General features: G+C 46.6%; 1 protein-coding gene and 1 pseudogene across 1 annotated transcript; both read right to left on the bottom strand.

The window, feature by feature from the left end:
• Window positions 1-711: 711 nt before the first annotated feature.
• Window positions 712-78957, bottom strand: LPCAT3 (lysophosphatidylcholine acyltransferase 3). The gene is made up of 13 exons (XM_068255266.1): window positions 78801-78957; window positions 63708-63815; window positions 48764-48870; window positions 40240-40333; window positions 37484-37521; window positions 22039-22217; window positions 21851-21959; window positions 18455-18541; window positions 14342-14508; window positions 12036-12183; window positions 9523-9681; window positions 2442-2570; window positions 712-1383 (listed from the first exon to the last, which is right to left on the bottom strand). The coding sequence occupies exons 1-12, from the start codon at window positions 78892-78894 to the stop codon at window positions 2454-2456; spliced, it is 1407 nt and encodes a 468-aa protein (XP_068111367.1). The 5' UTR covers window positions 78895-78957; the 3' UTR covers window positions 712-1383; window positions 2442-2453.
• On the bottom strand, window positions 16250-16392 carry LOC137537366 (U2 spliceosomal RNA; annotated as a pseudogene).
• Window positions 78958-133867: the final 54910 nt, after the last annotated feature.

The raw sequence follows: 133867 nt of genomic DNA on the forward strand, positions 1-133867 counted from the left end.
AGCAATAGACAGATCTCTCTCTCATCGAAGAGAGAGCAGTTATCTGCCCATACACTACAGATTGATTCCCGATCAATTCCAGCATGAAATCTCTCGGGAATCGGGTTTTGCGACGCCTCCTCTGCCGCTGTCCCCCAAATGTAAATGTGCTTCCCCCGCAAATTCAAATCTCACCTGTTCCAGCTGCCACCACTGTCCTACTGCTCTCGATCCCGGCTGCTGCTTCCCCATAAGCACCGCAGTAACCACATGAAGGGTGCGTATAGCACGTGGCGTGTGACATCACAAACAGGCCTGGCAGCGCTTGGGAGCAGTGCACGCGACTGGGAGCAGCTGGAGAAAGTGACATTTACAAGGCAGGGCACTGGGAGAGCACATTTACATTTGTGGGGATAGCTCCGAGATCTTTCCAACGTGCTCGATCCATACATTTGACCTACTTCAACCAGAAATACGTCAAATCGGGCATGTTTATTGCAGCACCGATTTTCATCCAATTCAATAAAATGATCGAATCAGATGGTCGATCGGGCCGCAGATGTATGGCCACCTTAAAAACCAGTTCATTTTTGCTTTTTACCCAGTCCAGGTTTGCCAATTACCTCTCAAACCTCAGTCAGTGAGCCCCCTTCTCAGCTTACCCCGGATGTCATAGTATGTGGAGCAGACACAGAAGACATGGGTGACAGAAGGAAAGAGCCACACACAGTATGTTGGCAGAGTGCTTTATTGCAACTCTTAAAAAGGCAGGAGTTGGCCTTGGCCCACAGTTGTTATCACATGACAGCACTAGCCAATCCAAGTGCACTTTTCATACAACATTGTTTGGGAAGTTCTGATTGGCCACGTCTGGTCATGCACAAAGCAGGCGTCCAAGGACCCAAGCGGGGGGCTTCATCTCATCGTTAGACCACCCCATTTCCCCTGGAGTCCCGAATGAAGGACTAGCCCGTTCAGTTCTGATGAACATCTGGCTCCGGGGGCGGGGGTTGGTGGGAACCCAGGCAGCCGTAATCCAGTGACTTGGTGCTCCAAGGTTCAGTAGCTGCCCAGTGAAACAAGACACAGAGGCAGATGTGACATCAGTATTCAGTGGTGTCAGAAGGTCGAGCTGGAAACATCTGGGTGAAAAAAAGTCTTCAAAAACCTAACAAGTTCAAGTAGTAGAGAGTCTGGGAACGGCCCAGGCAGTAGAAAAGTCTATAAAATGTGTAGGAGACTGAGTTTCTCATTTTAAAAAAGTGTTATCAGCATTTTGTATCCTTTCTGGCAGTGTTGCTGGATCCTCGTTCCTGGAGGTCTTAGTGCCGATCCCCAGCCAGCATGGAGGTTTCCCAGTGGGTGTGCAGACCACTGCCATGACAGCAAGGAGGGCTGTACAATCTGAAGGGAGAGCAAGAGAAGACAGATACAGTTACACAGAGAGAAGCTGGAATGTGGAATGTTACGTTTCTCCCACGGTTCAATGGCTACAAAAGGCCAAGAGCAGTCAGATGCCCACCCGTCTCACACTTCATCCCCCCACTTCATCAGTCCTCACATGGGGTAAGTGGATGTAAAAATGGAAGTAGAGGCGTGGTTCTGATAAAGCAGCGAGAAGAGAAGATGGGCAGGTCGAGTCTGTGAAAGCCTACAGGAGGAGAAGATGGCAGGTTCTTGAAGAAGATAAAATGGGGGGGGGGGGGGGGTGTTGTTCTGTGGAAGCCTACCGGAGTAGGAGTGGCAGGTTCATGAGGAAGAGAAGACAGAGGAGGGTGGCATGTGTGGAAGCTAAAAGTAAAAGAAGACGGTAGGTTTTTGAGGAAGAGATAAGGGAAAAAGGTAGAGTCTGTGGAATCTTACAGGAGGAGAAGATGGCAGGTTTGTGAGGAAGAGAGAAGGTGAGAGCCTGCTGAAGCCTACAGGAGCAGAAGATGGAACATGTTTGATTAAGAGATGATGGGAGGAGGGTGGAGTATGTGGAAGCCTACAGGAGCAGATGAAAGCAGGTTCTTGAGGAAAAGATGGAGGAGGGTGAGGCTGTGGAAACCAACAGGGCAGAAAATGACAGGTTTTTGAGGAAGAGAGGAGGGGGAAAAGGGTGGAGCCTGTGGAAGCCTACAGGAGCAAAAGATGGCAGGTGTTTCAGAAAGAGATGAGGGGAGGAGGGTGGAGTCTGGAAGCACAGAAGATGGAAGGTGTTTTTAGGAGAAGAGGAGGGTGCAGTCTAGCTGTGGCAGCCTACAGAATCAGCAAGATGGTACCTGCTGACAAAGGTATGAGAGGAGCAGGATGGAGTTTCTGGTAACTTACGGAAGCAATGGGTGGATATTCGCTCAAGGAGGAAAAGGAAGAGCTGTGTACATTTCCATGAAATTAGCATAAACATTTGCACCAAACCGAATTCTTTGCATCTCGTTGACCTTCGGTATTAAGAGGTTGGTAGGAAGGAAAAAGCTTACCATTGATCACTGTCAGTGAGATTTCTGCAGCTTGTCTTTCTTTTGCACCAGGACTTTCCGTAAATAAGGCAGTGCAAAGAGCAGCAATATGAAGAATAAATGGCCTGCAAAATAGACCGATATGTACACCTATGGAGGAAGAACAGAAGAGTCCATTATTCACAATCACACTTTAAAAGTCTAATGCTCACCTAACAGCACAGAAACATTATGAAATGTGGCAAATCAAAGAAAAAGTAAGTCTTAACAAAAACCACTAATATAAAACTCAAAATCTAGTCCAGAAGTGGCCTGTGCCCTAACCAGCCAATGACAGCTGCCTGTACCCCGAACAGCCAATGGCAGCTTTCTGTTTGCTGACCATGCAATGCTAGGAGCTGTATCTGGCAGATGACATGTCGGTTATGTGTACATGTAGACAACAGACCAAAGCAGTTGTTGGGTAGTTTCCCTCAACAATGGCAGTGATTCACTAGCAAGCTTTTATGAATCCAGAATATGAAAGTATGGCAAAAATACTTCCCATCCCCACAACTAGAGGACGGTATTATCTCAGGAAATAATGTAGTGAGGAGTTTGATTGTCAATGAAACATGGAGAGAATCGCATTTAATGTTCATATTTTGGGCTAAACGAGCTTTCAATGTACAGTACCTTATAAGAATCCACCTCAGGGGTATGTAGAAAAATGTCCAAATTGTGCTCTGGCTAAAGCAAACATGCTTCATTGTGTGTGGCACTGTCCAAAACTGAACTGGTATTGGGAGCAAGTCTCTAGATTTCTAAAAATAATCTGTAAAAAGGACTGTGTCAAAGATCCCCTTTTATACCCGTTCAGTTATGAGAATAAGACAGTAGAAGGAAAAGTACAACCAAAAGTCTTGTCTATAGCACATTTAATATTGATGGCATTTAGAAAATCCATCTACAGTAGGTGGATCTGCCCAACAGTACCCACCATTTTTGATGTTAAAGAGGAACTCCTACAGTTTGAAAGTCTAGTTGCCACCACACAAATTGAAAAATAAAACAGTTTTTCTTAAAATGGAAACTGTTCATCTGTCAATCTCAGTGGAGACAAGCTCAGATTTCATGAGTCCCTTTGTATATTCCAGTTTGTACTGCACAGAACAGTTGTGTGGCACTTTAGGCAAATTTAATGTAACGGATAAATGTTGAAATACATGTATACGTAAGCTGTGTTCTAACAGTTGAACTCTGAAGACGTTAAGGTGGAGGAGCAACCTACGGGAGGTGGGAGGGTCGGATAATGGGATGGCGGAAGGAGTTTTGTTACGGAGAACGTTTTTCTTTTTCAATAATGATGTATACCATAAACAAAAAGTCAGACAATTGTTTTTGTAGTTAATATATAATGCATAGCTATAAACTTAAGATGACTGCTAAGCTGTACAGTTCTCTGAAAAATTAAACTGTTGGAAAGACAATGGCACTGATCTTGGTCAATTCATAGAAGTAAAATGGGGGAGGGAAAAATTAAGATACAATGGTTCTATTCTGTAGCATGCATACACAAGTCTGAAGGCCTCAAGCAAATCTGGATATCTAACATGAGGCGTCCCAGTAGGGTTGGGATCATAGAATATTATTGATTTATAAAGCACCAACATATTCCGTGGCGCTGTACAAAGTAAGAAACAAACATGGGGTACATATTAATACAGACAATGATGTACACTAATATACAAGATACATAATTAGTGACAAAATACAAAAAAAGGATACAACATACAGAATACAGAAGTGGTAATGACAGTGATAAAAATAACATGATGAATAAAATGTATAATGATTTCCAAGACACAAAAGGGGAGAGAGCCCTGCCCTTGCGAGCTTACAATCTGAAGGGAATGGGGGGAAACAAGAGGAGGGGTAGTATGCAGCAAATCTATAAAGGCAGTGTGTTTTAGGATACCTAGTAGGAGTGCAATTTGGTCTTAGGACAAAGGGAAGTGGCTTAAGGTAGCGCATATGCTTGTCGGAACAAATGAGTTTTTAGAGAGCGTTTAAAAGTAACAAAGGTTGGCGAGTGACGGATGTGTTGTGGGAGGGGATTCCAGAGAAGGGGTGAAGCACATGCAAAATCTTGTAAGCGTGAATGTGAGGAGGTGATTCTAGAGGAGGACAACAGAAGATCGTGTGCAGATTTGAGATTGCGATTGGGTTTGTATCTGGAGATTAGTGAGGATATGTACCGGGAAGAGAGATTGTAGAGAGCTTTGTAGAGTAGGGTTAGGAGTTTGAACTGGATCCTCTGGTTAATTGGCAGCCAGTGAATATATGATCAAATGCCTTTGTGGATCAGACCACAAGAAATGTGGTAAAAATCAAGGACTAAAGGCCCTGACATACGAAATAGCATTTTGCGGATCATTTCTGTTTTTTTAAACCAACTCTCCATTGACTTGCATTAAAATCACGAACAATCACAATCGCAGAACATTTTCCACGATTTTACTGTAAGTCCCAAGAATCCAAGAAAAATCCCGCTGCACCAAATGATGGGATATAATCAACAAGACCTTTATTTATAATCCAGCATCAAAGTAGCAGATAAAAGCTCACGCGTATCATATTCACTATTACCACATGTTTTAGACCTGGTCTAAACCATTTGGTAATTAAGTGGGTAAAGCAGGGGAAATTATCAAAAGATGCAATTCACAAACAAGTAGCTAGGACTGACATCCTTATCCTTTGAGGAGCTCTCTTCTGCATACAATTAAACTCCTGCATATTTAATTCAAAAGGTTCCATCCTCACATCTAAAATTCCTCACAGAATTACTTTACCTACAAGAAAACAGCTGGTCTAATCTCGGTCAGAGAAAGTGGGCGTGGTTACTCCTTGTTTGCCTTTGTGAATTGTATAATTACTGAATGTTAGACCAGGTCTAAAAACAGGTCTAAAAAATTACACCAAACCATCAGTAGACTAAAAACCATCTGTAGACTAGTCAAAATGTTTAGTGAATTGAGGCCATTGTCTTTATTTGCCTCTGTCAGAAGACAAAGCATGTAACAAAAGGGGAAGACCGCCCAAAACACCATGAAGGAGCACTATTGCGAATTGTTTTTCAGTTACTGTAATAAAGGTTTTCTGTAAGATAAGCAAGGTTTAACCACTTGACCAACGTTTAAAATATTTCCCTAGTACAATGTATGGCGACAATGTTTTATTTAGAAATAAAGGTGCATTTTTTTTCAGTTTTGCGTCCATCACTTATTACAAGCCCATATTTTAAAATATAGCATTAATATACCCTCTTGACATAATTAGAAAAGTTTAGCCCCTAACTATTTATCTATTTTTTTAATTGTCATTTTATTTTTTTAATGCAAAAGTTTTATTTGAGTAACTATGGAAGAGTGTGGGAGACAAGGGGTTAATTTTAAATGTATGTATAGGTTTTTTATTAAAGAAAAAAAAATTGTATGCAGGTGTAATTTTACTATTTGGGCACAAGATGTCCTCATACATTTTCCTGAGCATGCTATTAGTATGCGAACAGGAAGTAATGCATGGGCATGTTACTTCACTAGATACAATGAACGCAGGTATCTCATTGATGCCGGCTATCATTGACATGGGACTTTGATTAACCATTTCAGCCCGCGAGTATTTTTCACCTTATGGATAAGAGGAATGTTCACATTTCAGCGCTCCTCCCTTTCATTCCCCAATAACTTTATCACTACTTATTACAATAAAAGTATCTATACCTTGTTTTTTCCACCACCAATTAGGCTTTCTTTGGGTGGTACATTATGCTAAGAATTATTTTATTCTAAATGCATTATAATGGGAATAATAAGAAAAAAATTGAAAAAAAATGCATTATTTCTCAGTTTTTAGCCATTACAGTTTTAAAAGAATAAATGCTGCAGCAATTAAAGAGACTCAGAGACTAACTACTAAAGTTCTGATATTTATTAGGGGCTTTATCCCACCCCATAAACACGTCTAAATCCCCTCGACTTCTTCCCGTGGTCTGCCGTTCAGCCACGGTGAGCTCCGTTACTAAGCTCAATCGAAGCCAGTCAGGGTCTACTGCGCATGCGCAGACCTTCCACGCATGCGCAGTATACCCAGACTGACATCACTGTGCCTGTTACTGGGGCTCACTGCAGCTGAAGAGCAGACCACGGGAGGACGGCATGGAACTTAGAGGTGTTTATGGGGAGGTAGGAAACCCCAGGTAAGAATCAGAGCTTTAGTATTATTCGTCTCTGAGCCTCTTTAAAATACACACATTTTATTTGGCCATTTGTCCCTGTTATTGCAACGTTAAAATTATATCCCTAGTATAATGTATGGTGACAATATTTTATTTGAAAATAAAGGTGTATTTTCTCAGTTTTACATCCATAACTAATTTTAAGCCCAAAATGTAATAATAATATGCCCTCTTGACATACATATTAAAAACTTTATTTCCTAAAGTCAGTAAGAGTCATTTTACCATTTGGCCACAAGGTGTCCTCACTGAGTACTTCCTATTAGTGTACAATAAGTACGCTATAGGGAGTAATGTGTTGCTACATTGTAATTAGGGAAGTGACGCAGGCATCAACGGATGCCTGCGATCACGGTGGCCTAGAGGTGAGATTAATGAATTGGAACTTTGTTCCCATTCATAAATCTAACGATTGGCGGTGGTAAGCTGCAACTCTACTTCAGAATGAAAACTGTTTTGAACTAAAACGGTGTTCCTTCCCGGCAGACATGTACGGATTGGCTCAGGGGGCTTTTACACCATTACCGGCAACATTGCGATCGCGTGCACAGCGCCCCAAACTGCATAGATGTGACTAGCGTGTCCCTGCGGCTGTAGCAGCTGCCGCTGCGGACGTGAAGAACTACATTTCCATTTATTCATCTCCCCTCTAACGATCATCGGCGAAACCGCACGCAGGAGTGCACTGGGGCAATAGACGTCCCTGGCTATGGTCTCTCCTGTGAGGCTGAGATAGCAATCTCCTACCTCCGTGCTGCTGGCTGTAGCTCTGGGAGTGACGCTGATCTCCAAGGTCCCTGCACACACAAAGATCAAGGAGCAGAGCTCATAGCTACATCAATGCTGCTACAGTTGTCCTCTGCATGAGAATGGACAGCAGCATCAGTAACTTAGCTGGTGATGAGATTCTAACTCTGTAAGTCAGTCATATCCGTGTACAGATTAATTTTGACAAGCTAATTTAACTATATTAAACTTTGCTTATCTTACAGAAATAATTTGTTACAGTAACTGAAAAACACTTAATTCACACAACAGTGCCTCTTTAAAGTGGACCTGTTACTCTTGCACAGGACACAAGGAAGACATACCAGAAATGCACCCTGTATGTATTTAAAGGGAACCTAAACTGAAAGGATATGGATTTTTCCTTTTTTTTTTTTTTTTTTTTTTTTTTTTAAATACCAATTGCCTGCTGATCCTGTGTCTCTAATACTTATAGCCACAGCCCCTTAACAAAAATGCAGATCAGGTGCTCTGACTGAAGTCAGACTGGATTAGCTGCATGCTTGTTTCAGATGTGTGATTTAGCCACTACTGCAGCTAAAGACATCAGCAGGATAGTCAGGCAACTGGCATTGTTTCAAGTGAACCAGAGATGAAGCACCCTCATGTATTTTACCATATAGATCAGTGGGAACATTAGAGAAAACACCTACCCTGCTCTCTGTTTCATTCTTCACTGTTCAGCTTGCTTCTTATCAGCCCTGATAAAATCCCTGACTGAGCATTCAGTCTGGCTTTGCTATAATGACTCAGCTATAATGATTGCTGAGCAGAGCCACAAGGGGGCAGGCTTGGGCTTGAAAAGACATCAGAGAACACAGACTCAGCTATAATGATTCCTGAGCAAAGCCAGACTGAATGCTCAGTCTGAGATTTTATCAGGGCTGATAACAAGCAGGCTGAGCAGTGAAGGATGAAGCAGAGCAGGGTAGGTCTTTTCTCTAATGTTCCCACTGATATATATGGTAAAATACATGAGGACGCTTCTTCTCTGGTTCACTTTAAAAGGAAACAGTCATATCCCTCTCAGTTTAGGTTCCCTTTAAAGAGTTTAGCCTGTGTAATTCCCCCTCATTTGTGTCTAATCACAAGTTGTAATTTGATCCTTCCCCTGTGTCACATGACTGCCTATGGCAGATACTGTAAGCCCATTTGAAAGTACAGGCTGTAAAAAATGTCTGCTTCCATGTATCAAGAAGTAGAAACTGCAAATTTATTTTAGGATTTGTAACAAATAATTTTTGTTTTGTTTAAAGGGACTCCGAGCACCTCTCATGGGCATGCCTTTAAGACAGACGACTTCCAACAAAGTCTGCTATAACCCCTATGGAGGAGCCTCTTGCAATGGCCATGCGTGTCACTTCCTCTTCCTGCTTCATTCAGTGATGCACTTCTCTAACTGAGAAGACAGGGGTGACCCGGAAGTTATAACATAGCCAAGATGGCAGCCGCGATATTTAAATTGAAATCGAACTAACTATTTTGTGTAGAATAGCGATTCAGGCATCATGTAAAAGAGGAGAGCACAAGCTACAGAACGGTATGCATCTTTGCAGTACTGGTAGGAGTCTTAAAGGCATGTCCATGAGAGGTGCTCAGAGTCCCTTTAAAGGTTATTATGCTGTTGTGCATCTTTTAGAGCAGACGGGAGTTCTGAGTTCAGGTCCCCTTTAAGCTCTGTACACATGCTGGGTGAAACTCAGCCGAGCCTCTGCAGTGAATCTAGCGTGTGTACAGCAACCCTAGATACCACTCGGCCAGCGATCCCTGCCAGGCGACAGGTCTTGTACGTGTGCACGAGACTTAACCATGCTAAGTAATCGCATCTGTATTGCAAAATAAAGTGGATTTTTTCTTCTGCAAGGGTAGTCTGGTCAGAATTCTGCAGGAGCCACCAAAAGCTGGAATATCACTCCTGGAAGGAGCAGCTGCCTATAAATAAAATGATATCCACAAACCGGAGACTGTTGTACCCGCAGGCAGAATGTGGGGGGAACACACACAACTCGCATGAGGCGACAGTCGCCGAGGACTTACCTTGAGCCACTTATCCCAGGTGAAAAGGCAGAAGGGCACCAGCGGGTAGCCCATGAAGAGCCAGTGGATGAACTGCTGCACCACATAGATAGGAGGCCGCAGGACTGGTATGGAACCGATCATACTGAGGAGAGGGCTATCCCTCACCAGCTCTATGGCCTGTGGAGACAGAGAGAGGACTGCTAGGAAGATCATTATGTAGAGTTCCCCAACTCTGTCCTCAAGGCCCACCAACAGTACATGTTTGCAGGAAACCACAAACATGCACAGGTGAGGTAATTCGTGTCTCAGCAGAGCTGATTAACTACATCTGTGGAGTTCCACAAAACATGCACTGTTGGTGGGCCACGAGGACAGGGTTGGGGAACACTGTAAATATACAGCAACTCAAGTTGAAGCCACCAGGGATGAGCAATGAGACGCAAATACTTCTGAGTGGATGCTCATTTTATGCAACTAGGGAGTAGACTAATAAAACTACTGGTCCAATTCCAAGCTGTAGATATTTGAATAAAATCTGCATCAACTCATCAGTATCTCCATGACCATCCTTACAGAAAAAATGTAAAGAGCACAATCATGTGATACACCCACCCCTGCCAAGATATGTTTCACCATGAGTTGGGTGCCGGCTGGTGCCACCAGTATAAATATTGGTTAGTATCCACTACTGATATTTCACCACACACGATTACAGATAAATTTGTCTTGTCGAATCTGCCCATACACTACAGGACGATTCCCGTCCGATTTCAGCATTAAATAATCAGAGATTCGGATGAGCCCGCCACATCCACCCGGCCGCTGCCCCCAAACTGTTTAAATGTATGTAGTGCAGCATTTATACATTACCTGTCCTGTAGCAGCTTCCGCACGGTGTCCGTCCATCTCGCCGGGTAAACCGCGTACACGCTAGCGGTGCATAGCGTCAGACGCCATACGCCGCCGGCATGTATGCGGAACCCGGCGAGATGGACTGAAACCGTGTGGAGGCTGACAACGGACAGGTAATGTATAAATGCTACACTACATACATTTATACATTGCAGCGGCGGGATTTCGGCGTCTCATCGTTAGTTTGCAATTCGGCCGTCGTACTGCCGCGCACCCGACCAACCAACTTCGGCCCGACATCTTCCAGCATGCGCGATCGACCATGTGGCCAATTTCTGTCCCGAAATTGGTCGCTTTGTCTGTTGGGCATGCACTTGGCAGCACAAATTTTCATCCAATTCAATTATAATAATCGAATTGGATGGTTGATTGGTTGGTCGGCTAATGTATGGCCACCTTAACACTTCCTTCCCCACTTCATGCCTAACCCTCACCCCCTCCTAGTGTCTCACACTAGCTCCCTCCTCCTAGTACCTAACATTAGCTCCCCCATGCCTAATGCTAAACCCTCCCCCTAATGCCCAACACCCCCTCCTTCTAGTGCCTAACACAAACCCCCTCCCTACTTCATGCTTAACACTAACCCCCTCCCCGTAATGCCTAACACTCACCCGCTCCTCCTAGTGCCTAACGCTATCCCCCTTCCCCTAATGCCTAATACTAACCCCTCCTCCTATTGCCTAACACTAACCACTCCTAGTGCCTAACCCTCACCCCCTCCTCCTAGTGCCTAACATTAGCTCCCCCATGCCTAACGCTAAACCCTCCCCGTAAAGCCCAACACCCCCTCCTTCTACTGCCTAACACGAATCCCCTCCCCCTAATGCCTAACACTCACCCGCTCCTCCTAGTGCCTAACGCTATCCCCCTTTCCCTAATGCCTAATACTAACCCCTCCTCCTAGTGCCTAACGTTAACCCCCATCCCCTAACACTGACCCCTCCTCCTAGTGCCTACCACTCACTCCTCCTAGTGCCTAGCATTCACCACTTCCTCCTAATGCCTACCACTAACCCATAACCGCCCCACTCCTAATTCCCAACATTAAAACAAACACACTTCCCCACTTCATGCCTAACCCTCACCCCCTCCTCCTAGTGCCTAACGCTAGCCCCTCCCCAATACCTAACACTAAACCCTCCTCCTAAAGCCAAACACTCCCCCCTCCTCCTAGTGCCTAACACTAACCCCCTCCCTACTTCATGCCTAACACTCACCCCTCCTCCTAGTGCCTAACGCTAACTCCCTCCACCTAATGCCTAACACTAACCCTTCCCCCTATTGCCTAACTCTAACCCCTCCTCCTAGTGCCCAACACTAAATGCTCCCCCTAATGATTAAAACTCACCCCCTCCTCCTAGTGCCTAACACTAACCCCCTCCCTCTAAAGCCTAACACTCACTCCGACCCTTGTAGAGCAGAGGGTAGTCTCTCTGCACCCTGCCACCACCACAGACACAGCCAGCTGATTGACAGGGCTGACCACTGCACAGACAGAGGAGTGTCTCTACACCAGCCCACTGCTATGGAAATAGACCCAGCTCAGTGACAGAGTGGTGTCTAGCCACTGCTGAGAAAACACAGCTAGCTTTTTCAGTGATGTCACCGCAGATACTCACCTGTTTCTCTACTACAACTATAAGGAACTCCAGTGAAAAACAGACGAGGTATCCAGAATGCAGGCCGTGCCAAACAGCCAGGAAAAAGAGGGCGGCCGCCTGAGAGAGCGCCTTGTTGCCAAGGAATCGAAGACGCTTAAAAACGTATCTAAAGAGAGAAAGACAAGAGTGTTATGATAATATTGCAGACCTCTTACTAAAAAGGGTACATCATCAAGGTTCTGTATATTTTGAAGAAAAAAAAAAAAAAACTATTGAAATAAAAACAAAAATCCTCTATAGTGTGGACTTTGTGTAGAGTAAATCTTATGTGAAGAGGAGTCGGGGTACGGCTGACATAACGTACAGAGGTAGAAGCTGAATACACATCCGTTATATCAGCCACATTAACAGTTAAAGGGAGTCTCTAGATGCACGTATTTGACAGTTGCCCTCTTGACCATATACTTTTTCCCGACTACATTTTAAAGAAGGTGGAGTCACCCTTTAAAGTCAATGGGAATCAAAACAAGAAAAAAAAAAAAAACGGCCACATACTACTTATCTAAGGAGAGAGAAGGCTCTGGGTCCTATAGAGCCTTCCCAATCCTCTCATGGTCCTCGTTCCAGTGCTGGCTCCCCAGGAGCAGTATTCAACCAATTTGGTCAAATACTGCTCTAATCCCCCACCGAGGGGAACTTCAGAAGTCTTTAGGAGCCCGAGTGGTCCTGAAGACGGGCCACTCCATACATCGCACGCGCGAGCGCCCTCTCACACGCACTCACTCTTGCGCATTGTGGAGCCGCCTGTCTTCAGGAGGACATGGCTCCTCAAGACTTCCGAAATCCCCCACAGCGGGGGTTTAAAACCTGGGGAGCTGCCGCTGCAACGAGGAGACCGAGAGAGGAGAGGGAAGGTTCTACTGCATCCAGAGCCTTCTCTCTCCTAAGGTAAGAATCTGGCTGTTATTTTTATTCCCATTGACTTAAAAGAGAAACTCCGACCAAGAATTTAACTTTATCCCAATCAGCAGCTGATACCCCCTTTTACATGAGAAATCTATTCCTTTTCACAAACAGACCATCAGGGGGTGCTGTATGACTGATATTGTGGTGAAACCCCTCCCACAAGAAACTCTGAAGACCGTGGTACTCCTGGCAGTTTCCTGTCTGTGAACATTGTTGCATTGTGAGAAATAGCCGTTTATAGCTGTTTCCAACTGCCAAAATAGCATGCAGCAGCTACATCACCTACATCAGCAGTAAAAATGTCACCATGTAATAAATGTCAGAATGTAAATGAGGGATTTAAGAGATTTTTCAATGAGCAAGCACTGACTAAATCATTTATACATAATTATTGTAAAAATGAAGCACTTTTTTATTACATCATTTTCACTGTATTTTCTCTTTAAAAGAGAACCTGTACTGAGTAAAAATATTTAAAATAAACACAGGAGGTAACTTCAAATGAACATTACATAGTTACCTTGCCATCAGTTCCTCTCAGAAGATCACCATTTTCTTCTGACAATAATCCCTTCCAGTTCTGACAATATTTTGTCAGATCTGAAATATATCAGTTGCTGTCAGTAAAATATCAGTTGCTGTCAGTTATAGCTGAAAGGAAAACTGATGTACCAGGTAATGTCCATGTTTCCCTATGGCTCAAGTGGGCGATGTTACAGTTTAACTGTGTGCTGACCAGAAAGCTGTTATGGGTAATGGCCATTTTCAAAATGGAGGACAAAAAATGTCCTTGATCACAGTGAACAAACAAGACGCGGGACAGGAGAAAGACACTGAGGAGTAGACTACATGGAAGGTAAGTATGACTTGTGTATGCTTATTTTGACTTTTAATTTTCAGTTCAGGTTTTCTTTAAAGGAGTGAATTGAGAATAATATGGAGGCTGCCATATTTATTTCCTATTAAACAATACCAGTTGCCTGGCAGCCCTGCTGAGCTATTTGGATGCAGTAGTGTCTGAACAACACAGAAACAAGCATGCAGCTAATCTTATCAGATCTGACAATAAGGTCAGAAACACCTGATCTGCTGCATGCTTGTTCAGGGTCAATGGCTAAAAGTATTAGAGGTAGAGGATCAGCAGGACAGCCAGGCAACTTGACATTGTTTAAGAGGAAATAAATATGGCAGCCTACATATCCCTCTCTATACAGTTGTCCTTTAAGTACATGTTGCCTGTTGGAGATGTTCGTAGCCTATTTTGTGCTTTGAAAATACAGCAAAGATCCCCCACCAGCAGCTGTACACGGGATGCAGAAGAAGGACTCTCTTGGAAAAGTAAATTCACACACACTCACCTGGCCACCCAGTCGTTGGTGTTTATGTTAAAGCTGGCGATCGTTCCTGTGAAAAGGGGTGTGGTCTCAAACATCCACACCTTCATGTTGGCACAGGCATCCCACTGAGGCTCTCCTTTCTCATTTTTCCCATTGTAGCCCAGACCAGAGAGGATGCAGACCCCTTCCTGCAGGAGAGAGGAATGGGGAGATCACACAATGCACAAGCACAGCAATCCTCTACCTGAGAGCCATTATCCAACAGTCCACAGCATGGGGACTGAAGAGACTGGATCTATGCCATATGATTACTGGACACAGAGACACAGACGCGAAAAATATATATATATGATATAATGAATTGGTTGTGTAGTACGGATAATTACTATAACATTAGAAGCAAAGAAAATATTCTCATTGTTATTTTCAGTTATACAGTGTTTTTTTTTTATAACACTGCATCATTCTCTAATATTTGCAGTTTACACACTACTCAAATGATTTCCAGCCCAGGCCAGTGAACTTTTGACCTGTCCTCTGCAGAAGGAAAACAACAATACAATAACTGACAGTTGAGATAATAAGCTTCTGAAGACAGAGCTCTCTGCGACTTTTTAAGTGGTGGAGCTCAATGGCTCTTTAACATAGATAACAACTGGAGATTCTTTACTCTTCCTGTACTGGAAACAATATTACTCATGTCTCTGCTCCTAATGTTTTATTTCTTAGCTGTACTACACATACATACATTTTTTTCCCGCTTCAGTGTCTCTTTAAAAGGACACCTGTACGTTTCTAAGAGTGAAATGTTAGATACTCACCTCAGAAGAGGGAGGCCTCTGGATGCTTGCGCTGTTTTTACAGCACAAGGATCCAGAGGCCTCCCTCTTCTGCCACTATCAGCAGTTATAGGAATTACGGCTATAGCGGCGCTCAGTGAGCAATTTGAGCGCAGTCAAAAGACAGAGCACAAATTACTACATAAACACAATAGCTGGTAGCTGAATTACGTCTTTCCCCCACTATCCATGGCGACCTGGAGGGGGAATAGTAATTAACGCTGTTGGGACTTGTGCAGGAGCAGGGTAAGCCGTTTATGAGCTTTACCCTGCACCCAGAGCTGTCCAGAAACATCCCTCTATTGTGGCGAGTACCCCTTTAGTGCAGTTTTATCCCTACAGGTGTGCTTTAAGTTGCATCCCTACACTAGATCAGGGCTGTCTGGATGTGGCCAACGGGCCCCATTAACTTCCCTGGACTGATTTTGTGGAAGGCCCACCTTTTGTTTGCGCTTGGCTCCTCCCCCTGAAAGCAGGACACTGATTTTTTTTTTTTAAGCTTTCTTGGCTCCTGTTGCATGCAACAGGAGTCCCGGGTAAGCAAGGCTATTAGCCCCATGCACGGAAAAAGCATGAGTGCCCTAAAGCACCCCCACAAAACGTGCATGAGTAGCCACGGGCCCCACAATGCAGCAGGGCCCTTCCGGTTGTTCCCCGAAGGGAACCTTCCCCCTTTGCCTTCGGCTCAGGGGGTGGCATCCTCCAACACCCGAGGGGTTGGAGGATCCTGGGGTCCCCCGAGGAGGACCCCGACTGCGCCCAGTGGTTACCCAAAGGGCCTGGCCATGTGGCAACCGCGTCCACATGGGCCGGGTGGCTCCCCCGAGAGGGAGCCGGGTGGGAACCGAAGTCCCCGGTGCCAGCAAGCTGGCCCCGACCTTGCGGCCGGAGTGATAAAAATTCCGCACTCTCCCTAGCCAAAAGGCCAGGGAGCTGCGTTAGTTGGCTATGCATATGGGCAGTACAGACCAAAGCACCCTACTTCCGCCTGAGATCTGCCACATCTCAGGTTTTTTCAGGTGCTCCTGGAGCGCCACTTCCAGGGGCAGTACGCCTAAGCAAAGCCCTCAGCCATTCAGCCTCGACCAGGAGTAGATCCATTCCACCAGACCGTGGGAATTATGACTAGGAAGGACACCCTGCCACAGTGCCATCCTTCCAGGTCCCCCAAGGTTACCCAACTGATAAGAACAGATACTACACCTGATCTTAGCCAAAAGGCCGAGAAGCGATAAGCAGGACACTGATGCTTTGCCCCCTCCAGCCGAAAAAGCTGAACACACCCCCTACCCATGAAGTCAGGCAACACTGCACTAGTTTAAACTCATCCGGGGCAGCCAACAGAGACTGCCTTGGGCGAGAATCTATTATGTACGGGAGGCCCCAGGCGTCACTTAAAGATCCAGCATGCCCGACCGAGCCAGCCCCAAGCACATTTTCTCCTGCTCACCCCGGTAGACGGAACCCGTTCCATCGTGTGCCCTGCACAGTCCTTCCTCCTCCCTCCATCGTAACAGGCTCGTCGCTAGCCTGCTGCATTTTAACATGTTAAAATAATATACTGTTGTATGTTTTTACAAAGTCTCTATAGATTTGTGCCAACACATACTATTGTGTTGTCATATATATTATCTATCTATCTATCTATCTATCTATCTATCTATCTATCTATCTATCTATCTATGTAACTCTGTTTAATAGCTCCCCACCGCTTTATAAGTGAACCTAGTGAAAATCTCACGACTGTATCCATCCTCCTACACCTAAAAATGACTTTTAGATATCCTATGGTTTTATTTAATGTTTTAATAATTTTTTTTTCTCTGCACAATAGCAAGGTCTCAAGAGTCCCAGAACTCAAATATGTGATCTATTGACTTTTTGTATCTATCTCCTGCTCTCAGAAGCGGTTCCCTGCAGGAAAAAATTATGGCTGTAATTCCTTATCAGTAAGGATTATGCTATAATTCTACAAGGGAGAAGCTGTCATTTGCATGCTATAGTTAAGGACCCATTTCCACGAGAGGCAAACTTCTGTCGTTTTCCACATGAGATTTCGGGTGCGGAAACGCAGCCTTTTTAAATCAGAAGGCTGCATCCAAATATGGCGTGCAGCAAAAAAAATAAAAAAAAAAATGCCAGCTGCAGTTTCCCGCAGACCGCATCTGAATTCCTATAGCTGAACATCCAGAAACGGACACGGCACCCAGTGGAAATAGGCCCTAACCTTTTCAGGTAGTAAAAGAAAAGAAAAAGGAAACCCAGCCTGATTATTAAAGGAACACTTTCGATTAACATGTTTTTTTTAACCTGGGATGGAGACTTCCTGAAGTACTGGTAAATAATGATGTATACATTTGACTTGCTTATCTCTTGTTTACTGTATCACATTTCATTCACTCTGAACTGAGGTTAAGTCTGCTCAAATCTGGCAGTGTGAACCATGAGGGGAGGGGGGGGGGGATTCCCTCACAGTGCATCTGTTAACCCTGTGTGTGAGAGAAAGCTAAGCTGCATGTGTCCTGTGTCTCTGACTGAAGTGTCTGAAGAGAGCAGAGGAAATGTAACTTGTTAGAAACATTTGTAATTGTCTGACACCACAGCTTTTTTTTTTTTTGCATTCAGAGAAAAATACTCTAGTCTGATAGCCCAAACAACAACACTGGCTGTGCATTAAAGCAGACATCTTTTGAGAATGATTTGTCCCAATAGAGCTAAATCCTACACAATGAATTAAAGCTTTTGCCTCTGTTATTTAATATGAAAAGTAGGAAAATGTTTACACAGCTAAGACATTATTTGTACATTGTCATTTTAGAACACTTGGTTTGTTCCTTTATGTGTTTGCCACTGTACCCAAGGTGATACGAGAGAAGGAACACCAGGTCTCCACAGGTCTGGTAAGATTCAGTTGGGTTATAAAATTGTAACCTTCAGGAAACTTCTCCATTTTGTTTAGGAGATCTAGTCTGGGGGAGCTGCCCCTTACTCAAGGCCAGCCAATGGCTGCAGTTTGTCCCTTGAGTCGGACAATGGCAGTGATCTGTTAACCAGCCGGCCAATTGTTGCCTGTACCTGGCAGATGAACTGCAAAGTACCTGAACATGTAGAGACAATAGACCAAGGACAGCATTTGAGACAGAAGCTTGGTGATCGTGGCAGCTTTGGGGGAACCTTACCTAACGCAACCACCCATGAGAACCGGGTGACAAGGAAAGGAAAATCAACACACACATGGCCTAAGTAAGCAAATGCGTTTTAATTGAATAGTGCACCAAGATCACAAGCCACTTACCGTCACCAGCCAGCATGTCACATATTTATACAGCATCACCTTGCCCCAAACCGTCATGTAGAAACAGCGGTACCAGAAGGGCTGCATCTAAAGAAAATCAAACAGAAAAGTCATGTTTTAAACATCCTGAATAACGCAAATTATTATTACTACACACAATAAGGCTCAAACTCCAACTATAATTTTACGGGCTGAAATCTGCCATTGATGTGGTTTCCATTTCCAGTGGCGTAGCTCCAACCTCAGGGGCCCGGATGCACAATTTGGACCCGGGCTCCCTCACCCTAACATTAAATAGCCAGGTATAGGTGCCTCCAGTATAGGTAGCCAAGAATAGGTGCCCCAGTAGAGGTAGCCAGGAATAGGGGGCCCAGTTTTGGTAGCCAGGTATAGGTGCTCCAAAATAGGTAGCCCAGGAATAGGTGCTACCAGTATAGGTAGCCAGGAATAGGTGCCTCGGTATTTGGATGCCCCTGTCCATATCTATAATCATCATGTGTAACCACGACTCCTTGGCTAAATGTAATCTGCATCACATCAGCATGAGGCTAAGCTAGGGGACCTGAGGGCACAACCTTGCATATGGAACCATGCAGAGAACCCTCGCTGCCTCTCAAACTAAAGTGGAGGTTAAAGTGAACCGGAGGTGAAAATAAACTGATGAGATAAACAATTGTATTTATCCTCCTACTCCTAAAATGCCTTTTTGATATCCCATGGTTTTATTTTATATTTAAAGATTTACAAAGTACATTGAATGTTTTGTTGTCTCTGTTCAGTGGCAGCCTATTAAGTTTCCCTAAATGAAAATACATCAACCTTTTCTTATCCCCCTTTGCTCTTAGAAGTTGGATTCTGCCAGGAAAACCATTATGGCTGTAATTTGTTTATCAGTGATGCTTACTATATTCCCAACAAGACAGAAGCTGTCACTTGCATGCCTAAACATTAACGCTTTCAGGCAGCAAAATGAAACAAGTAAAACAGCCTGTTATTAAACTGTTTTGCATTGTACATGCACGTTTTTCATGTCACAGGTTGCCTCGGGTACACTTTAAGGCAGACCTAAACGCAGAACTTCCTCCCTGCACTGAAAGATTAGCAACAGCATAATAACCTTAAAAGAAAAAAAAATTTGTTAGAACTTATAGACTGCTACAAAAACCCTGCAGTGTTTACTTCCTGGTAGTTCTTGGGATCACAGAAAAGGTGAGGGTAGCCATACATGTGGAGATTTTGGCGGCCGAGTGACCAAGAGACAGATCTCTCTCTGATTGAATCTGATGAGATAGAGATCTGTTAGCCTGTTAGATCATAAGCCGAAGGCTGATTTCCAATAGATTTCAGCATGACGGGGGTTTCCATTGCAATTATCGCACACTTACCTCCACGCAACTGATCAAGCACGTGGCCCGAGATCTTACAGCGTGTCCGATTGACACGTGATTAATTTAGGGCTAAAATTGGTGGCATCGTCAATCAGGCATGCTCTTGGCTGTAGAGATTTTCATCCGATTTGATAATTATCGAATGAGACGGTCGATCGGCCGCCAAGTCGAGAGATGTATGGCCACCTTTAGGCTTCAGTGTTAGCATATTAGCACAGAACAAAGGCAAAGCTGACAGTCAAGATTTAAGGCCCATACACACTGATAAATACTGCCTGAGCCCATAGGCGTGTGTACAATGGCAGCCTACCCCCAACTAGCGAGCAATCCGACCAGCGGATTAACTCACTCCTGCGACGGCCAATCGCATCATCTGCGCCACTTCCCCCGCTGCATGTCACAAACGCACTGCTCCATTGTCCATCCACCCCCCCTCCCCCACATAGCAACAGAACGCATCATCAGCTACATAGCTGACGCACATCTGTACAGGCCGGTCAGCGATGACGCTCCAGAGGATCGAGTCCCGATCCCCGAAAGGCAACATAAAATAAAGAGGAGTGTACGCACCTTTACACTTGCTGATATCAGCCAATATGACCGGCTAATCTCTCTAAACGTGCGCATGCGCGCACACACAAGTTTAGGTCCACTTGTACACCCGTGCAACTCCCCCACCTCCCCCAAGTATCGTACAAACTTGGTTGATAAGTGGGCATGTGTACGCATGACAATCAACTAGACGAGCGACTGATAACAGGCGGTTTGCCCGATCAGGCAGGCAGATCAACTCACACAACTGTTGGGCTGACATCATGCAGTAAGCCCACATATGTACAAGTCGTTTGAACAACTCGTACTTGTTTTGAATGCAGCCATATCGTGCAGTCAGTGGTTCCGCTTGCTTGTGCGGTATGCAAATGAGTTAGTCATTCAGTTGGTTGGTGTGCGAAGTTGTACAATTGCTTGGACCTGCGGTTCTTAAGGTCGTCGGGTTGGTCGTGCGCTTTGGACGTCTGTACGACCCTTAAAAGACACCCGAGGTGAAAATAAACTACTGAAATAAGCAATTTTATCTATCTTCCGTCTCCTAAAAATGACTTAAGATATTCCACGGTTTTATTTTATATTTAAATCTACGTTTTAAGTTTTTACTGTTTTATTGTTTTTGCTCAATGACACATTCATTGAAGTATGCCAGAGCTAAAATCTATGAACTATTGACCCTTTTTATCGCTTTCCTGCTCTCAGAAGCCAATTTCTCCTAGGAAAGTGTTTTATGGTCGTAATTTCTTATCAGTGAGGGTCACACCGTAGTCTGACCCAGTCTGAACATAGCATACTTATTTGTGTTCCTGGCACTGCACATACACATGTCTACTCGGGTATCCTTTAAAGAGACTCTGTAACAAAAATTGCATCCTGTTTTTTATCATCCTACAAGTTCCAAAAGCTATTCTAATGTGTTCTGGCTTACTGCAGCACTTTGTACTATCACAGTCTCTGTAATAAATCAATGTATCTTTCCCTTGTCAGACTTGTCAGCCTGTGTCTGGAAGGCTGCCAAGTTCTTCAGTGTTGTGGTTCTGCTATGCACTCCCCCCTCAGGGGGGAAAGAAACACACAAATGATCTCTTGAGATTCAAAAGGAATGCTGTATACAGCCTGCTTGTGTATGGATGTATTTTCTATGTGTGGACATACTGTACATCAACCTACTTCCTGTTTTGGTGGCCATTTTGTTTGTTTATAAACAAACTTTTTAAAACTGTTTTTAACCACTTTTAATGTGGCGGGGAGCGGCGAAATTGTGACAGAGGGTAATAAGAGATGTCCCCTAACGCACTGGTATGTTTACTTTTGTGCGATTTTAACAATACAGATTCTAAGTGCAGATGGTAGATTTTCCTCAAGGAGAGTTTTCATTCCTGATAGTCTTGGGTGAGAATATAGTGCCAGTGCAGGATACATGATGAGTGCATTCAGTGGTCTGTGGTCAGGGTCTTACCGCATACTCTTCTGTCAGGAAGTAGCTCTCAGGCAGGTGGGGGCCCAGCACGGTGTACACAGTCAGGGTGCAGAGGCCCAGGCACAGACGCTTCATAGCTGGCAGGACACTGCAGAGCAAAGGAGTCAGTACCAGGGGCAGCAATCCACCACATGCTTTATACTATACAGGAGCACAAGTGGTCACACCTGTTCGGCTTCTCTCCTTCCACATCAGTCAGCTGCCCCGTCACCAGCATCTGGTACTTCTCCATAGAGAACTGGGGACCCACCAAGAAGCCACCGTAATAATAGGCAAAGCCGCAGACTTCAATCAGGGTGGGGACACTCTGCACGGCGTAGCGCTGCTGTTCCGGAGTCAGCGATGTCTAAAGGGAGAAAGGAGAAACTCCATGGGTTACATACATATTTGCAACATCAAAAAAGGAGCGGATCAATTCATTGCAATTCCTTCTGACTTAGAGACACTGGAGTCTCCTTTTTTACCTTATTTTCTTATCCAGTCGCATCCCCGCGGCAGAACAAATGATTTATGGCCCAGAAATAGGGAGCGGCAGTCTTCTTTCACTGAGAGGGGCGGGGAGAAGGCGGAGATTGGCAGAGATTGACTGGATAGGAGGCAGAGCTGCAGAGCAAAGCTCCGCCTCCCCGGGCAGCAAAATCTGCGACCTGGAAAGTCGTGGAACTTTGCAGTGCTATATTTTGGGCCATAATAACTCGTTCTGCTGCGGGATGCAAATCAGCTTAGAATTTAATGCTGAAGAGGACTGGATAATAAAATAAGGTCTCTTTAATTAGCAGCCGCAAGCCCATTTTCAAGCCACATAAATTTGCATCAGCTAAGAATAATTAGCAGTTAGAGGGGGAATTAGATTTAGGCCCCATTCACACCTAAAACCGCAAAACTCCGGCGATTGTGGGAGTGATTTTTCCACGATTAACGCGGAAAAAAAAATCATGGGACACTGCAGCGTTTTGGGAGCGATGCATGCTAATCGTGAATTGCCAGCAAAACGCTGCAATGTCACGTGTTTGCAGTTAACGCTAACCGAGAACACTGCCATAGGCATTGGGCAGAGGTGGAAGTTACTGTCAGACACAGGAGAAGGGTACCAGTGTTGATCATGAGTATGAAGGTGGTTAGTGTTAGGAAGAGGACTGGAGAGGTTAGTGTTATGCTACGTACACACATGCGACAACGATCGTTTGTTGAGGACGAACGAGCTTTTAATTGATGAAAGAACGACCTGAGTAAAGTTAGTTTTTAAATGTGTGTAACGATCTGATCGTTAGAACAAACGTTACATCAGGTAAAGCAACTATTGCGCCTGCGCATAAAAATGAGAAGTTTCAGGGAGAAATAGTGAAATGCGCATGTCAAGCCTAGTAGGAACGACCGTTTCCAACGATGTACTACTTTTGCAAACGATCGTCGTTGGTTAAAATACGCCGAGACAGAACTTTCTTTTGTAGCGATTTGGCTCGTTCGTCGTTTGCCTTAATAGTCGGTGGTTCGTTTTTTGTAACGATCGTCGTTAGTAAAGATCGGGGAACGATCGTTACAAACGACTATAGTCGCATGTGTGTACGCACCTTTATGCTAGCTACACATGATGCAATTTCCAGACTTCGATTATTTACAACATGTCCGATCCGACTTCCGATCACTTCTATGGAAAAATCAATTGGAAATCGGGCCATGTATGGAAATAACAGATCTGAGAGTAAATCTGTCAGAAAATTGCATCATGTGTACCTAGGTATAGGCATTGGAAAGAGGTAGGTAAGCATTAGGTGTGTGAGGGGATGATTTGGGGGGGGGAGGTTTCGAGGGGGAGGTGTTATTTATACCTGTCGGGGAGCTGGCACATGCTGAGGACATGGGCAACCCTAATTATCATGAATCATCACTAGTCTGCACCAACTAACTCCTGTAAAAGGGCCAATCAAAAATACTTTTTTCAAAGCTTCCGATTTGAATGTGACTTCAGACTGTAACATGGATTAAGCACAGGCCTACTCTCTTCCTGGGTCAATACATACTTATATAGTGTAAGTCATATATTCTCCCCAACACCCTCTTGCACAAAACTTGTAATATGCTTGATTTTTATGTCAAACATTAAAGATATTTATATTATATATTACTAAGCATCAAAATATTACACACTATACAGTAAATAGGGTCACCGAGAAAATATGACATGCATACAATGACATGTGAAGCAAGTCCTGAAATCTGGACCCCCTCCGTTCCACTGCTGGCACTCAAAAACATGCAAACTACTAATACTTATAACTATGGAGGAGGTTACAGGAGAACTGTACAAAACAAAATAAAAAAAATAAATAAATTGCCTTTTGTGGAAAATCATTGCTAGCAGTAGTTTTACACCCCCTGCTGGAGCTGGAAGGGATTGACTGCTCTTGTTGCACTGTGGTGTTAAATACAATACAATAACATTTGTAATGCGCTTTTCTCCCATAGGACTCAAGCGCATAGCTGTGTCTCAGATTAATACAGGGTTGCAGGCTGGGTTGTGTTACAGAGGAGATAGTCAGATGTTCATGAATGCCAGACTAAAGAGGTGGGTTTTCAGTTTAGACTTAAAGCCAATGGGTACCGGATTAAAAAAGAAAAAGTCAGATACTCACCTAAGGAGAGGGAAGGCTTGGTCCTAATGAGCCTTCCCTCTCCTCTCCCGGTGCCCTCGGTGCTGCGCTGGCTCCCCCGTTCGCGTCCGCTGCCGCAGGGACTTCGGAGGTCTTCGGGAGCACTCGGGCTTCCGAAGACGGGCCGCTCCATACTACGTACGCGCGAGCGCGTCATAGAGGGCGCTCGCACATGCGTAGTATGGAGCAGCCGCGTCATCGGGAGCCCGAGTGCTCCCGAAAGCTCCCGAAGGCATGCGGAAGTGGCAGTATTTGACCGAACTGGTCGAATACTGCCACGGGGGATCCTGCGTGGGACCGGGCACCGGGAGAGGAGGGGGAAGGCTCATTCGGCCCGAGCCTTCCCTCTCCTTAGGTGAGTATCTGACTTTTCCTTTTTTAATCCGGTAAACATTCACTTTAAATGCTTCCAGGGATGGAGCTGTCCTGATTGGGTGTGGCAGGGAGTTCCAAAGTATAGGGGCAGCATGAAAAAAGGCTCTGTCTCCAAAGGTTTTGAGGTGGACTCTGGGGGTGACCATGGTGTTGCATCCTTTTGATCCAAGATTGTGGGGGGGGGGGGGGGTGATGCAGTTGCAACAAGTCCTTCAGGTATCCAGGGCCCAGATTGTGCAAGCATTTGAATGTCAGTAAGCCAATCTTAAACAGAATTCTCCATTTTATCGGTAGCCAGTGGAGTGAGCTCAGGGTTGGTGTAATGCAATAGGTGGAACAAGATCCTGCAATAAGTTTCTGCAGATAAATACATTGGTCACTGATATACTGTAGTCTACCCACAAGAATTATACAGAATGATTATATTTGTTATATTTCCAATTTTAAAGTACCACCAAGTCCCAAAATATTTTCAAGTTCTAAACAGCAGAAGGAAAAAGTTAACCACTTGAGTACCAGAAGTGTTTGACCCCTTAAGGATCAGAGATTGCAAGTAAAAAAAATAATAATAGGGGGCTCACCGACATCACGCCACAATGAGTCTATTGCTTTCACTGTTTGCGCTGCTGAAGCCCAATCGCCCTGCCATCGCTATGACAGCAGAGCTCCTTGAGACAGTCAGGAGCAGATTTCATGGTCTCCTGACCCTGTGAGCAATGTGATTGGCTCACAGTGATCACAGGGTCAGGAGCCAATGAGATCGGCTCCTGACCAGCTCAGGGTGCTCTTCTGTCATAGCAACAGCAGGGCAAGTGTAGTGTAGTGACAGAAGAGTGGCACGATTTGCGGTAGCAGCAGAAGCGTGCGGTGCGGAGACTGAAATCTACACCTTGGCAGGGATAAGAAGTCCTAAAGAGGGTGCAGCTTTCAATCAACCTGGTCCAGAAGCTGACTTTTTGTAGATTTTCAACATATTCAGCTGCATAAACTTATTGCAGGAACAGTGCCACTTTGCAGTCACTGCAGTCCTATTGGTCGCATTGCAAGCCTCACACACGGACTTCCTCCTTCAAGCCGGAAGCAGGAAGTGCGCCGAGTGTGAGGCTTGCAATGCGATCAATAGGACGAATGCAAGCTCTTTGAACACAGAGCGGATGGCGGAATTATGGGTAAATGACCCCTTTCTTGTCCAGCCGCTCAGCTGCAGCAATTAAGGCCAATTTAAATCAGGAATTCGAGTGCTTCGGCACTCGTGAGCCCGTCACTAGCAGTCACTCTAGATTTTAGGAATTCAAACTATGCTCTCCCCTCCCCCCCCACTACCTGTAAGATTACCTCAGAGCAAGGTCCCATGACTCACAGAGAGAAGATTATCTGTGTAAACAGAGAAGGTGTTATTACCTTTGTAGGATTAAACATTGGACCCGTCAGGCCACCAGCAATGAAATGTGACACTGCAGAGGCGACTAAAGCACAAAGTGCAAACTACCTTCTTCAGGTGTTCGACAACCTCAAGTAAACCCCTCACCTATTTAAAGGGGACCTGAAGTGAACGGGATTTGGAGGCTGCCATATTTTCCTAACAATAACAGTTGCCTGGCTGTCCTGATCCTCTGCATCTAAAGCCCAATCTACACGAAACTATTCTGTGTGTGATTCGATTACGATTCTATTTACGATCCAATTAAATCAGACATGTCAAATAATCGTATTGTGTAGATGGAGCTTAATGCTGGGAATACACCATACAATTTTCTGTTAGATTTACCTGCCAGATAAAGTTCAACATGTTGGAAATGTATCTATCTTACCATCTATCTGCCGAGCAATTAGGCATTGTTCTACTCAGCAGGAGATAACCAGAAGACAATGCACCAGAGATAATGACCAGTCTCTACAGAAAATAATCTAATTACAATAAATCTAACAGAAAATCTAATGCTGGGTATACACGGGTCGATGCGCCCTTATCAATCGAGCCGCTGATGGCTCCATTGATAATTTCTGACAGGTCCAATGACCCGGCGGATTGATTCCCCGTTCGATCCCTGTGGGCGGACAATAGCGGGGAATCGAGCGGAAGATAAGGAAGCGCCTGCGGGGACGAGCGGGAATCGATCCGGACAGCGGCGGCGACGCGGCGGGAGTCGATTCGGCAGCTAATCGAGCCGCCGGATCGACTTGTGTATTCCCAGCATGACAGAGAAATCTAACAGCAAATTGTATGGTGTATTCCCAGCATAATAATTTTAGCCGGGGGCGTGGCTTGACGCGCAATGGAGATGGCTGCTTAAACCCGGAGCTCCCGCTAACCCTCCGCTCTAGCTAGCTTTTCCGCTCTTCCCAGCCGACACACGATGAGTGTTCGCTCCACCAGAAAGCAACAAAGCTCTACACTCAATCTGGGGACCAGTCCTGCTCTCCAGGGCAAAACTGTTCCAGAGATCTTTAGATCTCAAAAGAAGAACCAAGCTTCCAAGATGGCGCCGACAGGAGACGGGCCTACATCACAGCCTTCCTCCCCGGAATCCACCGCCAGCGTGAGTAATAAGAAAGCTGATCAATCGCGCAAATCTCCTACACTCGCTGATATGCATGCTATGGCAGATGACATAAAACGTACATTTCAAGATGCTATCGCTGCAGTGCGCACGGATATGGCGACATATAACACGAGACTCAAGGTGGTGGAGGTGGAAGGGAAAAAGAGGGACGCACGCTTGGATAAACTACACCGGGCTTCCGATCAGCATGATGTCCGACTGTCTGACCACGCGAGGCAGCTGGAGGATTTAGACAATCGGGGGAGACGCTGTAACATCCGTATCAAAGGCGTACCCGAGACAGTTGGGACGGACCAGATCCCACAGGCCCTGGAAACCATATTTAACAACTTACTGAAACGTCAGGCAGACTCCCAGATCTCATTTGTGCGGGCACACAGAGCCCTTAAACCGCGTGGCAGTGATTTGGAAATCCCAAGAGACATCATATGTTGCCTAGAATCATTCCAACTAAAGGAAAATATTATGCGTGCCGCTCGGGCCCAGGATGAAATCCTATTCAATGATAAACCGGTGCAACTATTCCAAGATCTGTCGATTATTACCCTCAACAAACGCAGGATTCTAAAACCTCTGCTGAAAGTTCTTAAAGAGAAAGGAATATCCTACAGATGGCGCTTTCCATTCGCATTGACCGTGCTACATAATGGCAAATTATTTGCCCTTCGCTCCCCAGCAGATGTGCCTGACTTCTGTGAGGACTTAGGCCTGGGGAAAATCGACATTCCCAACTGGGAAACCACACCACCATATCCTAGACTGGAGGCCACTGCTTCTAAAGGTGCTTATCACTCGTCCAGGAGCCCTAACCGTACCAGACGTAGATCCACAAGCAGTAACGAGGAAGAGTTCAACAAGAGATCCACTCGTACCCAGCAAAACCATGAATCTTCAGAGGAAGACTGAGGGTGATGTATGCAGAACTCTGACTCTAAACCAGCTCGGTCTCAATACCATTAACATTCACTGTAGTAGTGTATTTACTCAACGGTAGCATAGATGTGTGATATTCTAGCATATTTCATAAGTTAGCTGTAAATGCCCAATGCTACCACATGTGAGACCAAACGAGATTCACACAACCTGAGACTTGTCTCTGGGGAACTCTCAGACAGACTGTGAATCCTCGATACAGAAATACTTATTTTCAGTAAAATTCCACAGAATAACATGTGTTTTTAGGTAAACTTTGCTCTCTAGTCCACCCTAACAAGTTAGGAATATGATGATATGTTTTTCCTGTTATAAGTCTATTTGATGTTATGTTTAGAATGTTTGGGATATCTTACTAATTTTACGGTCTTGTGGACAGGCAAACTATTAGACGCTCTGATAGTAAACCATATCTTCCAGATAGGGGGGGAGGGGGGAAATGCAACTACAATACTTACCAAATAGTCGGTTTCACAACTTATCTAAAATCCCTGATCCACAATTTCTGATTTATCTGCTATACAGTCTCATATATATATACACAGAGGCCACAGATTCCTCATTATGTCCACTATCAGTTGTCTAAATACCAATAAAGTTATTAGATTTGGCTTGAATTCTAGCCGAGCATACTGACGCCTCCCTATAATATAAACGGAAATGATAATAATTATAGGAACAGTCATCTACTACCTCTCCTTCACTCCTCCCTATTCCCCATACGGAATCCCACATTTCCATACCCGGTTTCACCATTATTGATGATACTGCCCATCCATGAGATATATAACCCATACAATACAGGATGTAGGCAAAATAACTCAACAGCTACTGAGCTGACACCTGGGCCAACTCTGGCTGGGGAGACACCTCAGAGACAGGCCACCTTAACACTATATTCTGCATACTTCAGATTCTGGTGGAGTGGCCCTCAGGGAAATTACCCCTAGTTAATTCCCCAGAAACCTGAATACTCTGATCCACGTCTGGTTACCGTTGAGCAAGCTCTATAAGCTTATTAAAACGTCGTGTACGCTGGTTTATTATTCAACCTAATCATAATAGCGGAGGGTGCGGTATTCCGCATACCCACTTTTTATCCAAACTACCCTACTTAATTGGTAATAACCTCTTAAGTTGTGTGCAATTAATATCAATATTGGGTGCCTTCTACACCCCCACACAGTGTATGTGTGACCTATATATACACTGAACTATTTTCCCACTGTTAAAGTAAGTGTTGATTTGTGAAATCACACTTACGTAGGGACTATTTTCTAGCTAATACAAAAACTCCTCTCTTCTCTTCGTTTATTACTGTCTAGACTTCCCACATACACTACCACTGATTAAGTCCATGCAGTCTCGGACTACTATACTCTGGGTACTTCTTTCTCCTTTGCTTTTCATCTCTTTTATGCTCCACTCTTCTTTCCCTCACTACTCACACTCTCTATCTTCCCCCACACAGTCTCATACAGTCTCACCTACATTCTATCCACCAATTCTCAGAAAATCTGAGTATATTAACAAAATGGCGGGGGCCACATCCACTTCTCAGTCGCGGGTATTATGGAAATTTCTCTCACTTAATGTCAATGGCCTAAATATACCCCCTAAAAGATCAATGGTCTTTGACTTTCTCAGAAAAGAAAAAGCTCATTTCGCCTTCCTCCAGGAAACACACCTGAGAACTAATCACATACCCTCCAGGTTTGATAATTGCTTCCCGACAGCTTACCATTCCACATCTCCCTCTTCTAAATCCAAGGGAGTATCAATTTTCATCCACAAAAATACCCCTTTTACAATGGAAGAGACGGAAAAGGATCCAGAGGGGAGGTACTTATTTGTCAAGGGAAATTTAAACAATCGAACCTTCACCCTAGCTACAATCTACGCTCCTAATAGACAACAACCTTCCTTTCTCGCTACAACGCTTACCAAGCTATCTACTTTCTCCTCTGGCATCCTAATTCTGGGGGGAGATTTCAATGTGCCCCTTCACCCTCTGACTGATTGCTCCAATGGCTCTTCCATATTATCTTACAGAGCACTGAGGCATATTAAAACTAGCTTACAGAAGTTGACATTGATGGACCCTTGGCGAATTTCCCACCCCAACGAGAAGGATTACACTTTCTTCTCCACACTCCACCAAAAGTACTCTCGTATTGACTACTTTTTCATATCTCAAAGAGATTTGACACAAGTCCGTAATACTTCAATTGGAACCAAAACCATATCAGACCACTCTCCCATCTCTCTGACATTGAGCTTCCCTGAAAAAATAAGTAAATCATGGTGTTGGAGGTTAAACCCACAACTCCTAGCCGACAAAGCTAGAGTAGCTAACCTAACAAGCACGATAGATAACTATTTCCAGGATCACACCAACACAGAGACTTCACCCCTAACAATATGGGAGGCACACAAGGCAGTTGTTAGGGGGCGCCTTATTCAGATGGGGGCTAAACTTAAACGTGAAAAAGAGGAAGACATAGCCAAGCTATCAGAAGAGGTGAGCAACTTAGAGAAACTCCACAAATCCTCTCTAGCAACACAAACCCTTGAAACTCTCACTGATCGCAGGGCCAGACTAAACAAATTATTATCTATTGATGCCAAACAGAAATTACTAGCAGGAAGAAAGATTTTTTATGAATTAGGCAACAAAAGTGGCAAATACCTGGCAAAAGCTTTACGCCAGAAAATGCAACAAACTCACATCCCCACAATTATCGACTCTCAACTAACCAAATTGGCCAAATCAGAAGATATAGTTGAAGAGTTTCGCAGATTTTATAAAACTCTATATAACCTGCAAGATACACACCCAGAAAAAAGACCCCACCAAACGAGGCTTAACAGAATTAATGAATATCTAAACAAACACTCCACCCCCCTAAAAATATCCCAAGAGGAATTTAAAGACCTTGAGGCCCCTATTACCACAGATGAATTCATGATAGCTGTCAAAAGTTTAAAATCTGGTAAAGCACCGGGACCGGATGGCTACAGCTCTCAATACTATAAAGCTTTTGCTAAATCATTAGCCCCAGCTTTTGCCTCTGCATTCAACTCAATCTCTTCAACAACTACACCCTCCCCTCAGTTTCTCGAGGCCCACATAACTGTGATTCCCAAGCCTGGAAGGGACACCAAATCTTGCGCCAATTATAGGCCCATATCTCTCCTTAATCTAGACGCCAAAATATTCGCAAAAATTTTAGCAAATCGAATAATCCCATACATCCCAGACCACATTGGACCAGATCAATCTGGCTTTGTCCCTGGAAGGGAAGCTAGGGACAATGTTATGAGGACAGTGGGGGTCATTGCTCTGACAAAAAAATTAAAGACCAAAGCTTTTCTCTTATCAACTGATGCCGAAAAGGCGTTTGACAGGGTGGCCTGGGACTTTTCTCGTGCCGCCCTGGCACGTCTAGGATTAGGACCTAACCTATTAAATTGGATCAATCTACTGTACACAAACCCTTCAGCCAGAGTAAAGGCTAATGGCCTGCTCTCAGACAACTTTACCATCACAAATGGCACACGACAGGGGTGTCCTCTATCACCCCTGCTATACGTGCTTACTCTAGAACCCTTCCTCAATGCGGTAAGATCTGACCCCTCTATCAAAGGAATACAAACTCAAACTGCAAATCACATTGTCTCCGCCTTTGCGGACGACCTCCTATTCTATCTACAGGAGCCAATAACATCTATTCCTAATCTAATGAAACGATTCGGAGAATTTGGTGCCCTCTCTAATCTCAAAATAAATTTTCATAAATCTAGAGCTCTAAATATTTCCCTAGACGCCAAAACAGTAGAACATTGTCAGTCCCTCTTCTCTTTTTCATGGTCAAAAGATTCCCTACACTATCTAGGGATAGATATACCCCACAATCTAAACAACATATTCGAGAATAACTTTATCCCACTAGGCAAAAAGCTTAAAACAGATCTTGCATCATGGGGCACACAGAAAAAACTATCTTGGTTTGGCAGAATAGCTTCTATCAAGATGACACTACTCCCAAGATTCCTATATGTAAGCCAATGTTTCCCAGTCTCCCTGCCCACATCTTACATCAAAGACCTCCAAGCTGCCATAAATAAATTTATCTGGGGGAATAAACCCCCCAGGATTAAACAATCAATCTTAGTCCTCCCCAAAGAATTGGGGGGGATGGGGTTACCGGATCTTCATTCATATCATCTTGCATCCCAGCTAAGTCGTGCAGTAGAATGGTCAAACTTTTCAGCCCCAAAACAATGGGCCCAAATTGAGGGAGAAAATGCTGACACCCCAACATCGAGCCTAGGATGGGCAGATTTCTCTAACGAGAAAAGGAAAAACTGGGGAAATCCTTTAATTGAAGCTACAATTAAAAGTATGCGTAAAGTTTTACCTCTAAAGGGTCTGGCTTCTTTCCCAGGAAAACTCACCCCTCTATGCAACAACCAATCCTTCTCTCCAGCGCAAGACATACCTTACTTACAAAATTGGCCCAGGGAAGACTGCCCTAGAATTATAGATTTCATCAAGGATGGCAAAGTACAATCTATGGCCGAACTTAATGCATTAAGAGAAGATTTCCAACTATCACAATGGCAATACTTTCAAATTCGCCACTATATCCAATCGATTATTCATAAAATTAACAGATCCGCCGCCTTATCTCCATTTGAAAGACTAATACGTAGTGAAGGCCCCTACAGACACCTTATATCCCAGCTATATCAGCTACTCCTGTCAAATCCTCAACCCGATAAATGTGGGTTTCAGAAAGATTGGGAGCGTGACCTAGGTATTCAGTTTGACTCTGATCATTGGCAAAAAATCCTATCTCTCAACCATAAGGGTTCCATAAATGTCAATATTCAAGAGCTCGGATACAAAATTATCTCCAGGTGGTACAAAACACCCAAACTTTTACATAGAATCTTTCCAACAGTAACCAACCTGTGCTGGAGATGCAATCAGTCAGAGGGTTCGCTTCTTCACATTTTCTGGTCCTGCCCAAGCATACAAAGATATTGGACTCAGATTCACAACCTAATTGAAAGCATAACTACAGAAAAATGTGATTTTACACCTGAGTCACTCTTGCTCCATGATACCGCAGATTCAACCAAATCCTACAAGAGATCCCTTACAATCCACATGATTAACGCAGCCAGAGCCCTTATACCGGTATTCTGGAAAAAAATAGAAGTACCAACGATTAAAAATTGGATTGGAAGGTTAGAGTCTGTGGAATCTATGGAAAGAATGATTGCCTGTGCAAAAGATAAACTAGACAACTATAATATTACATGGGCAATCTGGAACGAGTTCCTATGCTCTGAACAGTATACACTCCTCATGACCTAAGGGCAACCCGGAACAAATACTTCCTTCTACACAAGAACTTACGTGTGAATTGCACACACCAGCCCATCCCCGACACAAAATTATTCTAAAATTCAATTGTCATATCCTACTCCTATGTCCTAAAACTTTACTCTCTTTTCCTTTTCTATCTTAATATATCCTCTGTCTACCTTCAAAACTTTTTCCCAGTACCCAGAGAAATTAGGTAATTACAACATGTTCTAACTTACTCCACATCAGTGGTATGTGTCAAAACACACACTTCAACCATGATCTGAAAGCCAACCATATATATTCCCTGTTTTGTTTCTCTTATTTTTTTCAGGCCTCACAAAGGAAGAATATATTCATGTATACATAATCAAACATGTGAAGTGTTAAATCTCCATATACTCTGGTTCAGTATTCTACCTGTAGCACTATAATTACTGGAAAATTACCTGTTTTCTGCATTTTGACTCTGCGTGCTAACGCATGTAGAGAATTGTTAAGTTGTTTACTTATTACATGTTTAATAAACATTAATAGTAAAAAAAAAAATAATAATTTTAGCCATAGCTCCTGAACAAGCATAGACAGATTAGGTGTCTCTGACATTGTCAGATCTGACAAGATTAGCTGCATGCTTGTTTCTGGTGTTCTTCAGACACTGCTGCAGGCAAATAGATCAGCAGGGCTGCCAGACAAGTGAAATTGTTTAAAAGGAAATAAATATGGCAGCTTCCATATTCTTCTCACTTTAGGTTCCCTTTTAATTGAAGAACAAGTTTTATGAGAAATTGAGACTTCTGAATAGTTGATTGGGCTCCACAGGCAGCAGGAAAATGTGCTGCGATGCTAAACAAAGCACCTTAAAAATGTACCTGAAACGGTACCCACGGCATTATTTATACTTATCTTGGACTTCCTCCAGCCCCTGAGGTGTGTGGGCTACCTCGCTCTCCTCCCCAGCCGCTTCGTTCTCCTGTGGTAGAAGCAGGTATTTGTCAGTCTGGGCTAGTCGCCGTCTTCTGCGCATATGCAGCCTGGTCGCGCACGCCCGATGCCGGGAGCGTTTTGCACCTTCAGGCTGAGGGAGCGTACACGTGGGCAGGCCACGCATGCGCAAAAGACTGGCCCAGAATAACACATACCAGCGGCTACCACAGGAGAACGGAGCAGCCGGGGAGGAAGACAAGGTATTTTGGCTGCAAATCGATCAAAATTAAGGTTTTGGGGGGGGAGGGGGGGGAGGGGGGGCTTGAACAGGCTGCCTGACAGTGCAGCACAGCAGAGATCTGGAGGAGGGAACAGGTAGCCTGACAGTGACGCACAGCATAGATCTGGGGGAGGGAACAGGCTGCCTGACAGTGCAGCACAGCAGAGATCTGGGGGAGGGAACAGGCTGCCTGACAGTGCAGCACAGCAGAGATCTGGGGGAGGGAACAGGCTGCCTGACAGTGCAGCACAGCAGAGATCTGGGGGAGGGAACAGGCTGCCCGACAGTGCAGCACAGCAGAGATCTGGGGGAGGAAACAGGCAGCCCGACAGTGCAGTACAGCAGAGATCTGAGGGAGGGAACAGGCAGCCCAACAGTACAGCACAGCAGAGATCTGAGGGAGGGAACAGGCAGCCCAACAGTGCAGCACAGCAGAGATCTGAGGGAGGGAACAGGCAGCCCAACAGTGCAGCACAGCAGAGATCTGAGGGAGGGAACAGGCAGCCCAACAGTGCAGTACAGCAGAGATCTGAGGGAGGGAACAGGTAGCCTGATAATGCAGCACAACAGAGATCTGAGGGAGGGAACAGGCAGCCTGACAATGCAGCACAGCAGAGATCTGAGGAATCACATTAACTAGGCTTGTAGACCGTCTTCACAACCAAGGACAAGTTATCTTATCTTGCAAGACATAAGAATTGCAATTCAGATGCCTGGACTGGAGAAGGTGAGAACTAATAGGCGTGTAATCAGATGAAAGGTGCGTACACACCTCTTGACTTTATGTCACCTGTCGCTCTGAACAGACAGCACGTTTGCCTTATGCTACATCAGGTTTATTTATAGAGAATTTATTTTATTAAAGAGAGACAGAGGTGGGCGGGGGGGGGGGGGGGGGGGACGGCACACAGAGCCATGTCATGAGGCAGAGAACATGCCTGTATCTCAGCCTCTGTGTCTCATCTGCCCCCCGAAGATCCAACTCTGGTTTTCTTTAGGCATATGAAAGGGCATGCAAGCAGCTTACGGCACCTAATCTTATCTTCTGTATAAACAGGCAGATATGTACACAACACGGCCAGCTCTGAGCGCTCTCTCTACAGCGCAGCCCTTGCTCAGGAATGACAGGTGATCTTTAGACTATCATCTTAAGCCCCAAACACACACTCAACAGCGGTCCGGTCTTTTATGCAGCACAATTAAACAACTTTTGTTGCGAAAAACAGTTGGATTGACGTTTTATCAGTTCTTTGAACAATAGCTTTGACTGACTTTTTTTGGGTTGTTTGAACTTTTTTCACAACAAAAGTTGTTTGATAATTGTGCAGCATAAAAGCCTGCTGTTGAGCATGTGTATGGGGCTTTAGGCCGTCGTGCTCTCCTACACTGGTCTGCATGGTGGGAGAGTCAAGAACTTGGTAATTTGCATGCAAACTATTATGGAAACCAACATCCTCCAATAATTGTAATTTGTTGCATCTGGGTAGAATGCAAGGTGTGCACGTTGCCTATAAGCAGGCTTTACACAGCAGCTAGTCATTCCGATGTAATTTGTCCTAGGAATTGCTGCCTTTCTCTGCTGTGTACAAAAAGTAAGTATATAGTGTTCTCCCCAGAAGTTTTTTCCATCATGGTGTCATGAAAAAGTAGCCGGGTGGGTCAAGATGAGAGAATGCAGGGCCGGTGCTTCTCTGCACAACTGAGCTTACAGCATAGGAGGAGGTGAGCTGATAACGGCCGGGTGCTCACCAAAACTAACCGGGGGGACTACCTGGCTAAAAGAGCCTGGGGAGAACACTGGTATATTCTACAGCCAGCTGCTCCCATTTATATGTCTGCAACGTGTGTGTGTGTGTGTGTGTGTGTGTGTGTGTGTGTGTGTGTGTGTGTGTGTGTGTGTGTGTGTGTGTGTGTGTGTGTGTGTGTGTGTGTGTGTGTGTGTGGGGGGGGGGGGGGGGGGGGGGCAGAGGTACCCATTCAGAGATAGCCTAATGATGCGCTGATTTTTCCCTTTTTCGTAGGTTTAAAAGGTGTAGTTGAGTCGTGGTAGGAGGGCCAAGTACTTGGCAATTTGCATGCAAACTATTATAAAAGCCAGCATCCTCCAATAATGGTAATTTGTTGCATCTGGGTAGAATGCATGATGTGCATGTTGTCTATAAGTAAGCTCTGCACACTCATGCAGCTAGTCATTCCTATGTAGTTTGTCCTAGGAAGCGCTGCCTTTCTCTGCTGTGTACAAACACTGCTCTGCGATTGCAGGCTGGTGAATTCCTAGAAGATCTGTGTGACAAGCGTGGCTTTCCAGTAGTAAACACAGCGGCTGGATTACCCAGATTAGAGACAGGAGATGTAAGAGAAGCTGCTCTTGCACAGACAGGTAGCATCGCTGGCAGCGTGACAGCAGGAGATCTGCAGCCCCAGCTAATTGCAGCTTCCACTGATGGTGTATTGTAGCTTAATTACAGATACCGCAGGAAGTGTCTCCGAACACAAAACACTCACCTTGGCTTTCCCACCATCATAATAATCAAAGGTAAGTCCTGTGGGGACGAGAAAAAAGAAAGAGCAATGAGCAAAACTCCAGTATGGAAGAACTGCGCAAGATTTATATTTACAGTCTATCCAGGATAAGGATTATCCCAAGCTGCCGTCTGCCCCGCTGCTAATCCTCTATAGGCTGTGACATCATTTAAAGGATTTGTGTGTTTACACTGAGGTGTGCGTAAAATGTCTTAAAATACAGTACATTTTTTTATTTGATTTTTTTTTATCAATTTCCTGAAAAACTACAAGGAACTCTTTTTTTTTTTTTTTTTTACTGGTTTCCATTTTTGGGACGTTCATATCATCGGTGTTTGTAAGTTGGGGACTACTTGTACTTCCATTACTCCTCCTAGCCCCATTTTATAGTACCTGCATGTCACCCCCTTTGTATACAGTACAAGAGGTATTTCTGTGCCTATAGCAAGTGAAGTGTGGTCCAGTGTTGGTAATGGAGCAGAAATGCAGATTTCACACCAACAAATTTAAAAGGGAACCTGAAGCGAGTAAAATTATTTAACCTCCCTGGCGGTAAGCCCGTGCTGAGCATGGGCTAAGCCGCCGCGGAGGATTGCTCAGGCCCTGTTGGGCCGATTTGTAAAATTTTTTGTTGCTGCACGCAGCTAGCACTTTGCTAGCTGCGTGCATAGCTCGATCGCCGCCACGTTAGAGGGCCCCCCCAGACCCCGTGCACAGCCTGGCCAAATCAGTGTCAGGCAGCGCTGTGGGGTGGATTGGGACTCTCTCTGACATCACGACGTCGATGACGTCATCCCAATCGTCGCCATGGCGACGGGGGAAGCCAAACAGCTCTGATCGCCGGAGGCGATCGGAGGGGGTGGGGGGATGCCGCTGCACAGCTGCTATCATGTAGCTAGCGCTAGGCTAGCTACATGATTGAAAACAACAACAAAAAATTAAAGTACTGCGCTGCCCCCTGGTGGTTTTAATAGACCGCCAGGGAGGTTAAAGCCAATGGTTACCACTTTAAAAATAAAAAAAGTCAGATACTCACCTAAGGAGAGGGAAAGCCCGGTCCTAATGAGCCTTCCCTCTCCTCTCCCGTGCCCTCCGTGCTGCGCTGGCTCCCCCGTTCGCGTCCGCCGCCGCAGGGACTTCGGAGGTCTTCGGGAGCACTCGGGCTTCTGAAGACGGGCCGCTCCATACTACGCACACGCATGCGTAGTATGAAGCGGCCCGTCTTCGGGAGCCCGAGTGCTCCCAAAAGCTCCCTTCGGCTGCAGAAGTGGCAGTATTTGACCGAACTGGTCGAATACTGCTACGGGGGATCCTGCGCGGGACCGGGTAGCGGGAGAGGAGAAGGAAGGCTCATTAGGACCGAGCCTTCCCTCTCCTTAGGCGAGTATCTGACTTTTTGATTTTTAAACTGGTAAACATTCACTTTAAAGTAAACATGACGTACAGGTAGCTGCAAATGAATATTTCATACTTAACCTCATCGCCAGTTCCTCTCAGAAGCTCACCATTTTCTTCTTACAGCGATCCCTTCCAGTTCTGACAATATTTTCTCAGAACTGAAATATATCAGTTACTGTCAGTTATATATTAGAAGCTGTCAGTTACAATGTGCAAGGTAATGTCCATGTTTCCCTATGGCTCAAGTGGGTGATATTACAGTTTAACAGTGTGCTGACCAGGAAGCTGTTATGGGTAATGACCATTTCCAAAATGGGGGACAGAGAATTCCATTGATCACAGTGGACAAATTGGACACAGGAGAGGAGAAAGATTTAGGAGTAGACTACACAGGAGGTAAGTATGACCTGTGTATGTTATTTTGACTTCATTTTTAGTTCAGGTTGTCTTTAATGACTAACTGTACATGGATTATTGCAAGATTTCCAAACATTAAAGGACAAACTGACGTGACAAGGATATGGAAGCTGTCATATTTATTTCATTTTAAGCAATACCAGTTGCCTGGCTGTCCTGCTGATCGTCTGCCTCTAATACTTTTAGCCATAGACCCTGAACAAGTATGCAGCAGATCTGGTGTTTCTGACATTGTCAGATCTGACCAGATTAGCTGCATGCTTGTTCCTGGTGTGAATCAGACACTACTTCAGCAAAACAGACCAGCAGGGCTGCCAGGCAACTGGTTTTGTTTAAAAGGAAATAAATATGGCAGCCTCCATATTCTACTCACTTCAGCTGTTCTTTAAGTTTCAGGCATTATACAGAACGGTTCTGACCCAGTTCTGTATAATGATCGAGGTAGAAATAACGTTTCGAAACCAGTCATTCGAAGTATTACCTGAATCAACATTTGTTTGTTTGATGTCTGCATTTCTGTACCTATACTGATAAATGGGGTTTTCCACCAACCTCCACTTGACAGAATAATACAAATGACCTGACTGAACCCACATGCCTTTGTTTTTACCACCACCCACTTCACCTGACAGGAGAATACAAAGAACTTGACCAAGCCCCCAGTGCCTCACTGTCATAGGATACTGCACACTATTGATTCATCCATTGATTGGCAGCCAGGATGAAGGTCTGTAGGTCATAGGGGAGCTCTGCAGGTCTGCTGATTCCACATACTCTGTCAACCACAAGACTTAATCTGTGAACACTACAACAGATGCATCTAGTTGGTTCCTGCAGGTCACACCATCTTCCTGAACCCTCAATCAGGTTTGTCACGCCCCTCCCTTTTTGTCACGCCCCATACCATGACAGGGGATGCTTACCAATCAGCTTCAGTGTGAGCACGCAGTGAGGCATAGTCCACTTGATATCGTAGCCATCGGTCGCCGTGTTGTAGTACCCGAGCAGCAGATAGCCCTGAGGAGATAGCAAGCGCCATTATCTCAGTACCTTCACACTAGGGGAAAGTTACTACAGTCATTCCTCAATCCATGCAACGTCATTCCATCACAAAACTGGAACTTTCTTTTAAACTTGATTTCATTTGAAAACCACCACCAAGAAGCCAATGTTTCGGGGCCACGCCAGGCCCCTTTATCAAGGTGAAAGTCTGCCTGCCGCTCTCTACTGACACAAAGAGATTGCAGTGTAGGATGAAATCACCTCAATGCACTCACAGCAGTGGAGCAGCAGACAGACTTTTACCATTGAGCTATATCTGCCTTTTTATTATCATTTAGTATTTATATACGTAGTACTGACATCTTCCGCAGCGCGGTACAGAGTATATTGTATTGTCACTTAACCATCCCTCAGAGGGGCTCACGATCTAATCCCAACCATAGTCCTATTTCTATGTATGCATTGTTCTCCCCAGAAATTTTTTCCATCCGAGTGGCATGAAAAAGTAGTTGGGTGGGGCGTGATGATAGAATGCAGGGCCGACACTTCTCTGCACAACTCTGCTTACAGTAGAGAAGAAGGTGAGCCGATGACAGACGGGGGCTCACCAAAACTAGCCAGGTGGAGCACCCTGCTAAGAGAGCCTGGGGAGAACACTGGTATGTGTAGTGCATGTTTCGTAGGTTTAGGGCCAATTAAGGGGGAAGTCTGTTAACTTATCTGTAGGTTTTTGGGATGTGCCCGAAGGAAACCCACGCAGACACGGGGAAAACATACAAACTCTGTGCAGATAGCACTGTGGCTGGGATTCAAACCAGGGACCCAGTGCTTCAAGGCAAGAGTGCTAACCACTACGCTACCATGCTGGCCAGATAAAAGGACCCGACATGGTCCTGAGACATTGGCTTGTCGGTTGAAACAAAATTTCAAAGCAAGTGCCAGTTTGTGATCGAGTGATTGTGGTGAGAGGAGTCATCTACTCAAGCATTGTAGCTTCACCATTAGTGAGTGTGAGACAACCTTCACTACTAAAATGCAGGGTTTTCTTTTTAGAGTGTTAATTCATAAGACTAAGGGTAGCCACTAATGATCCAATTTCTAGCGAAAAATCATTTAAGCAATCAGAAATTCTGATCTGAAGTAAAATCGTTCACTACACCATCAGCGAACCAATCTTTGCTTCCTATCACAACCAACAGGAAAATACAAATTTTGGATCTATGAAAATTCAATCGGACAACTGTTTTTATAATCGTCAGTTATTGATTGTGCCCATCAACAGAGATTATTTACAACCAATTCGATCAGAATTTATCGCTTGAACGATTTTTCTCTAGAAATTGGACCGTTAGTGGCCACCTTAATGCACACAAAAAACCTGCAGAGTTTGTAAAATAAAATAGGAACGTACATGTTGCACCAATTCAGAGTTTCAAAACTTCCTACACAGTTATTTCCAACTGTCTGCTCAGGCTGTCCCAGTTAGCAGGGGATAGGCGGCTTTACTTCACAAAGCAGGTTTTTACTGTTAAGCCTTATTCACATAAGGTGCGCTGAGAAATGTGTAAAACGTATGATAAAACGCATGATAAAACCGCATGCGCTTGTGTGCGCATTTCTGTGCGTTGCAGTGTGCTTTTTTTAAGCATGTTTGTCTTATTGCAGCAGTAGCAGTTGTCAATATAGCTTTCTTTTCATATGTAAATGTTTTTTTTTCCCAGTTAGGGGTAAAAAATGCATGCGCTTCTACGAACTAAAAAAAAAGCACACTCATTCACTTGCATTATTGTGCGTTTTACAGCTCAACGCACAGAAATGCATGCAACGCCACGTTTTTGTAACGCTGCTCAGCGCAGCGCATAGATGTGAACGAGGCGCATTTAAGTACATGGGAAAATCAATACCTTGCAGAATGCACAGGGTAATGCGCTGTGAAAATCGCACAGAAACGTACCTAGTGTGAACAAGGCCTTATAAAAAAAAAACCTTGCATGGGAAATGTATGTTCTTTTTGAAAATGTTTTCAACAGTTGTTCAGATGAGCTTATGGGGCTGGAGGAAGCCCCGGGTAAGTATCAAATCTTTACAGTTTAAAGGAATGTGCAAAAACGTGCATAAAGCGCTTAGCGATTGCATTTTGTAGTATGAACTCGACCTCAATGGGCCATTACTGTGCAGAGTAGCGGGTGAAGATTATTTCCAGGGGTGATCACACGGGGGGGGGGGGGGCTGGGAGGGAGGTGCTTGAGCAGGAAGGATGTAGGTCATAAATAACCATGGACATTAATTATTACAATGAATTAAACAGAGGACTTTTTAACCACTTCCTGCTGTGGGCTGAAGGGTTCAAAATAGGCGAGCACATGCACTCCTGCCTGCATGGGCAGAATGAATGTTTATATAAATGTCCTATTTGCACTAATGGTGCACAAATAGGACGTTTATAAACATCCATTTTGCAGGAAGTGGTTAAACTACTGACGCATTAAAGTATAGGTGGCCATCCAACACTCCATCAAGTAATCAAGAGGCAGCCAGTCGATCAAGAGACAGATCTCTCTCCGAATCTGATCGGAAAGATCTGCTAGCTGCCATAAACTGAAGGCCGATTTCCGATCGATTTCAGCATGAAATCTTTTGGGCATCTGCCTGGTGACGCTGCCCTGTTGCCCCAAACTTTAGATGGACCCCCCCAGTGCCTGTGCATTAATACTTTATCTGTCCGCTGTCTCTGCACCCCACGTGGTCACCAGTGTATTGCATGTCTGGCGCATGCAACGTCACACACGGACCCCACGAGCAATATGCAGGTGACGACATGGGGCACCAATGAGGAAGAAGAGTGCAGAGACAGTGCCAGACAGGTGAACTTCATCTCAATCAGTAGCGGATTCCCCCTTTCCCATGAGAAATCTTCCTTTGCACAAACGGTTCATCAGAGGACTCTGTATGGCTGATATAATGTTGAAACACCTCCCACAGTGTGATGTCAGTACCATGATTCTGACATCACACCGTGGGAGCCTTGTTGCATTGTGGGAAATAACAGCTGTTTCCATCTGCCAAAAAAAGCAAGCAGCATCTCCTCAAACTGACATCACCTGCCAGCAGTACAAATGTCACCATGTGATAAATGTCAGAATATAAATCGGGGAGAGGAAAGATTTTACAATGGGTAAACACTGACTAAATCATTTATACATAATTATTGTAAAAATGAAGCAACTTTGTTCAATAATTTTCCCTGGAGTTCCTCTTTGAAGCATTGCTGCAAAATGATGGTGGGAACACAAACTATGAACACTTTGGGCACAATTTTGATGTTCTCGACTTAGGGGTGTACTCAGTTTTGTTGCTAGCGGTTTAGACATTAATGTCTGGAGTTCCTCTCAATGCAGAGCACGGGGGGATACAGCCAGGGGTTTCCGTCACATTCCTCATTATCGCCATGCACCCGATCAAGCGCGACAGCGCGAGATTTTCCAGCTTGTCCAATCGATACATGTGAAAAATTTCAGCTCAAAATTGGTTGAATAGGCGATCAGGCATGCTCTTGGCAGCACAGATTTTCATCTGATAATTATCAAATCAGATGGTCGATCGGCCTCCAAGTCGAGAGATGTATGGGAACCTCAACCTTGTCTCTAGGCACAAATCTAGTACCATATGTTTACTCTGGATGCAGAGGGCCTAAATGTCAGCTTTATTGTAGCAGGCGGCTTGTTTTACACACAAACAGATGGAGATAGCAGCTGCTGCTGTGGGTGGGGCTTCTGCAACTGCTGTGTGTTCGGCTGTCTGTGCCCCACCTGCTGTGCAGTCTAAACAGATATCTCTGAGCAGATCACAGCCTGAGGAAGTCTGAGCTTCAGGAAGTGGCTGTTGGAGAAGCTCCTGACTGGTAAATTGTCAAGTATTTGCCATCCACCAATCAAGTGACCACTACAAACTCAAACAGAAACCGTGACCAAGGATTAAACTTCATCCCAAACAGTAGCAGATACCCCCTTTTACATGAGAAAAAATTTCCCTTTCTCAAACGGATCATCAGGGGGCTGTGTATGGCTGATATTGTGTTGAAACCCCTCCCACAGTGATGTCAGGACCATGGTGCTGACATCACACTGTGGGCGCCTTGTTGTATTGTGGGAAATAAAAGCTGTTTCCATCTGCCAAAAAGCAAGCAGAAGCTACTTCCACTGGCATCACCAGCCAGCAGTAAAGATGTCACCACGTGATAAATGCCAGAAGGTAAATCAGGGAGAGGAAAGATTTTACAATGGGCAAACACTGACTAAATCATTTATACATAATTAAAAAAAAAAAAAAGCATTTTTGTTCATTACGTTATTTTCACTGGAGTTCCTCTTTAAAAACATTCCCAGTCTGAGAAAGACCAAGTGTGTCTAGACAGAGAACCTTTAAGCATGCATTCACTGACTGGTTCATGTTTTCCATTTACACTGAGGTCACAATTGGCTGCAGTGTAAGCACTCTGCCATCAGCTGTGTGCTGATACTGCACCCTGTGCTGCATAAGTCCACACGCCGGGTCACTCAGAGTCAGAACAGAGCTGATGTCAGGATGCTAACAATACAGCATGTCGGGCTGACCGTAACCTCGTCACTCAGGTGGGACTGAACCCACACGACAACTATAAGGCCTCGTTCAGACTAAACACGCTGCTGTATGCATTTTGGCAGCAGGTATTGTGTGCGACACTCAATAACGGTAGAAGGGCATAGACAGCACTTCTACCGTTCCCATCATATGCGCTGCGCAACAGTGCGATGCGCCATTGCACCGCTGCATGCATTTTTCGGGAATCACAGCACAGATCCATTCACTGTAGTGAATGGGATCTGCAGCGCAGAGTAGCGCAGATGGCGTGCGATCATATGCATTGCGTTCCGATCGCACAGCCATCTGCACTAAATGATCTGAACGAGGCCTTAACGTGAACCAGAGACAAAACACCCTCATGTATCTTACCATGTATAAACCATATATATCAGCGGGAACATTAGAGAAATCACCTACCCTGCTCTCTGTTTCATTCTTCATTGCTCAGCCTGCTTCTTATCAGCCCTGATAAAATCCCCTACTGAGCATTCAGTCTGGCTTTGCTCAGGGATCATTATAGCTGAGTCTGTCTTCTCTGATGTCTTTTCAAGCCCAAGCCTGCCCCCTTCTGGCTCTACTATAATGACTCAGCTATAATGATTCCTGAGCATGTCAGACAATGCCTAGTCGGTGATTTTATCAGGGCTGATAACAAGCAGGCTAAGCAGTGAAGAATGAAACAGAGGTGTTTTCTCTAATGTTCATATGATCAAATACATGAGGGTGCTTAGTCTCTGGTTCACTTTAAGTTGCAGTGTGGTAGATGCTCCTCCCCATTTCAAGTTTGATCATCTCTGTGTCCTGACATTCCCCCATCTGCATGTGTCATGCCCGGAGACAGCCCAGGATTGCCAAGCTGCGAGGAACTTCTGCCCCTGACCTTTGTACCACTTTCGAGGCAATGTCACACGGCTGGTGTTACCAGGTCAGACCACAGAAGCCAAAACAATACGAAATCGCACATTTTCACAGCAGCAAGAATATGAGGGCGGGAGGCCAAGAAAGACAGATTAACGACTAGTATTCCACATTGCAGCAACTTTCCTCCCAAACGTCACTCCCCTATTCTGGAATGTGTGAAATGTGCCTGAAAAGAATCCAAAGGCTCATATCGCTCTTAAAAGGGAATCTGATGTTAGATGGCTATAGAGGCAGGCAGATTCATTTCCAAGGCACATTGCCTGGCTGTCCTGCTGATCCTCTGCCTCTAATACTTTTAGCTGTACACAATGAACAAGCATGCAGCAGATCAGGTGTTTCTGACTGAAGTCTGACTGGATTAGCTACATGCTTGTTTCAGGTGTGTGATTCAGACACTGCTGCAGCCAAAGAGATAAGCAGGAATGCCAGGCAACAGGTACTTTTTCAAAAGGAAATAAATATGGCAGCCTCCACATCCCTCTCACTTCCGGTTCCCTTTAATGCAGACTTACAATCACCACTAGAGAGGATCAGTGAGAGGCTAATCATTTCAGCATGCAATTTGCATGCATGTTGCAATTAGCATCTTACTGACCATCTCCAGTCACCACATACACTATCGCTACAATGTATACCGGTACTTTCCACTCTGTAGCAAAAAAAAAAAAAATCTATATTGCAGAATTTTTATTTTTTTTAAGCAAATGGTCTTCCTTTCATTTTAGCTGAACAAAAGTCACGATTATGCCTACAGGAAGCTGTGAGGTCAGATGCTCCCTTGGAAAGAAATCCAGAATTAAAGAACAACTGAAGTGAGAAGAATATGGAGACTGTCATATTTATTTCTTTTTAACCACTTAACGACCGCCTAACGCAGATAGGCGGCGGCAGGTCGTAAGTAGATTTGCATATGCGAGTGGCCGTTCCATGTCAGTTCACGGAGGGTGTCTCCGTGAACAGCCTTGCGAGCCTCCGATCGCGGCTCACCGGCTAAATGTAAAAACGCGGGGAAGAAATCCTCGGTGCTTACGTCGCCGTAAAGGAGATCTGCGAACCCCGGCCTCTGATTGGCCGGGGATCGTCGGCATCTGATAGGCGGAAGCCTATCAGAGGCGGTACAGGACGGATCACCATCCTGTGCCACCCACAGAGAGAGGGAGAGAAGGAGAGGGAGGCTGAATATCGCTGCAGAGGGGGGCTTTGAGGAGCACCCCCGCCCACACAGAGCAGCGGCAATCAGACCCCCCCCCCCAGCAGGACATCCCCCTAGTGGGGAAAAAAGGAAGGTGGGGGGACAGAGTCTGATCACCCTGCCTCAATCCTGATCTGTGCTGTCGGCTGAAGAGCCCACGCAGCACAGATCAGCCAAAAATAGCCTGGTCCTTAAGTGGTTAAGCAATACCAGTTGCCTGGCAGCACTGCTGATCTATTTGGCTGCAGTAGAGTCTAAATAACACCAGAAACAAGAATGCAGCAAATCTTGTCAGATCTGACAATACTGTCAGAAACACCTGATCTGCTGCATGTTTGTTCAGGGTCAATGGCTAAAAAGTATTGGAGGCAGAGGATCAGCAGGGCTGCCAGGCAACTGGTACTGCTTAAAAGGAAAGGAATATGACAGCCTCCATATAACTCTCTCTTTAGTTGTCCTTTAACAGATTGTGACGTTGCATTTTAGCATAAGTCAGTAGCATTATGTAGGCAGAACATTCACATGATCACAGCATAGGACAAAGATAAACACAACATCCTGTTCTGATTAAAGTGAACCTTAACCCTGGAACTTAAAGTTCAACTTACCTGGGGCTTCCCCATCCCCCTGCAGCCATCCTGTGCTCCCGCCACTCCTTGAGTGTCCTCTGGTCCCCACCGCGGGTTAGTTTCAGCCTTGCGTAGTCTTCTCTGCCTTGCCGCCATTAAGTGCATCCTGTGCAGGCGCAGTACACACTTGACTGCAGAAAAGCGAAGACGACTAAGCATAGCAGTCAGCAGAAAACGAAAATAACCTGCGGCGGGGACCGGAGGACTCAGTACGGCTGCAGGGGGGTTGGGGAAGCCCCAGGTAAGTGAAAGTTTTTTTTAAAGAGACTCTGAAGTCTCTTTCTTTACCTACTTTTGTTTAACATTCTTCTTCAGCTTTAATGCCAGAATGAAATCGCTGCATCCCCGCGGCAGAGGAGTGATTTATTACCTAGTAAACACCTGCAAAGTTCTAAGACTTAGCAGGTCGCAGATCATTCTGCTCTGACATGCAGGGCTTCTCTTCCTGGAGAGGCTGAGCTTTGAGCTGTAGCTCAGCCTCTCCGCAGGCAATCTCTGCAGATCTCTGCCTCCTCCCCGCCCCTCTCAGTGAAAGAAGACAGAGAGGAGCGGGGAGAGGCGGCGATCCACAGAGATTGACTGCGGAGGAGGCAGAGCTACAGTGTAAAGCTCAGCCTCTTCGAGGAAGTGAAGCCCTGCAGAGCCCGGGAGCTTTGCAGGGCTCATCTCTGATAATAAATCACTCCTGTGCCGCAGGGATGCGGCGATTTAACTTTCATTAAAGCCGAAGAGGACAGTTAAATAAAAGGTAATAAAAGATAGACTTCAGAGTCTCTTTAAGTTCCAGGGTTCACTTTAAGGTGATCTGCAATAATTTGCAACTAAATGTCTTTGCACATGGGCACCCAACCAGGCCAAAAAGAAATGCCTTCATGCCTTGGAGGCTGGTGTGTAGCTTAACGTTGGGTATGGTGAAATGGAGATAAGACGGGCGTGAGCACTCAATTCAGGGACTTGTGATGTGTGCAGCACCTGTGGAGTACACCATAAAGCTCCCACCCTTCTGCACATGCTCAGTTTGGTGACCTCCTGCGACGTGGCAGGGCCACTGTGACATCTTCTCCTTGGAGTCCTACTTACCATCTGGAAACAGAAGCTTGTTAACACCGCTGTGACCGTCCTCCCCATGAGGCGCAGAATGAGGAAATGCAACACCACACATAACAGCGAGTGGTACAACTGGGAGCCTGGAGGAGAGAGAGAAAGAAGACAATACACGTAAGGCCAAACAGTACGCCAGTCACCAGTGCAGAACGCCCGGTCCGACTGGGCCAACCCACCTTCCACACCGAGGTAGCAACATATGAACACAGACCTTCCTAATAATGATGAAGAGAACTGCATGGGAAATCTGTAGAGGAAAACTCCCATAATCCTTCACTTCTAAAAAAATTAGAGGAAATTTGAAAGCCATTGTTGCTTGTCTGGCCCATTACCTGAGACTAATAAGTTCTGACTCACTGACCCAGAATTACCCAGAACCAATAACAAGTTCTGAATGTACTGGCTGAATGCTTGTTCCAGGTGCAACTCAGACATCGCTATAGTCAAAAGATCACATGACCTCCATCCATCTCGCCATCTGTGCTCAGCTTTTGCCATTATCTTCTGCTGCCAAGATGGCCATCTCCATCGCTTTCCTCAATGCTCGACTCATAACCTGTAATGACAGGAATGAGGAGGCCCCCTTTTTCTTCTAACACCACTTTCCTGGTGGCCATTCTGATCTTTCACCCATCTGCATTTGGTCCCAAGTCGTAAATTCACAATGTATTTCAGAAGAGGGACAGTATAATAACCAAGTCAGGAGACAGTCACAGCCTCCACATTTCTTTCAGTGACAGAATCAGAATCCATTTATTTGGCCAAGTAAGTTTGCACTTACAAGGAATTTGATTTGCCAGTTGCTCAACAGACAGAAACAAAACAATGCAAGGGGAGACCGTATATATATTTCAAGTAAAAGGACAGTATGCAAGTTATAATGGAAGTAAACAGGGTGAGAAAAGTTCACTTTCCATTCTATGCTGTAATGCTTTATTAACATAAACACGAGGTTAAAGTGATATGGATGCTGCCATATTAGTTTCCTTTTAAACAATACCAGTTGCTTGGCAGCCCTGCTGTTCCAGTTGGCTGAAGTACACCAGAAAAAAAAGCATGCAGCCAATCTTGTCAGATCTGACAATATTGTCAGAAACATCTGATCTGCTGCATGCTTGTTCAGGGTCTATGGCTAAAAGCAAGACCGCCAGGCAACTGGTATTGCTTAAAAGGAAATAAATATGGCAGCCTCCATAAAACTCTCACCTCAAGTTCACTTTAAGCATGAGGGAAGAAGCTGTTCCTGTGCCTGGAAGTTTTAGTTGCTACTGACCACCATCTCACACCTGAAGGCATAAGTTGGAAGATAGAGTGGTAGTTACAGCCAATTATCCGTTCTGCTGTTCAGAGGACGCACTGCAGTTTCACCTTTTCTAGTAGGAGCCAAACCATACAGTACTTTATGTTTATGTGCAATGAAAATGAGACTTTGATCAGTAATAGAATATACTAGTGTTACTAATGTTAGATGGCATGTCATCGCCATGGTTTACAGCAGCGCTAGACAAATCCCAGGGTTCAAAAACGTACAAACTCAGGGCTGGGACCCACCAGGAGCGCTTTGGCAGCACTAGCCAATCCCCCGCGATCAGCAAAGCTCTCCGCCAGTGGAACCTTATGGGGGTGGTCCCACTAGCAGCGTTGCGATCTTCTGCTGTTTGCTGCATTTTGTGGGCAATCCCAATGGCTCCAGTAGCCAGTTTTCTCTGGGAAATTGCAGCTCTTCAGCAATTTAGCAATTGCCGCAAAGTGCCCGTAGCGGGTTCCAGACCTAAAGCTGTTGGTGATCCATGGAGCTGACACCTAAAATAATTCCCAGCCAGCTCCTGAAGTACACATTAGTTTGTCCATTTATGGTTTACACTAAGAAATGACTTATCGCTAGCCGGTATTCTGTAGTGGAGCAGCAAGTCTACACAGTACACTAGAATCTTGTTTGAATAAACACTGATATGATAAACCTCTGTCTATGGTAAACTCAGTCAAGGACAAGAAAGACTGGATTTGCTGAAATCCAAGTGGAGACCCGGTCATTCTCATCCTTTGCAGTGTATCCCTATACCCTTGGTGGATCCGGGTGTGGACTGGTTGACTCCCTGGTGCATGAATATTAAGCAGTACGAGCAGCTGGGCTACCCTTGGTGTGGACTATAATAAACTCAGTTACCAGATTCCAACTATGCACCTATATGAATATTCAATGCATGACCAATCCTGATATAATCAACGAATATAGTTAACTACTTGGGCAGGTCCCTTGCGGTATACTATAAAGGCATACTGTACTTGTTTGTAAACTTAGGCAGCATGGTGCAGTGTTCTCCCAAGATTTTTTTTCCAGCCGGTTGGGGGGAGATGAGAGAATGCAGGGCTGGTGCTTCTCTGCACAACTCTGCTTACAGCAGAGGAGGAGGTGAGCTGATGATAGCCGGGTGCTCACCAAAACTAGCCGGGCGCAGCACCCAGCTAAAAGAGCCTGGGGAGAACACTGTGGTGGCATAGAGGTTAGCAGCGCTCTTTATATAAACCTTGGGGAAGCCGTGGAACCCAGTCTTTAAAGGTGAGTGAGAGGGATATATAGGATGCCATATTTATTTCCATTTAAGCAATACCAGTTCCCTGGCTATCCTGCTGATCATCTGTCTCTAATACTTTTAGCCATAGACCCTGAACAAGCATGCAGCAGATCATCGGTTTCTGACATTGTGAGATCTGACAAGGATTAGCTGCATGCTGGTTTCTGCTGTTATTCACAGGGCTGCCAGGCAACTGGTATTGTTTAACAGGAAATAAATATGGCAGCCTCCATATACTTCTCACTTCAGGTTCCTTTTAACCACTTAAGGACCAGGGGAATTCTTGCTGATCTGAGCAGCGCAGGCTCTCCAGCCCACAGCACAGATCAGCAGGCACACAGGGCGATCAGACTCCCCTCACCCCCCCCTTTTTCCCCCACTAGGGGGAGGTCCTGCTGGGGGGTATGATCGCCGCCGGCTGTTTGTGGGTAGCGGGGGGGGGGGCTCCTCAACCCCCCCCCCCCCTCCGCAGCGTTTTCCGCCCTCCCTAGCTTTACCTCCCTCCCCTCCTTTCCGTCCTGCGCCGGAACTGACAGGCTTCAGCCTATCATATGCCGGCGATCCCTGGCCAATCAGAGGCCGGGGATCGCCGATCTCCTTTACGGCGGCGCCATATGATGTAAACAGCGGGGATTTCTTCCCCGCACGTTTACAATTAGCCTGCGGGCCGCGATCGGAGGCTCGCAGGATGTTCACGGAGACACCCTCCGTGAACTGGCAGGGAGCGGTCGTTTCCATGCTAAACCACTAATGACCTGCCGACGCCTATCGGCGTTAGCCGCCGTTAAGTGGTTAAGCACTGCAGAGCCACAAACAGCCTAAGAAGTTGGCCTTCACCACTGAGTACTGACAGCGATTTGTGCTGGTTGGTTGGGACGACTGGTTAGTTGAGTTCCGGATAACCAGACTGTGCTGTAATATGGATTGTGCTATAGCTGTGCTCCAGCTCTCACTGTAGGAATCCATCACTTCCCAGCCATCAAAGAGTTAAACAGTAACCAGAGACGCCGGTTCACAATAAACTTGTTTTTAACATAAGCCAGCGGCCTCCCAGCCCTGCTCCACCCTTCCTATCCACGGAATGAGCAGGCAACATGCAGGGAGGGGGCAGAGCAGCACCTTACAGCAGATCTCAGTGACCTTCATTCCTGAAGCCTCGAGGATGTAGGTCAAATGTCAGGTGAAATTGGAGAGCCAACATACCATAAGGGACAGGTACAGACACATTATTGCCATGAAACAAAGGGATGCATGTGAAACCCCAGTCCAGAAAGGGGTTTTGTATACATTCAGCAGATCACCAGCTTAAAAGGACTCAGAGCTAAAAAAAAAAAATGTAAAAGATTTTATACATACCTGGGGCTTCTGCCAGCCTCCATCTGCTCTGACCGCTCCCACGCCGCCGTCCTCCGCTGCCCGCAGCTTCGGGAACCGGGTCCCGTCACAACCATCAGTCGGCTCCAGTCTACACACGAGAAATGCACCCTCCGAATGACGGAAGTGCGGGGACCGACGGAAGATGGTGGCGTGGGAGCGATTGGAGTGGATGGGGCTGGAGGAAGGCCCAGGTATGTATAAAATTTTTAATTTTTCAGCTCTGGTACACTTTAAAGTGGATCCAAGATAAAACTTTTACTCATTGCATAATTGTGTTCCTTTTATGTAGTTTATAGGGCATTCCTCAAGCCAAATGCTTTTGTTTTAATACTCGAATTCCTTATAAACTAAAAAAGCCTCGCCCACAGCTCCTTTTGTGCCTTGGCACTGTAGCAAGGGCTTATGGGAGCTCAGTCTGGGCAGGAGGAGGTTACTAGCCGATGATCTCATAGGCAGAGGGAAGGAGAGGGGAGTGAATTTACACGCTGGCAGGCTTATAGCATCTCCAGCCCTCAGCCTGTGACAATGTAACAAACAGAACATGGCTGCTGTCGTATCACAGGAATAAATAATCATAAACTTTTGAAGTTGTTTGCAGCTAGATATGCTGTGTAAACTATCTAAACTTTAGATAAGATATATAGACAAGTTACTTGTTATAGTTTTTTTTTTTTTTATCTCGGATCCACTTTAAATGAAACCTGAACTGAATAAAAATTATTAAAAAAAAATACATGATGTACTTGCAAATGAATATTACATATTTACCTCGCTGTCAGTTCCTCTCAGAAGCTCACCATTTTCTTCTTACAACAATTCCTTCCAGTTCTGACAAGGATTTTGTCAGAACTGAAATATATCAGTTGCCGTCAGTTATAACTGAAAGGACAAATGATGGGCAAGGTAATATCCATGTTTCTCTATGGCTCAAGTGGGTGATATTACAGTTTAACTATGTGTTGACCAGGAAGCTGTTATGAGGTCATTTTTTACTTCAAATTTTCAGTTCAGGTTTGTGTTAAAGGACAACTGAAGTGAGAGGGATATGGAGGCTGCCATATTTATTTCTTTTTAAACAATACCAGTTGCCTGGCAGTCCTTCGGATCTCTCATGCATCAGTAGTGTCTGAATCACACACCTGAAACAAGCATGTGGTAAATCCAGACAGACTTAAAGGGCAACTGTAGTGAGAGGGATATGGAGGCTGCCATATGTATTTCCTTTTAAGCAATACCAGTTGCCTGGCTGGCCTGCTGATTCTCTGCCTCTAATACTATTAGCCATAGACCCTGAACAAGCATGCAGCAGATCAGATGTTTCTGACATTGTGAGATCTGACAAGGATTAGCTGCATGCTGGTTTCTGTTGTAATTCAGACACTACTGCAGCCAAATAGATCAGCAGGGCTGCCAGGCAACTGGTATTGTTTAAAAGGAAATAAAATATGGCAGCCTAAATATGCCTCTCACTTGAGTTGTCCTTTCAGCCAAACATCTGATATGAACAACCAGGCAATTCCAACTGTTTAAAAGCAAATAAATATGGCAGCCTCCATATTCTTCCCACTTCAGTTGAACAGCTTCGGATCCCTCAGTAAAACATTCCACAGAAATCACCTGACAAGAGTAAGGCTACGTTTCCACTGTAGTGTGAAATTTTCGCATCCCAAAAGGATTTTTCCGATTGGTGAAAATTTGCACGCATTTTTATGCAAATTTTCAAATTCTCATTAGTCAAATATAACAATCTGCCTAGTAACAGCTAAAGGTGCGTACACACATGCGCCTATAGTAGTTTGAAACAATCGTTCCCCGATCATTTCAAACGACGATCGTTTAAAAAAAAAAAAAGCAGCCAACGACCATTAAGTCTAATGACGGACGAGCTAGATCGTTAAAAACTAACGATCTAGCTTGGCGGATTTTTTCCAACGACGATCGTTTGCAAAAGTAGTACATCGTTGGAAATGATCGTTCGTACTAGGCTTGACATGCGCATTTTGCCATTTCTCCATGGAACTTTTCATTTTTATGCGCAAGCGCAATAGTTGCTTTACGTGATGTAGCGTTCGTTCTAACGATCAGATCGTTACACACCTTTAAAAGCTAACTTTACTTAGGTCGCTCTTTCGTCAATTAAAAGTTTGTTCGTCGTTCACAACGAACGATCATTGACGTATGTGTGTACATAGCTTTAGTCGCGACTGCTGAAAACTTCCTGTAACCATTTATTTAATGCGAATTTTCCTGTAAATAACGCAAAAATTTGCGTTGCCTATGCACTGTACGCGAATCGTACACAATGTCTGAAAAAATGATGCAGGACCTCCAATCTTTTCACGCGTACGAATGCTTACGAAAATTCACATGTAATGGAAACAGCCCCATTCACTAACTACCATTGCCAAATCAATGCAAATTTTCGGAGAGAAAAAGCTGACACAAAACGCACAAGTGGAAACCTAGCCTAAAGATGTCGCAACTCGTGATAAACATCAGTACGTATATCAGGGCGTGGAAAGAATTTACAATGGGCAAACACTGACTAAATCATTTATAAATTAATAATGAATATTCATTATGGTATTTTCACTACAGTTCCTCCCTAAGAAGGAGAAGTGCTTCAGCATCTGCAAAAGTAAAAAGACCGACCGAACGTTAACTGGCTTTTAAGGAATGGACCGTAGTGCACACACTGGAATCTAATTGGCTGAAAGGACAGATGTACTCCACACCTGAGGCAGCCTTTGCTTCGCATGGATGGCAGGATCACCGTGCTGTGTGTAGAAGCGCAGATCAGATTCAGCCACGAGAGACACATCAGGTTTCAGGTGTTTAGAGCGGGAAAGCAGCCAGATTGTGTCATCTGTCGGGACAGGCGGAAGCTGTGCCACTCACAACTCCTGTCATAAACTCTGTGCCCTTAAGGCAATCAGCACCTCTGGTAATCTCATCACATGCCAGGCGGCAAGTCCCGGACTAACACACCCTTCACCACAGAAAACGAAATCACTAAACTAACCGGCTCTGCCAACAACTTCTATTAGCAGCACTACACTCATTATTATACCTCTACCTGGCATAAGGTCATGTGTATTTCAAAACATCACTTCCAAGACTGAGGTCGTTTGTCAAGGTGCCCATATATCTATTGACTTGGTGGCCGATTGACCATCTCATTCTATAATTATCGAATGTAGACCAAAGTAGTTGCTGAGGTGGCACGACTTACCCAAAGGTAGGGTGCTATAATCTGAGGTGCCAAGCCAAGTCACCAATTGTTCAAGCAATCATGTGAAAGTCCAGGTTAGCACACCGATTCATCAGTGCAATATTTCTGGTTATTGCTTCATCTCTCTCATTCATGTACTGAGAGAAAAAAAAAAAAAAACAGTTTGTCTGCACTTTCTGAAACAGAGGACCCTCCATGGCCCCGAAACAATGGTCACTGTATGTGCCGATGAAGCAATAACCAGAAATATTGCATTGATGAATCGGGGTGCTAACCTGGACTTTCACATGATTGCTATGATTATTGAAAGGGATGCAAATGGGTAATGCCAAGAGCATGTCCGATCGATGAGGTCACCAATTTCAAAATGTGCATGTCGAATGGACATGCTGCAAAATGTTGGCCCGCCGGATGCGCGGAGGTAACGGTTAGGGATATTGGGATGAGGACGGAGTCTGGAGCCAGCGGCAGATATGGACAGCTAAGGTATAGTAAACTGGGCACATTGAACACTGGGGGGACAGCATGGAGCAGGCGTCAAAAGGCCAATTCTGGGTCGATTTCAGCATGAAATTGATCAGGAATCAGCCTGCAGTGTATGAGCAGCTGTCAATTCTCTCTCTAATCAGATTCAATTAGAGGGAAATTTGTCTCTTGGTCAAATCTGCCCATCATAGCTAGATGTATGGCCATTTTTAAAGTACATGCAGAGTGTACTGCTGGAACTGCTTGCCAGCCAAGTATTTATCAGCTTGGAGACTGCTGTGCTTTGCAGGGCTGTTATGTTTCTCAAGTCACAAAAACACCCCTTTTATGTTTCTGGAGTTGGGCATAGTGTGACATGATCAAATCCCCCCTTACCATCGAGTAAGGCTTTCAATCAAACACACACTGCATTATGGGACAGTCACATTTTTGCCCATATAGATCAGATTTTTCTGTAACTGTGTCGGGCATAAAATCAAAGATCCATTCTTTATTTTTATCTACTAAACAAGTCATAAGGATGCTAATCAGGCAATCCAAAAGTTAAAATCACTATTACTTTTCTTGTTGATAGATGATGATTCCCCAGTTTCCCTGACTTATTTGGTACACACAAAAATCGGTACACAAAAAGGAGAGTAAGGCAGGAAATGACATCAGGATTGGCTTCAAAATAGCCACACTTAAAATGGGAAATGCTAAGAAGGATTTTCTCTTGGACAGTGCAATACCTGTGTTATGTAAGTAGAGCAAGTATTTATTTACTTATATATGTGGGTTTTTTTCTGAGATAGTATAGCCGACAGCTCCTCTTTTTTTTTTTTTTTTTTTTTTTTTTTTTTTAGTTTAAAGAGTGCAGTTAAAATCTGCCAGTGAAAAAGTAAGCAGTTAAAATCTGACAGAAAAGACAGGTTTTGGACTGGTTCATTTCCTTATGGAGGATTATCAGGGGTTTCTTAGTTTTCAAAATCATTTCCTTAAAGGATTTACGAGGCCAATTTTAGGGAAAAAAAAAATAAAAAAAAATACAAAAAAAGTTAGATACCTGCATCAGTTTGTAAGGTACGGAGGACGCCGTCCGCGCCGTTCCGCCGGGTCCCCGCTGCTCAATAGCCCCCCCGAACGGCCCGGGCTCTCCAGCCTGCACAAAGATGGCCGCCGGAGCTGGCCGCGGCTGCGCAGTCCGTTGCGCAGCTGTAAGGCCAACCCCCCGATCCACGCTACAGGAAACAGCCTGCTACGTGAACCGGGGGGTTGGCCCTAGAGCAGCCGCAGCCAGCTCCGGTGGCCATCTTTGTGCAGGCTGGAGAGCCTGACCCGTGCGGTCGGGGGCCTTCGAGGGGCTATTGAGCAGAGGGGACCCGGCGGAATGGCACGGAGGGCGGGGACGGCCTTACAAACTGATGCAGGTATCTAACTTTTAAAATTGGCCTCGTAAGTCCTTTAACTGTTTATAGACAATTCTCATGTCATATTTCATGACACATGCAATCCCTTTTTCTCCCTTAAAAAAGGGCCACACCACCTTCCAACCACTTTAAAGAAGACTGCCAAGCTCCTCCCCCAATCTAGTCAGGTTCTAGGCTGCTAGAACTCCTTCCATGGCTACAAACGCACAACAGACATAACCTGGAGGGGTAGGGTCAACTGCAGGTCAGATGTACCCCCTCCTGACCCACAGCCCAGCATCCGCCTCAAAAGGACTTGCGGGATTCTGCAGACCCACCTTCCTCCCATTGATATACAGCAGTGGGGTGGGCTGTAACCCCTACTCCTTCTACAGGGAAGAAAAACAGAAACAAACATGAAGAGCCCCTTCTGTGATGACATGCCTAAAGTACCCACGCAATGCCACCGTGGGGATATCAAAAGGGGGTTAAAGGATACGTAGAGTGACCTGAGTATGTACAGTGCCAAGCATACTAGTAACTACACTGTTGTTTTTTTGTCCTCTCTCTGCCTGAAAGAGTTAAAAAAAAAAAAAAAAAAAAAAAAAAATCAGGTTTGCAAGTGACAGTCTGTCTGGGTCAGGACTGGGTCGAACTATGGTGTATTCCTTACCGATAAGGAATTACAGCCATAAAACACTTTCTGTTATAATTGAAGTAGGCCTCAGTTATTTGGCCTGAGTTTTAGGTAAAAGGCTTGTTCGCAGAATATACCTTTAGAGTTTTCAAAGATGCAGGCAGAAGCATCTCAGTGTCTGCTTGAAGCAGATGATACAAGCAGATACTGAGAACATGTTCCTGAAGGAAGGCCGCGGGCCTACACTGCCCCAGACAAATGGACTACAAGATCAATCAACATAGGCCATATTTACAAAACATCACATTCCTGTATGTAAGTGAAAGGCATCATTAAATATTAATATTAGGTGGGTATTATGACACTACGAGGGGTCTAAGCCAATAGTCGGGTCTGGGGGAGGGCTCAGATGAGGTCACATTAAACTCTTTCCTAGTCAGTATTAAAGGGCCGGATGGGCCAGCGGAGCGCATTCTTATTCCTACTTTCATGCTCTCTATCTGCTGACTGGAACACCTAATTATTTCCTTTCTTTATGTAATCTGGTATAATGGATGCTGCACATAGTTAGTCTAGATGTAACGTAGTATAGACAGGAGATCACCTGATTACCGTCACTAGGAAGGTAATCAAGAAGCTGCAACGCAACGGAATGACTAAATAAGAATCAGCTTTGCTAAGATATGACGAACTGTATCTGTATATCGGTTTCCTGAATAAACTACTTGTATATTGAAGATGCCTGAGAATGGTCTATCTCCAATAATGCTTGCTATGTTGAGAGTCAAGTTATCTCACAGTCTGTGAGGTGCAACTATACGAAGTTGCTGGTGTCGAAGCAAAAAAAGGTGAATTATAACACTTTCCTGGCAAAAAACAAAAACCTTTTGGGAGCATGAAAGATAAAAAGTGTCAGTTCATAGATTTGAGCTCTTTCATACTTCAATTCATGTGTCATTTAGCAGAGACAATGAAACCTTAAAAAGAGGATTTAAAAATTAACTGTGGTTTATCTAAAAAAAAAATTTTTTAGGAGGAGCATAGATACAATAATTTATCTCATCAGTTTATTTGCACCTCGTGTTTCCTTTAAAGCTATGAAAAACTGCTTTCGGAGGGAGAATGGAATTCAGAGAGGATGACTGTAGAAAAAAAAATCCTACCGATCTGCTTTTAAGAGAGTGTGTCTGAACTTGTTTAATTATTTTCTTACTTCAAACCTGGAATTCCAGTTGAAATGTCTCTAGAGGCTGATGGTACGTTGGGACAGTGAGGGGCTTACACAGGCGTAGGAGAGATATCGGCGCGGGAGACCTGGGCGCAGGATACAGCCGGTATATGGCTGATCGATCCTGCTGCCGCACAAGTCCCGGCGGTGTTAAATACTATTCCCACTCCAGGACACCATGGATGGTGGGGAATGAAATAATTCAGCTTCCAGCGATTGCTGGAAGCCAAATTATTGTGTTTTAAAAGTAACTTCAGCTGCGTCTGACAGCACCGAAGTTACTCCCTGTGCACTGCTGTAGCTGTAATTCCTATACCGGCCTATGGTGGCGCCGGCTGTGCCCAAGTCTCCTGCGCTGGATTCATTGTGTTCGCTTACACAATAGCAAACAGGGCATTTCTGAAGTAACGGATTTAAGCTCACTGGAACACAGCGGCGTGAATATCCGAGTGAGACGCAGCCCAACATGTGATGAGCGGCAGCGAACATAACCAGTCCTCATGCTTTCTGGCTCTGCTGAGAAGCACGGATACAGGCAGGGTGAAGTGTCTGGTGCGACAGGGCACTGCGGGACTAACAAACAAGTAGCACTATTTTCATAAGCTACTTTACGCAAGTTCTAAAGTGCTACTTCACGTCTGTGGACAGAACACATTGCTCCAAAGCAACTAAAGCAACTATGTACACAGCAAGGAATCTACTGAACTTAACTGTGGCAACTACTGTGTAACAACTTCACGTCCTGCACGAAATGCAGCTCTAAGTTACTGAGAGGAAGAGGTAACTGGGAGCATCTGCACAAAATCAGACTGGGTTAGTGAAACAACAACTCTGTAGCCTCTTAAAACCCTGCCGTTCTATTAAATGCGCCAGGGTGGATGCGCAACACTATTTTTTGATTTTTTTTTTCTATCGTGTAGCTAGCCTAGTGCTAGCTACATGATTCCCCCCTCCCTGCGGCGTCCGCCCAGCCCCGCCGATCGCCGCCGAGCCGTCTTCCCATAAGGGAATCCCGTTCTGAATGGGATTTCCTTTAGGGCTTCCCCGTCGCCATGGCAACGATCATGACAACGTCATCGGGAGTGCCGATCCACCCCTCAGCGCTGCCTGGCACTGATTGGCCAGGCTGCGCACGGTGTCTGGGGGGGCCCTCTAACGCGGCGGGTAGCAGCGCATCGGCGGCGGCAATCAAGGTAGGCACACAGCTAGCAAAGTGCTAGCTGCATGTATTTAAAAAAAAAAAAAATTATGAAAATCGGCCCACCAGGGCCTGAGCGGCGCCCTCCGGCGGTAATGGACGAGCTGAGCTCGTCCATACCGCTAAGGAGGCTAAAGAGTAACTTTAATGAATATAACTTCAGGAATTAAATTGCACATTTTTACAGTATTACTTTATTAGTCACTGTATGTCCATTGTAAAATCTTTTTTCGCCCCGATTTATCACGTGTGGGGACATCTATATGACAAGGTGCATCACTGTAAAAAGTTTGCTTGCTGTGTGTTCCAAAGTCATCAGAAACTAAACCTGGTCCATAATTCAATTCACGTTTTCTTCTACGTTTTCTCCTAGGTTGCATTTTCAATCTGGTCAGTAAAATGCCTTTTAAAAGCACAAGCAAACTTTATTTTTTTTCTTTTTGCTGCAGGAGGCATTCCTCTCCTCCCTCCCTGCAGAGTTGTGAGCGGAGCATGATGTTTAGCTCACACAGTCGCACCTTCCAGCACCGATCTCCATGGCTACAGTGGAATCATGTGACATGCTGGCACGTACTGATGGCCGGTCACATGGCACCACTGTGGCCATAAAGATTGGAGGTGGAAGGTGCGATTGGGCGAGTTAAATCCATCACACACTGATCACAACTCTGCAGGGAGGGATTAGAGGAATCCAGCCCTCTATCGGTGGGCCAGATACAAAACACTAAGGCCTTGATCACATTATAAATCGCCAGCGCTATCACAAGCGCTGGGCTATTTATTGAACTTTTTTAAAATGCGCTTTTCCCTGCGCTTTGAAAATTGCTTTACAATGTAGTTATTCATTAAAGCGCTCGGGAAATAGCTATGCAAAGCACTTTTTCAAGAGCTTTGCGATTTCCCTATACCTTCCATTGAGCCAAAACGCTCAGAAAATAGTACATGTAGTGCATTTGCGATTTCAAAGAAATCGAAATGCTCACATGTGAACACTCATAGGAAAACTTTTACGGCGATTTCTAAAATCGCCAGCGCAAAAAAAAAAGGGGGTGTAGAAACGGAAACGCTAGTGTGAACCAGCCCTAACAGGCCACATATGGCCCGCGGACCGTAGTTTGCCCAGCCCTGCTCTACTAATACACAAAGGGCTTGATTCACAAAGCGGTGCTAACTGTTAGCACGCCTGTGAAAACCCCCTTAGCGCATCTAAACGAGCTTTTCACGCGTAAAACTTTACGCGCGCACTGCACAGAACGCAGGGCGCTCCGAGCAAAGTGCCCATTAAAGCCTATGGGACATAGAGCTTTGCGCGCGCAAAACTTAGCGCGCGATCTGATTCAGGAATTCGGTGCTAACCTACTTGGCACCCTGGTTAGCACGTCTAAAGACTTTAGATGTGCTAAGTAGGTTAGCACCGCTTTGTGAATCAAGTCCAAAAATGCTTTTTTGCTCTCCGTATTACTGAAACGCTCACTGCAGATCACTTATGGAATTTTAAATAAGGATGTAAAAAAAAAAAAAATGTAACTTCCTCCCTCCCACTCAAATAAAAAAAAAATAGAGAGATGAAAATTTAGGCCCAAACTGTCCATCGGTGTACTGTTACCATGACTGCAAGAATACATACTGCGAGTTATCTGTAGGTCTAGAAGAACCGGCCAGACTGACCTGGAAAGGTCAGTTTTAACAACATAGCACCTAATTGCAAAAAGACTTGTGAATCCGTGATTATATGTTGTAGCAGGCGCCAGTTCCGCTGACAGCTAGCAGAGAAAAATGTCACAGTGAGGAGTCTGGCTGTCAATGCGGAAGGTGGCAACAGCATAACTTATACGGGGCTCTGCCCAGCCAGATGTGGGAGGAGCTGAGGTCACAGGTCTGAACTGATATGTGCCAGGGAGAGGGCTGCATGTCATTACACTATAGAAAATGACAGAAATGGCAAATAAAAAAAATGCAGGGCAATGCTGCACTTCACAGCACTATCCCATCACTATCTTTAAAGTGGATCTGAACAGAACTTCCTCTATGCTCTAAAAGATAAGCAACATCATAATAACCTTGAAAGAAAAAAACATTTCTTTGTTACAGCTGATACAATGTGCATGTGCCGATTGCGCAATCAAGGAGGTGCATGCGTGCCTTGCAGATCTTTCAGAGGGGGCAGCAACACACTGGGGTGGATGAAACAACAGCGTGGAATGTGATAGACTGCAGGGGGCTGGAAGAAGCCCAAGCCAGGTAAGTTAAATTGAACGCATTTCCCTCACCTCTGGTATCCTCTAAGAAGCACAGGCTATCTTCACTGAGATTTGTGCATCCCCACTGTAAAGGAGCTTGAAATGTGAGCGAATATCGTAGCTGCTATCTTTATCCCCTTTAATGTAAAAACAAAACACACACATTGCCCGTCATACTAATGTTTTGGCTTCAATAGTGTCAGTGTTACACCTGAAACAAGCCTGCAGTGAGTGGAGTCAGATCACTTGCACAGAACATACTGCTTCTGCATTAGGTACTACTGTATAGGCCATGGATGCCTATGCTTGGCTCCAGATTTTTCTATAGCAGCCGTAACATGAGTCTATCCCATTCTATCCTGCAACATGTCAGCATGTGCTGAGAATGCCGCCCTGCCCATATAGGAAGCCTGGCTGTCACCGCTGTATGTTTCACACAGTATCTAAATACAGGGACCAGGCATTTCCTGGGGAGCAACAATGTTGGCATCAGTAATATTGCATCACACAGCCAGGGGCTAGCAGCGACCCCCCCCCCCCGGATCTCCCATAACTAACCAAAGTTGAAGTAGGCGATGCAGAGCCCAGTCACCGTGTTGAACAGATGGATATGGGACGGCTGTTTCTTAAAGAGGAAGTATCGCTGGAATAAGGCCAACGGGTAACCTAAGGAAGAAGAAAAAAAAAAGTGTCTTTGTAATCTGCTGATTCAACAGAAAGAGAAAACATAAGGACAAGGCAATTTCTAACACAAGACTTTCTTCCTCTTATTTCTCAGACATGTTCAACCATCACTTATCTGGCCAGATCTGCTTGAAACACAACCTTCATAATAGGCACAATTCTACCCGGAACCCACCATTCTGTCCAGCCATCTTGAAACCTGAACTCTTGCACAGGACAGAAGGAAAACAGAGAGAAATGCACCCTGTGTGTACTTAGAGAGTTTAGCCGGTCTAATTTCCTCTTATCTGTGACTAATCACAACTTTAATTTGGTCTCTCCCGTGTCACATGACTGCCACGGCAGAGAAGCTAATCGGAAAAGACCACTTTACTTACGGTAAAGTCTTTTCCGGTAGTCATGAGGACAGCACCCCTGGATGAGACTGGTCTCCCTCCCCACTGTGGACAGGAAACTGTTAAAAGAAGAATTTGCATAAGCAATAGGCAGCCACATATAAGATACTACACCTGCCACAGTACCTCAGTTAATAAAAAAGATGACACGGACATTTAATGATGCTTACACAAACTTATTTCTCTCTCCTACCCAAATAAGGGCGGGTTGCAGGGGTGCTGTCCTCATGACTACCGGAAAAGACTTTACCGTAAGTAAAGTGGTCTTTCCCAGAACGTCATTTCGGACAGCACCCCTGGATGAGACGATATACAAGAGATAAAACCTTAGGGTGGGACCACAGCTTGCAAAACTTTCCTTCTGAAGCATAAACCTGCAGACAGATACATTAAGGCGATAGTGCTTTACAAACTTATTGTGACTTGACCAGGTCGCAGCTCTGCAAATCTGATCTATAGAGGTCCCTGCCCTCTCTGCCCAAGAAGTCGAAATTCCTCTTGTGGAATGAGCCATGATAGAATTGAATTGCTCCCCCTGTGTCTGATATGCTAATGAAATAGCCCAAACAAATGTATAATCTGTGTAGGATTTAATTAAGGAAGATTTTTCCCAATCAATGATCCAACCTAAATCTTGTAGTAAGACTATTGTCGTAACAATCTGATCTCTTACCGAATTGGGAGATGTCCCCCAAAACAGAAATTTAAGGTAACCCAAAATGTTAACCTTTCTCTGTTTAAGTATAGCTAGAACCCCAGACATTACCTTCATAAACAACCCTGGAGCTGAGGATAATCCGAAGGGCAAAGCATTAAACTGATACATTCTTACCTCTTCCTCCATCTGGAAGGCAAACCTTAAGCATTATTGAGAAGCCAGATGTATCGGTAATTGAAGATACGCATCTTTTCAGTCTAGAAAGGCTTGGAAATCGTCCTTCTGTAAGAGATGAATAATAGATCAAATCCATCCTGAATTTTCTGTATTTTACCTTCTGGTTTAGACTCTTTAAATTTAGTATGAACTGATAATTTCCCTGTAGCTCCTTTACTAGACAAAACACAGGGTAATAGAATCCCTGTCCTCTGACATTTCGGTACTTTCTCGAATTACCCTTTTTTCTAAACAGGGAAAGGACTTTCGATTGTAGGGCTGAAAACTTTATTTGGTCCTGCAAACGGGGAGTAATGCAAAAGCTCTTAAAAGGAGGCTGGCTGAACTCTATTCTGTAACCCTCCAAAAAAACACCTTAAAGGCTCTTTCCCACTAAGACGTTGCGTTAGATGCGACGCTAAGGTCACATAACGTGCCCCCAACGCAACGCATGTGAGCTTTGAAGTTGGATGCTATTTAGAGCCACGTTATGCGTCTCCTGATGGGTCTGTGATGCGTACTTTTTGACGCTTACTATCGGACGAAAACGGCGCATGCGGCAAAAGACTGTGGAGAGCACATGATCGGAAAACTCCGCATCACCTGCCAGCCAATAAGCGGCCGCTCCAGGAAGTTAACACTGCAGTGCATATTAATTAGTCATGTGGCTGGCCACAACAGCGGACTCTCCTCCTGCAAGAAAAAACAAAAAACACACATTATTGAGCATATGCAAACAGTCTAATGCGGCTAAAACCGTGTATAACGCACAGCATGATGCACTTTCTTTAAACGTCCAGCGTTAGAGTGTAACAACGTGGGCACTGTGAACAGCCCATTGATTTTTCATTACTGTGAGCTGGGCTGCGTTACAAGCTGCTCTAACCTGCGCCTGTAACGTCCCACTGTGAAAGAAGCCTAAATAACCAATATTTTGTGCACTGTAGTTGCCAAGTTTTGAAATTTGCAATTCTCCATCTCACTGGAATACTAGCGTCATTGCTTATCTGACTTCTTGGTAAAAGTGAAGTTGGACTTAGGGCCGGTTTACATTACAAACGCGGACGGCCACGCATGCGGAACGCAACGCGTACGAACGCACGCCATCCGCGTTTGCATGCGTTGCGTGGCTGATCCCATCACTGAAAAGTAAATGGGACAGCCGCGCGTTTTTGCTAAATCTGCGTGCAGCATGCGTTCGGAACGCATGCCGTGTGAACATCAGACAGCGCACTCTATGCACTGTCTGATGTCGTGCGTGTTGGCCTTCTGCACGCGTTTCCAAAACGCAGCTGGAAACGTGTGCAGTCTGAACAGGCCCTTAGGCCTCTGTGACTTGTAGAGAGCCCATCTCCTGCCCTAGAGGACTAGGGATCTGACTTATTCTTAGAAGGAGGGACGAAAGGACCGTTTACTTTGAAAAGGTCCTTTCTTAAGGAATACTATCGATACCCAAGTGTTCTAAAATGACAATGTACAAATAATGTCTAAGTTGCTGTGTAAACATTTTCCTACTTTTCATGTTAAATATCAGAGGAAAAAGCTGTAATTTACTGAGGGTAGGATTAGCCATATTGGGACAAATCAATTGCAGAAGGGGTGTCTACTTCAATGCACAGCCAGAGTTGCATATCGGACTACAGAAGCAAATATCAAACAAACTCTGAAAGCAAAAAACAGTATGAAAAGCTGTAACAATTAGTTACATTTCCTCTGCTCTCTACAGACACTTCAGTCCGAAACAGGACACAGAAGCTGCAGCTGTTCTCTCTGTCACACACAGTTACACAGAGTTATCTGATCAAGTGTGAGGGGAATTTCCCCTCTTCTCATGGCTCAGAGTCAGTTTTGTCAGTAAAGTTTGAAAGCATTTTGATAACAGTAAACAAAGAGGTTGCTACTAAAATGTATATACCAGTACTTAGCAACACTTCCCAAACAATTCCTGTGTCAATTGAAAATATGTGAATCGATAGAATTCCTTTAACAGGAATACCTTTTTTTTTTTTTTTTTTTTTTTTTTTTTTTTTTTATATGTGTCTGCCGTTCTGTCTAGAGGGTTGTCTAACTGACTCAAACAGCAGACCCCCTTCACAAGGTACACCACATAACTTGATTTTGAAGAATTGTCATCCTTCCAAGTTTATACCCATACACCTCTTCTGGCTGAATTGACTAATGCCGTAGTTCTGGCCATAAGTTTAACCGTATCATCTGAAGCGTCCACTAGATGATTGGAAGCATTCCAAACTTTAGGGAAATCATTCAAAATTTCCCAGAAATCCTCAAAAAAGGTAGGTCAGCTTTGTTTGATACCCTTGAAAAATATGGATCTAACTTCAAAACTTTTCCTAGATTATCCCACTCCTTAATCCTAATCTTAAGAGTAGAATGGACTGGAATAAGCCGAGAATGAGGATCCGCCAAACTCTCATACATTTGACCAAAGGCGTCAAAGATTTCTGCTCAGACTTAATACCTATTAGTAAGTCTTTCATTAATTCAGGAAAAAAACATTGCGGTTAGGGCTTTTTTCTACTATGAAATGCGATCGCAACCGCATTTGCGATCCCAATCGCACTTCAATTTCCACTATGCGATTGCGCTACTATACTTATAGTACAGCTCAATTGCATACAATGCAGGAGGAAGACGATTGTGCATTGTCCAAATCGCATCGCAATCAGATTGCACTAATGGAAATTGCTGCTGCAGTTTCCATTAGTTTAACGAGTCAAGTTCTTTTAAACAATCTATTTAATTGCTGCAGCTTAGAAGAACTTCAAGAATGTTACACATGCAGGCTTTCTGATGTGAAAATTATCTGAAAACAGGTATCCAAGGGGTTAAAAACACAGCCTGGGTATTCCCTGCTCACATTTGCCTGCTTTAATTCTTATTAATTAACCTTCAGTGACCTGTGTTGTGATAATCTCCGCACAAGGTGTTAATTTCTGGCACCTGCTCAGGAATTATAAATTTTCATGCGGACACAGGTTTTATGAATGCACACTTTACTAAATGGTGGGTAAAGTCAGCTGTTTTGAGCATTACCGCATGCAGGAATGCTTAATAAATAGAGGCCTATGTCTCTTGGAAGCAGGAGGCATAGTTAGAGGTGCAGACAACATAGGAGATGATGGATTAGCTATAACAGGTAGATAAGCCATAGCAGTACTAGTCCCAGGCCCATCTGAAGCAGCTGAGGCGGTAGAAGCAATAGCAGAATCTTTAATTTCCTATTGCTGTGGACCTTCTCTGTACAATACTGGCACAATTTCCATTCAGAGTTGCCAATCCATGCTGACTGGACTGAGTAGAAGATCTTTCAGACTTTTCAACCTTCTCAGTCTTATGTCTTATGGGGTATAAAACATAATAAACGATAGCCAGCTATTAGACAAATCCCTCTATACATAACATACATCCAGGCAAGCAGAAGAAACATAATCACATCTACTTGCCAGAGAGGGATCCTGGGCAGATTCAGCAGATTGTGCAGGAGCTGACCCAGAGGCGTCCTCCATGATCTCAGTCACAAACCAGAGTGCATCATGGACTCTACAAACTTATACCTGTGCTGCTGATTTGATGCAGCTGATCCAATTATGCAAGCGGCCCCTGCCGGCTAAGCATATGCTTAATCAGCTTCTTACCTTAAGGAATCAGCTGTATGCTGATTCCTAATCACCGCCGCGGCCCCTGCCGCCCGGCTCAGACTTCAGATCACGCGGGACGCCAGCGCGTGACTACCTCCGGTTCAACCGGAAGTGAACTCTCTCCAATGCACGCACATGCGCGCATAAAGTTGCTGCCTCCGATGGAGAAGCCTCCTCCACGCTGCAGGGCTCCTGACTGTTCACTGAACAGTGCTGCTTGGAGCCCTGGAAAACGCTGCCCCTGCCGCCTGACATGGATAGCACTCCTGGAGACCTCTCCCATGCATCCCGTCCGGGACAGGAAACTAAACTGAGGTACTGTGGCAGGTGTAGTATCTTATATGTGGCTGCCTATTGCTTATGCAAATTCTTCTTTTAACAGTTTCCTGTCCACAGTGGGGAGGGAGACCAGTCTCATCCAGGGGTGCTGTCCGAAATGACGTTCTGGGAAACACAGGCTGTTAACCATATGTCTGCCTCCATGAATAAGGAAGTAGACACACTGCCTATTTATTTTAGGATTTGTATCAGCTGTAACAAAAATGTTTTTTGTTTAAAGGTCATTATGCTGTTGCATATATTTTAGAGCAGAGAGGACGTTGTGAGTTAAGGTCCGATTTAAAGGGAACCTGAAGTGTTATATGGAGGCTGCCATATTAATTTTTTTTATACAAAACCAGTTGCCTCGCAGTCCTGCTGATCATTCAGTATCAGTAGTGTGTCTGATCACACACCTGGAACAAGCATGCTGCTAATCTTGACATTTTTGTCTGCCACATGCTTGTTCGGCATGCTTGTTCAGGATCTATGGCTACAGATATTAGAGGCAATGGATCAGCAGGACAGCCAGGCAACTGGTATTGATTAAAAGGGAATAAATATGGCAGCTTTCAGATACCTATTACTTCAGTTGTTCTTTAACTTCCTCACGACCGCCCCACGTCAATGGGCGTGGCCGTGGCGGCAGCTGGCTACTGAAGGAGGTCGCGCGCATCTCCTTCTCGGGGGGCGGAGCTCCGCCCCATCATCAGTCTCCGAGCGGCTATTGCCGCTTGGGAGACTGTTAGGCCCAGTGCACACCGAGCGGTTTTTGGAGCGATCCGCCGGCCGCATCCGCCTCTAAAAACGCTTGTCTAATGTATTGCAATGGGATGGTGCACACCGGCGGTTTGCGGTTTTTTGCCAAGCCGCAAACGCGCCTCCTGCTGCGCGTTTGCGGTTTTCGGAAGCGTTTCGTCCTCAATGTAAAGTATAGGAAAAACGCAAACCGCTCTGAAAAACGCTAGTTCAGAGCGGTTTGCCAGGCATTTTTGTTACAGTAGCTGTTCAGTAACAGCTTTTACTGTAACAATATGTGTAATCTGCTACACAAAAACGCACGCAAAACCGCTAGGTATGTTTAGAAAACCTCTCTAAACATACCTAGAATCGCTCTGAAATCAGCTCCCAAAACCGCTAGCGTATTGCGGATCTGCTAGCGGTTTTGGTGTGCACTGGGCCTTAGACAGCGTGATCGCCGTCTATTTACACAGTACCTCCAATACAAGGATTGCACACACATCGGTAGGTAGGCTGGTGCTGGACCCCCAGGCAATGAGCAAATAATTTTCATGAAGGAGTCCGCACATCAAACCGTAGAAGCAATAAACGTGAAGTATTTATTCTCCCATCACATACATGTGCAGACATGGTCTGAATTGCTTAGGTCGACGCACGTTTCGGGGACCCTGCGTGGCCCCGAAACGTGCGTCGACCTAAGCAGGTACTGCGATCAGCAGAAGAGCTGTATTGGGGACAGCTGGGTGACACGGCTGTCCCCTCCTGACTGTCGGCGGTGATCGGCTATCATAAGCTAAAGCCTACGACAGCTGATCGCATGGATTGGCTGGCGGGTGGAGGGAGGGGACTATATATTAAAATTAAAAAATATAACCAAATTTATTTAAAAAAAACTAATATTTATTTAAAAATAAACAAATAAATAAGCATGCAGGGGGTGATCTGACCCCACCAACAGAGAGCTCTTTTGGTGGGGAGAAAAGGAGGGGGGAATCACTTGTGTGCTGTGTTGTGCGGCCTTGCAGCTTGGCCTTAAAGCTGCAGTGACCATTTTCACAAAAATGAGCCTGGTCTTTAGGGGGGGGGGGGGGGGGGGGGTTCCACTGTGGTCCTCAAGTAGTCAAAGCGGACCTGAACTCAGAACTTCCCCTCTGCTCTCAAAGATAAGAAACAGCATAATAACTTTTAAAGAAAAAACATTTGTTACAACTGATACAAATGCTGCAATAAATTTGCAGTTTGTTTTCATAAACACCTACATATTTCTAACATCCTGTGTTTACAAATGAGCTCTCTGCCATGGCAGTCAGCTGACACAGCTGAGGCATCAAATTACAACTTGTGCTTAGTCACAGAAAAGGGAGAATTAGACAGGCTAAACTCTCTAATTACATACATGGTGTATTTCTATGGTTTTCCTTCTATGCGGATGAAGAGTTCAGATACACTTTAAGCAGAACTTCCTACTCTAGAACATATTTGAAATAGCCCATCAACATCAAACACCAGCCTGTTGTACTGTGACTCCCTACCCAAAATGCACCAAAACACTATATAATAGCATTCTTCTAGAACTCCCCAACTCATCCTACTGCAACACAGTTTGCTGGAACCTCCCAACAATGGACCTCACATCTGAGCATTGCCACAACTCATCTAACTGAGAAACCAGCTTTACAGTTCTAACAGAATGTCTCCCCACACTCCATCAAATGCCTCAACTCTGCCAAGTCCCACCAATGCAGATTGGGGGCGATTTATAAAGACACGTCCAAAAATACCTACAAATGCAGTGCTGCTGCCCACAGCTTTTACCTTTCAATTACTGCTTGCTCTGGGGCCTGGGCTTTACTTGCTCTATTCTCCACAACACCTGTAATAATTCAACTCCAACAATTCCACGTACACTTTCCCTAGAAACTTCTCCCAGAATCACCCCGACTCAAAAGCCGCTGCTCCAATCACAGTTAACTTTTCTGCTGGCCAGCCAATGGTGATGCACCTCAAAATAAAAATCTGTCAGTAAAAACTACCGTATACTTCCATTTCCTTCTCATGAGTTCCATAATCTTCTCCCCTGTACCCAGTTTTATTTATATACCCAGCTTTACTGCTAAATACCTGCCTTCAACCTTCAACACCTTCCCCCCCCCCCCCCCATGGCCATAATTATTTCTCCCAATCTATAACCTGTCCCCACCATGTACATACACCACTCTGTGTCTGATTTGTTCTGTAATCAGTAGACCCTATATATGTCTGCATGTCATACCTCAAAACAGATTGTGCCCCTCAACTACCTTTCCCCAACCCTCAGATCATCTTTACATGTCCATGGTTTCCCTCACCCTCAATCCTTATACCCCCTCTGACTGTTGTACAGTTCCCTTAGCCTTTCCACACTGCCTCACATATGAATGTTCCCCTTTCCCTCCGTCTATAGACACCCATGCTCCAGCGTACGAGAGAAATAGCCGCCAGGAGACTTTGGCGCCCCATTCCTCCCCTGTGTAATCCCCTCCACCTGTTTGACACTTGTTCACCTATATCCCCTTTCCTAAATCCACATGTGTTCACCTCCAACAATGCTCAATTCCCCCCCATGTGTCTGACACCTGCTCACCCGTGTCCCCGTCCCTAAATCCACATGTTCCCCTCCAATTGTGCCCCCCAATGTGTCTGACACCTGCTCTCTTGTGCCCCCTTCCCTACATCCTCATATCTGTGCCCCTCCAATCATGCCCCATTCCCATGTGTCTGACACCTACTCACCTGTGCCCCTTTCCCTACATCCTCATATCCATGCCCCTCCAACCATGCCCCATTCCCATGTGTCTAACACCTACTCACCTGTGCCCCCTTCCCTACATCCTCATATCCATGCCCCTCCAACCATGCCCCATTCCCATGTGTCTGACACCTACTCACCTGTGCCCCTTTTCCCTACATCCTCATATCCATGCCCCTCCAACCATGCCCCATTCCCATGTGTCTAACACCTACTCACCTGTACCCCCTTCCCTACATCCACATATCTGTGCCCCTCCAATCATGCCTCATTCCCCCCAGGTGTCTGAAACCTGCTCACCTGTGCCCCTTCCCTACATCCTCATATTTGTGCCCCTCCAACCATGCCCCATTCCCATGTGTCTGACACCTACTCACCTGCCCCTTCTTCCCTACATCAACATATTTGTATCTACCAGGGCTGTGGAGTCGGTCCAAAAATCCACCGACTCCGACTCCTCCGTTTAGGATTCCACCGACTCCGACTCCTCTAATTTGCATATTACAATTTTGTTGATTAAAAGTATGTAACATGAAATTCGTCTCTTAACTGCCAACGCTTAGGAATTTTACAAGACAACTGAAGTGAGAAGGATATGTAGACTACTATATTTATTCCCTTTAGACTAAAACTAGTCCTTGGTAAGAGTACTTGTAAAAGGTACAAACCGGAACAAAGAACATCTATCAGGCCCTAGGCAATGTAAGTGTGGGTACATGTAAGAATGATGTGCAGGTACTCTGCAGGGGAATGAGGAGATTCTTCCTCTATTACACATTCTTCATGCACAATCTGAACAAGGTTTATGGGTGACAGACAACACCTCTGTGTGCACAGCATTCTCAGTGGATTCCCTGCAGCTCTGTGGAGAGTGCATATGTAGAGTATAGTACTACTGTGTAACAATGTAAACCTGAGACAGATGAAATTAAAGTTTTATACATACCTGGGGCTTCCTCCAGCTGCCTTCAGGATAATCAGTCCCTCGTTGTCCTCCTCCACCACCTGGATCTTCTGCTATGAGTCCAGGTACTTGAGCCAGTCGGGCGTAGTGCGCATGCACACACTCCGCCGCCAGGAGCATACTACACCTGTGCAGCACTATTGCGCAGGTGCAGAATGTTCCTGGCTGTGGGAGCGGCATGCGGCCGGACAGCGCTGACTGGCTGAATTACCAGGACTCATAGCAGAAGATCCAGGTGGTGGAGGACAGCGAGGGACTGATTAGCCTGAAGGGGGCTGGAGGAAGCCCCAGGTATGTATAAAACTTTACTTTTTATCCGTCTCAGGTACCCTTTAATTTGTAGTCACCAAACCAAATTTTAACAACGTATCAAATTATTTGATTTCATCAGCAAAGAGAGTGCATACATTTGCATAAATCAGCATCAGTGCAGAATTATTTCCATCTCATTGACCATCTCTATTAGTGACACAGCTACACATCAGGCTTTATTCTTACAGCATAGATGTTATTTAGTATATATAAGAGATTCCTGTGTACACATCATATATACAGTCACAATCAGATATGTATATCTGACCTTAAAAATACGGGGACTGCTTTATTGAAGCAGCACAAGTAACTAATTTTGATTGGTTTATTTCATTTTTGTGGACTAAGCACAGCTATTACTGTATATATACTGTATATATACATTATTTTTAATGACTATTATCTGAGAAATAGAACATTTTATCATATTTTCTATTTTAATTACAGTTACAAATTAATTAGGAGTCGGAGCATTTTTTCCCGACTCTGACTCCAGGCACCCAAAATTGCCCGACTCCACAACTCCGACTCCACAGCCCTGGTATCTACCCCCACCTGTCTGACACCTGTGCCCCCTTCCATACACCCACATGTCTGGCACCCCCCATGTATAGCCAGTTCCCTATGAGTATTCCCCACCTGACACCTGTGTCCCCTTCCACAGATGCACATGTCTGGCACTCACCATGTATAGCCAGTCACCTATGAGTATTCCCCACCTGACACCTGTGTCCCCTTCCATAGATGCACATGTCTGGCTACCCCCCATGTATAGCCAGTTCCCTATGAGTATTCCCCACCTGACACCTGTGTCCCCTTCCATAGATGCACATGTCTGGCACCCCCCATGTATAGCCAGTCCCCTATGAGTATTCCCCACCTGCCACCTGTGTCCCCTTCCATAGATGCACATGTCTGGCTACCCCCCATGTATAGCCAGTTCCCTATGAGTATTCCCCACCTGACACCTGTGTCCCCTTCCATAGATGCACATGTCTGGCTACCCCCCATGTATAGCCAGTTCCCTATGAGTATTCCCCACCTGACACCTGTGTCCCCTTCCATAGATGCACATGTCTGGCACTCACCATGTATAGCCAGTTCCCTATGAGAATTCCCCACCTGACACCTGTGTCCCCTTCCATAGATGCACGTCTGGCACCCTCCATGCATAGCCAGTTCCCTATGAGTATTCCCCACCTGACACCTGTGTCCCCTTCCACAGATGCACATGTCTGGCACTCCCCATGTATAGCCAGTCTCCTATGAGTATTCCCCGCCTGACACCTGTGTCCCCTTCCATAGATGCACATGTCTGGCACCCCCTATGTATAGCCATTTCCCTATGAGTATTCCCCACCTGTCACCTGTGTCCCCTTCCATAGATGCACATGTCTGGCTACCTCTCATGTATAGCCAGTCCCCTATGAGTATTCCCCACATGACACCTGTGTCCCCTTCCATAGATGCACATGTCTGGCACCCCCTATGTATAGCCATTTCCCTATGAGTATTCCCCACCTGTCACCTGTGTCCCCTTCCATAGATGCACATGTCTGGCACCCCCTATGTATAGCCAGTTCCCTATGAGTATTCCCCACCTGACACCTGTGCCCCCTTCCATAGATGCACATGTCTGGCACTCCCCATGTATAGCCAGTTCCCTATGAGTATTCCCCACCTGACACCTGTGTCCCCTTCCATAGATGCACATGTCTGGCACCCCCTATGTATAGCCATTTCCCTATGAGTATTCCCCACCTGACACCTGTGTCCCCTTCCATAGATGCACATGTCTGGCTACCCCCCATGTATAGCCAGTCCCCTATGAGTATTCCCCACTTGACACCTGTGTCCCCTTCCATAGATGCACATGTCTGGCTACCTCTCATGTATAGCCAGTCCCCTATGAGTATTCCCCACATGACACCTGTGTCCCCTTCCATAGATGCACATGTCTGGCACCCCCTATGTATAGCCATTTCCCTATGAGTATTCCCCACCTGTCACCTGTGCCCCCTTCCATAGATGCACATGTCTGGCTACCTCTCATGTATAGCCAGTTCCCTATGAGTATTCCCCACCTGACACCTGTGTCCTCTTCCACAGATGCACATGTCTGGCACTCCCCATGTATAGCCAGTTCCCTATGAGTATTCCCCACCTGACACCTGTGTCCCCTTCCATAGATGCACATGTCTGGCACCCCCTATGTATAGCCATTTCCCTATGAGTATTCCCCACCTGACACCTGTGTCCCCTTCCATAGATGCACATGTCTGGCTACCCCCCATGTATAGCCAGTCCCCTATGAGTATTCCCCACTTGACACCTGTGTCCCCTTCCATAGATGCACATGTCTGGCTACCCCCCATGTATAGCCAGTCCCCTATGAGTATTCCCCACCTGACACCTGTGTCCCCTTCCATAGATGCACATGTCTGGCACTCCCCATGTATAGCCAGTTCCCTATGAGTATTCCCCACCTGACACCTGTGTCCCCTTCCACAGATGCACATGTCTGGCACCCCCCCTGTATAGCCAGTCTCCTATGAGTATTCCCCACCTGACACCTGTGTCCCCTTCCATAGATGCACATGTCTGGCACTCCCCATGTATAGCCAGTCACCTATGAGTATTCCCCACCTGTCACCTGTGTCCTCTTCCACAGATGCACATGTCTGGCACTCCCCATGTATAGCCAGTCACCTATGAGTATTCCCCACCTGACACCTGTGTCCTCTTCCACAGATGCACATGTCTGGCTACCCCCCATGTATAGCCAGTTCCCTATGAGTATTCCCCACCTGTCACCTGTGTCCCCTTCCATAGATGCACATGTCTGGCACTCCCCATGTATAGCCAGTCACCTATGAGTATTCCCCACCTGTCACCTGTGTCCTCTTCCACAGATGCACATGTCTGGCTACCCCCCATGTATAGCCAGTTCCCTATGAGTATTCCCCGCCTGACACCTGTGTCCCCTTCCATAGATGCACATGTCTGGCACTCCCCATGTATAGCCAGTCACCTATGAGTATTCCCCACCTGTCACCTGTGTCCTCTTCCACAGATGCACATGTCTGGCTACCCCCCATGTATAGCCAGTTCCCTATGAGTATTCCCCACCTGACACCTGTGTCCCCTTCCATAGATGCACATGTCTGGCACTCCCCATGTATAGCCAGTCACCTATGAGTATTCCCCACCTGACACCTGTGTCCTCTTCCACAGATGCACATGTCTGGCACTCCCCATGTATAGCCAGTCACCTATGAGTATTCCCCACCTGACACCTGTGTCCCCTTCCATAGATGCACATGTCTGGCACCCCCCATGTATAGCCAGTTCCCTATGAGTATTCCCCACCTGACACCTGTGTCCCCTTCCATAGATGCACATGTCTGGCACCCCCCATGTATAGCCAGTTCCCTATGAGTATTCCCCACCTGACACCTGTGTCCCCTTCCATAGATGCACATGTCTGGCACTCACCATGTATAGCCAGTTCCCTATGAGAATTCCCCACCTGACACCTGTGTCCCCTTCCATAGATGCACATGTCTGGCTACCCCCCATGTATAGCCAGTTCCCTATGAGTATTCCCCACCTGTCACCTGTGTCCCCTTCCATAGATGCACGTCTGGCACCCTCCATGCATAGCCAGTCACCTATGAGTATTCCCCACCTGACACCTGTGTCCCCTTCCACAGATGCACATGTCTGGCACTCCCCATGTATAGCCAGTTCCCTATGAGTATTCCCCACCTGACACCTGTGTCCCCTTCCATAGATGCACATGTCTGGCTACCCCCCATGTATAGCCAGTTCCCTATGAGTATTCCCCACCTGACACCTGTGTCCCCTTCCATAGATGCACATGTCTGGCACCCCCCCTGTATAGCCAGTCTCCTATGAGTATTCCCCACCTGACACCTGTGTCCCCTTCCATAGATGCACATGTCTGGCACCCCCTATGTATAGCCATTTCCCTATGAGTATTCCCCACCTGACACCTGTGTCCCCTTCCATAGATGCACATGTCTGGCACTCCCCATGTATAGCCAGTTCCCTATGAGTATTCCCCACCTGACACCTGTGTCCCCTTCCATAGATGCACATGTCTGGCACCCCCCATGCATAGACAGTTCCCTATGAGTATTCCCCACCTGACACCTGTGTCCCCTTCCACAGATGCACATGTCTGGCACCCCCCATGCATAGACAGTTCCCTATGAGTATTCCCCACCTGACACCTGTGTCCCCTTCCATAGATGCACATGTCTGGCACCCCCCATGCATAGACAGTTCCCTATGAGTATTCCCCACCTGACACCTGTGTCCTCTTCCACAGATGCACATGTCTGGCACTCCCCATGTATAGCCAGTCCCCTATGAGTATTCCCCACTTGACACCTGTGTCCCCTTCCACAGATGCACATGTCTGGCACTCCCCATGTATAGCCAGTTCCCTATGAGTATTCCCCACCTGACACCTGTGTCCCCTTCCATAGATGCACATGTCTGGCACTCCCCATGTATAGCCAGTTCCCTATGAGTATTCCCCACCTGACACCTGTGCCCCCTTCCATAGATGCACATGTCTGGCACTCCCCATGTATAGCCAGTCCCCTATGAGTATTCCCCACCTGACACCTGTGTCCCCTTCCATAGATGCACATGTCTGGCACCCCCCATGTATAGCCAGTTCCCTATGAGTATTCCCCACCTGACACCTGTGCCCCCTTCCATAGATGCACATGTCTGGCTACCTCTCATGTATAGCCAGTCCCCTATGAGTATTCCCCGCCTGACACCTGTGCCCCCTTCTCTAAATCCAGTCTTCCCTTCCCACTATTTCCCTCCATCTCTATCCATTCAGCATCATTCACTCACTCCCTCCCCCGCCCTCTCACCGATGAAGATGGAGAGAATGAGCCGCAGGGCCGCCTCCGAAGCCCCCAGCACCTCCGCTATCCCATGCAGGAGAGACCCCGAGGAAGCCGCCATCTTCCTGTTGCCCGCCGGGCCTGACTAAACCGAGAAGTGCCCCCACCGTCAAACCACGCCCCCGGCGGGGAGAACACCCACAATGCCACGCCCAGATCCCGCTGGTTGGCTCAAAAGACATGAGGAGTGCGAGGTGGGCGGGACTTACGCAGCTCTCGGCATCCGAATCTGACAATGTCACCTGGGGGTGGGGACTACGCTGGACCACATAGCGCTGATTGGCCTGGAGTAAGGAGGGGTTACTCGCGGTCACTGGGAGCTGCTGGGCCATGGATCACGTGACTCCAGATGTAGGTGAGAGGTCACGTGTGTCTGTGTATATGTCTATAGCTCTATAGGTGCATATTTATGCTTCTATCAACTATTTCCTGTCTGTTTGTGTATAGCTCGCTCTGTATGCAGCGATATCTGTATGTGTGAAGGTATACATCTGAATATTTATATAGATATCAGATACGAGTGGAATGGGATGTACTACATATGCTGGTATTAACCTTATTACTAATTTTTTTTATTATTATTATTATTATTGGTTAATTGCAAGCCTGTGGAGTTGCCTAGTAAATTTAAATTGTATATACCATATACAGTAATGCTATTATTATTTAGTATTTATTTAGCGCAGACATCTTCCACAGCGCTGTACAGAGTATATAGTCTTGTCACATAAAGATTTAATACTTACCCCTGGCTTCTATATGCACCGCTGAGTCCATCAGCGTCGGCTTAACTTCCTCCATTCTCCGGCCATTGGTCCCAGTAATCTTGCTCAGTCGCATCAGTCGGGGTCTTATACGCAGCTGAGCCAGTTACCGCGGCCGAAAAAAGAGGCACTTTGGAGGACGTTAAGGGACTGAGCGGTGCTTATGGGGCTGGAGGAAGCCCCTGGGAAGTATCTGATCTTTTTGTATTTGCAAGGAAATACAAAAGATGGGACACCAAGAGCCAAATATAGTGTAAGCACATGAAATAATGTATAATGAAATATTTAACGCAAGTAAATAATACAAACCAGGGTCACCTCAAAGGCAACCACTTTAAATGCAGGTGGGGAGATTAAACCTGTCACCACTAAGGATTAAGAAGTCGCTCTCTGTAGAAAAAGAAAAAGGGGGTAACTCCCCTTCACCAAGGGTGGACTCAGTATTTGTACAAAGCGAACAGAGGCACCAAAGGAATAAAAACGACTAAAATGCTTAAAGAGAACCCGAAGTGGGTTCTAAGAATCCTATCAGCACACAGAGGCTGGGTCTGCATACAATGCCCAGCCTCTGTTGCTATACTGTTTCCTTTCAGGCCCCCTCCCCCCTGCGCTCTGCTGTCCCCCGTAAATCACACAGCCTTGCTAGCGACACGCAGAGTGTCGATAGCCGGCTGTTAACACCTCCACTGTCACTCTCGCCGCTCCCCCGCCTCCTCAATATCGCCGCCCCCCACCTGCGGAACACAGGTGGTGAGCTGCGACATAGAGGAGGCGGGGGAGCGGCGAGAGTGACAATGGAGATGTAAACAGCCGGCTAGCGAAGTTGCTAGCACGGCTGTGTGATATATGGGGGACAGCAGAGCGCAGGGGGGGCCTGGAGGGAAACAGTTTAGCAACAGAGGCTGGGTATTATATGCAGACGCAGCCTCTGTGTGCTAATAGGATTTTTAGAACCCACCTCGGGTTCTCTTTAAAATAATAAATAGAAGAGGCAGTGGTGAACTTACCTCCTCCAAGCAGACACAAGGGACTGTAGACAGTCCGAATGTTTATTTACACACTCCAGATTTTGTGCAACGCATTTCACAACTATGACCCTGCTTCATCTGGCAATAAGGTAGGAGCATAAAACATTTGCAAATCAAGCATAAACCAAGTGCCGCTGTGACAGACCAAGGCGCTTGGTGTATGTTTGATCTGCGGATGTTTTATGCTCCTACCTTATTGCCAGATGAAGCAGGGTCATACCTGTGAAACGCGTTGCACAAAATCTGGAGTGTGTAAATAAATATTCTGACTGTCTACAGTCCCTTGTGTCTGCTTGGAGGAGGTAAGTCCACCACTGCCTCTTCTACGTATTATTTTAATCATTTTAGTCTTTTTTATTCTTTTGGTGCCTTTGTTTGCTTTGTACAAATACTTTCTGTATTTGCATCTCAGGTTTACTTTAACTGTCCCTCAGAGGGGCTCACAATCTAATCCCTACCATAGTCGTATGTCTATGTATGTATCATGTAGTGTATGCAGGCCCTTATTTACCTCACAGGAGCCTATAGGCACAGATGTTCTGGTACCTTAGACTTTGCCCTCCATGAACCTACAAACCCCCACCGAACTGCACTGCAAGCGTGCTGGCTGACCTTGCTGTCACTTCTCCCTTACTTCCCTTGTGCATAATAGGTAGCTACCGGTGCCCCTTAGTATTAGGTAGCCAAAAGTACCCTCAATATTAAGTAGCTAGAGGTGCTCCAAAGTATTAGGTAGCTATAGAAACCTCAATATTCACCACTGAGGGGTTTTACCCCTTGAACACCAGAGCAATTTTCACCTTTCAGCGCTCCTTCCATTCATTCGTCTATAACTTTATCATTACTTATCGCAATGAAATGAACTATATCTTGATTTTTTCGCCACCAATTAGGCTTTCTTTGGGTGGGACATTATGCCAAGAATTATTTTATTCTAAATGTGTTTTAATGGGAAAATAGGAAAAAATGTGGGAAAAAATTATGATTTTTCAGTTTTCGGCCATTATAGTTTTTAAATAATGCATGCTACTGTAATTAAAACCCATGAAATGTATTTGCCCATTTGTCCCGGTTATAAAACCGTTTAAATTATGTCTCTATCAGAATGTTTGGCGCCAATATTTTATTTGGAAATAAAGGTGCATTTTTTTCAGTTTTGCATCCATCCCTAATTACAAGCCCGTAGTTTATAAAGTAACAGTGTTATACCCTCTTGACAGAAATATTTAAAAAGTTCAGTCCCTAAGGTAACTATGTATGTTTTTTTTATTGTATATATATATATATATATATATAAATATATATATTTTTTTCATTACAAAAAAAAAAATTGGAAAGTGCGGGAGGTAATGAGTTAATTTATTGTGTAAAACGAATGTATTTGTATATGTAAAATGCTTTAGGGTATAGTTTTAGTATTTGGCCACAAGACGGCCACAGTGAGTTTGTTGTCTTACAGGAAGCACTACGAGGCTGGGCAAATCACAATGATCGCGCTGTTTCTCATAGAAGCAGCAGATCATTGCGGGGGCTTAGATCAACGAACGGGAATGGATTTTCCCGATCATTGATCTCCGGGCGAGCGGGCGGCGACGTGCACGAGCGGGCGGGAGCGCGCACACGAGCGGCGGGAGCGCGGACAGCGGCAGTAGCGCGGGAGGTACTGATTTCTCCGTCCCTTGGTTTTTTTAGGGGGGAAAAAAGGGACGGAGAAATTCGTACCGCAGGGGGTAAAGTGGTTAAAGGAAACCAGAGCTGAAATTAATTGAACCACTTTTTGCACGGAAATCCTGAGGAAAGTGAACGCCAGGAAGGTTAACGTGTACCAGAGCAGAATTAATAGTTTTATACATACCTGGGGCTTCCTCCAGCCCCATGCGCACGGATCGCTCCCACGCCGCCGTCCTCACTCATCTCCCTCTTCGGTACCGGGTCCCGTCACTTCAGCCAGTCATGGCCAGTCTGCGCAAGAGAAGTGTGCCCTCTACGTATCTCTCCAGTGGCTGCTGGAGAGACACAAAAAGAGCACACTTCTCTTACGTCAGACTGGCCGTGACTGGCTGAAGTGACGGGAGTGGGAAGGGATTGGAGATCACTGCAGGCAGGTGACCACTGGAGGGGAGGGATCGCTGCAGGGAAACCCGACAACTTCTCTGCTCCGCCTGTTTCTGCTTGGGGGCTTCCATAGGATGGCTGGATGCATGTTTGCACACTGTGGGTAGCGTAGATTGCTACCTACAATGTGCCGACAGGCATCCAGCCATCCTAGGGAAGCCCACAGAAGTGATAAAGGTGGAGCAGAGAAGCTAATCTCCTTCATGGCATGGACGAGCCTGACTCGTCCATATCGCTTTCAGCATCTTTTTGCTGGACGAGCCAGGCTCATCCTTACTGCTAGGGAGGTAAAGTTGCTAGAGCTGCTCCTGACTGAAGGGAGATCTGGTCAGTGGAATGCCGAGAGCTGGGTGAGTAACCTCTCATTTCCACTCTCATTGGGACTCTGCATAGGGAAGGAGTAACTCAGGAAGGGGAGGGCACGTGCCTTATGGGAAGTCCGGCTTTGAGTATATGTATCATAGTCTAGGGCCAGTTTAAAGAAAACCTGTAATGAAGAAAAAGTCCCTTGAGGGGTACTTACCTCGTGAGGGGGAAGCCACTGGATCCTAACGAAGTTTCCCCCATTCTTCTCTGTTTCTCTGTTGTCTAGCTGCAGCCCCCCGAAGTGCGGCGATGTAAATATTTACCTCCCGGGAGCCAGCGCAGGCATACTAGCGGATCTTCAAGGCGGAAATAGCCGAACCCGATCGATCTGCTCTACTGCGCAGGCGCAAGTCCTCTTGCGTCTCCGCAGTAGAGTGGATACGATCGGGTTCGGCTATTTCCGCCTTACCCGGCGGAAGAGCTGCTACTGCGCCTGCACTGGATCCCAGCAAGGTAAATAAATCAGCGCTTGTCAGGCTTGTCGGGGGAGGATTGCGGGAGACTTCGGGGGGGGCCAGCGCTGGACTGCCTGCAGCTACATGGATGGTGGAAGCCTCATTGGGACCCTAAGGCTTCCCCTTCCCGAGGTGAGTACCTCTCCCCCCAACCAACTACCCCCCGGATGTTTTTTTTTTTTGTTACCAAGTCTCTTTAAGGAGAAAGCCAATTAACTTATCTGTATGTTTTTGGAATGTGGGAGGAAATTGGAGTGCCCGGAGGAAACCAACGCAGACACGGGGAGAACATACAAACTCTGTGCATATAGTGCCGTGGCTGGGATCGGATCGGGGACCCAGCACTGCAATGCAAAAGTGCTAAACTCTACATTTACATTTTTTAAGTTTTAGGATCGCGTAACTATAGCCTTTAGACCAAAGCTTTTCATCTTGATCCCACTACATACTGCAATACCACTTCTGCATTAAGTATAGTATGCAATATGCACTGATTGCAGGTGCTGCACTGTATCATGTACCCACCTGTGTGTTGGGGGGAAACCTATGTTGTCAGAACACACTGCTGTATATTTTATTTGCAGCACAGTGCTCACCCATTTTGGTTGAATAGCACTTTTCTTTGCACTTAGCAACTGTTAGCGGGATAAAAAATAAGTTAGACACTTACCTAAGTAGCTTTCCTGATCTTCCTTCTGCGCTGCGCCCCTCTAAGCAATCTTCCACATTAATGTGGAAGATTGCTCGTGGCCACGTTCCCCTACGTGTGTGAGGGCAGCCACACTGCACAGGCGTAAAGAACGGCCTGCGCAGTAGTAGGAAGCCACATATGCCTGGTTATTTACCATGCACAAACTTACCTCTGCTTGCATACTTAGCTCGGGAGAGGGAAGCCTCTGGATGCTCCAGAGGCTTTCCACACCCTCTTTATTACCACCGATTTAGAGCTAGACCAGGCACGGGCAAACTTGGCCCTCCAGCTGTTAAGGAACTACAAGTCCCACAATGCATTGCAGGAGTCTGACAGCTATCTCGGAGGTAAACATAGGGGAGAGGGATTCCCTGTTTCCACCATGGGGATTCCTGCATGGTTTTCAGAGCTGCCATTGGGCATCTTTCTCTCCTTGGCCACGCCCCCTGCCGTTCCCCTGCCTCCGTGCACACTGTGAATGAGAGACACACAGTCTCTCCCTGCAGCGTGAAAGTGGGCCAGTGTGGCCCACAGGAGCGGTGGGGAGCGGCGGTTTTTGTGGCTACCTGATGCTCAGCTCCCCGGATCAGATAGCCTTGGTTTTTTTTTTATTTTGTGAGCCCACCTCAGGCTTTCTTTAAAGAGACTCTGAAGCGAGTCTTAAATCATGTTTAAAGCTTTTATTACTGTAAAGCACTATAGATAGTGCCAAACCGCCACAACCCCGCAGCAAAACGAGGGGTTTATACCCCCCAAATCCCCTCTGCAAAATCCACAACTTTTTTGGTCGTGGATTTTGCTGCTCATGGAGGCAGAGCTATGAGCTGCAGCTCTGCCTCCATGCGCGTCAATCGCCGCACTGATGTCCGCCTCTCCCCACCCCTCTCTGTGAAGGCAGATTGAGAGGAGCGGGGAGAGGCGGCGATCAGTGGGGATTGACGCGCTAAGAGGCAGAGCTACACCGCTAAGCTCTGCCTCATCAGGAAGCGCTCCCCGGACTTTGAAAAGGGGATTTGGGGGGTATAAACCCCTCGTTTTGCCACTAGGATGCGGCGGTTTTGCACTATCTATATTGCTTTACAGTAATAAAAGCTTTGAACATGATTTAAAACTTGCTTCAGACTCTCTTTAAGCCCCAGTGTAACTTTATGAGGAGACAGCTGTGGAAGAGCACCTGCTGTCTATTCAGCTACTGATATGAACTGATTCAGTACTTTGATCTGGCTAAACAAACACAGAACAGTGAATTTCTTCAGCAACTATATGTGAAATAAAGACTTTTCATTGTGTGCTGTGCAAGAGTTCAGGTGCGCTAGTAGTCACATCCATTGCTTTAATTGTTTTTGATCATTTTAGGTGATAGTTCTCCGATCTTCCCAATACAGTCCTGATTGCTGGGCTCTCTGCTGAGTAGTATGCATTTTGTATAGAGAAGAGAGTGTGAAGTAGGACCAGGTGGTCTCGCACTATGTGGGCATACAATAGCACTCAGCTGGAGTAGTCCAGCCTGAATAGTTGCTTTTACTCTGGCATTCCTAGAGGATAGGGATACTCCCATGTCTTTTGCCACACAGCAAAGTCATTAATGTGCTGTGAGCAAGCGCCATTCAGTTGCTCTGTGATGTTAGCAGCTGACACAATGCTGTTACTGCACTATAGAAATAATTATTATTTGGTATTTATTTAGCGCCAACCCCTTCCGCAGCGTTGTACAGAGTATATTGTCTTGTCACTGTTCCTCAGAGGAGCTCACATTCTAATCCTTACTATAGTCCTATGTCTATATCGTGTAGTGTATGTATCTGTATGTTTTTGGGATGTGGGAGGAATCCAGATTGCCCGAAGGAAACCCACGCAGACACTGGGAGAACATACAAGCTCCTTGTAGATGTCGTCCTGGCTGGGATTCGAACTGTGGACCCAGAGCTGCAAGGCGAGAGTGCTAACCACTAGGCCACCATGTTGCCTATATGATGTGTAGCAGGTGTCTGCTGCAGAGGTCGGGCAGGAACCTGCTACTCCACCAGCTGATCCACTGGCAGTTCACAGGCAGTGGTTGCACTGTCAACCATATACCTTACTGAGCAACTTCTGCAGCTCAGAAGAGGTGAGATGCACATATATTTATATTTGTAGATAATCAGCTTACTCATGCCAACAGAAAGTCATTATGCAGATGTTATTTGTTTAAGTGCAGGGCGTAAGGTGTTAAATGTCTTCAGAGGGTGCATGTGTAGGTGTTAGTTGATTTATACAATGTGTCTAGGTATTAGCTTAGTGCTGAGGCTCCATCTAGTGGAAAAATAGCAGTATGCAGCAGTGGCATGCAGTAAGTGTGCTTGTGATACAGCCAGTTAGTCAGATAACCAATATGAATTGTATCCCATATGCTGAGAGCCTAAAGATAAAATGCTTCTGTATGGATCCTTAATGCCTTTGCTCCGCCTTCTCTCTCATTTGGCCCTTTATCAGGATTGATGTACAAACTATGTAAATATATGTATTTCTCCACTGAAAAATGTGCTTAATTGACTCAAAACGTTATTCTAATCCTTTAAATTGATATATTTCTTATTTTCAAATGTTAATATGAAGTAAAATGAACCGGGATAGAAAGTACCAGTGTGGTTTGAATTATAAAACAACATTTTTTCTTATTTAATCTTCATGGTATGCGTGACCAGGGGTGTGGCGGGGGCGTGATTAGGGGTGTGGCACAGGCATGTCCCACTGTCTTATCTAAAAAAAATTGGGAGGTATGCCCAGCCTGCCTGGCCTTTCTGTGCAAGTGATGCATCTGTACAACAGTGCTGCGTTTGGGGTGGGCCTTGCTGGCCGGGGGAGGGGGGGCATGTAATTTTTGCCCAGGGCCTCATTGTGGCTAGAATGAGCCCTGGGTGTCTGTCCTCCTACCTCCATAGCAATAGATTTGGTCCCAAACTGTCGCCTAATGGATCGAGTCCTAATCTCTCGGTCTCATAACACCCTGAGCGACACTAGACTTTGGTATCTGTTCCATCCTGTGTACACTGCTGCCCATAATTATTCATACCCCTGGCAAATTTTGACTTAAAGTTACTTTTTTCAAGCAGCAAGTAATTTTTTGATTGAAAATGACATAGGTGTCTCCCAAAAGATAATTAGACGAAGTATAAGAGGAATTATTGTGGGGAAAAAAAAACATTTCTCAGCTTTTATTTACATTTGAGCTAAAAGTGTCAGAACATCTTGTATTTTTTAATAATACTTTGCACTGTAGCCACTGGAACTGGAAAACATTTAGAAATGGCTTTGTGTAACGATTGTGGAATTCTCTCCGTGATCAGCGCACAAGGCGTGCGCTGACACTGCGGAAATCCTCCACAAGCGTATAATTTGAGGGAACCCAGCAGAAGGTGCAATGCACCTGTAGAGGGAAATTCCTGTCGGCAGGTGGAGCTGTGGAGTGCAGAGGAACAGCTCCTCTGCCCTACCACACACGCCAGACAGGAATTGTACGAAGGGAAGAAACGCAATCGCAAGAGAAGCGATTGAGAGTGAGCACAGAGACAGATTGTATGTGTGTGCACCAAACTAGTCGACAACCCGCGACGGTGCACACACAACAGCAGATATGAGGTAGGAACGCAATCGCGGGAGAGGCGATTGCCAGAGGTGACACAAGGCTACAGCAAGGCAGAGCACGAGAGTAGCAAAGGCACAGCAAATCATACAATGAGGAGATAAGGAAAATAACAAACGCTAGCTAAACGCGAACACCGCACTCATTCGCAACAGTGCACGCGTTTGTGCGCGGTCTCCACGTGATAAGCACAATAGAGACAAGCACGCCTAACTAACCATCGACAGACAAACATGAAACAGAGGACGCGAGCGCTTGCTTAACGGTTACCTCACCGAGCCTCCAGCAAGCATTCGTAGCAGACAAGACAGACACACGAAAACAGGGACAAGCGAGAAATAGGATCCACAGCACTAGCGAAAAGAGGCCAGTGCGATCCAGGGAGATCGAGATCAGACGGATCCACAGCACTAGCGCTAGGCGAGTGCGATCCAGGCAAGACAGATAGAGGAGATAGCTGGTAGCAACCGCTGCTCCAGCTATACTCCAAGAACAAAGATCAGAACGACTTCCTGTCGACCACCGCAGGGACAGGACAATCGCAACAGACAAACAAAACAGATATGCAATCCTAACTGCACTAGGGAAACCTGCCGAGTGCAGTCCCAGGAATTACTCTAAGCTAATCTTCAAACAATGAGCAAGGCTGACACTCTCCGGAGTGTTTCACAGGATAAATCCTTATGACCAGCGAAGGTCCGTGATATCACGTGGTATGTATAGAGCAAGCCTACAAGGGATGTGGCTAGGCAATTTGCATGACAAACGTATGCAAATTCTTCAGCAGCAGCAAGCTGAAAAACTGACAAAAGGTCTCTCTTCCAGAGACCTGCAGAATGCAGACCTAAACAATGGCCAAAAAGCTGATCAGATCATTACAGTACCCCCCCTCCCCCCTCTAGGGTCGAATTCCAGACGACCCTCACAACTGCTATTAGCAAAAGACTCTAACTGAAGACTCATGAAGTTCGGGACAGCCCGACAAGGTCCAATTCCAGAGTCAGTCCACCCGAAACTGACCTCATCGGAAGCAGAGTAGTGTACAAGATACAGAGGCGCCAAAAGAATAAAAGGTAATTAAATGAACTTAAAAAACCAACTGGTTAAACAGAGGAGGCAGCGGTGGTCTTACCCCCTCCAAACAGACACAGGCAAGGACTGCGATTCAGACAGTCAACAATTTATTCGGAACTCCAAAAAACAATGCAACGCGTTTCACGGGCCATACATCCCGCTTCCTCAGGCAAAATACAGTAGGAGTCACAGCTGCAGAAAATACACAAACAGACAACCAGAGGCATAAAATCGTCAAAGTGCTGATATGAATACGTAAATTTACATTTTGCATTACATTTTAGTGACAAGTTGTGCGCGGGTTATAAATATTAGTTTCAGACTAATAGTAGTCTCATAGGTATGCTTGACAGCTATAGAATGGGTAGGGGGAATGTTAAAGGTGCATTGTGCTAAACAGAGTAAGACCAATGATAAATACAAACAAATATGCAAATACATAAGGTAAAAAATTGGCTGGGTTTGCTGCCGGTTGTTGTGGACATCATACAGAACAACAGTGAATAGTGGGTGAAAATGGGAGAAAGGGTTGACATGGTCTAGAGGAGGAGGAGGAACAGAGGGTGTTGGAATGGCTAAAAAACAGGTGGGGTGTTTTAGGCAGCAAGTAAACAAGAGTATAAGGAGAAGGCAGACTTACCATCTGTATTATATCAGCGAGCTCGGCGCCTCTGTAATGCCAGAGGACACCTGAGTTCATTAAGTAGCATGGATCAGTATGAGGAATGTGAGAGTACTTCCGGGCGGAAGTGTGTCATAGAGGGGCGGGGCCATCATGTGTGTAAATTTTGTAAATAAAGTTGAAGAAACGCTATATTGATGATCTATTTTTCATTTGGAAGGGTAATACCACCCTCATTCCTGATTTCATATTATTCCTCAACAGTAACAAAGCCCGACTCAATTTTACTGCCCAACACCACCCTACCACAATCAACTACCTCGACCTTACTATTTCCATAGTTGACAACTCCATACAAACCAAAACATACTTCAAAACAGTAGACTCCAACAATTTCATTCATTTCAGCAGTTTTCACCACCGCCCTTGGACCCAGAATACCCCATATAGCCAGTTTAAAAGGATTTTTAGAAACTGTTTCGATATCAATGACTACAATTCTCAATCCGATATTCTTGCAAAAAAATTCTCTGAGAGAAAATACCCCAAGAAGCTGATCCGCGATGCACGGCATAAGGCCAAAATCCAACCATCCACTACAAAAACCATCTCCAATCCTACCACTGACAATAACCCTCAATCTAGATTCATCACAAAATACTGCAAAGAACACTCAATCATTAGATCTATTTTACATAATCGCTGGGAAATCCTGCTCCAGGACCCCTACCTTAAACCCCTATTACCTACCCGACCGCAAATCACCTATAGGAGAGCACCCAACCTCCGTGGCCTGTTAGCTCCCAGTAAACTTCGCAACCATCCTCCCTCCGCCTCTTCCAGTACACTTCCCCCCGGCTCCTGGGCCTGTAACCACACCCGCTGTTTAGCCTGTCCTTTCATTACCAACACAGTCAGCTTTAGTTCTCACACCACAGGTACTCAATACCAAATAAAAAAACATATCCCATGCCATTCCAAATTTATCATCTATCTCATTTCCTGTTCTTGCCGTCTCCAGTATATTGGCAGAACCACACAAGAAGCCCGTAGTAGGATAGGACAACACAAAAGGAATATCCTCAAACACTTCCCTTTGCACAGTGTCTCACGTCACTTTCACCACGCACACGACGGCACCCCTGACACCTTCACCATCACTCTCATTGATCAGATCAACGACAGTGCCCCGGCGGCCTCTGTTACCCTAAAAAAACTGGAAATGTATTGGATACAGACCCTCAGGACTTTGGTTCCTGAGGGTCTTAATGAAGTACTAGAAAAAATACATTAAGCACTTTACCTAATCCGTTCAGTCTTTTAATAGTCCTCTCTTTTATCCTTCTAATAATGTATATGTTTATTCTAATTTTATGATATACAACTTTTATTTTGATTTTTATACATTTTATGCATTTTACATGTCTTTCTACCATTTTTATGTTGAATACTTGTATATTTGTTTGTATTTATCATTGGTCTTACTCTGATTCAGTACAATGCAACTTTTTACACCCCCCCTTATCCATTCTAAAGTGGTCAAGCATACCTTTGAGACTTCCATCAGTTCGAAACAAATTTTTCTAGCCGTTCCTTTTTTTTTTTTTTTTCTTCTTCAACTTTATTTACAAAATTTACAAAGTTTACACACATGATGGCCCCGCCCCTCTATGACACACTTCCGCCCGGAAGTACTCTCACATTCCTCATACTGATCCATGCTACTTAATGAACTCAGGTGTCCTCTGGCATTACAGAGGCGCCGAGCTCGCTGATATAATACAGATGGTAAGTCTGCCTTCTCCTTATACTCTTGTTTACTTGCTTCCTAAAACACCCCACCTGTTTTTTAGCCATTCCAACACCCTCTGTTCCTCCTCCTCCTCTAGACCATGTCAACTCTTTCTCCCATTTTCACCCACTATTCACTGTTGTTCTGTATGATGTCCACAACAACCGGCAGCAAACCCAGCCAATTTTTTACCTTATGTATTTGCATATTTGTTTGTATTTATCATTGGTCTTACTCTGTTTAGCACAATGCACCTTTAACATTCCCCCTACCCATTCTATAGCTGTCAAGCATACCTATGAGACTACTATTAGTCTGAAACTAATATTTATAACCCGCGCACAACTTGTCACTAAAATGTAATGCAAAATGTAAATTTACGTATTCATATCAGCACTTTGACGATTTTATGCCTCTGGTTGTCTGTTTGTGTATTTTCTGCAGCTGTGACTCCTACTGTATTTTGCCTGAGGAAGCGGGATGTATGGCCCGTGAAACGCGTTGCATTGTTTTTTGGAGTTCCGAATAAATTGTTGACTGTCTGAATCGCAGTCCTTGCCTGTGTCTGTTTGGAGGGGGTAAGACCACCGCTGCCTCCTCTGTTTAACCAGTTGGTTTTTTAAGTTCATTTAATTACCTTTTATTCTTTTGGCGCCTCTGTATCTTGTACACTACATTGAGTCCACCCTGGGTGGAGGGTTGTTACCCTATATTCCTGTCTACAGAGAGCGACTTTTTATTCCTGAGTGGGGTCAGGATTGTTCTCCCCACCTGCCTATACAGTGGTTGCCTATTGGTAACCCTGGTTTGTGAGTATAATTTTAACTTCTCATTTATTTTGTTGTCCCCAAGACGAATTACACTATTGGGGCTCTTGGTGTCCCTCTGCTTTATTTTCTTTCAAGTTCGCTTGGCCCATCTTCGGAATCGGGCACTGACACCAATTGGAGACCCTGATCATGGATTTCATCACTGACCGTTCAACACACAGAACTGATCTCCTCGCACAGTTTAAACGTAACCCTGATGTCAAGGAGTCCCAGCCCACCAACTCAGATGAGAACAAACCCCCACAAGTAACTGTTGATTTAAAACCATCCTTTGTCCAGCTGGAGAATGCACTGAAAGACGAATTCTTTCACTTAGCTGATATTTCGATGCAGCAAACATACATTATTGAAAAAATCTCACCAGATGGCATCAGGGTGAAAACCCTTTCTGCATTCCCTAATGACCCTATATATTGTACAGAATGGTACGAATATTTAGAGACTTGTGGCGAAGGGATGATGTCAAGGATCATTGCAAAACGTACCTCACTAGTGGAAGACCTTCAGCCCGTTATTAACAATTGTAAAGACTTCTTGGCTCTGCACCATGATAATCCACAATATCTACCATTGATGTCCAACTTAAAATCGAGGGTTATGAAGTTTGAACGCGACACCATTGACAATAAAATAAAAAAATTAAACAGAGACCGCCTGGCCTATGCGGAGCATCGTGAACGTGAACGAAAACCCAGACCACCTCCCAATTTCCCATCACATCCCCCTCGACACCCACCACCCAAACAATTACCTTTACCCACTCATGAGTCTCTCCATACCCCCACCCCTCACCTTCAAATATCCTCCCTTTCCTCCCCCACCCCTCCCCTTCCGACCTCCCCCCCACCCCTCACACCCCACGGCCAACCTTATTCCACTCCCCACCACACCCACCCCCATCACCACCACTACCCCAACCCCCCCTCCCCCTCCCTCCCTTCTCCCTCTGGCACCCATCAGTGCACTACTCCCACTCCCCACCAAAGTTACTCATTCCACACCCAGACCCAATTCAGCTTCCCCACCAGCCCGTACAAACCCCAAAAAAAGACCATTTGACGAAATAAGCAGTCCAGAAGGTTCGGCCGATGTACTCGAGACGGCAGAGCAGCACCCCCAAAAAAACACTCCCCCCCGACCCAAAACAAAAAAACAGCCAAATTACCTTCCTTAGATCACACTATCACTAACCCCACGGCCCTTTCCTTAAATATCATCAACAAGCATACCCTTGACATTTCCTCCCCCCCGAATTCAGGATCTCACAGATTAGTCTGTGTGACACTGAACCCCCCTCACCAAAACCCGTTTTCCCCACCAACCCTCGGCCGCTAAAAACTCCAAAAATTCCGATCCCCAATACTATCCAAACCTCTATGAGGTCCTTCCTAAAACCCATTAATGTCCTATCTCATCCAGCCCCCTCTTTACAACAAGAACCCAATATATCTGAGCTGTCTTTTTTAGACCTTCCTACATCCCTAGCGCAGGAGACGAACAGTCCGCCTACCCACATGACATCCAGTCAGATCCCGCACCATCCCATAGTTCAGCCGCATCCAGACAATTCCCAGAACATGATCCACCACCCACACTAACCATAGACCAACCCATTACATCCACCCGGAGAAAAAAAAGGGGCTCCAGAGGTAAAGGCCAAAATAAAAAACATAACAAACATAACATTAATTCCCTCGCTCCCACCAGCAAATGCATATTCAATCTCTCTGAGCACATACTCACCCAACATGAAATAAGTCTTCTGGACAAAGGCCTATCATTCTGTCCAACCAATTCAGTCAATATGTTCGAATCTTTTTCAGATCTTAACTCATATATCAGAAAACTCACTCTCAAACGCCACTTTGCGATTAAGAGAAATCAGACACTTCTCTCCTCTGTACCCCTCATCATTACTGCCAACGACTCAATTGCCATCACTACAACTGATCCCAATGAGATACATTTGGAAACATTCATCACCACCCAACTGAAAGGACAGTCCCGATTCTATCCTACAGCCTCTAAGGGCCATTACATTGAAACGTTTTATTCCCTCGTTATGGATGATCTGCGTACCCTGCAAACACAAACTCACACCACAAAACCAAACCTTACCCCCAACGAACATACAGCTCTTAAAACACTACTCCGAAACCCCAATCTGGTCATCAAACCTGCGGACAAGGGCGGTGGTATAGTTATTCTCAATAAATCTCATTATCTTGACGAATCCCTCAGACTTCTTAATGATCGCAACCACTACAACCGACTCACTTCCGACCCCACAACAGCCCTTAACAATATTCTCAAACAGTTCATCAATCAGGCCTTCTTCCAGAACATCATTACAAAAAACGAACGCAATTTCATCATTAACCAACACCCCGCTACCCCCTTTTTCTATCATCTACCTAAAATCCACAAACAGCTACATAAACCGCCCGGAAGACCCATCATTTCCGGTATTAATTCCATGACCAGTAATCTCTCCCGGTTTATTGATAAACATCTACAGCCACTTGTCATCAACCTCCCATCCTATTTAAAAGACTCTTACCACCTCACACAACTATTATCCCAGATCACCTGGTCCTCTGAATACAGTTGGTTAACCTGTGACATTACATCCTTATATACAAATATTCCACATCAATTCGGCCTTTCTGCTATTCAATATTATCTCACCACTATTCCCAATATGCCCCCCTTACAACAACAGTTCCTTCTGCAGTGCATTGAGTTCATTTTGTACAACAACATTTTCACATTTAATGACTGTATTTATCATCAGGTTAGCGGTACAGCTATGGGGAGCTCCTTTGCACCCTCGTACGCTAACCTGACCATGGGATTAATTGAAACAACATTACTCAACAATGATCACCCGTTCAAAAACAATATAATCCTATATAAACGCTATATTGATGATCTATTTTTAATTTGGAAGGGTGATACCACCCTCATTCCTGATTTCATATTATTCCTCAACAGTAACAAAGCCCGACTCAATTTTACTGCCCAACACCACCCTACCACAATCAACTACCTCGACCTTACTATTTCCATAGTTGACAACTCCATACAAACCAAAACATACTTCAAAACAGTAGACTCCAACAATTTCATTCATTTCAGCAGTTTTCACCACCGCCCTTGGACCCAGAATACCCCATATAGCCAGTTTAAAAGGATTTTTAGGAACTGTTCCGATATCAATGACTACAATTCTCAATCCGATATTCTTGCAAAAAAATTCTCTGAGAGAAAATACCCCAAGAAGCTGATCCGCGATGCACGGCATAAGGCCAAAATCCAACCATCCACTACAAAAACCATCTCCAATCCTACCACTGACAATAACCCTCAATCTAGATTCATCACAAAATACTGCAAAGAACACTCAATCATTAGATCTATTTTACATAATCGCTGGGAAATCCTGCTTCAGGACCCCTACCTTAAACCCCTATTACCTACCCGACCGCAAATCACCTATAGGAGAGCACCCAACCTCCGTGGCCTGTTAGCTCCCAGTAAACTTCGCAACCATCCTCCCTCCGCCTCTTCCAGTACACTTCCCCCCGGCTCCTGGGCCTGTAACCACACCCGCTGTTTAGCCTGTCCTTTCATTACCAACACAGTCAGCTTTAGTTCTCACACCACAGGTACTCAATACCAAATAAAAAAACATATCTCATGCCATTCCAAATTTATCATCTATCTCATTTCCTGTTCTTGCCGTCTCCAGTATATTGGCAGAACCACACAAGAAGCCCGTAGTAGGATAGGACAACACAAAAGGAATATCCTCAAACACTTCCCTTTGCACAGTGTCTCACGTCACTTTCACCACGCACACGACGGCACCCCTGACACCTTCACCATCACTCTCATTGATCAGATCAACGACAGTGCCCCAGCGGCCTCTGTTACCCTAAAAAAACTGGAAATGTATTGGATACAGACCCTCAGGACTTTGGTTCCTGAGGGTCTTAATGAAGTACTAGAAAAAATACATTAAGCACTTTACCTAATCCGTTCAGTCTTTTAATAGTCCTCTCTTTTATCCTTCTAATAATGTATATGTTTATTCTAATTTTATGATATACAACTTTTATTTTGATTTTTATACATTTTATGCATTTTACATGTCTTTCTACCATTTTTATGTTGAATACTTGTATATTTGTTTGTATTTATCATTGGTCTTACTCTGATTCAGTACAATGCAACTTTTTACACCCCCCCTTATCCATTCTAAAGTGGTCAAGCATACCTTTGAGACTTCCATCAGTTCGAAACTAATTTTTCTAGCCGTTCCTTTTTTTTTTTTTTTTTTCTTCTTCAACTTTATTTACAAAATTTACAAAGTTTACACACATGATGGCCCCGCCCCTCTATGACACACTTCCGCCCGGAAGTACTCTCACATTCCTCATACTGATCCATGCTACTTAATGAACTCAGGTGTCCTCTGGCATTACAGAGGCGCCGAGCTCGCTGATATAATACAGATGGTAAGTCTGCCTTCTCCTTATACTCTTGTTTACTTGCTGCCTAAAACACCCCACCTGTTTTTTAGCCATTCCAACACCCTCTGTTCCTCCTCCTCCTCTAGACCATGTCAACCCTTTCTCCCATTTTCACCCACTATTCACTGTTGTTCTGTATGATATCCACAACAACCGGCAGCAAACCCAGCCAATTTTTTACCTTATGTATTTGCATATTTGTTTGTATTTATCATTGGTCTTACTCTGTTTAGCACAATGCACCTTTAACATTCCCCCTACCCATTCTATAGCTGTCAAGCATACCTATGAGACTACTATTAGTCTGAAACTAATATTTATAACCCGCGCACAACTTGTCACTAAAATGTAATGCAAAATGTAAATTTACGTATTCATATCAGCACTTTGACGATTTTATGCCTCTGGTTGTCTGTTTGTGTATTTTCTGCAGCTGTGACTCCTACTGTATTTTGCCTGAGGAAGCGGGATGTATGGCCCGTGAAACGCGTTGCATTGTTTTTTGGAGTTCCGAATAAATTGTTGACTGTCTGAATCGCAGTCCTTGCCTGTGTCTGTTTGGAGGGGGTAAGACCACCGCTGCCTCCTCTGTTTAACCAGTTGGTTTTTTAAGTTCATTTAATTACCTTTTATTCTTTTGGCGCCTCTGTATCTTGTACACTACATTGAGTCCACCCTGGGTGGAGGGTTGTTACCCTATCTTCCTGTCTACAGAGAGCGACTTTTTATTCCTGAGTGGGGTCAGGATTGTTCTCCCCACCTGCCTATACAGTGGTTGCCTATTGGTAACCCTGGTTTGTGAGTATAATTTTAACTTCTCATTTATTTTGTTGTCCCCAAGACGAATTACACTATTGGGGCTCTTGGTGTCCCTCTGCTTTATCATCGGAAGTAGAAGCCACCGAAACATACCCATCTGTACTACAAGTCTCAGTGTAACACCCATCAGGACTGTGAATGCTAGAGAAGAAGCCATCGACACCCTCCAGACCATACCCACCACCTTCCAAGGAGCGTCCGAAGACACCATACCTGCCACAATACCTGTTCGAAGTGTCTCTTTCAAAACAAAAGCCACTGTTGATCCTATCCAGGGTATCAAGCAAAATCTCTCCCGGAATCTCCCAAAACCCTTTGGAGCTCTGCAGAGATCCCAAGAGGCCAGAACTCTCACCAGGCTCACATGGAGAACCGCCAAGAACCCCTATGGAACCAATGATTATTCTGGATTCAGAATTACCCAGACACCCATCAAGATCAGGACTTTCCGGGACCACTTCTGGGCATGCGACCAGGCAGGCCATATCAGAGCATGTCTCCACTGAGGAAGCATCTGAGTATGCTGGTAACCGAGGCACACTTGGGCTTTCTGGGTCACAGAGCACACTGGGGTACACCAGCACAGGAGAAACCTCAGGACATGTTGGGGAACTGCCAACCTCAGAGTCCGATACGAGAAAACCAAAACCAGGACCGGGCATAAATTCATCACGAGTAGGGGACACAGGCACTGGTCTTTTAAAAGAAGACTCGGACTCAAATTCAGAAATTTCTGTGACTGCAATATCATCATTGACTACACAGGCGTGAAGCTCCATCAGAGCTGCAAAGGTAGTCAGCACAACAGCAATGCCTACGGAAGAGGGTAACACCTCAGAAGGACTTGGGGGGCAGGAGACATCTCCTACAAGTTCTGCACCCTTTGGGAGGAACTCGGAGGTCTCCAGGACATCAGACAAGACCTCAGGAACATCATTTTTCAAGTTTTCTGAGAAGGATTCTGAACTATCCATGTTACAGGGCAAAACTGGAACTTTATTTTGTGGACAGGGCAGATGTCCCAGGGAAGGTTCCACCATAAACTGAGACTAGATTTCATCATCATGAGCGGAATGTACAGGAATATTTACTAGAACACACACTGACTCCCCAACTTTAATCTTACTGCACCCAGAATTCTGCGTAGCAGTCAAACTACCTTGCAACTCCAAAACTGCAGAAAAACAGGTGAGAATAGCAGCAATACCTAGACGAGCCTCTAGGGGCACTGCAGGAGATATTGTACAAGGCAATATTGGCTCATCCAGAGTACAGGGTGGAGAGTCAGAACTTTCTTCAAAGCAAAAAAGGGACTCCCAAATGTCAGTGTGATTGGACATCATATTGTTATTCATGGTACAGGGCAGGCTCAGAGAAACCTTCTCTGGACCCAGCAAAGATGCTTCAGAATCAGATTCGCAAAACCAAAGTGCTGTCTCACTCTTAGACTCGACTAACGATGTTGAATCCGAGGAGACAGAACGCAAAATTTGCGAATCCAAGATCGCTTTATTTGTGGTTGCTAGGGGCAACGAATCTTTTGGCTGACAAGCCAAATCAGCAGATTGGGCTGCAAGCACCAACTCATTAACATATGGTAATGATACAGAAATGTTGCATAACCTAATCTGATCAGTTTCATGCACTGCAGGAAAAAACTCATAGAAATAACCTGGCAGGGGAATTCTAAGCTTACGAGAAAATACATGACTCAGAAATCTGCGAGGGTTATGTCTCAGATTTTTGTGTCTGGCATACTCATCCGCCCACATGAACAGATCCCCTTGGAAAAGATTGTAATCAATCTGACCACTCAAAGTGGAAATATTGGTGGCCTGAAACTCAGGATTTGGCAAAAATCTGAAACATTCTGATATAAACTCATCTCTGGTTTCAGAGTCCAGTATCTTAAACCTCTTAAAGACACAGGAGCCATATTTGACCAAATCGTACAAATCGGAAATTCCCTGTACACTGGGAATTTCGGTTTGGCTGGTCATACTGTAACGATTGTGGAATTCTCTCCGTGATCAGCGCACAAGGCGTACGCTGACACTGCGGAAATCCTCCACAAGCGTATAATTTGAGGGAACCCAGCAGAAGGTGCAATGCACCTGTAGAGGGAAATTCCTGTCGGCAGGTGGAGCTGTGGAGTGCAGAGGAACAGCTCCTCTGCCCTACCACACACGCCAGACAGGAATTGTACGAAGGGAAGAAACGCAATCGCAAGAGAAGCGATTGAGAGTGAGCACAGAGACAGATTGTATGTGTGTGCACCAAACTAGTCGACAACCCGCGACGGTGCACACACAACAGCAGATATGAGGTAGGAACGCAATCGCGGGAAAGGCGATTGCCAGAGGTGACACAAGGCTACAGCAAGGCAGAGCACAAGAGTAGCAAAGGCACAGCAAATCATACAATGAGGAGATAAGGAAAATAACAAACGCTAGCTAAACGCGAACACCGCACTCCTTCGCAACAGTGCACGCGTTTGTGCGCGGTCTCCACGTGATAAGCACAATAGAGACAAGCATGCCTAACTAACCATCGACAGACAAACATGAAACAGAGGACGCGAGCGCTTGCTTAACGGTTACCTCACCGAGCCTCCAGCAAGCATTCGTAGCAGACAAGACAGACACACGAAAACAGGGACAAGCGAGAAATAGGATCCACAGCAATAGCGAAAAGAGGCCAGTGCGATCCAGGGAGACAGAGAGATGGAGATCAGACGGATCCACAGCACTAGCGCTAGGCGAGTGCGATCCAGGCAAGACAGATAGAGGAGATAGCTGGTAGCAACCGCTGCTCCAGCTATACTCCAAGAACAAAGATCAGAACGACTTCCTGTCGACCACCGCAGGGACAGGACAATCGCAACAGACAAACAAAACAGATATGCAATCCTAACTGCACTAGGGAAACCTGCCGAGTGCAGTCCCAGGAATTACTCTAAGCTAATCTTCAAACAATGAGCAAGGCTGACACTCTCCAGAGTGTTTCACAGGATAAATCCTTATGACCAGCGAAGGTCTGTGATATCACATGGTATGTATAGAGCAAGCCAACAAGGGATGTGGCTAGGCAATTTGCATGACAAACGTATGCAAATTCTTCAGCAGCAGCAAGCTGAAAAACTGACAAAAGGTCTCTCTTCCAGAGACCTGCAGAATGCAGACCTGAACAATGGCCAAAAAGCTGCCTGCCTGCACAGGCAGCTGAGCAGATCATTACACTTTGTAGCCCTTTCCTGACTTGTGAGCAGCCACAATGCAGGTCCTCACTGAGCTCCTTTGTCTTAGCCACGACTGTCCACAAACCAACTGCAGAAAGCTGCTGTTTTTCACCTGTTGAATTGAATAAAACAGCTGTTCCCAATTAATCAGGGTAATTAGGATGCTTTAGAACAGCTTGGACTATTTGGAATGGATAGAAGTTTGGATTTTCCCACAGACTGTGACAATTTGTGAAGGGTATGAATAATTTTGGACTGGACACTTTTTGCTCAAATTTAAATAAAAACGGAGAAATGTTTTTTTCCACAATAATGCCTCTTGTACATCGTCTTATTATCTTTTGGGAGACACCTATGTCATTTCCCGTCAAAAAATTACTTGCTGGTTGAATAAAAGTAACTGTGTCAAAATTTGTCAGGGGTATGAATAATTATGGGCAGCACTGTATATATATATGCCACTTCTCCAAACTATTCTCCTATCATTGGAGCATGAGCTGACTTCCATTGTCTACCAGTAAGTACTGTATCCTGGCTGCATTTATCAGATCCTTATAAGGACCTCTTCTAGCTCCTAATCAGGGGAGGACTGGCCCGGGGGGACGGGGGGCAACTGCCCCCCGGGCCGCCCGAATCTTAAGTAATTAGGGCCGGCCACCGCTATACGCAGCGGCCGCAGACATACCACAGGTGACAGGTTCGCAGTGGGGATCGCAACCTGGCGCGATATTTCCCGGCAAGTTAAAGTATCCAATCAGAGAAGGGGCTGTGGCGGCCGGCCGTGGTGTGCCCTTGTGCGTGGCTGCGCCTGCGGTGGATGTGAGCGGCACAAGGACACAAATAGCTTAGGTCCTCTCCGGCCCGGGGGGTTGACCCTGCTTGACTCCGCCCCCCGCCTGGAGCCATTGCCGCCCGCAACGTGCTGCTGTGCCTGCGGTGTCATCGGAGTGAGCTGTCTCACTCTTCAGCTTTCTGTGCTGGGGGGGCTGGGGGCCTGGAGCTGCGGCTACGAGTGGCTGGCTGGAGGAGTCGGACACAGTCCTCCCCTGTGCTGCTGTGCCTGAGGTGTCGTCAGAGTGAGCTGTCTCACTCTTCAGCTTTCTGTGCTGGGGGGGCTGGGGGCCTGGAGCTGCAGCTACGAGTGGCTGGCTGGCTGTCCTGGCTGGAGGAGTCGGACACTCTGGGGGCTGGGAGTTGTAGATGCCACCTATAGCTGCTTGCTGCTGTGGTGGAGGAGGAGGTGTAGGACCGAGGAGACGGGAGGATAGAGGAGGTCTGGTCCAGGTTGCCAGAGGAGAAGGTGGTTTTTATAAATTTTGTTTCTGTACTTCTTCTCCCTTCTTGTCACTGAGTTACTCACACTTTGCTGCCTGCCTGCCTGCTACTGCTGTCAAATTAAATTCTCTGCCCAGGCCAGTGCCCTCTGAGGTTTTTTTTGTGTGATAATCATCCCCATTCTGACCCTGGCCTGAGGGCAGGGCCGGATTTAGGGCAAGGCCGCCTAGGCCATGGCCTAGGGCACCACAGGAGCAAGGGCACCAAAGCAGCAGACTAAACTGGTGCAAGCTGGCAAATTCTGCAATGCAGGGAGATCAGGCAAGCACCTGTACTCTGCTGCTAGCTGCCTGTGCAGCAGCCACCTTGCTCTCTGTGCACGTTCGCATTGTGGCTGGTGGCTATGAACTTAGGCAGCATTGGAGACAGAAAGGAAGAGGAAGCTTCTGCACTGGAGATGAGTGGAGAAATGAGTGACACTGATGAATGCTGTGGTGTGAAGGCGAGCTGGCTACCTATACTGAAGGGGGGTGGGAAAAAGGGGGGATTAAGGGAGTCAAATCGCCACCTATAACGAAGGGGGGTGGCTGGTAACAGTGGCCTTGGGCGGTAAAGAGTACAAATCCGGCCCTGCCTGAGGGGGAACATTATTTCTTCTTGTGGTGTGATTGGCGGCAGGGGAGGGGGGAGGCAGGCAGTTAGGCACTGTCAAACAGGTAGTTGGAGGGGGGGGGAGGTAGGTGTCAGACAAGTAGTTTGTATGGTGGGTGGGCAGGAGTGGGGTTAGGCATCACCAGGTAGGTAGGTTTGTGTGTGTGTGTGTGTGTGTGTGGGGGGGGGGGTTGTTTAAAGGAGTTATAAGGCATTTTTAATGAAATAAGTGCTACCTCCAGCCCCACGCTCCCAGCATGTCCCTCGCCGCAGCTCTGCAGTCAGCCATTCGCTGCCGCTGCCTCCCTGTCCCCGGCGATGGCACCAGTCCGACCTGGATGTCGGCCTGTACTGCGCCTGTGCGAGCAGCACTGTCAATCACCGCCACGTGGACCGGAGTGTACTGCGCAGGTGCAGTAGTTCTGCGTCTGCACAGTATGCTCTGGTCCATGTGGCGGTGATTGACAGTGCCGCTCGCACAGGCGCAGTCGGCCTGACGTCATCGCCGGGGGCTGGGAGGCAGCGAACAGCTGACTGCAAAGCTGCGGCAAGGGACATGCTGGGAGCTTGGGGGTGGACGAGCCCTGGGTAAGTAGCACTTATTTTCATTAAAAAAAAAAAGCCTGATAACTCCTTTAAGGTTAGGCATCAGACACAGCCAGGTAGATTGTGCGGAGAAATGGGGTTAGGCATCAGGTACATAGTGTGTGTGTGTGTGTGTGCGTGCGTGCGTGCGTGCGTGCGTGTGTGTTAGTCATCACAATTTGAAGATTTGCACACAAGAAAGATATGGCTTTGGGCTGGGGATGCCGTGAAACGGGCCTCTAGTTTGTGTTGTCCCCCCAGGCCAAAAGGTCCCAGTCCTCCCCTGCTCCTAATGCTTCACGAATTTGAGCGCAGAAGGTAGAAGATCCTCTACTGGGCGATATCTATCAATACTTCAATGTATTTTTTTCTCTACTTCATTCCAAAATGTTCCAATATTCTGGTAGACCCAGTTTACATGCATCAGGGTCACATCAGTTTTCTGCAATGTAATAGATATTTTGGCAAGAGACTTCCATGCTTCTTTATCTAACTAAGGCCTAGTGCACACCAAAAACCGCTAGCAGATCCGCAAAATGCTAGCAGATTTTGAAACGCTTTTTCTTATTTTTCTGCAGCGTTTCAGCTAGCGTTTTGCGGTTTTGTGTAGCGGTTTTGGTATAGTAGATTTCATGTATTGTTACAGTAAAGCTGTTACTGAACAGCTACTGTAACAAAAACCGCCTGGCAAACCGCTCTGAAGTGCCGTTTTTCAGAGCGGTTTGCGTTTTTCCTATACTTAACATTGAGGCAGAAACGCATCCGCAATCCAAAATCTGCAGCAGCCCGGGAGTATGCGTTTCTGCCTCCCGCTCTGGTGTGCACCAGCCCATTGAAATACATTACCCTAGCAGATCCGCACCCGCAAGCGGATCGCAAACTGCAGCCGAACCGCTCTGGTGTGCACTAGGCCTAACTAATGTTGGAGCCTGGATGGGATTCTTGCCTCTCTATTGCGAATACAGGTACTTATCCGTTAGCCGGGTGCATCCGGCAGGTGGCGCTGTTGTTGCTAATTTCAATGATAATTACTTCACGTAAAAAAATTGTGAATGTAAACGCCGTGGGTGGCGCTAATTGCATTCATAGTTAAGACAACAATATGTGTATTAAAAAAGTGATTTAATTAAATGAGAAATATGCCGGCGGCAATGTAACAGATCAAGCCGCCGGCTTCGTGTCTCGCTCTCCTCCCCCCTTGCCCTCTCTCGTATACAACACTGGCAGCCCTGGGGGGGGGCTCGTTTCCCCCCAGAGTCGTTCATAGCAATAAAACAGGCAGGATCTCCTGCCTGCCCCCCCCCCCCCCCCCCCCCCCCCCCAGGGCTCTATACAAGAGAGGGCAAGGGGGGAGGAGAGCGAGACACGAAGCCGGCGGCTTGATCTGTTACATTGGCGCCGGCTTATTTCTCATTTAATTAAATAACTTTTTTTAATGCACATATTGTTATCTTAACTATGAATGCAATTAGCGCCACCCGCAGCGTTTACAGTCACAGTTTTGTTTTGTATCATTGAAATTAGCAACAACAGCGCCACCTGCCAGATGCGCCCAGCTAACGGATAAGTACCCGAATACATATTTCTTTGACAACCTGCTGCAAGATTCAGATTTTCCAGTAGGGGAGAGCTATGAGGGGTATACCTGTAGAACCTCAATGTGTTGTTTAACCACTTAAGGACCACGGGATTTTCTTCTATCGGTGCTGCGTGGACTCTCCAGCCCGCAGCTCCGATCAGGAAATAGCCAGGGCGATCAGACTTCCCCCCCCTTTTTTCCCCACTAGGGGGATGTCCTGCTGGGGGGGTCTGATCGCCGCCGGCTACCCGCACTTTCCGGGGGGGGGGCTCTTCAAAGCCCCCCTCCGCAGCGCTTTCCGCCCTCCCCGGCTTTCCCTCCCTCTCCCTTACCCTGTGAGCGGCGCAGGACGGATATCCGTCCTGCGCCTGATAGGATAGGCTTCTGCCTATCAGATGCTGGCGATCCCCGGCCAATCAGAGGCCGGGGATAGCCGATCTACGTCACGGCGCTGCTGCGATTTCTTCCCCGCATGTTTACATTATGCGTGCAAGCCGCGATCGGCGGCTCGCACACTGTTCACGGAGACAGTCTCCGTGAACTAGCATGGAAAGTTTCCATGCTATACCACTAACGACCCGCCGACGCCTATGGGCGTTAGGCGATCATTAAGTGGTTAACAGGCTACCTGTCACAAATTATGCCTTTGAGTTCCTGCTGGTGGCAGCATTTCTGGACTTTGCATGGGCATCTGCTGTCCTCCAGCACATGTCTCTCCTCATACTGGGAACTCTGCAGTTTTTCGCAGGGCTGTGGAGTCGGTACAAAAATCTTCTGACTCCGACTCCTCAGGTTAGGATTCAACCGACTCCGACTCCTCGACTCCGACTCCTCTAATTTACATATTACAATCTTGTTGATTGAAAATATGTAACATAAAATGCATCTCTTAACTGCCAACACTGAGGAATTTTAAAAGACAACTGAAGTGAGAGGGATATGGAGGCTGCTATATTTATTCCCTTTTAAGCAATACCAGTTACCTGGCTATCCAGCTGATCTTTTGCCTCTAATACTTTTAGTCATAGACTAAGGCCTCATTTATATCATACGCGCTTCTGTGCGCATTTGGGAGCGCGTATGACGTAGTAACATGCAAGAATGGCAGATGGGTATAGACAAATGCACTGCGCTATGATGCGCTTGCGTACTGCTGCCTGCATTCTGCCCGCAAGAGCAGAGCTGACCCATTCACTGTCAATGGATGGGATCAGCAGTGCAGTGGGTAGCAGCGCAGATAGCATGCGATTTTATGCGTTGCGTTCCGATTACACGGCCATCTGTGCTGCATAGACGTGAACGAGGCCTAAAACCAGTCCTTGGTAAGAGTACTTGTAGAAGGTACAGACAGGAACAAAGAACATCTATCAGGTCCTAAGCAATGTAACTGTGGGTACATGTAAGAATGATGTGCAGGTACTCTGCAGGGGAATGAGGGGATTCTTCCTCTGTTACACATTCTTCATGCACAATCTGAACCAGGTTTAATGTACACAACATTCTCAATGGATTCCCTGCAGCTCTGTGGGAAGTGCATATGTAGAGTATAGTACTGCTGTGTAACTTAAAGGAAACCTGAGACAGATGAAAGTTTTATACATATCTGGGGCTTCCTCCAGCCCCCTTCAGGCTAATCAGTCCCTCGCTATCCTCCTCCGCCACCTGGATCTTCTGCTATGTGTCCAGGTACTTGAGCCAGTCTGGCGTAGTGCGCATGCACACACTCTGCCGCCGGGAGCGTACTACACATGCGCAGCACTATTGCGCAGGTGCAGAATGCTCCTGGCTGTAGGAGCGGCACGTGGCCGGACTGCGCTGACTGGCTGAATTACCGGGACTCATAGCAGAAGATCCAGGTGATGGAGGAGGACAGCAAGGGACTGATTAGCCTGAAGGGGGCTGGAAGAAGCCCCAGGTCTGTATAAAACTTTTCATCCTTCTCAAGTACCCTTTAATTTGTAGTCGCCAAACCAAATTTTAACAACATATCAAATTATTTGATTTCATGAGCAAAAGAAGTGCATAAATTTGCATAAACAAGCATCAACGCAGAATTATTTCCATCTCATTGACCATCTCTATTAGTGACACAGCTACACATCAGGTTTTATTCTTACAGCATAGATGTTATTTAGTATATATAAGAGATTCCTTTGTACACATCATATATACAGTCACAATCAGATATGTATATCTGACTTTAAAAATACGGGGACTGCTTTATTGAAGCAGCACAAGTAACTATTTTTGTGGGATAAGCACAACTATTACTGTATATACAGGGGTGCAGCTAAGGTTTTTGTGGCCCCAAGCGGACTGTAGGAAGTGGCCCTATCCTGCACGCCGCGGCGAAAAATGGGTGTGGCTATCCCGCATAAGTGGGCATGGCCATGACATGTGGGTGGAGCTGGAGGGCGGAAAGATGCGTTTGGCCACGACATTGTATGGGCGGAGCTTAACCGTAGCACAGCAAATATAGCCAACTATGACCAATTAAATAATAAATGCAGCAACAGTTACCCCAGACACCAGAAAATAAAAACGCAATTTGTGCAACATTTTAACAGAAAACAAACGCAATTTGTGCAACATTTCAACAGAAAACAAACAGAATTTGGGCCACATTTCAGCAGAAATCAAACGCAGTTTGGGCCACATTTCAGAAGAAATCAAACGCAATTTGGGCCACATTTCAGCAGAAATCAAACGCAATTTGGGCACATTTTCAGCAGAAATCAAACGCAATTAGGGCACATTTTCAGCAGATATCAAACGCAATTAGGGCACATTTTCAGCAGAAATCAAACGCAATTAGGGCACATTTTCAGCAGATATCAAACGCAATTAGGGCACATTTTCAGCAGAAATCAAACGCAATTAGGGCACAGTTCAGCAGAAATCAAACGCAATTAGGGCACATTTTCAGCAGATAAACGCAATTAGGGCACATTTTCAGCAGATAAACGCAATTAGAGCTGCAAAAAGAAAATAATTTACTCACCTGGCAGGCTGGCACTGGCAGAAGTCTTCTCTCCCCGTCTCCTCTCCTGGCTGGTTTCTCAGGCACGCAGTTCCCACGGAGCTCCCTCCCTCCTCCAATCTCCCGCGCTGATTGAATGCAGGGCTACGGGAAGATGGCCACCCGAAGCCCTGTACTGGAGACATAAATAGTCTCCAGAGCAGGGCTTCGGCGGCGGCCATCTTCCTGTAGCCCTGCTCTGCTCTGCCAGCCCCGCGGGGCTGCGGGAAAACAGTGACGTCACGCCGACGTCACGGAGCCGCCGAGGCCCCTAAGACCTTGAGGCCCCAAACGGCCACGTGGTCTGCTTGGTGCCTCGCGGCGCCCCTGTGTATATATAATTTATGATGACTATTATCTGAGAAATAGAATATTTTATGATATTTTCTATTTTAATTACAGTTTAAATTCATTAAGAGTCGGAGTCGGTGCATTTTTTTCCCAACTCCGACTCCAGGTACCCAAAAATTACTCCGACTTCGACTCCTCGACTCCGACTCCACAGCCCTGGTTCTTCGGCTCATCTGCAAATTGAACTCTGAGAACATTCTGAACTGTCACCTGACCAATGTGCAGCATATATAAGCCTTACCTCTGCCATAATGCTGGATAGTGTACTGTTTAAGGGCTCTCTCTCTTACTCAGGAGAACAGGATTCAAATCTCGGCTCTGTTCAGTAAGCCGGCATCTTTTCAGTACGGAGCTCTAGAGCAAGACTTCCTAACACTGCTAATGCACTAGTGGCTGCCTTGCAAGCACTTTGAATACAACAGGAGAAAAGCACTATACAAATATAGGAATTATTATAAATAAACTGCTTGATCATTGTGCTAGTTGCCCTGGTGATTCTGGTCATTGTTCCCCATTTTCCATGTTCCCCATGCCTTGTTCTCTGCTCCTGATTTTCTGACTTCTTTGTATCGACCGCCTGCCTATCTTACTACTCTGTTGCATGATAATCTGGTTTTAACTCAATGCCTGTTTGTTGATTCTTTTATCTGCCAGTTGTGTTTATTTGCCATTGTACATATATCATGTGATCTGTGCTCCTGTGTAGGGTTGCCGCGGTATACCGGGGGGTGGGGCCTATAGCAGCGGGCGCACAGACAACAGCAGGGATAAAAAAAAGACTTACTTGCCGGCGAGTCCTGCACACGTGTACTGGCTCAATTCTACTTTCTACCACCTATCCCTGGCTACCTATACTGCTGCCACCTATTACTGACTACACCTATCCCTGGCTACCTATGCTGCGGCCACCTACTACTGGCTACACCTATCATTGGCTACCTATGCTGCGGCCACCTATTACTGACTACACCTATCCCTGGCTACCTATGCTGCGAGCACCTACTACTGACTACACCTATCCCTGGCTACCTATGCTGCGGCCACCTATTACTGACTACACCTATCCCTGGCTACCTATGCTGCGGCCACCTATTACTGACTACACCTGTCCCTGGCTACCTATGCTGCAGCCACCTATTACTGGCTACACCTATCCCTGGCTACCTATGCTGCGGCCACCTATTACTGACTACACCTATCCCTGGCTATCTATGCTGCGGCCACCTACTACTGGCTACACCTATCCCTGGCTATCTATGCTGCGGCCACCTATTACTGACTACACCTATCCCTGGCTACCTATGCTGCGGCCACCTATTACTGACTACACCTATCCCTGGCTACCTATGCTGCGGCCACCTACTACTGGCTACACCTATCCCTGGCTACCTATGCTGCGGCCACCTATTACTGACTACACCTATCCCTGGCTACCTATGCTGCAGCCACCTACTACTGGCTACACCTATCCCTGGCAACCTATGCTGCGGCCACCTACTACTGGCTACACCTATCCCTGGCTATCTATGCTGCGGCCACCTACTACTGGCTACACCTATCCCTGGCTACCTATGCTGCGGCCACCTATTACTGGCTACACCTATCCCTGGCTACCTATGCTGCGGCCACCTATTACTGACTACACCTATCCCTGGCTGCCTATGCTGCGGCCACCTATTACTGGCTACACCTATCCCTGGCTATCTATGCTGCGGCCACCTACTACTGGCTACCTATGCTGCGGCCACTTATTACTGGCTACACCTATCCCTGGCTACCTATGCTGCAGCCACCTACTACTGGCTACACCTATCATTGGCTACCTATGCTGCGGCTACCTATTACTGACTACACCTATCCCTGGCTACCAATTCTGCGGCCACCTACTTCTGGCTACACCTATCTTTGGCTACCTATGCTGCGGCCACCTATTACGGGCTACACCTATCCCTGGCTACCTATGCTGCGGCCACCTACTACTGGCTACACCTATACCTGGCTACCTATGCTGTGGCCACCTACTACTGGCTACACCTATCCCAAGGTAAGGCAAGGTAAGGCCACTTGTCCGCATATGCGACGACCCTATGAGTTATGCACCCCACTTTTAGCCTGGTGATATTGACATTACGGATGTCATGGAAGAATTGGCAGAACTCCTGAACCAGGCCACATATGAAATGACTACCAAGAGGCCTGCAGAGCCCTATAGAGGCAAATACACACCTTGTATGCAAACCAGATGCTACACACACTATGTACTAAGATGTAGCCTGTCTTGGGAAGCGCTGCCACCTCTCCCTGCGGTATAAAAAATTACTACGAATGTACCATAAGAATGGCTCCTTGGTCAAAAGCAAAGACTAGCGGAGAGAGGGGACAGCCCTGGTGAGAAGGGATGGTCGGAAATGTTGATTTCCGATTCTGCAGAAATTCCGATTTCTGTCAATGCCGACTACCAATTTCACGGATTTCCAATCGGTTTCCAATTTCCGAGTAGTGTTTTTTTTGGTCTTTATTTGCATTCTCTGATTGGCCAAATTTTTCTGAGTTGACTCTGCATTCTCTGATTGGTCCAATGCTTCCCAGTTCTGTCATTGGGATAAAATTACCGAGGTGTGGTAGTGCAGTATTTCTACAGAAATCCAATTTCCGATCGGTTTCTGATTTCTGAGTAGTGTTTTTTTTTTTGGTTTTTTTTTTTTTACATTTTTTTGCATTCTCTGATTGGCCAAATAGTTCCTGAGTTGTTTCTGCATTCTCTGATTGGTCCATTGTTTTCGAGTTCTGTGATTGGGCTAAAATTACCGAATTGCAGTAATGCAGTGTTTCCAAATTACATTTTCCAAGTTCTGATCGGAAATTCAGATTTCTGATGGGAAATTTGGAAATTTCAATCCTGCGAAATCCGAAGGAGCATCCCTACTGGTGAGTGCTATTTGCTTTTAGCTATTATAGCCATAAGTCAAGTATACAACGGCAACACCTTGGCAATCATATTCTGACCAGACCAATATGCTGAAGAACCACCTTGATAAAATTCCAATCCACCCTGTCAAATACCTTCTCAGCATCTGTCAAGAGGCACACAACAGGTGGCAATGCTGTTCTTGTGCTCTGTGTCAGAATCAGCGTTCTTAGGGCTGGTACAGACGGACGTTTGGCAAGCTTTTGCTAGACATCACGTTCAAACGTAATTACCTCAGCTTTTGAACGATTTTGCGATGCCTTCAAAGCTAGCGGTTCGGGTCCCTGCACTGCTTTCCCGGCATTTACCGCCTCTGAAAGCAACATGTTGCTTTCGAAATGAGACACGACACTGGGATCTACCGCCAGGCTTTCATGAAAGCCTGCAAAACCTGGAATACCCCCATTCACTTGAATGGACAGCGGTAGATCCCGGTAAACATCGCATCTAAATGTCGGCCGTAAACGCAGGGAAACCTTCCATGTAAACCAGCCCTAACGTTATTATCTCGAGCCTCCCTCTGAGGAACAAAGCCCACTTGATCCAAGTGGATAAGCTCAGTAGAAGAACTTGATAAACGGTTATCCTGAATATGAGTGAACAACTTTAGGTCTACATTTAAAATTGCTATCGGTGTAAAACTGGGGCATACAGCTGGATCGTTGTCCCTTTTAAGTGTCATGGAGATATGTGATTCCAGAGAGTCCCGGCTAAAAAAATCCCTGGCTGTCCCCTCTCTCTGCCGAGGAGTCCAATGGCCCAAGTTACAACACTAATGCAGAGACAACGTGCTTATAATATTCAGCACTTTAACTGTCTGGTCCAGGTGTCTTCCCCAGTACAGCTTAGTCTATCGCCGGCTTAAGTTTCTCCATAGAGATACGGTAGGTCTCACCAGACAATGCGTAATATGCTGGCGCTTTATAAATACAATAAATAAATAATAAATATAATGAATATAATTTGCCATCTGTTGGGTTGTAAGCACCATAGGCAAACGCTAGGAGGGATTACAGCTGCCCAGAATCCCCCCTCAGACTGGGGCCGATGCAGTGTCTGGAGACAGGCACAAGTTGAGACACCAGAATATCTGCAGCTCAGAGCACTGCCCCCTTTCTTTCCTTGATACAGTTAACTTTGGATGGAGCAGCAACGTGTGTACCGAGCATGGAGCAGCAGCGTGTGTACAGAGCATGGAGCAGCAGCGTATGTACAGAGCACAGAGCAGCAGCATGTGTACAGAACATGGAGCAGCAGCGTGTGTACAGAGCGTGGAGCAGCAGCGTGTGTGCAGAGCATGGAGCAGCAGCGTGTGTGCAGAGCATGGAGCAGCAGCGTGTGTACAGAGCATGGAGCAGCAGCGTGTGTACAGAGCATGGAGCAGCAGCGTGTGTACAGAGCACGAAGCAGCAGCGTATGTACAGAGCACGGAGCAGCAGCGTGTGTACAGAACATGGAGCAGCAGCGTGTGTACAGAGCGTGGAGCAGCAGCGTGTGTACAGAGCATGGAGCAGCAGCGTGTGTACAGAGCATGGAGCAGCAGCGTGTGTGCAGAGCATGGAGCAGCAGCGTGTGTGCAGAGCATGGAGCAGCAGCGTGTGTACAGAACATGGAGCAGCAGCGTGTGCAGAGCATGGAGCAGCAGCGTGTGCAGAGCATGGAGCAGCAGCGTGTGTACAGAGCATGAAGCAGCAACGTGTGTACAGAGCATGGAGCAGCAGCGTGTGTACAGAGCATGGAGCAGCAGCGTGTGTACAGAGCATGGAGCAGCAGCGTGTGTACAGAGCATGGAGCAGCAGCGTGTGTACAGAGCATGGAGCAGCAGCGTGTGTACAGAGCATGGAACAGCAGCGTGTGTACAGAGCATGGAGCACCAGCGTGTGTACAGAGCATGGAGCAGCAGCGTGTGTACAGAGCATGGAGCAGCAGCATATGTACAGAGGATGGCGCAGCAGCGTGTGTACAGAGCATGGAGCAGATGCGTGTGTACAGAGCATGGAGCAGCAGCGTGTGTACAGAGCATGGAGCAGCAGCGTATGTACAGAAGCAGCAGCGTATGTACAGAGCACGGAGCAGCAGCATGTGTACAGAACATGGAGCAGCAGCGTGTGTACAGAGCGTGGAGCAGCAGCGTGTGTACAGAGCATGGAGCAGCAGCGTGTGTACAGAGCATGGAGCAGCAGCGTGTGTGCAGAGCATGGAGCAGCAGCGTGTGTGCAGAGCATGGAGCAGCAGCGTGTGTGCAGAACATGGAGCAGCAGCGTGTGCAGAGCATGGAGCAGCAGCGTGTGCAGAGCATGGAGCAGCAGCGTGTGTACAGAGCATGAAGCAGCAACGTGTGTACAGAGCATGGAGCAGCAGCGTGTGTACAGAGCATGGAGCAGCAGCGTGTGTACAGAGCATGGAGCAGCAGCGTGTGTACAGAGCATGGAGCAGCAGCGTGTGTACAGAGCATGGAGCAGCAGCGTGTGTACAGAGCATGGAGCAGCAGCGTGTGTACAGAGCATGGAACAGCAGCGTGTGTACAGAGCATGGAGCACCAGCGTGTGTACAGAGCATGGAGCAGCAGCGTGTGTACAGAGCATGGAGCAGCAGCATATGTACAGAGGATGGCGCAGCAGCGTGTGTACAGAGCATGGAGCAGATGCATGTGTACAGAGCATGGAGCAGCAGTGTGTGTACAGAGCATGGAGCAGCAGCGTATGTACAGAGGATGGCACAGCAGCGTGTGTACAGAGCATGGAGCAGCAGCATGTGTACAGAGCCTGGAGCAGCTGTGTGTGTACAGAGCATGGAGCAGCAGCGTGTGTACAGAGCATGGAGCAGCAGCGTGTGTACAGAGCATGGAGCAGCAGCGTGTGTACAGAGCATGGAGCAGCAGTGTGTGTACAGAGCATGGAGCAGCAGCGTGTGTACAGAGCATGGAGCAGCAGCGTGTGTGCAGAGCATGGAGCAGCAGCGTGTGTGCAGAGCATGGAGCAGCAGCGTGTGTACAGAGCATGGAGCAGATGCATGTGTACAGAGCCTGGAGCAGCTGCGTGTGTACAGAGCATGGAGCAGCAGCGTGTGTACAGAGCATGGAGCAGCAGCATGTGTACAGAGCATGGAGCAGATGCGTGTGTACAGAGCATGGAGCAGCAGCGTATGTACAGAGGATGGCGCAGCAGCGTGTGTACAGAGCATGGAGCAGCGGCATGTGTACAGAGCCTGGAGCAGCTGCGTGTGTACAGAGCATGGAGCGGCAGCGTGTGTACAGAGCATGGAGCGGCAGCGTGTGTACAGAGCATGGAGCAGCAGCGTGTGTACAGAGCATGGAGCAGCAGTGTGTGTACAGAGCATGGAGCAGCAGTGTGTGTACAGAGCATGGAGCAGCAGCAGTGTGTGTACAGAGCATGGAACAGCAGTGTGTGTACAGTGCATGGAGCAGCAGTGTGTGTACAGAGCATGGAGCAGCAGCAGTGTGTGTACAGAGCATGAAGCAGCAGCGTGTGTACAGAGCATGAAGCAGCAGCGTGTGTACAAAGCATGGAGTAGCAACGTGTGTACAGAGCATGGAGCAGCAGTGTGTGTACAGAGCATGGAACAGCAGTGTGTGTACAGAGCATGGAGCAGCAGTGTGTGTACAGAGCATGGAGCAGCAGCAGTGTGTGTACAGAGCATGAAGCAGCAGCGTGTGTACAGAGCATGAAGCAGCAGCGTGTGTACAAAGCATGGAGTAGCAACGTGTGTGCAGAGCATGGGGCAGCTCTGGGGAACTTAGAGCCGGGTATGAGCACAGCCCTGTGCCCTGCTATATGATTGCTTCACTTTCCCCTTCACTAGCAATGTTGGCTGTGCTCATTATTATCTGTATCCAGACTGTTCCTGATCGATCATGCTGTCGATCGGGAGCAGATCGGACATTTAGGAAATAATTGTCGGATCCTGTCAGTCAGATGGGAAATTGCATTGTGTGTACCCAGCATGATGTCCTACCATATATTATTCTGTATTGTGTGTGGCTGAGGGAGACCTTTCAGAAATCCACCCCCCCCCCCCCCCCCCCTTTGAAAATCCTGGGTTTGCCCCTGAGCACCCTAGCTAAACGTCTCCCTCCCGTGTTCTCGCTCTCAAAAAATGTGCTTTGGCATCTCTGGCTAGTGTAGTTCCCCTTTATATACATCAAAGATTTAAAGCGGACCCAAACCAAACATTTTTTTAATTAAAAATATTTAGTTGCATCACTCTGACACATACAAAGATAAATAAACACTCCTTTAAACCTATGAGCATTTCAGTGCATGCTTTTCACCCTTCTCTTTTCATAACTAGGGTTATACTGGGGGCAGCCATTAGCAATTCTTCCATTGCCGGACACCATCTACTCCTCCAGTTTGCCGGAAAAATCCCGGCAATTTGAAAGGAAGGAAGGGGTTCCTCCAATAAATGTAAAATATTTTATATTTGTCATCATGCAGCTGAAAAAAGCTGCTATTTATTATTATAATTTAGAAAATAGATTTTATTTCTGAAATCTTGTATTTTTAATTTGGGTCCACTTTAAAGTAAACCTGAGATAAAGATATGAAAAAAATTGATACATACCTGGGGCTTCCTCCTGCCCCCTTCAAGCTAATCTGTCCCTCGCTGCCCTCCTCCGCCACCTGGATATTCCCCTATGGGTCCATGCTCATGCTCAGCTACACACTGATGGGCTACGGGAGCGAGGCGAGATGCATGGGTGGCCGGACTGTGCCTATGCTGACTGGGCCCAACTGACTGAATTACCAGGACCCACAGCGGTGGAAGATCCTGCTGGCAGTGGAGGACAGCGAGGGAGTGGTAAGCCTAGAAGGGGCTGGAAGAATTTTTTAATTTTCATCTTAGGTACACTTTAAGTTTTTCCTTCCCAGCTGTCAGTTCCCTCAGCACCTTTTCCACTAAAGAATTCTTATGTTGGATCTCTAGGCATTCAATGTTTTTAACAAGCTCCTCCCTATTTCTGTTTAAAGTGAACCATAGACGAAGCACCCTCATGTATTTTACCATATATATCAGTGGGAACATTAGATAAAACACCTACCCTGCCCTCTGCTTCATCCTTCATTGCTCAGCCTGCTTCTTATCAGCCCTGATAAAATCCCAGACTGAGCATTCAGTCTGGCTTTGATCAGGAAGACAGCTGAGTCTGTCTTCTCTGATCTCTTTTCAAGCCCAAGCCTGCCCCCTTCTGGCTCTTCTACCCTCCTTTATCAGCTCCTCTCTTATAACACATTTATGCTCTTCCCATAGCAACATGATGGGGACAAATTGGTTTGTTAATAAGAATGACAAATATACTATATAATAGCTGGTTGCCTCCACATTCCTCTAACTTCTTTTTCTATAAAGTGCACCTGAAGTGATAAATATATTTATTTCCTGTTATGCCACCTATTAGTAGTGGTGCAAGCACCGCAGGAATCAGCCTTCATATGTCCCTGCACCACTGTGCAGCGACAGTGTCATATGCATAGGCCCGCCCACCGGCTACTAGTAACATACTCCCTGCCTGGTATTCCTGTCAGACCGCACATGCACGGCGCACCACTCTCCTGTCGCTAACACTTGCCGCATTGCCCATTGACTTGCAATGCTGCATAATCCGTGTGCTCGGCACAGATCATGAGGCAAATGTACAAGTCTCCATAGACTTCCCTTGCAGTTGGGATGGGGCAGGGATGCAGGGCGAGTGTAAAAGGGGCCTTAAAGTGAACCAGACATGAAAATAAATTAATGAGATAAACAATTGGATCTGTCCTTCTACTCCTAAAAATTACTCTTTTAGATATCTCATGGTTTTATTTTATGTATAAACATTTACAAAGCAGATTTTGTTTCATAGTCTCTGCTCAATTGCAGTGTCTCAAGAGTCCCAGCAAGAAAATACATGAACTATTGACCTTTTTATCTTTTCCTCTCAAAGTAAAAAGCCCAAGGATCTGCTTAGGAAAGTGTTTTATAGCTGTAATTTGTTATCAGTGAGCAGTGGCGGAGCCAGGGGGGTGCTTGGGGGTGCTCAAGCACCCCCTAAATTTGTCCAAGCACCCCCTGGCGGGAACTGACTTCAGGCGTCTAAGAGACGACGAGTCAGTTCACAGCAGCAGCCCGGAGCAGCAGGCAGGGCTACGGTAAAATGGCCGCCCGAAGCCCTGCTCTGCAGACTTGGAGTCTGCAGTGCAGGGCTTCGGGCGGCCATTTTCCCGTAACCCTGCTCGCCGGATGCAGGCTGCTGCAGGAAGGAAGAGGATCATGGGAGCTGAGCTGCGCGCCACAAGTAGATCGGAAGAGGAGGAGGTCGGAACAGGAGGTCTTCTGACTAGGTGAGTAAAGGGGTTTTTCTTTTCTTTTTCAGGTGGTGCTGCTGATTGGGGTCAGATCTGATAAGGATTGTGCATATTGGGGTCAGATCTGATAAGGATTGTGCATATTGGGGTCATATCTGAATCCGGTTGTGCATATTGGGGTCATATCTGATAACGGTTGTGCAAATTGGGGTCATATCTGATAACGGTTGTGCATATTGGGGTCATATCTGATAACGGTTGTGCATATTGGGGTCATATCTGATAATGGTTGTGCATATTGGGGTCATATCTGATAACGGTTGTGCATATTGGGGTCATATTTGATAACGATTGTGCATATTGGGGTCATATCTGATAACGGTTGTGCATATTGGAGTCATATCTGATAACGGTTGTGCATATTGGGGTCATATCTGATAACGGTTGTGCACATTGGGGTCTGTAACGATCGGTGTAGCGCAGAGAGGATCTAATTACCGGTGATCTGCAGTATCACCGAGAATGCAGGATATACCCGATTATTGATGATCTGCAGTATCACCGATAATCAGATATATCGTCTAACCTCTGGACACCCGAGAGATGAGAGTGTTTGGTGCAACAGTAATACTTTGAGGAACGCACCCGGAAGATGGGTGCTAGACAGTAAGAGCTACTGTTATGGATCAGATTCCTTCCACAGGTCTGATGCTCCCCAAGGGGCGGAGCCAGACTGAGACAGTGGGAAGGACAGAACGTGAGTGACACCAAGGGAAGTGTCACTAACAGATCTGTGAACTATCTCTTAACAGCAGAGATAGTTCTCAAGGTCGGACAGGCCAGGTCGTAACCACACGGACAGATACAGTACAGAGACAGGAGACAGATGCAGAATCCAGGAACTAGCAGAGTTTGGCAACAAGGTATCGGAAAGACAAAGGTACAGAATCAGAGATCAGGAGAATGGTCAGGAATGCAGAAAGTCATAACAGATAATCAACAATGCCTAGACTTGAGTGTGAGCTCCAAGATTCTCACACTCCAGGAACTAGACTAGAATAATGTGAATGATACAGATGGTACAGAATTACTAGACTAAGGTGTGAGTTCCCTGGCCGTCAACACCTAGGAAACTGGTCTAGATAACAATACAGATAATAACAGAATTCCTAGACTAAGGTGTGAGATCCTTGGCCATCAACACCTTTGGAAACTGGTCTAATAACACAGATACAGACAAGGTCTGAGTGCTACCACGTAGTGATCGCAACGGCAGACACCAGATGAATGACCAGCACCCAGTATATCTACACTAGCGCTCACCAGCGCCTCCCCTAAGTGCTGGACCAATGGAAGTTACTGAACTTGTCAGCTGACCAGCTTGGTCAGCTGACCCTCTTCTGACTGCCATAAAGGCCCTGCCTCTCTGCGCGCGCGTCCTCCTAAACCAGTGTGGACTATCAGTCCCAGCCATACCAGTCATGTCAGGTAATGTTTCTGCTGAGTTAGATGCGGAAACCGCCGCACCACTGTCAGTGCGTGTGGCGTTTTCTCCGCATTCCGCATTGCTGAGAGGAGCAGGCCTATGCGAGCAACTTGCCACATTGGACGCGGGATCCGCCGTCCTGTTGTTAGAGCATGCGGCGGTTTCTCCGCGCTCCAACTGCGCGCCAGCTGCCATGTTGAACGCGGAGTCAGCCGCCTCACCTTGAGTATTGGCGGCTTTTCCGCGTTTTCTCACAGTACCCTCCCCCCCCCCACCCCCGAGGAGTGGACTCCGGACAGCTCCTACCCGGCTTCTCAGGGTGCAGGGCATGAAATTCCCTTTTCAACTCGTTAGCATGCATGCGACTGTCAGGTAACCATGATCTTTCCTCAGTGCCATAACTCTTCCAGTGCACCAAGTACTGCACTGAGTTCTGTACAATACGGGAGTCTAATATTTTTTCCACTTCATACTCAGGTTGATCGTCCACCATCACCGGTGGAGGAGGAGTGGAATCAGTATGCACGGCCGGTTTGAGGAGGGACACATGAAACGATCTTACGCCACGCATGCTGGCAGGAAGATCAAGGGCATAAGTGACGTTGTTGATCTTCCTGACGACCGGAAAAGGACCCACATATCTTGGTCCCAACTTGGGGGAGAGTTGCTTCAGAGCCAAGTGACGTGTGGACACCCATACCAAGTCCTCTGGCTGGAACCTCCACTCAATGGTGCGTCTCTTATCCACTTGCCCCTTCTGGTTACAAAAAGCATTCTCCAAATTCCTTTTCACCATTCCCCATATGTCCCTAAAGGACTCTTGCAAGGCCTCCAGGGCCGGAAACGGAGTTGAAGCCACTGGCAGAGGAGAGAACTTGGGCAATTTCTGTATGACAACACTCTACTCCTAAAATTTCGGAAATCAGACCTGTGACCAGATAACTTTTCCGGTACGGGCATACGTATGTCTGTGCTAAGAGGAGATCGCACATCATTCACAGCCGTCTGTACGGCATGAACAGACCCAGACAATGCATTAAGTTGCGTCTGGTGACTGCCCAGTACCCGGTTGATATCTTCCACCGCAGTGGTGAGGGTACCCAGACGGGCCGTGAGTGCGTCCATTTGAGTTTGGTCTGCCGTTCTGTAACGATCGGTGTAACACAGAGAGGATCTGATTACCGGTGATCTGCAGTATCACCAAGAATGCAGAATATACCCGATTATTGATGATCTGCAGTATCACCGATAATCAGATATATCTTCTAACCTCTGGACACCCGAGAGATGAGAGTGTTTGGTGCAACAGTAATACTTTGAGGAACGCACCCGGAAGAGCTACTGTTATGGATCAGATTCCTTCCACAGGTCTGATGCTCCCCAAGGGGCGGAGCCAGACTGAGACAGTGGGAAGGACAGAACGTGAGTGACACCAAGGGAAGTGACACTAACAGATCTGTGAACTATCTCTTAACAGCAGAGATAGTTCTCAAGGTCGGACAGGCCAGGTCGTAACCACACGGACAGATACAGTACAGAGACAGGAGACAGATGCAGAATCCAGGAACTAGCAGAGTTTGGCAACAAGGTATCGGAAAGACAAAGGTACAGAATCAGAGATCAGGAGAATGGTCAGGAATGCAGAAAGTCATAACAGATAATCAACAATGCCTAGACTTGAGTGTGAGCTCCAAGATTCTCACACTCCAGGAACTAGACTAGAATAATGTGAATGATACAGATGGTACAGAATTACTAGACTAAGGTGTGAGTTCCCTGGCCGTCAACATCTAGGAAACTGGTCTAGATAACAATACAGATAATAACAGAATTCCTAGACTAAGGTGTGAGATCCTTGGCCATCAACACCTTTGGAAACTGGTCTAATAACACAGATACAGACAAGGTCTGAGTGCTACCACGTAGTGATCGCAACGGCAGACACCAGATGAATGACCAGCACCCAGTATATATACACTAGCGCTCACCAGCGCCTCCCCTAAGTGCTGGACCAATGGAAGTTACTGAACTTGTCAGCTGACCAGCTTGGTCAGCTGACCCTCTTCTGACTGCCATAAAGGCCCTGCCTCTCTGCGCGCGCGCGCGTCCTCCTAAACCAGTGTGGACTATCAGTCCCAGCCACACCAGTCATGTGTTGTAATGTTTCTGCTGAGTTAGATGCGGAAACCGCCGCACGTGAGTGCGTGCGGCGTTTTCTCCGCATTGCTGAGACAGGGGAGGACTGGGACCTTTTGGCCTGGGGGGACAACACAAACTAGAGGCCCGTTTCACGGCATCCCCAGCCCAAAGCCATATCTTTCTTGTGTGCAAATCTTCAAATTGTGATGACTAACACACACGCACGCACGCACGCACGCACGCACACACACACACACACACTATGTACCTGATGCCTAACCCCATTTCTCCGCACAATCTACCTGGCTGTGTCTGATGCCTAACCTTAAAGGAGTTATCAGGCTTTTTTTTTTTAATGAAAATAAGTGCTACTTACCCAGGGCTCGTCCACCCCCAAGCTCCCAGCATGTCCCTTGCCGCAGCTTTGCAGTCAGCTGTTCGCTGCCTCCCAGCCCCCGGCGATGACGTCAGGCCGACTGCGCCTGTGCGAGCGGCACTGTCAATCACCGCCACATGGACCAGAGCATACTGTGCAGACGCAGAACTACTGCACCTGCGCAGTACACTCCGGTCCACGTGGCGGTGATTGACAGTGCTGCTCGCACAGGCGCAGTACAGGCCGACATCCAGGTCGGACTGGTGCCATCGCCGGGGACAGGGAGGCAGCGGCAGCGAATGGCTGACTGCAGAGCTGCGGCGAGGGACATGCTGGGAGCGTGGGGCTGGAGGTAGCACTTATTTCATTAAAAATGCCTTATAACTCCTTTAAACAACCCCCCCCCCCACACACACACACACACACACACAAACCTACCTACCTGGTGATGCCTAACCCCACTCCTGCCCACCCACCATACAAACTACTTGTCTGACACCTACCTCCCCCCCCCTCCAACTACCTGTTTGACAGTGCCTAACTGCCTGCCTCCCCCCTCCCCTGCCGCCAATCACACCACAAGAAGAAATAATGTTCCCCCTCAGGCAGGGCCGGATTTGTACTCTTTACCGCCCAAGGCCACTGTTACCAGCCACCCCCCTTCGTTATAGGTGGCGATTTGACTCCCTTAATCCCCCCTTTTTCCCACCCCCCTTCAGTATAGGTAGCCAGCTCGCCTTCACACCACAGCATTCATCAGTGTCACTCATTTCTCCACTCATCTCCAGTGCAGAAGCTTCCTCTTCCTTTCTGTCTCCAATGCTGCCTAAGTTCATAGCCACCAGCCACAATGCGAACGTGCACAGAGAGCAAGGTGGCTGCTGCACAGGCAGCTAGCAGCAGAGTACAGGTGCTTGCCTGATCTCCCTGCATTGCAGAATTTGCCAGCTTGCACCAGTTTAGTCTGCTGCTTTGGTGCCCTTGCTCCTGTGGTGCCCTAGGCCATGGCCTAGGCGGCCTTGCCCTAAATCCGGCCCTGCCCTCAGGCCAGGGTCAGAATGGGGATGATTATCACACAAAAAAAACCTCAGAGGGCACTGGCCTGGGCAGAGAATTTAATTTGACAGCAGTAGCAGGCAGGCAGGCAGCAAAGTGTGAGTAACTCAGTGACAAGAAGGGAGAAGAAGTACAGAAACAAAATTTATAAAAACCACCTTCTCCTCTGGCAACCTGGACCAGACCTCCTCTATCCTCCCGTCTCCTCGGTCCTACACCTCCTCCTCCACCACAGCAGCAAGCAGCTATAGGTGGCATCTACAACTCCCAGCCCCCAGAGTGTCCGACTCCTCCAGCCAGGACAGCCAGCCAGCCACTCGTAGCTGCAGCTCCAGGCCCCCAGCCCCCCCAGCACAGAAAGCTGAAGAGTGAGACAGCTCACTCTGACGACACCTCAGGCACAGCAGCACAGGGGAGGACTGTGTCCGACTCCTCCAGCCAGCCACTCGTAGCCGCAGCTCCAGGCCCCCAGCCCCCCCAGCACAGAAAGCTGAAGAGTGAGACAGCTCACTCCGATGACACCGCAGGCACAGCAGCACGTTGCGGGCGGCAATGGCTCCAGGCGGGGGGCGGAGTCAAGCAGGGTCAACCCCCCGGGCCGGAGAGGACCTAAGCTATTTGTGTCCTTGTGCCGCTCACATCCACCGCAGGCGCAGCCACGCACAAGGGCACACCACGGCCGGCCGCCACAGCCCCTTCTCTGATTGGATACTTTAACTTGCCGGGAAATATCGCGCCAGGTTGCGATCCCCACTGCGAACCTGTCACCTGTGGTATGTCTGCGGCCGCTGCGTATAGCGGTGGCCGGCCCTAATTACTTAAGATTCGGGCGGCCCGGGGGGCAGTTGCCCCCCGTCCCCCCGGGCCAGTCCTCCCCTGTGCTGAGAGGAGCAGGCCTATGCGAGCAACTTGCCGCATTGGACGCGGAATCCGCCGTCCTGTTGTTAGAGCATGCGGCGGTTTCTCCGCGCTCCGACTGCGCGCCAGCTGCCATGTTGAACGCGGAGTCAGCCGCCTCACCTTGAGTATTGGCGGCTTTTCCGCGTTTTCTCACAGGGTCATATCTGATAACAGTTGTGCATATTGGGGTCATATCTGATAACGGTTGTGCATATTGGGGTCATATCTGATAACGGTTGTGCATATTGGGGTCATATCTGATAACGATTGTGCATATCGGGGTCATATCTGATAACAATTGTGCATATTGGGGTCATATCTGATAACGATTGTGCATATTGGGGTCATATCTGATAACAATTGTGCATATTGGGGTCATATCTGATAACGATTGTGCATATTGGGGTCATTGAACGTGTTTTTTGTTCAAATCTGCTCACATTACGTGTATTTTCTTGAGAAAACCTGCACAATTATGTGAATTTTCTGGGGAAAGGGTCACCAAAACTTGGGCCCTCTGTCTTTGCGTTGCACTTTTAAAGGGAACCCGAGGTGAGAATAATATTGAGGCTGCCATAGTTATCTCCTTTTAATTAATACCAGCTGCCTGGCTGCCCTGCTGGTCCTCTGCCTCTAATTCTTTCAACCATAGACCCTGAACAAGCATGCAGCAGGTCAGGGGTTTCTGACAATATTGTCAGAACTGACAAGATTAGCTGCATGCTTGTTTCTGGTGTAATTCAGTTCACTACTGCAGCCAATAGATGAGCAGGGCTGCCAGGCAACTAGAATTGTTTAAAAGGAAATAAATATGGCAGCCACCATATCACTCTCACCCTGGGTTCACTGGAAATTACAGTTAGCTCCGCCCTCATCCAGCCATGACCACGCCCATTTTTGCCACGCTTGTAGCCACACCCATTTTTTGCCGGTCGTCAGCTCCCCCGGAAATTGGTCCAGCACCTGCATAGCACACCCTAAAAAAATTCCTGGAGCCACCACTGTCAGTGAGTCAATTTGAGGTCTGACTGGAGAAACACTGTCAGTTCCATAGCTAATTATATACTCTTTCAGGCAAGGAAAAAAAGAAAATGAACACAGTATATGTGTCTGTATGCTTGCCACTGTATATACACGTCTTTTCTCACCATGTCATCTCTGGTACACTTTAAGTAATACCATTTACCTGGCTGTCCTGCTGATCTCTGCCTCTAATACTTTTAGCCATAGACCCTGAACAAGCATGCAGGTGAGGTGTTCTGACTGAAGTCTGACTAGATTAGCCCCATTCTTGTTTCAGGAATGTAATCCAGATAGTGCTGCAGCAAAAGAAAGCAGCAGGGCACCAGGCAACTGATTTCTTTAAAATTAAAAACAAATATGGCAGCCTCCATGTCCCTCTCACTTCAGGTGTCATTCAACACAGTGCAATGTTTGGTATGCTCAATGATTTTGCTCACTAGTTGACTCGTTTTATACTGTTTTTATTCTGATTTGTGTAATTATCTGTACTGTATGAGCTGTCTTTGGCAGTTTCTCGACTTTTTTTATATTTGTGCTAGCAGGAGTTCACTGCAAGACCTCAAGATGGCGCTAGATGGTCAAAAAACACAGAGCTTCCCAGAATAACCAAAAGAAACAATAAACTGTAACCAAAATAACATCTCACTATTATTATAAATACAAAAGTTTGGATGTTTGTTAGGCCCGGTTCGCATTAGCGTTCCCTGTCCGGATTTTCCTGATCTGATCCGGACCGTATACTGTACAAACGGAACGTACGTTCCGCATAGCAATGCAAAGTCTATGTGGACGTTCACACATATCCGTACCGAGCCGAACCGGATCCGGACTCCGGACACTTTTCCAACTTGCGCTATTTTTTGGGTCCGGATCTCCGGCCGACGCACCCGGACCGGAGCCGGACCTGAGCCTGACAGCACCATCCGGAACACAGAAACCAATGGGAAACGGAAGGCACAGAACACACTGCCTACAAAAACCTGACGTTCTACCCTACTTCCTATGTGTATCCAAGCAGCCATTTCGGATGGGGACACATGAGCCAAGCATGTCTGGAGTGGTGCAGCAGTGACAGACGTGCTGGAGCTGTTTTGGCAGAATGTTGGAGGTGGAGGTGAGGCCTACAGCGGAGGAACCTGATTCTACAGGTGCACCAGGTGCAAGTTCTGCTGACCCCGACATTTTGTTATTTAAATTTCACTATTTTTTGCCCACGAATCCGGATGGCAGCCTGATGCATGCCTGATACAAACGGAACCGTACGGTTCTGATCAGGATCAGGTCCTGATCCGATCAGGATCCGGTCCGTTTACTTGCCAAAACGCAAGTGTGAACGGGGCCTAACTCAATCACGCAACTATGGCTGAACGCATTTGAATTAAATTTGGCACACACATAGTACATGGCCTGGAATAATTTATAGAATAATTTTTTATCCCCATAACCAAAAAGTGGGCAGGGACAAATCTAAATTTCACTGGGAAAATGTAAACTGCAGCCATTCTTACACTGTTAATGGCAGGGTTCCCAAACTTTGCACAGTTGGTTACTGGGTGATTGGTATTAATATTTAGAAAAGTGGGTGGAGCCTACAAAAGACAATAAAAATTCACCTATTGCTTTTCCACGGGGAATATTTAATTGCTGCCATTCTTGTAATTGTATATTAGGGTTAGAAAAGGTGGGCGGAGCCAACACCAGCCAAATACATACCCGGGAAACGCCGGGCCATCAGCTAGTAATGAATAAATATATTTGTTTATTTATCAATTATTTACTCCGTGTTTGGAATAGTTTGGCTCTGTAATATTAACAAGCTGACACATCATTGCATTCCAGCGGTTCTGGAGGTGTGTTTAGCTATCAGGGACAACAAATGATGATTTGCATATTCAGAAGTGATGCATCATGGGAGACCTCATATACTCACTTCAACTTATTATCTCAAATACTTTCTGTTAAAGGGGAACTGAAGTAAGAGGTATACGGAGGCTGCCATATTTCTTTCCTTTTACTCAATACCAGTTGCCTGGCAGCCCTGCTGGTCTATTTCTCTGCAGCAGTATCTGAATAACACCAGAAACAAGCATGCAGCTAGTCTTGTCAGATCTGACTTTAAAGTCTGAAACACCTGATCTGCTGCATGCTTGTTCAGGGGCTATGGCTAATAGTATTAGAGGCAGAGGATCAGCAGGGCTGCCAGGCAACTGGTATTGCTTAAAAGGAAACAAACATGGCAGCCTCCATATACCTCTCTCTTCAGTTGTCCTTTTAAGAAAGCAAACTTCTGTTTTGCCTATTGCAAAAGCTTTCCTCTATCTGATAGCATTCCCTGACCTTATTGGACCCCTTCCCATGCTCCCATGGGCCTCCCATTGAGGCACCACAACTCCCAGCATGCCCCCCTAGAAGAACTACAGCTTCATGCATGTCTCCACAAAGGCACCACAGCACCCAGCATGCCCCCATAGAGGCACCCAGCATGCCCCTCTGATGCACCATAGCCCCCAGCATGCCCGACACTGAGGCACCACTGCTCCCAGCATGCCCTTATAGAGGCTCCACAGCTCTGTGGTGTATGCTGGGTGCTTAGTGCCTCTATGGCAACATCCTGGGAGCTGTGGTGCCCCAATGGGGCATGCTGGGAGCTGTGGTGCATCAATAGGGGCATGATGGGTGCTGTGGTGCCTCTATGGGGCATGCTGGGCCTGAAGAGAAGATGTCTGCTTGTCTCTCCACTCTCCCGGAGGTAAGTACTACAGCCCGCTGCCTAACTCTGCCTGGGGGAGCATCCACGGCACCCCAGAATAGATCCTTGGCATGTGCTACGAATCTTTAGGACTAGCAATGCCCCTGGTGGTTTAAATCATAAAACTAAGTTTGTTGCTTATTTATTTAAGTATTTAACATATTACACAGCGCTGTACAAAGTATATTGTCTTGGCACTAGCTGTCCCTCCAAGGGGCTCACAATCTTATCCCTACCATAGTCATATGTCTATGTATGTATTGTGTAGTGTGTGTATCATAGTCTATGGGGGGAAGCCAATTAACTTATCTGTATGTTTTTGGAATGTGGGAGGAAACCGGAGTGCCCAGAGGATAGCCCATGCAGACACCGGAGAAAATACAAACTCCTTGCAGATGTTGACTTGGCTCAGATTTGAACCAGGGGACCCAGCGATGCAAGGCGAGAGCACTAACCACTACGCCACCGTGCTGCCCGTTAATTCCTTATAGTATGCGTGACTAAGGGTGTGGCAGGCTTGTGATTATGGGAGGGAAAGAGCCCCTTTTTCTTATCTTAAACAGTTGGGGAGTCTGTATATGGCTAGGAGTCAAATTTGTACTATGTTCTTTGAAGTTCTGAAACCACAATATGTAAGGTATAATGAACTGTAAGGGCTTGTTCCCATTAGGGGTGATTTGGGGTTTTATTAAACCTTGGCGATTAAAAAAAACAGCTTCAAAAGTGCTAGTGCAATGTTCACTTATGTGAGTGTTGTTACATAAGCGATGAGCTTCCTATCCAGTCGCAAACGCGGCTCCTGCACCATTTTCTCAACGTTTGCTATTCAATAGAAAGGATAGGAAAATCGCTAAGCACTTGAAAAAGCGTTTTCGAAAAGTGCCTTTAATGAATAAATACATTGTATTTATACATTTCCAGGGCAAAGAGTTCACTTCCTGACTTACGTGAGGAATAGAGTTGGGCCGAACGGTTCGCCTGCGAACGGTTCCATGCGAACTTCCGTGGTTCGCGTTCGCGTCCCGCAGGCGAACCTTTGCGGAAGTTCGGTTTGCCCCATAATGCACATGGAGGGTCAACTTTGACCCTCTACATCACAGTCAGCAGGCCCAGTGTAGCCAATTAGGCTACACTAGCCCCTGGAGCCCCACCCCCCTTATATAAGGCAGGCAGCGGCGGCCATTACGGTCACTCGTGTGCCTGCATTAGTGAGAGTAGGGCGAGCTGCTGCAGACTGTCTCTCATAGGGAAATATTAGTTAGGCTTAGCTTGTTCCTGGCTGCATACCTGTTCTGTGAACCCACCACTGCATACCTGTACTGTGAACCCATCACTGCATACCTGTTCTGTGAACCCATCACTGCATACCTGTTCTGTGAACCCACCACTGCATACCTGTTCAGTGAACCCACCACTGCATACCTGTTCAGTGAACCCACCACTGCATACTTGTTCAGTGAACCTGCCACTGCATACCTGTTCTGTGAACCCACCACTGCATACCTGTTCTGTGAACCCACCACTGCATACCTGTTCAGTGAACCCACCACTGCATACCTGTTGTGTTCAGTGAACCTGCCACTGCATACCTGTTCTGTTCAGTGGACCCGCCACTGTATACCTGTTCAGTGAACCCACCACTGCATACCTGTTGTGTTCAGTGAACCTGCCACTGCATACCTGTTCTGTGAACCCGCCACTGCATACCTGTTCTGTTCAGTGGACCCGCCACTGTATACCTGTTCTGTTCAGTGAACCCGCCACTGTATACCTGTTCAGTGAACCCGCCACTGCATACCTGTTCTATTCAGTGAACCCGCCACTGCATACCTGTTGTGTTCAGTGAACCCACCACTGTATACCTGTACTGTTCAGTGAACCCGCCACTGCATACCTGTTCTGTTCAGTGAACCTGCCACTGCATACCTGTTCTGTGAACCCGCCACTGTATACCTGTACTGTTCAGTGAACCCGCCACTGCATACTTGTTCTGTTCAGTGAACCTGCCACTGCATACCTGTTCTGTGAACCCGCCACTGTATACCTGTACTGTTCAGTGAACCCGCCACTGCGTACCTGTTCTGTTCAGTGAACCCGCCACTGCATACCTGTTCTGTTCAGTGAACCCGCCACTGTATACCTGTTCTGTTCAGTGGACCCGCTACTGCATACTTGTTCTGTTCAGTGAACCCGCCACTGCATACCTGTTGTGTTCAGTGAACCCGCCACTGTATACCTGTACTGTTCAGTGAACCCGCCACTGTATACCTGTACTGTTCAGTGAACCCGCCACTGCATACTTGTTCTGTTCAGTGAACCTGCCACTGCATACCTGTTCTGTGAACCCGCCACTGTATACCTGTACTGTTCAGTGAACCCGCCACTGCATACCTGTTCTGTTCAGTGAACCCGCCACTGCATACCTGTTCTGTTCAGTGAACCCGCCACTGTATACCTGTTCTGTTCAGTGGACCCGCTACTGCATACCTGTTCTGTTCAGTGAACCCGCCACTGCATACCTGTTGTGTTCAGTGAACCCGCCATTGTATACCTGTACTGTTCAGTGAACCCGCCACTGCATACCTGTTCTGTTCAGTGAACCTGCCACTGCATACCTGTTCTGTGAACCCACCACTGTATACCTGTACTGTTCAGTGAACCCGCCACTGCATACCTGTTCTGTTCAGTGGACCCGCCACTGCATACCTGTTGTGTTCAGTGAACCCGCCACTGTATACCTGTACTGTTCAGTGAACCCGCCACTGCATACCTGTTCTGTTCAGTGAACCTGCCACTGCATACCTGTTCTGTGAACCCGCCACTGTATACCTGTTCTGTTCAGTAAACCCACCGCATCAGTGCGCATACCTGTGCAGTTAAGTGAACCCACCTACCTACGTGAGTGCACGCAGTGTGATATACCACTCCGTGCATACCCGACCCGATATGGACAAAACAGGTAGAGGAAGAGGTAGTGCCAGAGCCAGAGGAAGGCCACCCGGCAGGTCTGCGCGAGGTCGTGTAAATGTAATTTCCTGTGGACCTGGCCCACAGTACAGTGCTCGGAAGAAGGCACGTCCCATCACCTCCCAAGATTGTCAGGACGTGGTTGAGTATTTAGCGACACAGAACACCTCATCTTGCTCAGCCACCAGCGCTACTACTAGCACCACTTCCGCTGCATTTGACACTTCGCAAGAATTATTTAGTGTTGAAATCACTGATGCACAGCCATTGTTGTTACAGCCAGATGAATTTTCACCAGCTCATATGTCTGAGTTACGCGGCAACACTATGGATGTAACGTGTAAGGAGGATGAAGGACCTACTGATGGTGCATGTTTGGATTTGTCTGAGGCAAGCGAAACTGGGCAGGATGATTACGATGATGACGATGATAGGGATCCTCTGTATGTTCCCAATAGAGGAGATGAAGAGGGGGACAGTTCAGAGGGGGAGTCAGAGAGTAGTAGGAGGAGAGAAGTTGCTGAAAGAAGCTGGGGCAGCTCTTCGTCAGAAACAGCTGGTGGCAGTGTCCGGCACCATGTATCGCCACCTATGTACAGCCAGCCAACTTGCCCTTCAGCATCAGCTGCTGAGGTCCCCATAGTGCCCACATCCCAGAGTGGCTCAGCAGTGTGGAAATTTTTTAATGTGTGTGCCTCAGATCGGACCAAAGCCATCTGTTCGCTCTGCCAACAAAAATTGAGCCGTGGAAAGGCCAACACTCACGTAGGGACAAGTGCCTTACGAAGGCACCTGGAGAAAAGGCACAAACAGCAATGGGATGGCCACCTGAGCAAAAGCAGCAGCAGCACACAAAAGAAAAGTCACCCTCCTTCTCCTCTTCCTCCTTCAGGTGCATCATCTGCTTCTGCCGCTTTCTCCCTTCCACTTTCACAGGCACCCTCCTCCACTCCGCCTCTGCCCTTGAGCGCTTCCTGCTCCTCTGCCCACAGCAGCAGTCAGGTGTCCGTGAAGGAAATGTTTGAGCGGAAGAAGCCAATTTCGGCCAGTCACCCCCTTGCCCGGCGTCTGACAGCTGGCGTGGCGGAACTGTTAGCTCGCCAGCTGTTACCATAGCGGCTGGTGGACTCTGAGGCCTTCCGTAAATTTGTGGCCATCGGAACACCGCAGTGGAAGATGCCAGGCCGCACTTATTTTTCGAGAAAGACCAGACCCCAACTGCACCGTGAATTTGAGAGGCAAGGGGTGTCATCTCTTGCGAAGAGCGTTGGGTCAAGGGTACACCTGACCACGGATGCCTGGTCTGCCAAGCACGGGCAGGGCCGCTACATTACGTACACAGCCCATTGGGTCAACCTGGTGGTGAACGATGGCAAGCAAGGCGCAGCGGACCAAATTGTGACACCTCCACGGCTTGCAGGCAGGCCTCCTGCCACCTCCTCTCCTCCTGCTACATGCTCTTCGCTGTCCTCCTCCTCCTTGGCTGAGTGGCAGTTCTCCTCTCCAGCTACACAGCCCCAGCTCCGCAGGGCCTATGCTGCATGCCAGGTACGACGGTGTCACGCCATCTTAGACATGTCTTGTCTCAAAGCGGAGAGTCACACTGGAGCAGCTCTCCTGGCTGCTCTTAAGAAACAGGTGGATGAGTGGCTGACCCCGCACCACCTGGAGATAGGCAACGTGGTGTGCGACAACGGCAGCAATCTGCTTGCCGCTTTGCATATGGGGAAGCTGACACACATACCCTGCATGGCACATGTCATGAATCTAGTTGTTCAAAGATTTGTGGCAAAGTACCCTGGCTTAGCGGATGTCCTGAAACAGGCCAGGAAGGTCTGTGGGCATTTGAGGTGGTCTTACACAGCCATGGCACGCTTTGCGGAAATTCAGCGGAAAAACAACATGCCGGTGAGACGCCTCATTTGCGATAGCCCGACTCGCTAGAATTTGACCCTGCTCATGTTCTCCCGCCTGCTAGAACAGAAGAAAGCCGTCACCCAGTACCTCTACAACTACAGTAGAATGAAACAGTCTGGGAAGATGGTGATGTTCTGGCCCGACAACTGGACACTGATGAAAAATGCATGCAGGCTCATGCGGCCGTTTGAGGAGGTGACCAACCTGGTGAGCCGCAGTGAGGGCACCATCAGCGACTTAATTCCCTACGCTTACTTCTTGGAGCGTGCTGTGCGTAGAGTGGCGGATGAAGCTGTGAATGAGCGTGACCAGGAACCGTTACGGCAGGAACAGGCATGGGACCAATTTTCATCAGACCCAGCTATTTCCTCAACACCTGCGGCAGCACAGAGGGGGGAGGAGGAGGAAGAAGAGAAGTCGTGTGCAGAAGATGAGTCAGACTCAGAGGATGATGAGCAAGGTGTTTCTTTGGGGGAGGAGGAGGGGACGGCGGCAGGAGAACACCCGCAGCAGGCGTCGCAGGGGGCTTGTGCTGCTCAACCTTCCCGTGGTATTGTTCGCGGCTGGGGGGAGGAGGTTGACTTACGTGACGTCACTGAGGAAGAGCAAGAGGAGATGGAGGGTACTGGATCCGACTTTGTGCAGATGTCGTCTTTTATGCTGTCCTGCCTGTTGAGGGACCCCCGTATAAAAAACCTCAAGGGGAATGAGCTGTACTGGGTGGCCACACTACTAGACCCTCGGTACAGGCAGAAAGTGGCGGACCTGTTACCAACTCACCTGAAGGTGGAAAGGATGTAGCACATGCAGAACCAGCTGTCAACTATGCTTTACAATGCCTTTAAGGGTGATGTGACAGCACAACGCCAGCAAGGTACCACTGCCACTAATCCTCCTCCCGTGTCCACGCAGTCAAAGACAGGACGCTCCAGCGATCTCATGGTGATGTCGGACATGAGGACGTTCTTTAGTCCAACGCCTCGCCATAGCCCTTCCGGATCCACCCTCCACCAACGCCTGGAACGGCAGGTAGCCGACTACCTGGCCTTAAGTGTGGATGTAGACACTGCTGTGAACAGCGATGAGGAACCCTTGAACTACTGGGTGCGCAGGCTTGACCTGTGGCCAGAGCTGTCCCAATTTTGCCATCCAACTTCTCTCCTGCCCTGCCGCAAGCGTCCTGTCAGAAAGGACCTTCAGCGCAGCTGGAGGCATTGTCACTGAGAAGAGAAGTCGCCTAAGTCACAAAAGTGTTAAGTACCTCACCTTTATCAGAATGAATGAGGCATGGATCCCGGAGGGCTGCTGCTCGCCCCAAGACTAAGTCAGTCCCCGCACACACAGCATCTCTGCCTGCACGCCGTGTGACTGGCTGCCTGGCCTGCCCCAAGAAGACTAAGTCGCTCCCAGTCCCTCCACACAGCATGTCTGCCTGCAGGCCGCTTGACTACCTTCTCCGCCACCACCAACAGGGTCCGGGACTCCAGGCGGATTGCTGAATTTTTTAGGCCGCGTAATAATTTTTCTGGTGCGTGTACATGACTGCCTAATTTTTCTGGCTGCACTGCGGGCAGCTGCAACAACAAAAGAAAAGGCATGTACATGCGCCCATTCCCCTTAGTGATCATTACCTTGCCGTGGTGAAGGGGCTTGCGTATCACAATGAAGCAATGACCGGCGCCTAGATGAGTGTCTCGGGGGGCACACAAAAGATAATAAGGTCGTTGCTTCATTGTG

The sequence above is a fragment of the Hyperolius riggenbachi genome, chromosome 10 (assembly GCF_040937935.1).
Source record: "Hyperolius riggenbachi isolate aHypRig1 chromosome 10, aHypRig1.pri, whole genome shotgun sequence".
NCBI classification, from domain to species: Eukaryota; Metazoa; Chordata; class Amphibia; order Anura; family Hyperoliidae; genus Hyperolius; species Hyperolius riggenbachi.

What these genes read in the sequence shown, in the direction of transcription:
- LPCAT3 (XM_068255266.1), bottom strand. Translation starts at nt 78,894, where the DNA reads ATGGCGGCTTCCTCGGGGTCTCTCCTGCATGGGATAGCGGAGGTGCTG. An exon ending in CATTCTCTCCATCTTCATCG is followed by an intron (nt 63,816 to 78,800) that starts GTGAGAGGGCGG and finishes CTTCTTCCTTAG; the next exon opens with GTTACCCGTTGGCCTTATTC. An exon ending in GAAGGAGAGAAGCCGAACAG is followed by an intron (nt 21,960 to 22,038) that starts GTGTGACCACTT and finishes TTTGCTCTGCAG; the next exon opens with TGTCCTGCCAGCTATGAAGC.